Consider the following 144,179-nt stretch of genomic DNA (forward strand, 5'->3'; position numbering starts at 1 on the left):
TGTGGGAAGCCATGGAGTGGTGGCTCTCCAGGAGAAAGTAGATCTGCTGGTGGGTGACAAATGTGGATCCAGTAGTGGCTGTGGTCTCTTAGGGTCTGGTCTAGGATTGGCAATCAACAATTGATGTTCAGGAATAATTGATGGTCTATACCTGACATTAACTAGTTTTACAATGATAGGTGGAGAGCCAGTTAGTTCCCCGCCATCAATAGTAGACATGGTCCAGATGTTTTTTCCCATCATTTGCAGACCGCTGCCGCTGTACAGAGCTGCTAAATTGTCAGCCAGCAGCCCTACCTCTTACAAATAGTGTGCTGTACCAGCTGGGAATAAGATGCCCCATCCACCTCACTGAAGTGACAGGCTCAGCTGTTAGTCATGCAGCCCCACTGCATCCACTCTGTCCGTACTCCTACATACATGCCTTCCTGGGAGTGTGTCTCCTCGTCTCGTCATGGTTGTTAGTGAGAGTGTCTCTGGCACAGCTGTGTAATCATGTTTGTGTGTATGTATGTATGCTGAGTAGTGAGTACTGCCAGCAGCAAGCCTCACACCTCTGCTGCAGTAGAGCAGTGTGATGGGGTGGGGGGGGGGGGAAGGGGTTGCGACACCAATGAGTGAAGGAATGGAGTAACATAGTAACATAGTATCTGAGGTTGAAAAAAGACAATTGTCCATCGAGTTCAACCTATTTGTTGTCTCCTATGCATGATGATTTGACTAAAGTTTCTAATTGATGCTGCTGTCAGCCGTTGCATTTTATCCCTATTTATAGTAACTATATTGCATGACTATGCACCATACCCCTGGATATCCTTATCCATTAGGAATTTATCTAACCCATTCTTAAAGGTGTTGACAGATTCCGCCATTACAACTCCCTCAGGCAGGGAATTCCAAACACGTATTGTCCTTACCGTGAAAAAGCCTTTACGCCGTATTGTGCGGAATCTCCTCTCCTCTAACCTGAGCGAGTGTCCACGAGTCCTCTGTGTTGATCTAACCAAAAACAGGTCCTGCGCAAGCTCTGTGTATTGTCCTCTTATATATTTGTAGATGTTGATCATATCCCCTCTTAGTCTCCGCTTTTCCAATGTAAACATGCCTAGTCTTTCAAGCCTTCCTTGTATTCCATCGTCTCCATGCCCTTAATTAGTTTGGTCGCCCTCCTCTGTACCTTTTCTAGCTTCAGGATATCCTTTTCGTAGTACGGTGCCCAGAATTGTACACAGTATTCAAGGTGTGGCCTCAATAGTGATTTATATAACGTGAGTATAATACTCTCGTCCCTAGCATCAATACCCCGTTTTATGCATGCTAATATCTTATTAGCCTTCTTTGCTGCAGTACTACTTTGGGTACTTCTGCTTAGCTTGCTATCTATGAGGACACCTAAGTCCTTTTCCAGTTCAGAATCCCCTAATTTTACCCCATTTAGTAGGTAGGTGTAATTTTTGTTCTTGTTACCACAGTGCATTACCTTACACTTGTCTGTGTTGAAGTGCATTCTCCATTTGGCTGCCCATGCTTCTAATTTAACTAAGTCGTTCTGAAGAGATTCGGCATCCTCCTCTGTATTTATAGCCTTACACAATTTGGTATAATCTGCAAAAATTGACACCATGCTCTCTAAACCTTCTGTTAGGTCGTTAGTGAAAATATTGAACAATAGCGGTCCTAATACTGAGCCTTGCGGCACACCACTTAGCACTTCAGTCCAAGTTGAAAAAGATCCATTAACCACAACGCGCTGCTCCCTATTATCTAACCAGTTTTTGACCCAAGTGCATATTGTGCTTCCTAGCCCTGATTCTTGTAGCTTGTAGATAAGTCTCATGTGTGGTACAGTATCGAATGCTTTGGCAAAGTCTAAAAAGATTACATCCACGTCTTTACCCTGATCTAGGTTTGCGCTTACTGTTTCATAAAAGCCAAGTAAGTTGATTTGACAGGATCTGTCCTTCATAAACCCATGTTGATTCCTTTTAATGACCTTATTGACTTCAAGGAACTTCTGAATACTATCTCTTAGAATACCTTCCAATACTTTCCCCACTATAGATGTAAGACTAACTGGTCTATAATTACCTGGTTCAGCTTTACTTCCCTTTTTGAATATAGGCACTACTTCCGCTATACGCCAATCTTTGGGAACCATACCGGATATAACTGAATCCTTAAAGATCAAAAACAGTGGTTTTGCCAGTTCAGTGTGAAGCTCCATTAGAACCCTTGGGTGAATACCATCGGGTCCTGGTGATTTATTAATCTTTAAATGTTTTAATCGGTCACAGACTACTTCCTCGCTTAAATAAGGACCTATCAGGGCGATATTCTCATTATTGAGATTGTGTGTCAGTCCCTGAATTGGGTCCTCTCTAATGAATACTGTTGAAAAAAACTCATTTAGTGTGTCCGCTATGTCATTATCATTTTTGCTTAAGACTCCCAACTTGTCTTTTAAAGGGTCTATACTCTCCTTTTTTAATCTCTTGCTATTAATGTATTTAAAGAATTTTGGGGGATTTGCTTTGCTTTCCTTTGCTACAAGTTTTTCCGTTTCTACTTTAGCCGCTCTTATTTCCTTTTTGCAAATTTTGTTACGTTCCTTATAGTGCTGAAATGACTCTGCTTCCCCGTCAGATTTGTATTTTTTAAATGCTCGCCTTTTCTTGGCCATAAGTTCCTTAATCTTTTTGTTAAGCCACATCGGTTTATGATTTTTATTCCTTTTTTTGCTGCTCATAGGAATAAATTTGAGTGTATTTTTAGCTAGCAGGAATTTTAGCACCTCCCATTTCTCCATAGTATTTTTTCCTAAAAACAAACTTCCCATTCAATATCCCTGAAAAATACCCTCATCTTTTCAAAATTTGCTTTGCTAAAGTTTAGAGTAGTTGGATGGGACCCTGGACGCTGCAGCCAAAGTGAAGTAAAATGAAAATAAAGTCATTAAACACCACACCAGGTGGTGGGACCTAGAAGGGATTAGTGAGGGTAGGGACTCTCAAGGAAAATTGGAGTGGGATCCCACAGGTACCAAACTGGGTAAAGAGCAGCTTTTAGGAAGGAAATAGGTAAGCCAGACCCTGTGGTTGACCCTTCTTTGCCTCATGTGGGGTGGATTCTTGGACTCTCCAGTTCCTGGGGAGTCTGTGGATTCTTCTTGCCCACTACCTGGTGGTTCTGTGGTCATCTCAGGCCATGAATCTCTCAGATGCCAGGCCTCCAGATAAACATGAAATGGTCATGCAGGTGGTCCTGGGCTCTGTGAAGGAGGAGGTGGAACAAGCAAAGGAAAGTTGTGTCCCTTCTGAAGGGGCAATGGTGGACATGGTGAAGGGAAGGTTTTGTGGGCGAAGAGGGAGTTATGCCATATATCTCAGAAGTATGGGTCCTCAGACTATATGATGTGCCACCATTAATGTGGCTTCTGTCTTGTCCGACCAAGCTTGATTTATGGGCTTTGTCATTTATTTTAAGCAGGATTAAGGCTGATTTTTTTTATTTATTTCTGCAGTAGACTAGAATAAGCCCAGACAGTCCCACTTCCATTATACCACTGAAATGTGACAGTGACCACCGTGCCATCACTTACCTGTATGCTTACATGAAACAGAATGATTGAACACATACAAGGTTTCTTTACATCTTCTGGTGTCCACTTCGAGATTAAACATTATGGCGTAATTACTCAGACGGTAATATAAAACAGAATAAAAAAATAAGATTTTAAACCTACCGGTAAATCTTTTTCTTCTAGTCCGTAGAGGATGCTGGAGACTCCGTAAGGACCATGGGGTATAGACGGGCTCTGCAGCAGATATGGGCACTCTAAAGAACTTTTAGTATGGGTGTGCACTGGCTCCTTCCTCTATGCCACTCCTCCAGACCTCAGTTAGAGAAACTGTGCCCAGAGGAGATGGACAATACGAGAAAAGGATTTTGTAAATCTAAGGGCAAGATTCATACCAGCCCATACCAATCATACCATATAACTTAGAATATACGCAACCAGTTAACAGTATGAACGAAAAAAACAGTATGTCAAAGACCGATTCCAACTGTAACATAACTCTTATGTAAGCAACCACTATATACAAGTCTTGCAGATTCAGTCCGCACTGGGACGGGCGCCCAGCATCCTCTACGGACTAGGAGAAAAAGATTTACCGGTAGGTTTAAAATCTTATTTTCTCTTACGTCCTAGAGGATGCTGGGGTCTCCGTAAGGACCATGGGGTTTATACCAAAGCTCCAAACCGGGCAGTAGAGTGCGGACGACTCTGCAGCACCGATTGAGCAAACACTAGGTCCTCATCAGCCAGGGTATCAAACTTGTAGAATTTAGAAAAAGTGTTTGAACCCGACCAAGTAGCAGCTCGGCACAACTGCAATGCCGAGACGCCTTGGGCAGCCGCCCAAGAAGAGCCCACCTTCGTAGTAGAATGGGCCTTTACCAAATTAGTTACCGGCAATCCAGCCGTAGAATGAGCCTGCTGAATCGTGTTATAGCTCCAGCGAGCAATAGTCTGCTTAGAAGCAGTCGCGCCAATCTTGTTGGCTGCATACAGGACAAACAGAGCCTCTGTTTTCCTAACCCTAGCCATCCTGGCTATATAAATTTTCAAGGCCCTGACCACATCCAGGAACTTGGAATCCTCCAAGTCAGGCGTAGCCACAGGCACCACAATAGGTTGGTTCAAATGAAACGAAGACACCACCTTAGGCAGAAATTGAGGACGAGTCCTCAACTCTGCCCTATCCACATGAAAAATCAAGTAGGGGCTCTTGTGAGACAAGGCCGCCAACTCCGACACCCGCCTTGCAGATGCCAAGGCTAATAACATAACCACCTTCCAAGTGAGAAATTTTTATTCCACCGTTTGAAGAGGTTCAAACCAGTGCGACTTAAGGAACTGTAACACCACGTTAAGGTGCCATGGCGCCACTGGTGGCACAAAAGGAGGCTGGATGTGCAGCACTCCCTCCACAGACTTCTGGGAGAGAAGCCAATTCTTTTTGAAAAAATACAGATAGGGCCGAAATCTGCACCTTAATGGAGCCTAATTTTAAGCCCAAATCCACTCCCGTCTGTAGGAAGTGGAGAAAACGGCCCAGATGGAAATCTTCTGTAGGAGCATTCTTGGTTTAACATCAAGATACATACTTTCTCCAGATACGGTGATAATGGTTTGCCGTTACCTCCTTCCTAGCCTTTATCAGAGTAGGGATAACTTCCTCCGGAATACCTCTCTGCGCTAGGATTCGGTGTTCAACCGCCATGCCGTCAAACGCAACCGCGGTAAGTCTTGGAACATGCAAGGCCCCTGTTGTAACAGGTCTTCCCTGAGAGGAAGAGGCCACGGATCTTCCGTGAGCATATCCTGAAGATCCAAATACCAGGCCCTTCGAGGCCAATCTGGAACCACGAGTATTGCTTGCACTCTGATTCTCAACACTTTTGAGATAAGAGGAAGAGGAGAGAACACATAGACCGACTGAAACACGCATGGTGTCACTAGGGCTTCTACCGCTACTGCCTGAGGGTCCCTTGACCTGGTACAATACCTCCGAAGCTTTTTGTTGAGGCGTGACGCCATGATATCTGTTTGTGGAAGTCCCCAAAGACTTGCAATCTCTGCAAAGACCTCTTGATGAAGTCCCCACTCTCCCGGATGGAGATCGTGTCTGCTGAGGAAGTCTGCTTCCCAGTTGTCCACTCCCGGTATGAAGACTGCTGACAGAACACTTAGATGGTTTTCTGCCAAGTGCAGAATTCTTGTGGCTTCCTCCATTGCCGCTCTGCTCCTTGTCCCGCCTTGGCGGTTTACATGAGCCACTGCTGTGATGTTGTCTGATTGAATCAGAACCGGTAGGTCGCGAAGAAGACACTTTGCTTGTCGTAGGCCATTGTATATGGTCCTTTATTCTGTAGATGGGACCCCGACCATTTGTCGAGATGGTCCCACTGAAACGTCCTCGTATGGAACCTGCTGAAGGGAATGGCCTTGTAGGCTGCCACCATCTTTCCCAGAACTCGAGTGCATTGAGGCACCGACACTCTTTTTGGTCTTAGCAGGTCCCTGACCATGTTCTGGATGTACTGGGCTTTTTCTATTGGTAGAAAAACCCTTTTCTGTTCCGTGTCCAGAATCATGCCTAGGAAGGATAGTAGAGTTGTTGGAAGCAACTGTGACTTTGGCAGATTGAGAATCCAACCGTGTTGATGTAACACTCTCAGGGAGAGGGACACGTTTTTCAGCAATTGATCCCTTGATCTCACCTTTATCAGGAAATCGTCCAAGTACGGGATAACTGTGACACCCTGCTTGCGCAGGAGCACCATCATTTCTGCCATTACCTTGGTGAAAATCCTCGGGCCGTGGAAAGCCCAAACGGCAACGTCTGAAACTGGTAATGACAGTCCTGTACTACGAAACGTAGGTATTCTTGATGAAGAGGAAATATGGGCACATGAAGGTAGGCATCCTTCACGTCCAGCGACACCATAAAATCCCTTGCTTCCAGACTGGATATCACCGCCTGGAGTGATTCCATCTTGAATTTGAACTTTTTCAAGTATAGGTTTAGTGACTTTAGATTCAAAATTGGTCTCATCAAACCATCCGGCTTCGGGACCACAAACATTGTTGATGTGTAGACAAGCCTCCTGGCTTGACCATATCCCCTGAAAATGTCTTCCTTTTGTGACTGCTCCCCATCCTCGGAGGCTCGCGTCCGTGGTCACCAGAACCCAGTCTTGAACGCCAAACCTGCAACCCTCTAGAACAGGCATGTCCAAACTGCGGCCGAAAGGACTGCATCTGATATTGTGGGGTTTTCTTGTGCTGTGGGGGAACAAAAGGCAAAAATTTAGATTTACCCATGGTAGCTGTGGAAACCAGGTCCACTAGACCATCCCCAAACAAAACCTCACCCTTGCAAGGTAAAACCTCCATATGCTTTTTTGAGTCGGCATCACCTGACCATTGGCGGGTCCACAGAGCTCGCCGTGCCAAAATTGCCATGGCGTTGGCCCTGGAACCAAGCAGCACCACGTCTCTTTGAGCATCTCTCATATACAAGACTGCGTCCTTAATGTGGCCGAAAGTCAGGACAACAGTATCCTTGTCCAGGGTATCCATGTCAGCCAACAAGATATCTGTCCATGCTGCAACAGCGCTACAGACCCATGCCGATGCTATTGCCGGCCTGAGTAAAGCCCCTGTATGTGCATAAATAGATTTTAAGGTAGTCTCCTGTCTACGATCAGCAGGATCCTTAAGGGCCGCGGTGTCTGGAGACGGTAGCGCCACTTTCCTAGACTTACGCGTTAATGCCTTGTCCACCCTGGGCAAGGATTCCCAACGTACCCTGTCCTTTGCAGGGAAAGGATACGCCATAAGGATCCTTTTGTCTGGAGTTTCCCAAGCTTTTTCAAATAATTCGTTCAGTTCATGAGATGGAGGAAACGTTACCTCAGGTTTCTTCCCCTTAAACATGTGTACCCTTGTGTCAGGAACAGAGGGGTCATCTGTAATATGCAAAACATCTTTTATTGCCACAATCATATAATGAATACTCTTGGTCACCTTAGGGTGTAACCTTGCCTCATCATAGTCAACACTGGAATCAGAATCCATGTCGGTATCAGTGTCTACTATTTGTGATAAGGGACGCTTTTGAGACCCTGACGGGCCCTGTGACTCAGCCAAATCCGCGGATTGACTCCCTGCTGTTTCCTTGGACTCAGCTTTGTCCATTCTCTTATGTAATAAGGTCACATTAGCATTTAAAATATTCCACATATCATACCAATCATGTGTCGGCATTGCCGACGGAGACACCACAATCATCTGCTCCACCTCCTCCTTGGATGAGCCTTCCTCTTCAGACATGTCGACACACGTGTACCAACACTCACACACACACACACACACACACACACACACGGATCTATCTATAAGAGGACAGGTCCCCAACAAGGCCCTTTGGAGAGACAGAGAGAGAGTATGCCAGCACAGAACCAGCGCCAACTGACACTGGAAACAATTACCAGATATAGCACTTTTATATTATGTCAATCGTGTAATACACTCACTGCACCAAAATGTGCCCCCCCCCCCTTTTTCAGCCATGTATCACCGTTCTGCAGAAGAGTCTGGGGAGACAGGTTCTCTTCAGCACACTGTGGAGAAAATGGTGCTGGTTAGTGCTGTGCGACCAAGCTCCGCCCCCTCTAGTGGCAGGCTTCAGTCCCGCTCAAATTCACAATTAATGGCGGGGGATAAACATATTCACCGACTCCGCAGCCTATATGTGTATAATATGCCAAAAAAAGAAGTATATATTGCTGCCCATGGCACCCCATCAGTGCCGGCCGTGTGTGTAACATGTGGGAGCAATGGCACGCAGCGCTACCGCTGCACGCTTACCTCAGTGAAGATCAGAAGTCTTCTGCCGCCTGAGAAGTCTTCTTTTTTCTTATACTCACCCGGCTTCTATCTTCCGGCTCTGCGAGGAGGACGGCGGTGCGGCTCTGAGATGAACGGCAGGGGGAGACCTGCGTTCCGATCCCTCTGGAGCTAATGGTGTCCAGTAGCCTAAGAAACAGAGCCTATCATTTAAGTAGGTCTGTTTCTCTCCTCAGTCCTTCGATGCAGGGAGCCTGTTGCCAGCAGTGCTCCCTGAAAATAAAAAACCTTTTATCAGAGAAACTCAGTGGAGCTCCTGTAATGCACCAATTCTCCCTGGGCACAGAATCTAACTGAGGTCTGGAGGAGGGGCATAGAGGGAGGAGCTAGTGCACACACATACTAAAAGTTCTTTATAGTGCCCATATCTCCTGCGGAGCCCGTCTAAACCCCATGGTCCTTACGGAGTCCCCAGTATCCTCTAGGACGTAAGAGAAAATAAGAATTTACTTACCGATAATTCTATTTCTCGGAGTCCGTAGTGGATGCTGGGGTTCCTGAAAGGACCATGGGGAATAGCGGCTCCGCAGGAGACAGGGCACAAAAAGTAAAGCTTTCCGATCAGGTGGTGTGCACTGGCTCCTCCCCCCATGACCCTCCTCCAAGCCTCAGTTAGGTACTGTGCCCGGACGAGCGTACACAATAAGGGAGGAATTTTGAATCCCGGGTAAGACTCATACCAGCCACACCAATCACACCGTACAACTTGTGATCAAACCCAGTTAACAGTATGATAACAGAGGAGCCTCTGAAAGATGGCTTCCTAAACAATAACCCGAATTAGTTAACAATAACTATGTACAATTATTGCAGATAATCCGCACTTGGGATGGGCGCCCAGCATCCACTACGGACTCCGAGAAATAGAATTATCGGTAAGTAAATTCTTATTTTCTCTATCGTCCTAGTGGATGCTGGGGTTCCTGAAAGGACCATGGGGATTATACCAAAGCTCCCAAACGGGCGGGAGAGTGCGGATGACTCTGCAGCACCGAATGAGAGAACTCCAGGTCCTCCTTAGCCAGAGTATCAAATTTGTAAAATTTTACAAACGTGTTCTCCCCTGACCACGTAGCTGCTCGGCAAAGTTGTAATGCCGAGACCCCTCGGGCAGCCGCCCAAGATGAGCCCACCTTCCTTGTGGAGTGGGCCTTTACAGATTTAGGCTGTGGCAGGCCTGCCACAGAATGTGCAAGTTGGATTGTGCTACAGATCCAACGAGCAATCGTCTGCTTAGACGCAGGAGCACCCATCTTGTTGGGTGCATACAATATAAACAACGAGTCAGATTTTCTGACTCCAGCTGTCCTTGCAATATATATTTTTAATGCTCTGACAACGTCCAGTAACTTGGAGTCCTCCAAGTCACTTGTAGCCGCAGGCACTACAATAGGCTGGTTCAGATGAAATGCTGACACCACCTTAGGGAGAAAATGCGGACGAGTCCGCAGTTCTGCCCTGTCCGAATGGAAAATCAGATATGGGCTTTTGTAAGATAAAGCTGCCAGTTCTGACACTCTCCTGGCCGAAGCCAGGGCTAGTAACATGGTCACTTTCCATGTGAGATATTTTAAATCCACCTTTTTTAGTGGTTCAAACCAATGAGATTTTAGAAATTCCAAAACCACATTGAGATCCCACGGTGCCACTGGAGGCACCACAGGAGGCTGTATATGCAGCACTCCCTTAACAAAAGTCTGGACTTCAGGAACTGAAGCCAATTCTTTTTGAAAGAAAATCGACAGGGCCGAAATTTGAACCTTAATAGATCCCAATTTGAGACCCATAGACAATCCTGATTGCAGGAAATGTAGGAATCGACCCAGTTGAAATTCCTCCGTTGGAGCACTCCGATCCTCGCACCACGCAACATATCTTCGCCAAATGCGGTGATAGTGTTGCACGGTTACTTCCTTCCTTGCTTTAATCAAAGTAGGAATGACTTCTTCCGGCATGCCTTTTTCCTTTAGGATCCGGCGTTCAACCGCCATGCCGTCAAACGCAGCCGCGGTAAGTCTTGAAACAGACAGGGACCCTGCTGAAGCAAGTCCCTCCTTAGAGGTAGAGGCCACGGATCTTCCGTGATCATCTCTTGAAGTTCCGGGTACCAAGTCCTTCTTGGCCAATCCGGAACCACTAGTATCGTTCTTACGCCTCTTTGCCGTATAATTCTCAATACTTTTGGTATGAGAGGCAGAGGAGGAAACACATACACCGACTGGTACACCCAAGGCGTTACCAGCGCGTCCACAGCTATTGCCTGCGGATCTCTTGACCTGGCGCAATACCTGTCCAGTTTTTTGTTGAGGCGAGACGCCATCATGTCCACCATTGGTCTTTTCCAACGGGTTACCAGCATGTGGAAGACTTCCGGATGAAGTCCCCACTCTCCCGGGTGAAGGTCGTGTCTGCTGAGGAAGTCTGCTTCCCAGTTGTCCACTCCCGGGATGAACACTGCTGACAGTGCTATCACATGATTCTCTGCCCAGCGAAGAATCCTTGCAGCTTCTGCCATTGCACTCCTGCTTCTTGTGCCGCCCTGTCTGTTTACATGGGCGACTGCCGTGATGTTGTCCGACTGGATCAACACCGGTTTTCCTTGAAGCAGAGGTTCTGCCTGGCTTAGAGCATTGTAGATTGCTCTTAGTTCCAGAATGTTTATGTGAAGAGACGTTTCCAGGCTCGTCCACACTCCCTGGAAGTTTCTTCCTTGTGTGACTGCTCCCCAGCCTCTCAGGCTGGCGTCCGTGGTCACCAGGATCCAATCCTGTATGCCGAATCTGCGGCCCTCCAATAGATGAGCACTCTGCAACCACCACAGAAGAGATACCCTTGTCCTTGGAGACAGGGTTATCCGCTGGTGCATCTGAAGATGCGACCCTGACCATTTGTCCAACAGATCCCTCTGGAAAATTCGTGCATGGAATCTGCCGAATGGAATTGCTTCGTAAGAAGCCACCATTTTTCCCAGGACTCTTGTGCATTGATGTACAGACACCTTTCCTGGTTTTAGGAGGTTCCTGACAAGCTCGGATAACTCCTTGGCTTTTTCCTCCGGGAGAAAAACCTTTTTCTGAACCGTGTCCAGAATCATCCCTAGGAACAGCAGACGAGTTGTCGGCATTAACTGGGATTTTGGAATATTCAGAATCCAGCCGTGCTGTTTTAGCACTTCTTGAGACAGTGCTAATCCCCTCTCTAGCTGTTCTCTGGACCTTGCCCTTATTAGGAGATCGTCCAAGTATGGGATAATTAATACGCCTTTTCTTCGAAGAAGAATCATCATCTCGGCCATTACCTTTGTAAAGACCCGAGGTGCCGTGGACAATCCGAACGGCAGCGTCTGAAACTGATAGTGACAGTTTTGTACAACGAACCTGAGGTACCCCTGGTGTGAGGGGTAAATTGGAACGTGGAGGTACGCATCCTTGATGTCCAAGGACACCATAAAGTCCCCTTCTTCCAGGTTCGCTATCACTGCTCTGAGTGACTCCATTTTGAACTTGAACTTCTTTATGTACAGGTTCAAGGACTTCAGATTTAGAATAGGTCTTACCGAGCGGTCCGGCTTCGGTACCACAAATAGAGTGGAATAATACCCCTTTCCCTGTTGTAGAAGAGGTACCTTGACTATCACCTGCTGAGAGTACAGCTTGTGAATGGCTTCCAAAACCGTCTCCCTTTCGGAGGGGGACGTTGGTAAAGCAGACTTCAGGAAACGGCGAGGCGGATCTGTCTCTAGTTCCAACCTGTACCCCTGAGATATTATCTGCAGGATCCAGGGATCTACCTGCGAGTGAGCCCACTGCGCGCTGAAATTCTTGAGACGACCGCCCACCGCCCCCGAGTCCGCTTGAGAAGCCCCAGCGTCATGCTGAGGCTTTTGTAGAAGCAGGGGAGGGCTTCTGTTCCTGGGAAGGAGCTGCCTGTTGGTGTCTCTTCCCCCTTCCTCTGCCTCTTGGCAGATATGAATATCCCTTTGCTCTCTTGTTTTTAAAGGAACGAAAGGGCTGCGGTTGAAAAGTCGGTGTCTTTTTCTGTTGGGGAGTAGCTTGAGGTAAAAAGGTGGATTTCCCGGCTGTAGCCGTGGCCACCAAATCTGATAGACCGACTCCAAATAACTCCTCCCCTTTATACGGCAAAACTTCCATATGCCGTTTTGAGTCCGCATCGCCTGACCACTGTCGCGTCCATAAACTTCTTCTGGCCGAAATGGACATAGCACTTACCCGTGATGCCAGTGTGCAGATATCCCTCTGTGCATCACGCATATAAAGAAATGCATCCTTTATTTGCTCTAAAGACAGTAAAACATTGTCCCTATCCAGGGTATCAATATTTTCAATCAGGGACTCTGACCAAGCTACTCCAGCACTGCACATCCAGGCTGTCGCTATAGCTGGTCGTAGTATAACACCTGTATGTGTGTATATACTTTTTTGGATATTTTCCATCCTCCTATCTGCTGGATCTTTAAGTGCGGCCGTCTCAAGAGAGGGTAACGCCACTTGTTTAGATAAGCGTGTGAGCGCCTTGTCCACCCTAGGAGGTGTTTCCCAGCGCGCCCTAACCTCTGACGGGAAAGGGTATAAAGCTAATAACTTCTTTGAAATTAGCATCTTTTTATCGGGGGCAACCCACGCTTCATCACATACATCATTTAGTTCTTCTGATTCAGGAAAAACTATAGGTAGTTTTTTCACACCCCACATAATACCCTGTTTAGTGGTACCTGTAGTATCAGCTAAATGTAACGCCTCCTTCATTGCCAAAATCATATAACGTGTGGCCCTACTGGAAAATACGGTTGATTCGTCACCGTCGCCACTGGAATCAGTGCCTGTGTCTGTGTCGACCAACTGAGGCAAAGGGCGTTTTACAGCCCCTGACGGTGTTTGAGGCGCCTGGACAGGCACTAACTGATAGTCCGGCCGTCTCATGTCGTCAAACGACTGCTTTAGCGTGTTGACACTATCCCGTAATTCCATAAATAAAGGCATCCATTCTGGTGTCGACCCCCTAGGAGGTGACATCCCCATATTTGGCAATTGCTCCGCCACCACACCAATATCGTCCTCATACATGTCGACACACACATACCGACACACAGCAGACACACAGGGAATGCTCTTAACGAAGACAGGACCCCACTAGCCCTTTGGGGAGACAGAGGGAGAGTTTGCCAGCACACACCAAAAGCACTATATATGACAGGGATAGCCTTATAATAAGTGCTCCCTGTATAGCTGCTTTTATAATATAATTTTTGCCACTATTTTGACCCCCCTCTCTTGTTTTACCCTGTTTCTGTAGTGCAGTGCAGGGGAGAGACCTGGGAGCCGTCCTGACCAGCGGAGCTGTGTACGGAAAATGGCGCTGTGTGCTGAGGAGATATGCCCCGCCCCTTTTCCGGCGGGCTCGTCTCCCGCTCTTTAGTGTATTCTGGCAGGGGTTAAATATCTCCATATAGCCCCCGGAGGCTATATGTGAGGTATTTTTTAGCCAAATAGGTTTTCATTTGCCTCCCAGGGCGCTCCCCTCCCAGCGCCCTGCACCCTCAGTGACTGCCGTGTGAAGTGTGCTGAGAGGAAAATGGCGCACAGCTGCAGTGCTGTGCGCTACCTTTAGAAGACTGAGGAGTCTTCTGCCGCCGATTCTGGACCTCTTCATGTTTCAGCATCTGCAAGGGGGCCGGCGGCGAGGCTCCGGTGACCATCCAGGCTGTACCTGTGATCGTCCCTCTGGAGCTGATGTCCAGTAGCCAAGAAGCCAATCCATCCTGCACGCAGGTGAGTTCACTTCTTCTCCCCTAAGTCCCTCGTTGCAGTGATCCTGTTGCCAGCAGGACTCACTGTAAAATAAAAAAACCTAAGCTAAACTTTCTCTAAGCAGCTCTTTAGGAGAGCCACCTAGATTGCACCCTTCTCGGCCGGGCACAAAAATCTAACTGAGGCTTGGAGGAGGGTCATGGGGGGAGGAGCCAGTGCACACCACCTGATCGGAAAGCTTTACTTTTTGTGCCCTGTCTCCTGCGGAGCCGCTATTCCCCATGGTCCTTTCAGGAACCCCAGCATCCACTAGGACGATAGAGAAATAAAAGCTATACAGCAATAATTAGATGCAAACAAAAGCTTTTATTATGAAATCATACAGGGGAGTATCCGCACCATATAGATGTAACGTACAACAAACCACCGCAGATGTAACCCGGGTGACTCTAATGCACATGATAATGTACAGGGTATATTTGGATAGGATCTTGTATCAGAAAACACTCGACACTCCTTATCAAGATGAGTGTCAGCAACAAGTTAGGCAAACTAGAATTGAAAACACGTTCCAATGGGCGCCATATTGTTGTGCAGCAATACAGATTGTGCAAACTGGTATTAGACATTCACATTTACACAAAGCACAAGATACAAAATAAAACAGCAGAAAAAAGACCTAAGCATTTGGGATGTATTATTTAGGAAGTAAATAGAGGTACATTAATGAAAAGCGTGAATAAGTCATCAGCCTGTTTGTGAAAGTCTTTAGAGTGGAGGCCTCTTGGACTGTGCAAGGTAGTGAGTTCCATGGTCAGGCCTGCAAAGCTAAACGTTCAACCCTTAAATGAATGACAGAAGATTCTTGGTACTGCTGGTAACAGTCCTTCATATGTAGAAGCCAGCAGGGCAGTAAGGAGGCAGAAGCTGCTTCTAGTACCTTGGACCATGTAATGCTGGGCTGGCATCATTCACCCGTGGTGCTCAGCTAGACAACCATTTATTGGTATTAGGTTCTCAGTACATGGAGCAAAAAGCAGGTCATCTGCATAGCAGTGGCAGACCAGGCCATGATGTCTGATTATATCACCTAGTGGTAGCATGTATATTTTATAAAGCATAGGAGATAGGATTGACCCTTGAGGAGCATTGCACGACAGTGATAATTATACTCTAGAAGATTTAAATGGTCCCGTACTTCGGTAATGTCTAATATGTTCAACAAGAGCGGATTTATTTATCTCTCAGCATGAAAATGGCTTCTCACCTGTGAAATCGCTGATGTTTAACAAGAACTGATTTCCATGCAAAACATTTCAGAAGTACGGCTTCTCACCTGTGTGACTTCTCTGATGTGTAACAAGATCTGATTTCTGTGTAAAACATTTCCCACACTCAGAACAGGAATATGGCTTCTCACCTGTGTGACTTCTCTGATGTGTAACAAGATTTGATTTATATGCAAAACATTTCCCACACTCAGAACAGGAATATGGCTTCTCACCTGTGTGACTTTTCTGATGTGTAACAAGAATTGATTTCAATGCAAAACATTTTCCACACTCAGTACAGGAATACGGCTTCTCACCTGTGTGACTTCTCTGATGTGTAACAAGAACTGATTTCAATGCAAAACATTTCCCACACTCAGTACACGAATATGGCTTCTCACCTGTGTGACTTCTCTGATGTATAACAAGATATGATTTAAATGTAAAGCATTTCCCACACTCAGAACAGGAAAATGTCTTCTCACCTGTGTGACTCCTCTGATGTGTAACAAGATTTGATTTATATGCAAAACATTTCCCACACTCAAAACATGAATATGGCTTCTCGCCTGTGTGACTTTTCTGATGTGTAACAAGATATGATTTTGATGCAAAACATTTCCCACACTGAGAACAGGAATATGGCTTCTCACCTGTGTGACTCCTCTTATGCGTATCAAGATTTGATTTCCATGCAAAACATTTCCCACACTCAGAACAGACGTACGGCTTCTCACCTGTGTGACTTCTCTGATGTATAACAAGATCTGATTTCCGTGAAAAACATTTCCTACACTCAGCACAGGTATATGGCTTCTCACCTGTGTGACTTCTCTGATGTGTAACAAAAGCTGATGTCTGTGCAAAACATTTCCCACACTCAGAACAGGAATATGGCTTCTCACCTGTGTGACTTCTCTGATGTGTAACAAGTTCTGATTTCCGTGGAAAACATTTCCTACACTCAGAACAGGAATATGGCTTCTCACCTGTGTGACTTCTCTGATGTGTAACAAGTTCTGATTTCCGTGGAAAACATTTCCTACACTCAGAACAGGAATATGGCTTCTCACCTGTGTGACTTCTCTGATGTGTAACAAGATCTGATTTCTGTGTAAAACATTTCCCACACTCAGAACAGGAATATGGCTTCTCACCTGTGTGACTTCTCTGATGTATAACAAGATTTGATTTATATGCACAACATTTCCCACACTGAGAACAGGAATATGGCTTCTCACCTGTGTGACTTTTCTGATGTGTAACAAGTTCTAATTTCCGTGGAAAACATTTCCTACACTCAGAACAGGAAAATGGCTTTTCACCTGTGTGACTTCTCTGATGTATAACAAGAGCTGATTTGTGTGTAAAACATTTCCCACACTCAGAACATATCAGTGGCCTCTCACTTGCCTTAGCTGGATGATGGGTAATAAGCTTTGTGTTCTGTGTAAAACATTTGGCATCTATAGAACATGGAAACACTGTATCTACTCTCAGAGCTGTAACAGATGCACCAATATCAGAGTGATCAGGAGAACATTTCCCATGATCAGGGGGATCAGCTGATAGAGCTGGATGTATAATTGGGGTAATGGGGTTATCTCCTGGAGAATCAGGTCTACTGTCATTATCTTTTATGTCACAATCCGGGGATACCATTAGATGTCCTTCTGTGATATTCCTGCTTGTGTGTCCATCTGCTGGAAATAAAAATACATTAAAATATAAAATGAGTAGACAAGACCCAGGGTGTTTCAGGTTACAATATATAATTCTACAACTGACATTTTTTTACTTGTAATCATTAAAAAACAAAAAAGCTAGGATACTTAGGCTGGAGCTTGATCATTTGGGATTACTAGGAGGTGACACGGACGCTTGCGTTGGATTACTAGAAGTGACACGGACGCTTGTGTGGGATGACTAGAGGTGACATGGACGCTCATGTGGGATTACTAGAGGTGACATGGACGCTTGCGTTGGATTACTAGAAGTGACACGGACGCTTGTGTGGCATGACTAGAGGTGACATGGACGCTCATGTGGGATTACTAGAGGTGACATGGACGCTCATGTGGGATTACTAGAGGTAACATGGACGCTCATGTGGGATTACTAGAGGTGACATGGACGCTCATGTGGGATTACTAGAGGTGACATGGACGCTCATGTGGGATTACTAGAGGTGACATGGACTGTCATGTGGGATTACTAGAGGTGACATGGACAATCATGTGGGATTACTAGAGGTGACATGGACAGTTATGTGGGAATACTAGAGGTGACACGGACGCTCATGTGGGATTACTAGAGGTGACACGGACAATCATGTGGGATTACTAGAGGTGACATGGACAATCACGTGGGATTACTAGAGGTGACATGGACAATCATGTGGGATTACTAGAGGTGACATGGACAATCACGTGGGATTACTAGAGGTGACATGGACAATCATGTGGGATTACAAGAGGTGACAAGGACAATCATGCGGGATTACTAGAGGTGACATGGACGCTCATGTGGGATTACTAGAGGTGACATGGATGCTCATGTGCGATTACTAGAGGTGACATGGACGCTCATGTGGGATTACTAGAGGTGACATGGACGCTCATGTGGGATTACTAGAGGTGACATGGACGCTCATGTGGGATTACTAGAGGTGACATGGACGCTCATGTGGGATTACTAGAGGTGACATGGTTGCTCATGTGGGATTACTAGAGGTGACATGGACGTTCATGTGGGATTACTAGAGGTGACATGGGTTTTGCAATAATAAAACAGCAAAGAAGAGAAAGTGCTGTCCTGTTTGCGCACTAATAAATAATATATAACCTTTATTAAGTACAGTAAAGTATGTAAGATAAATCAGTGATATATAAAACACAAAGGTAAATGTATAAAAGTGAATAAAGTAATTAAAAAAACAAGTGTATTTGTAGTTAAACAGCGGCATGTATATTATATTGGGTGTTAATTGATTCAGTGCTGGTAATCCTGTTCAGTAAGAATATATTAATATATTACACCCATACAAGGATGGGCTAAATTACATTCAATTATATTGTGGCAGAGTTTCCTCCAGCGGTAATCTCAATGTAACATCATACTGTATGTATAAAAACTTTATGGGGGGGGATTCAGTTCATTGCAAAAAAATTCCCTATCCATTTAGCCGCAAATAGTGGTGAAAATCCTCCATGGGTTTTACTGCAAGTTTTTTTATTTTGCGCACAAATGTCTGCGCACTGAGCAGTTGTGCGGTGTTAGGAGGAACTCGTATAAAAAGGCTTTTTAAATGTTTCCTACTGTATTGTGTTTCTGACCTATAGTTTCTTACTATATTGTCGTATTGACCTAGTTTCCTAATGTATTATCTTACTGACCTATAGTTTCCTTCCATATTGTCTTACTTACCTAGAGTTTCCTTCTGTATTCTTTTACTGACTTAGTTTCCTACTGTATTTTCCTACTGACCTATAGTTTCCTACTGTATTCTTACTGACCTATACTTTCCTACTGTATTGTCTTACTGACCTTCAGTTTCCTACTGTATTGTCTTACTGACCATCAGTTTCCTACTGTATTGTCTTACTGACCTTCAGTTTCCTACTGTATTGTCTTACTTACCTAGTTTCCTTTTGTATTCTTTTACTGACCTAGTTTCCTACTGTATTGTCTTACTGGCATATAGTTTCCTACTGTATTGTCTTACTGACCTATACTTTCCTACTGTATTGTCTTACTGACCTTCAGTTTCCTACTGTATTGTCTTACTGACCTATAGTTTCCTACTGTATCGTCTTACTGACCTTCAGTTTCCTACTGTATTGTCTTACTGACCTATAGTTTCTTACTGTATTGTCTTACTTACCTAGTTTCCTTTTGTATTCTTTTACTGACCTAGTTTCCTACTGTATTGTCTTACTGACCTATAGTTTCCTACTGTATTGAATTACTGACCTATAGTTTCCTACTGTATTGTCTTACTGACCGATAGTTTCCTTCTGTATTGTCTTACTGACCTACAGTTTCTTACTGTATTGTCTTACTGACCTATAGTTTCCTTCTGTATTATCTTACTGACCTATAGTTTCCAGGAGAAAAAAGAAGAAAGAATTCGAAATGCCCTATGGTGGTGCACACAATCTTATATATATATATTTTTTTTAATCTTTTTTTATTGCGGCAACAAAGAAGTGATACAAACATACCACAATAGTTACAATTTTGATTTGATATGTCCAGTTGCAAAATGTGGACAGAGCAGATATCGTACATTGATGCAAATTCTCGTTATAGTGGAAACAGTCATACAAATAAGTAAATCTGAGTATAACACTAAGTGTTCAAGGTGTACATCTCTTGGTGTCGAGGAAAACTTATTGTATATCAGTATAAATCAGTAATCGTCAACAGCAATGTCCCAAAAATAATTTTTGAACATACAAACACAAATAATACTGTGAGTCCTGAACCTCAACAACGGCCAATATGCAAGAGTAGGTGTCCCCCTCCCCCTCCCTACGCCAAGGCTATCGGAGGATCATGGGTTATCAGCCTGGTAAGATACCATGTTGTGTCTTTAAGACTATAATGAATCTGATTTCTAGTGGTAAGTGGGAGCTTGTCTATGTACGACTCCCAGAGTGAAAAAAAACGCTCCACTTCCCTTTCCTTATGCAGGAGTGTCTCCATCCAGTCCATTCGAAACAGAAAGTATAGTTTATTAAAAAAACAATGGCAACTGAGGGGGTGAATTATCAAGCCCACTCTGCAATATAGTTTTTTTTACCCGCTGCGCTTATGGCCAGTAGTAATTTCTTACTACCCGGGGTTATTCGAAGCATAGGATTAACCATTCCAAAAATTGCCCACTCCGGGGTAAATGGGACATAATTTGTACATTTTAATTCAGCATATCTGCGTATTAAGTGCCAGAAATATTTTATGATAGGGCAAGCCCACAGGCAATGGTAGTTATCCGCCCCCTCCCGATGACACCTGGGACAGTTATGAGTCGCGCAGGTTCCTATATGAAATCGACGTAGCGGGGAAAGATATGCATTATGGAATATGTTTAAGAATAGCTCAGTATACATGCTAGAAGGGAGAGTTCTGCGAGAATACAGAAGGGCCTTTTCCAAATCTGGGATTGTTAGTTCAGGGAAGTGGGACAACCACCCCGACACTCCTCCCGACACTTTAGTATGATCCATAATATCTGAGAAAAGTATAATGGATCGAGATAGCTTTACGTTGAGGGACTGAATTTTTCAAGAGGACGTCTAGGGGGCTATCCCAATCTTTGTCAGAAAAATGCTGTAGGACGTGGCTTACATAAAAGCGTGTCTGCAGGAAGGCCAGAGGATATGGCCTAACCATGGCATATTTAGTAGACAGTTCTGTAAAGGTGAGAGGGCATTTCTCCCCCGACACTAGAGACCCAATATTCTCTATTCCCGCGAGTCTCCATAGGGTGAAGGGATGAGCAGCCATGCCGTCTAGGAATTGAGGATTTTTGACCAGGGGCAGATGTAAAGAATAGAAACCACTGAGTCCAGCCTTGTGACGCAGGATGTGCCACAGCCTCCGCGTTGTCCAAAGCAAAGGATTCAATTTGATATGTTCCTCCACTTCCTGATCATGTTGATGTAACAAGCTTATTAATGCAGTGTCCCTCAAAAATTCCTGTCCCAGAGAGACATCAGTATAAATCGATGTCCCCTGTAGCCAGTCTATTAAATGTCGCAAGAGAGCTGAGTGATTATACCCAGTGACATCAGGGAAGTTGATGCCGCCATTCGTTTTTGGTTGATATAACTTCCGTAAGGCTATGCGTGTGCGCCCTCCCTTCCATATAAATTTCCTAATCAAAGCGTTCAAGTGAACCGTATCTGCTTTAGTCAAAAGTACTGGAAGGTTTTGTAGTGGGTATAATATTCTAGGTATTGCTACCATTTTTAAGAGATCTGCTCGCCCCAGGAAAGAGAGTGGCAGGCGTTCCCAACGTCTCACATCTTCCATAACAGTATGTATTACCTTTTTAATATTAAATTGGTATAAATTGACCGGATTTCGGGGTAAAATTATTCCCAAGTAAGGGATAAATGTTCTGGTCCATTGCTGAGACAAATGGGAGGCCCAGCGAGGTTGAGTTAGTGTACCCCTAAGGAGCATTGCCACAAACTTGTCCATGTTAAGTTGCAGGCCGGATATGGAACCATATAAATGAATTGTGTGTAATATTTGATCTAGGGAGTGTTCCGGGTTGGATACATACAACAAAATATTGTCTGCGAATGCAGAGATCTTTATTTCTCTGCACCCAACTCTAATACCCTGAAAGGCGTGCCATTGCTGAAGAGTGCGTAGTAAGGGATCCAGTGCTATGTTGAAGAGGAGGGGTGATAATGGGCAACCTTGACGGGTGCCTCTTTCTAGTGTAAAGCTTGGGCTTAAAAGGCCGTTAACCAGTAGGGAAGTATTCGGATCGTGGTAGATATATTTTATAAAATTTACAAAACTATCATCAAAGCCTCTTTTTCTAACACAGTATAGAGGTGCGACCAGAGTATAGAGTCAAAGGCCCTATGGATGTCTAAGCTGACCAATATATTTTGAGTGGGTGCCAGGCGTTGAGCCGCCACAACAGCCGCTATAGCCGTACTAATGGCTCTAACTGCATGACGTCCCTGTACGAATCCCATTTGATGGTCCGAGAGGATTGATGGCAGTATAGCCTGGAGGCGAGTTGCCATGATTTTGGCCACCAATTTGTAATCGACATTTAACAGGCTTATAGACGTCAACAAACTCAGATCCTTGTCTGGCTTAGGGAGTAGGGTCATGAAAGCATCATTGAAAGAGGAGTAGGGAGCTCCCTTTTCGTGTATAGACCTAAATAATTCTAGCAAGGTCGGGGCAATGTGGGCTTGTAAAATTCAGTAATAGTCGCCCGACAGACCATCAGGTCCCGGAGACTTTCCATGAGGAAGGTTAGATATGGTTTTATTGATTTCATCCATAGTTATTGGGCCAGCAAGTGCTTCTCTCTGATCAGACGTCAATTTAGGAAGCACTGATTCCGAAAGGATAGTCATCTGGTCGGCCAAATTAATAGGGGTTGAGCGAAAATAAGATTTTACTTACCGGTAAATCTATTTCTCGTAGTCCGTAGTGGATGCTGGGGACTCCGTAAGGACCATGGGGAACAGACGGGCTCCGCAGGAGACATGGGCACCTCAAGAAATAATTTAGATTCTGGTGTGCTCTGGCTCCTCCCTCTACGTCCCTCCTCCAGACCTCAGTTAGAGAAACTGAGAAACTGTGCCCGGAAGAACTGATAGTACAAGGAAAGGATTTTGGGAATCCAGGGTAAGACTCATACCTGCCACACCAATCACACCGTATAACTTGTGATAACTTTACCCAGTTAACAGTATGAACAATCACAGAGCATCAGATAAACTCTGATGCAACTATAACATAACCCTTATTTAAGTAATAAATATATACAAGCATTGCAGAAGAAGTCCGCAATTGGGATGGGTGCCCAGGATCCACTACGGACTACGAGAAATAGATTTACCGGTAAGTAAAATCTTATTTTCTCTTACGTCCTGGTGGATGCTGGGGACTCCGTAAGGACCATGGGGATTATACTAAAGCTCCCAAACGGGCGGGAGAGTGCGGATGACTCTGCAGCACCGAATGAGCAAACACAGGGTCCTCCTCAGCCAGGGTATCAAACTTGTAGAATTTTGCAAAGGTGTTTGAATCTGACCAAGTAGCCACTCGGCAAAGCTGTAATGCCGGGACCCCTCGGGCAGCCGCCCAAGAAGAGCCCACCTTCCTTGTGGAATCGGCCTTAACTGATTTAGGCAGCGGCAACCCAGCTGCAGAATGAGCCTGCTGAATCGTGTTACAGATCCAGCGAGCAATAGTTTGCTTTGAAGCAGGCGCCCCAAGCTTGTTGGAAGCATACAGGATAAACAAAGATTCTGTTTTCCTGACCTTAGCTGTTCTGGCTACATAAACCTTTAAAGCCCCGACCACATCCAGTGACTCGGAATCCTCCAAGTCAGTAGTAACCACAGGCACCACAATAGGTTGGTTAATATGAAAGGATGAAACCACTTTCGGCAGGAAATTGTGGGCGGGTCCGCAATTCTGCTCTATCCGCATGGAAAACCAGATAAGGGCTTTTATGTGACAAAGCCGCCAATTCTGACACACTCCTAGCCGAAGCCAAGGCTAATAGCATGACCACCTTCCACGTGAGATATTTTACTTCTACCGTTTTGAGTGGTTCAAGCCAGTGTGATTTCAGGAAACTCAACACCACGTTAAGATCCCAAGGTGCCACTGGAGGCACAAAAGGGGGCTGAATATGCAGCACTCCCTTTACAAACGTCTGAACTTCAGGCAGAGAAGCCAGTTCTTTTTGAAAGAAAATGGATAAGGCCGTAATCTGAACCTTAATGGAACCCAATTTAAGGCCCAAAGTCACTCCCGACTGTAGGAAGTGAAGGAAACGGCCCAGCTGGAATTCCTCCGTAGGGGCATTCCTGGCCTCACACCAAGCCACATATTTTCGCCATATACGGTGATAATGTTGAGCAGTCACATCCTTCCTAGCCTCTATCAGCGTAGGAATGACCTCATCCGGAATGCCTTTTTCTGCTAGGATCCGGCGTTCAACCGCCATGCCGTCAAACGCAGCCGTGGTAAGTCTTGGAACAGACAGGGCCCTTGTTGCACAAGTCCTGTCTTAGAGGCAGGGGCCACGGGTCCTCTGTGAGCATTTCTTGCAGATCTGGATACCAAGTACTTCTTGGCCAATCCAGAACAATGAGTATTGTTCTCACTCCTCTTTTTCTTATGATTCTCAGCACCTTGGGTATGAGAGGAAGAGGAGGAAATACACAGACCGACTGGAACACCCACTGTGTCACCAGTGCGTCCACAGCTACCGCCTGAGGGACTCTTGACCTGGCGCAATATCTCTGCAGCTTTTTGTTGAGGCGGGATGCCATCATGTCCACCTGTGGCAGTTCCCACCGACTTGCAATCTGCGTGAATACTTCTTGATGAAGTCCCCACTCTCCCGGGTGGTGGTCGTGCCTGCTGCAGTTGTCCACTCCCGGAATGAACACTGCTGACAGTGCGCTTACGTGATTCTCCGCCCAGCGAAGAATTCTGGTGGCTTCTACCATCGCCACTCTGCTCCTTGTGCCGCCTTGGCGGTTTACATGAGCCACTGCGGTGATGTTGTCTGACTGAATCAGAACCGGTTGGTCGTAAAGGGACTCCGCTTGATGTAGGGCATTGTATATGGCCCTTAGTTTCAGGATGTTGATGCGAAGGCAAGTCTCCTGACTTGACCACAGCCCTTGGAAATGTCATCCCTGTGTTGCACAAGTCCTGTCTTAGAGGCAGAGGCCACGGGTCCTCTGTGAGCATTTCTTGCAGATCTGGATACCAAGTCCTTTTTGGCCAATCCGGAACAATGAGTATTGTTCTCACCCCCCACCCTCGGAGGCTTGCATCCGTGGTCACCAGGACCCAGTCCTGAATGCAGAATCTGCGACCTTCGAGAAGGTGAGCACTCTGCAGCCACCACAGGAGAGACACCCTGGCCCTGGGGGATAGGGTGATTAAAAAAATGTATCTGAAGATGTGATCCGGACCACTTGTCCAGTAAGTCCCATTGGAAGGTCCTCGCATGGAACCTGCCGAAGGGAATGGCCACGTATGATGCCACCATCCTTCCCAGGACTCGAGTGCAGTGATGCACTAACACCTGTTTTGGTTTTAATAGATTCCTGACCAGTGTCATGAGCTCCTGAGCTCTCTCTATCGGGAGATAAACCCTTTTCTGGTCTGTGTCTAGGATCATGCCTAGGAGAGGCAGATGAGCTGTAGGAACCAACTGCGATTTTGGAATATATATAATCCAGCCGTGTTGTCGTTACACTTCCAGAGAAAGTGATACGCTGTTCAGCAACTGCTCTCTTGATCTCGCTTTTATGAGGAGATCGTCCAAGTACGTGATAATAGTGACACCTTGCTTCCGCAGGAGCACCATAATTTCCGCCATTACCTTGGTGAATATTCTCGGGGACGTGGAGAGACCAAACGGCAACGTCTGAAATTGGTAATGACAATTCCGTACCGCAATTCTGAGGTACGCCTGATGAGGTGGATAAATGGGGACATGAAGGTATGCATCCTTTATGTCCAGAGTCACCATAAACTCTCCCCCTTTCAGGCTTGCAACGGACGCTCTTAGCGATTCCATCTTGAACTTGAACCTTTTCAGGTATATGTTCAGGGATTTTAAATTCAATATGGGTCTGACCGAACCGTCTGGTTTCGGGACTACAACATGGTCGAATAATAACCCCCTCCTTGTTGAAGGAGGGGAACCTTGACCACCACCTGTTGAAGATACAATTTGTGAATTGCAGTTAACACGGTTTCCCTCTCGTGGGGGGAAGCCGGCATCTCCTCAAAGTCCAGCTTGTATCCCTGAGACACAATATCTATTGCCCAGGGATCTAACAGGGAGTGAACCCACTTGTGGCTGAACTTACGAAGGCGTGCCCCCACCGGGCCTAGCTCCACCTGTGGAGCCCCAGCGACATGCGGTGGATTTTGTAGAGGCCAGGGAGGACTTCTGTTCCTGGGAACTACCTGTGTTGCGCAGCTTCTTTCCACTGCCCCCGCCTCTGGCAAGAATGGACGCACCTTGGATTTTCTTGTTTCTTTGTTCGAAAGGCTGCATTTGATAATGTCGTGCTTTCCTAGGCTGTGCAGGAATATAAGGAAAAAGATCAGAATTACCAGCTATAGCTGTGGAGACCAGGACCGAGATCCCTTCTCCACACAATCCTCAGCCTTCCATATGCCTCTTAAGTCGGCATCATCTGTCCATTGCATATTCTACAGGACACGTCAAGCAGAAATCGACATAGCTTTGACTCTACGACCCAGTAGATTCATATTATATATATATATATCCAAGAGAAAACAGGAGCACTCACCAGTCTTCAAAGCAGCAAAGGGTTATTTATTCAGATCATCAGTGCAAGGATAAGATCAACGTTTCGGTCTATATATAGACCTTTGTCTATATGTTGACAAAGGTCTACATATAGGCCAAAACGTTGATCTTATCCTTGCACTGATGATCTGAATAAATAACCCTTTGCTGCTTTGAAGACTGGTGAGTGCTCCTGTTTTCTCTTGGATTTGTGTTAGAATGGGATTCTCTTCTCATCTATCTGGATGCTACCCCAGCAAATTGATATGTAATATGTGAGTGTGGACACTACCTCTGTGTGTATATATATATATATACATATATATATATATATATATACACACATACACACACATATACATACTAGGGTCTCAATCTCTGCTGATAAGGTACCTGTCCACGCTGCCACAGCGCTATAAACCCATGCCGACACAATCGCCGGTCTGCGTAGTGTACCAGAATGTGCACGCTATCTGCAGGATCCCTGAGAACAGCTGTTACGTCAGGGTTACCTTTTGGGCAAACGTGACACCCTAGGGCAAGATTCCCATCATATCCTGGCCCTAGTGGGTAAAGGATACTGCCTGAGAATTCTTTGTGGGAAGCTGCAGTCTCTTGTCTGGAGATTCCCGCTCCTTTTCCTCATGAGAGGAGGGAAATTTACCTCAGCTTTCTTCCCCTTACACCTGTCTACCCGTGTCAGGGACAGATGAGTCATCAGTGATATGCAAATCATCTTTTATTACAATAAACATATATTGAATACTTTTCTGTCATTTTGGCTGTAACTTTGCATTATTATAGTCGACACTGGAGGCAGACTCCGTGTCGATATCAGTGTCTATTATTTTGGATAGTGAGCATTGAGAGACACTGAAGGTCTCTGCGACATAGGGACAGACCTGGGTAGATTTCCTGTCTGTTCTCTAATCTTTTGTACAATAAATTCACCTTAGCACTTAATTACACATATCCAAACAGGTGTCGGCGTTGTCGACGGAGACACCCTCTCACACACACATATTTGCTCCATCTCCTCCTTATGGGAGCCTCTTACCTCAGACATGTCGACACACACGTACCGACACACCACACACTCAGGGAATGCTCATCTGAAGACAATTCCCCCATAAGGCCCCTTGGAGAGACAGAGAGAGAGTATGCCAGCACACACCCCAGCGCTATTAACCCAGGAATAACACAGTAACTTAGTGTTAACCCAGTAGCTGCTGTTTTTATTGATTTTTGCGCCTAATTATGTGCCCCCCTCTCTGTTTACCCTCTTCTACCGTGTATCTGCAGAGGAGAGGCTGGGGAGCTTCCTCTCAGCGGTGCTGTGGAGAAAAAACATGGCGCTGGTGAGTGCTAAGGAAATAGCCCCGCCCCCTCGATGGCGGGCTTCTGTCCCGCTTTCATGTACAATTTTTGGCGGGGGCTCATACATATATATATATATATATATATAGTGCCCAATTGTATATATGCAAACTTTGCCAAAGAGGTCTCTAATTGCTGCCCAGGGCACCCCCCCTGCACCCTTACAGTGACCGGAGTATGTGGGTGTAGTGTGGGAGCAATGGCGCACAGCTGCAGTGCTGTGCGCTACCTCAGTGAAGACTGGAGTCTTCTGCTGCCGATTTCTAAGTCTTCTTGCTTCTTTCACCCGGCTTCTGTCTTCCGGCTCTGCGAGGGGGACTGCGGCGCGGCTCCGGGATCGGACAACGAGGGTGAGATCCTGTGTACGATCCCTCTGGAGCTAATGGTGTCCAGTAGCCTAAGAAGCAAGACCTATCTGCAGAGAGTAGGGCTGCTTCTCTCCCCTTAGTCCCACGAGAGCTGTGACAATTAGTGATAATAAGTGGTCAGAAATCTTTTAACAGGATATTGCTGTACATCATATTCATTCCCTTAAGATCCTTATACAGGTTGAGTATCCCATATCCATATATTCCGAAATACGGAATATTCCGAAATACGGACTTTTTGGAGTGAAAGTGAGATAGTGAAACCTTTGTTTTTTGATGGCTCAATGTACAGAAACTTTGTTTAATACACAAAGTTATTAAAAATATTGTATTAAATGACCTTCAGGCTGTGTGTATAAGGTGTATATGTAACAAATGCATTCTGTGCTTAGATTTAGGGCCCATCACCATGATATCTCATTATGGTATGCAATTATTCCAAAATACGGAAAAATCCCATATCCAAAGTACCTCTGGTCCCAAGCATTTTGGATAAGGGATACTCAACCTGTACTCAGATATATGTTAATGATCTATTTAAGATCATAAGAGTAGTTTATTCCTCTATGTTATAATAGAAATGTTGAGGGCTCAGCATATTCTTATATGAATTTAGGCTCAAAATATTAATTTAAACATATTGACTTAGTTTCCTACTGTATTGTCTTACTGACCTACAGTTTCCTACTGTATTGTCTTACTGACCTATAGTTTCCTACTGTATTGTCTTACTGACCTACAGTTTCCTACTGTATTGTCTTACTGACCTACAGTTTCCTACTGTATTGTCTTACTGACCTATAGTTGCATACTGTATTGTCTTACTGACCTATAGTTGCTTACTGTATTTTCTTACTGACCTATAGTTTCCTTCTGTATTGTCTTACTGACCTAGTTTCCTTCTGTATTGTCTTACTGACCTATAGTTTCTTAATGTATTATCTTACTGACCTATAGTTTCTTACTGTATTGTCTTACTGACCTATAGATTCCTACTGTATTGTCTTACAGACTTTGTTTCTTCTGTATTGTCTTACTGACCTGTAGTTTTTTACTGCATTGTCTTTCTGACCTATAGTTTCCTAATGTATTGTCTTACTGACCTATAGTTTCCTACTGTATTGTCTTACTGACCTATAGTTTCCTTCTGTATTGCCTTACTGACATATAGTTCCTTAATGTATAGTCTTACTGACCTATAGTACCTTACTGTATTGTCTTACTGACCTATAGTTTCCTAATGTATTGTCTTACTGACCTATAGTTTCCTAATATATTGTCTTACTGACCTATAGTTTCCTAATGTATTGTCTTACTGACCTATAGTATCCTTCTGTATTGTCTTACTGACCTCATTTTCTACTGTATTGTCTTACTGACCTATAGTTTCCTAATGTATTGTCTTACTGACCTATAGTATCCTTCTGTATTGTCTTACTGACTTATAGTTTCTTCTGTATTGTTTTACTGACCTACAGTTTTACTGTATTGTCTTACTGACCTATAGTTTCCTAATGTATTGTCTTACTGACCTATAGTTTCCTTTTGTATTGTTTTACTGACCTATAGTTTCCTTCCATATTGTCTTACTGACCTATAGTTTCCTTCCATATTGTCTTACTGACCTATAGTTTCTTACTGTATTGTCTTTCTGACCTATAGTTTCATACTGTATTGTCTTACTGACCTATAGTTTCTTACTGACCTATAGTTTCTTAATGTATTGTCTTACTGACCTATAGTTTCTTACTGTATTGTCTTACTGTAGGGGACAGACCCACAGTAAAGCCTGTCAGAGAAACACAGGGAGTTTGCCAGCTCACAACCCAGCGCCTAGCCCGGTTCTGAACACCATTTTATAAAGCCCCAGACCTGGTAGCGCTTTTATATTATATTAAATAGCACCAAAATAACTGTGCCCCCCCCCCCCTGTTTTGCACCGTTACTTGTACAGCAGTGAAGAGGAAGGCCAGCATCTCTGCAGCTCTGTGGAGAGAAAATGGCGCTGGTGAGAGCTGGGATGTCTAAGCCACGCCCCCTCTATGGCGCGCTTCAGCCCCGCTATCTTTTTACATTTTTATACTGGCGTGGGACCGGATACAGTGCCTAGGCACCTGAAAACCACTTTTGCCAGTCATATTGAGGGTTTACATGCTGCCCAGGGTGCCCCCCCCCCCCCCCCTGCGCCCTGCAGTGCCGCTGTGTGTGGGAGCATGGTGCGCAGCGCGGTACCTCAAAGTCATCACTGAAGTCTTCTGATCTTCTTCTACTCACCTGTCTTCTGGCTCTGCAAGGGGGGTGATGGCGGGCTCAGGAGCTAATGATGTCCTGTAGCCTAAGAAGCAGAGCCTTTAAACTCACAGAAGTAGGTCTGCTTCTCTCCCCTAGGTCCCACGATGCAGGGAGACTGTTGCCAGCAGTTCTCCCTGAAAATAATAAACCTAACATACGTCTTTTTCTGAGAAACTCTGGAGAGCTCCTCAGTGTGCATCCAGTCTCACTGGGCACAGATTCTAAACTGGAGTCTGGAGGAGGGGCATAGAGGGAGGAGCCAGTTCACACCCCTTTTAATGTCTTAAAGTGCCCATGTCTCCTGCGGATCCCGTCTATACCCTATGGTTCTTGAAGCATCCCCAGCATCCTCTAGGACGTATGAGAATATATATATATATATATATATATATATATATATACATACATACATATACACACATATACACATACACACACACACACATATACACACACTTCAACGACACGGGACGTGCACATGCAGATCATTGTGAATGTCTGAGGTATTGATACAATGCAAATTTGTTGAGACATTGTTTCTTTTTCAGACAGAACCATGGGTTGTGCACGTGATGCGACTGGCAAAAGGGAGCCATTGGTTGTGGCAGAGACCGACATTTGTTTGTTGGTGATCCCTTGTAGACAGTGAGTAGTATCCATCTACAGTGGAAGTAGCATGGACACCAAGAATCTCAGCGGCGGAACAGTGGGTGAAAGTAGATCATGACAAATTGGGACCACAGGCATTTAGGGCGCCTAGCAACCACCAATCGTTCCAAACGTATCAGGAACTGCACCAACAGTACAATGCCGGACCCAGCCAAACAGTCCCAGATCTGGTGAATTGGAGAGCCACGTGAGATGTGGTGGCACGTCAGACTGGTGCTCTGAAAACCAATCCAAGCCTTTCGGCCACTGTTCCACCGCTGAGAGCATACCTAAAGTTTAATACAAAGGTGATAGCTGTTTTTATGGTAATTATTTTGGGCAATAGAGTAGGACCTGCAGAATAGTGGGGTCCCTTGTTGGGGGCTGCAGGCTTAAATGCACTGAGCAATACATGAACTAAAACTCCACTGTTTATTATTGTTAGTTAATATAGTAATGCAAGACACATTTATGTATGTAGTAAGGCTACTGAGAGACCTTAGATTGAGCAATATTGGATCTGGCCATTACATTCCCTATAGTAATAACCTCAGAACTGCACAGAGCAGGAACTATTATTCACAAGTAATTAGGAATGTGTTCATCATGAACAAGTCCACAATTACCGTCTGAAGGTAACACAATTATTTCAAGTCTACACAATTGATATTTGAGGATAAAGCCTTTAAACAGAAAACACCCCTGAAGAAGTCACTATTGACAAAACGCGTTGGTTGAAACGCAATTTGGATTTAGAGTGAATTGGAGTGGATAAGAACAAAACGCTTGTCTTATGATTATACAGATATGTACTTGTGATAAGATTTTACTCTGTTTTACTTTAAGTTCTAGATTCAAATTTCATTTTATTTCTGAATCTTATACGAATTGTATTTGGTGAGCTCAGGTCTACTGTATAGCAGGAAATGTTTCATACCTGCATCATCTAACAAAATGCATATAAATTAGGCACTCCACAAAAAAACAATACTAATTATATTATAAACATACATATAACGAGTTTTATGGTAAGAACTTACCTTTGTTAAAACTCTTTCTGCGAGGTACACTGGGCTCCACAAGGATTGGACAATGGGGTGTAGAATAGGATCTTGATCCGAGGCACCAACAGGCTCAAAGCTTTGACTGTTCCCAGAATGCACAGCGCCGCCTCCTATATCACCCTGCCTCCCAGCACAGGAGCTCAGGTTTTAGTTAACCAGTCCAATTCAGTGGCAGGAAAAGAGAACAGTTAGTAGCCACATACACCACACTCTCATGACAAGAGAAGTGTCAGCGACTAATGCCATACCAACCCAAAGAAGCTAAGTGCGTCAGGGTGGGCGCTTTGTGGAGCCCAGTGTACCTCGCAGAGAGATTTAACAAAGGCAAGTTCTTACCATAAAACTCATTTTCTGCTGTGAGGTACACTGGGCTCCACTAGGATTGGACAATGGGGATGTCCTAAAGCAGTTCCTTATGGGAGGGGACGCACTGTAGCGGGCACAAGAGCCCGGCGTCCAAAGGAAGCATCCTGGGAAGCGGCAGTATCAAAGGCATAGAACCTTATGAACGTGTTCCATGAGGACCACGTAGCCGCCTTGCACAATTGGTCAAGGGTCGCACCACGTTGGGCCGCCCAAGAAGGTCCAACAGACCGAGTACAATGGGCTGTAATGTGAGCAGGAGCTGACAGACCAGCCCTCACATAAGCATGTGCAATCACCATTCTAATCCATATGGCCAAAGTGTGCTTGTGAGCAGGTCAGCCACGTTTGTGAAATCCAAACAAAACAAAGAGAGAATCAGATTTTTGAATAGAAGCAGTTCTCTTCACATAGATACGGAGAGCCCGTACCACATCCAAAGACCGCTCTTTGGGAGACAAATCAGGAGAGACAAAGGCCAGAACCACAATCTCCTGATTAAGGTGGAACGAAGAAACCACCTTAGGTAAATATCCGGGATGAGTCCCAAGAACCCCCTGGTCACGGTGAAAAATCAGATATGGGGAACTACAAGACAAGGCACCCAGATCCGATCACTATTCTAGCAGAAGCAATAGCCAGCAAGACCACCTTAAGGGAAAGCCACTTAAGGTCAGCTGAACCAAGAGGTTCAAATGGAGGCTCCTGCAACGCCTCCAAAACCACCGGCAAGTCCCAAGGAGCCACAGGCGGGACATAGGGAGGTTGGATACGCAACACACCCTGAGTGAAAGTATGAACATCAGGTAAAGTCGCAATATTTCTCTGAAACCACAAAGACAAGGCAGAAATATGAACATTGATGGAGGCCAGACGCAGGCCTAAATCTAGGCCCTGCTGCAGAAAAGCCAAAAGTTTGGCTGTACTAAACTTGGAAGCGTCATAATTGTTAGATGCGCACCAAAGTAGGAATGCCAGACTCTATGATAAATCCGAGCAGAAGCCAGTTTCCGGGCCCGCAACAGTATTAAATGACCCCTTCAGAAAACCCCTTAGCACTCAAGACGGAAGCCTTAAGAGCCACGCCGTCAAAGATAGCCGGGCTAGGTCCTGGTAGACACAAGGGCCCTGAACGAGGAGGTCTGGGCGTTGTGGAAGTAGAATTGGACGCTCTGACGATAGGCCCTGCAGGTCTGAGAACCAGTGCTGTCTGGGCCACGCTGGAGCTATTAGAAGATTTCCTTTTTCTTGCTTGAACTTCCGAATTACCCTGGGCAGGAGTGACACCGGAGGGAACATATACGGCAGCTCAAACCTCCACGGCACCGCCAGCGCATCCACGAATGCTGCTCGAGGATCCCTTGTCCTTGCTCCGTAGACCGGAACCTTGCGATTGTGTCAAGACGCCATCAGATCCACGTCTGGAAGGACCCACTTTTCCACGAGGAGTTGAAACACTTCAGGATGGAGGCCCCACTCACCGGCATGCACGTCCTAACGACTGAGAAAGTCCGCTTCCCAATTCAGGACTCCCGGAATGAATATTGCAGATATAGCCGGTAGATGGCGTTCCGCCCAACGTAGAATCCGTGAGACTTCCTTCATTGCCAAACGGCTTAGAGTGCCGCCTTGATAATTTACGTAAGCCACTGTGTGTCACGATCCGAGTACTGAGACACTATCTCCCTTCTGGTTGTACGCCCTCCGCGGCCTCCGCCACCATTACTACTATGTTTCCACATTGTGTTCCAAACCAGGTTTTCCATCTTACTTCCAGTATGGGCGCAGCCATGTTGGATGCAATCACATGTTCCAGTTCCTCCAATCTACTGGCTCTGAAATCTGCATAATTGCCCAGCCAATGCCTGCATAGCTGCAGGTATAAGTATCCTGTGTCTGGGCCAGATAGATGTCAGTGCTTCCATTGTCATCAGTGATTCCAGCCTGCAAGCTTCACTACAGACTTTCTCCTGCAAATCCATTCTGCAGTTCAGCCTGACTCCCCTGGTGATTACACTCTGCAGTGTAACCCGACACTCCAGTGTTAACCCTCTACAGTCTCCTTTGATTCCTGTGTTTGAACTTTGACTTTTCGGCAACCATCCTTCATTCCCCAGTTACCAGCGCACTCCAGCTTCATTTACCATCTTCCAGCGAACCCCAGCTTCATTTATTGTTTACAGGACTTTTCTCCATATTCCAGGTTACTGGTCTCCACCAATTGTGCACCCAAGTGTGACTTTCTAATATTCTTTTGCACGTTATTTGACTTTTTATTTAATAAAAGCACTTAAGGCATTTCCAGTTGTCGTGGTCACGCCCTCGGGTATTCATTGCTACTGTCATTACGCATGTCCAGGAGTCACATAGCTCCTCCTAAGTTCAAATACCCGTCAGCCCCTACAACTGAGGCTCCCAGTCACGGTCTCCAGGCCTCAGTTGTGACAGTAAGCACTGACCAAATGGATCCAGCCGGAGACCAGGATCAAGCGGCCACGCCGATGCAAGAACTGGCAGCCAGACTCAAACATCAGGAGGTTGCACAAGGCCACATCATCCGCTGTCTCCAGGACATCTCCTCCCGGCTGGATGAAATTCAAGCGGTCCTCCGTGGATTAGGGGCGTCCAGTGTGCCGACTCCAGCGCTTTCGGTGGTGTCCCCACCCACCATATCCGTTCCTGCTCCTTACCTTCACTTGCCGACTCCTGCTAAATATGATGGATCCCCTAAAGCCTGCAGGGGTTTCCTAAACCAGTGCGAGATCCAATTTGAATTGCAACCCAGCAGTTTCCCTACTGACCGCATTAAGGTGGCATACCTAATTTATCTACTCAGTGGTGCCGCTCTAGACTGGGCCTCACCTATATGGGAAAGGTCTGATACCCTGTTGTCATCCTATGCTAACTTCGTGGCAACGTTCAGATGAATTTTCGATGAGCCAGGTCGAGTGACATCAGCTTCTTCAGAGATCCTTCGACTGCATCAGGGGACGCGAACTGTCAGTCAGTATTTGGTGCAATTCCAGACCTTGGCATCTGAAGTCTCCTGGAATGATGACGCTCTTTATGCAGCCTTCTGGGGAGGGCTATCAGAGCGTATCAAAGATGAGCTCGCTGCTAGAGACTTGCCTTTAACATTAAACAAGCTAATTTCCCTCTGCACTAAGGTCGATTTAAGATTCCGTGAAAGGGCTGTTGAACGAGGAAGATCCACATTTCCCAGGATTCCTACTGTTTCCATTCCTCGTCAGCCATCTCCGTCTAGGGAGGAACCTATGCAGATAGGTCGCTCTCGTTTATCTCAGGCAGAGCATAGTAGACGTCTTGCTGAGCGTCTCCGTTTGTATTGTGCTGAATCTTCTCATGTTATCAAGTCCTGTCCCAAGCGTCCGGGACAACCTCAAGTCCTAGACCAGCTAGGAGTGACAAATTTCTCTCCATTTCCAAGTAACTGCAATCTCTCCGTTTCTCTGCAGGTGGCTCAGCGTACTAAGAATCTCACTGCCATATTGGATTCTGGAGCAGCCGGAAACTTTATTACAGAGAGGTTCGTTAAGCAGTGGTCTCTACCCACTGAAAGACTGTCATCACCGATATCTCTAACTGCCGTGGACGGCAGTAGGATTCCTGATGCGGTGATTACCTCCAAGACTCTACCTATCCGTCTGAAGCATACAGAATTGATTTCTTTCCAGGTTATCCCCAGGGCCACCCATCCTGTGGTCCTAGGCCTTCCATGGCTACGCCTGCATAATCCTCAAGTGGATTGGAAGTCGACCCGTATCCTGGCATGGGGTCCTTCCTGCTCATAGACCTGTCTCCTAAAAGAGGTTCCAGTTCGCATATCCTCCTACAAGTCTTCTGATGTCCCGTCTCCTTCGTGCCAAGTTTCCAAACTACAGTTTTGTCCAGGGTCACCGAATCACAAGGCTGATGCCATTTCCCGCTTCCGGGAGCAAGAAAATGAGTCTGAGTCTACTGTCAAGCATTGTATTGTTGATCCAGTGGCGTTCTCCGCAGTGAGGATGGACTCTATGGCCCCACCAGGGAAAAATTTAGTGAAGCCGGCTTTCAGGAGGAAGCTCTTGCATCGTGCACATTCCTCTCGCTTTGCCGGACACGCGGGCATACGCAAGACCTTAAAATTCGTTTCCAGGTCAAATTGGTGGCCGACCCTAAAAAAGGACATTGCTGAACTTGGGGCCTCCTGCCCAAAATCTGCCCAGCACAAAGTATCCCGCCAGTCACCCACTAGGCAACTGGTTTCCTGGTCTGTTCCTCATCGTCCGTGGGTTCATTCCTCAATGGATTCTGTCATGGATTCCCCACTTCCAAGTTGGCACAAGTCTTCATCCAGAAGTTCCATTCCAGATGGCCAGGTAAATTTAAGAAGTGTCCTGGGGCCACTCCTAAAAGGGGGGGTACTGTCACGATCCGAGTACTGAGACACTATCTTCCTTCTGCTTGTACGCCCTCCGCCGCCATTACTACTATGTTTCCACATTGTGTTCCAAACCAGGTTTTCCATCTTACTTCCAGCATGGCCGCAGCCATGTTGAATGCAATCACATGTTCCAGTTCCTCCAATCTACTGGCTCTGCAATCTGCATAATTGCCCAGCCAATGCCTGCATAGCTGCAGGTATAAGTATCCTGTGTCTGGACCAGATAGATGTCAGTGCTTCCATTGTCATCAGTGATTCCAGCCTGCAAGCTTCACTACAGACTTTCTCCTGCAAATCCATTCTGCAGTTCAGCCTGACTCCCCTGGTGATTACACTCTGCAGTGTAACCCGACACTCCAGTGTTAACCCTCTACAGTCTCCTTTGATTCCTGTGTTTGAACTTTGGCTTTTCGGCAACCATCCTTCATTCCCCAGTTACCAGCGCACTCCAGCTTCATTTACCATCTTCCAGCGAACCCCAGCTTCATTTATTGTTTACAGGACTTTTCTCTATATTCCAGGTTACTGGTCTCCACCAATTGTGCACCTAAGTATCTTTCTAATATTCTTTTGCACATTATTTGACTTTTTATTTAATAAAAGCACTTAAGGAATTCCCAGTTGTCGTGGTCACGCCCTCGGGCATTCTTTGCTACTGTCAATACGCATGTCCAGGAGTCACATAGCTCCTCCTAAATTTAAGTTCCCGTCAGCCCCTACAACTGAGGCTCCCAGTCACGGTCTCCAGGCCTCAGTTGTGACACTGTGGTGGCGTTTTTCGACTGTACTTGAACAGGGCGGTTCTGAATTAAATGCTGGGCCAGGTTCAACGCATTGAAGACCGCCCACAATTCCAGAATGTTGATCGAGAGGAGAGATTCCTCCTTGGTCCACCGACCTTGAAGGGAGTGTTGCTCCAGCACCGCGCCCCAACCTCTTAGACTGGCATCTGTCGTCAACAAGACCCAGTTGGATATCCAGAAGGGACGACCCCTGCACAATTGTTGGTCCCGGAGCCACCAGTGTAGCGACAGACGGACCTCCGGAGTCAAGAGGATCATTTGAGATCTGATCCGGTGAGCCAGGCCGTCCCACTTGGCCAGAATCAGCCTCTGGAGGGGGCGAGAATGGAATGGAGCATACTCCACCATGTCGAATGCTGATACCATTAGGCACAGCACCTGCATTGCCGACGAGAAAGGAAGCAACGAATCCCGTCCTGAATCTTCAGGACTTTCTCTTGAGACAACAACCACCTCTGGTTGTGAGTGTCCAACAACGCTACCAGGTGCACCATGCTCTGAGCAGGGACTAGGGAGGATTTCTTCCAGTTAATGAGCCACCCGTGGGCTTGTAGAAACCGGACCGTCATATCCATGACGCTGGAGAAAATCTGGGGAATTTACCAGGATTAACAAGTCGTTCAGATACGGCAGTATCCTAACCCCTTGACGGCGGAGTACCACCGTCATCACCGCCATAACTTTGGTGAAGACTCGCGGAGCAGTTGTTAAACCAAAGGGTAACGCCCAAAACTGGTAATGTAGGCAGCCAATAGCGAACCTCAGGTATTGTTGATGTGACACTGCTATAGGAATATGCAGGTAAGCATCCTATTTGTCCAGGGAGACCATGTAGTCCCCAGGTTCCAAGGCCAGAACTATAGAGCGAAGGGTGTCCATACAAAACTTGGAGACCTTCACAAACCTGTTTAATGCCTTGAGGTTGAGAATGGGCCGGGAGGACCCATTCGGTTTCAGGACTAGAAACAGCGGAGAATACTACCCCCGGCCCCTCTGAGCAAGAGGCACCTGTACTACGACTCTTGTATCCAGGAGGGTCTGTACCACTGAGTGTAGAGTTTTTGCCTTTGTCTGGTCCAAAGGGATGTGTCTGGCAAAATCGATGAGGGGTTCGGTATTTGAAGGCTATGGCGTAACCTCGAGTGACGACTTCCCGTACCCAGGCATCTGAAGTGGTCTTCAACCATTCCTGGGTATACCCTAGAAGCTGGCCCCCCGCCCTGGGATCCCCCAGGGGGAGGCCTGCCCCGTCATGCGGCAGGCTCATCGGTCTTGGCAGCTGGCTGACGGGTAGCCCAGGCTCTTTTGGGCTTCGGCTTACCAGGTTTGGAAGTGCGGGCCTGCTTATTGCTACGCCTGACCTTTTGCTTTACCTGAAGGACGAAAGGGGTGAAAGGACGTACCTTTAACCTACGACACAGAAGGAGCAGTGTTAGGCAGACAGGCAGTTTTGGCAGTAGCCAAGTCAGCTACTATCTTATTTAAGTCCTCCCCAAACAGAATATCTCCCTTGAAAGGGAGTACCTCCAGGGTTTTTCTAGAGTCCAGATCCAGAGCCAGTACTGACGTAGTAGAGGCCTTGGCTGCTAGGATACCGGCATCAGAAGCCGCCTCTTTAATATATCGAGAAGCTGTAACAATGTATGACAAGCATTGTCTAGCATGGTCAGAGGAGATTTCAGCATCTAACTCCAAGGCCCATGCTTCAATAGCCTCTGCAGCCCATGTTGCTGCAATAGTGGGCCTTTGTGCAGCACCCGTCAGGGTGTAAATCGCTTTCAGACAACCCTCCACACGTTTATCCGTAGGCTCTTTTAGAGACGTGACGGTAGTGACAGGTAGAGCTGAGGAAACCACCATCCTAGCCACATGTGAGTCTACTGGAGGAGGCGTTTCCCAATTTTTAGACAGCTCTGGCGCGAGGGGATAGCGAGCCAGTATCTTCTTTTGAGGCACAAACTTCGTACCCGGGTTTTCCCAGGGTTCCTGACGTATATCCACTAGGTGGTCAGAGTGAGGTAAAACTTGTTTAATCACCTTCTGATGCTTGAACCTATCTGGTTTCTTAAGAGGGACGGATGGCTCGGGATCATCCGTAATCTGCAGAACTAACTTAATAGCCTCCAAAAAATCAGGAACATCCACATGTGAACTACTCTTCCCATCAGCCGTATCTGAGTCAGAACCTGTGGGGTCAGTATATGTGCCGTCTTCATCAGACGAGGTGTCAGTGACAGCAGTGGATTGTGAGGAGACAAGGGCTCGCTTAGAGGACCTCTTGGACTTAGGCAAGCGTTGGTCAGACTTTTTAGTAGTCAAGGACTGGTTCAACTTCTTTAATTGAGCAGATAAATCGTCCGCCCACGGCGGGTTAGCTGCAGGGACCACATACGGTTGTACCGGCATTGGGGGTACCATAGGGGCAGTTAGTTTATGAACTAGCGTATGCAGAAGCGTGGAAAAAGCGGCCCACGGTGGGTCAGTATGTGCCTCCGTTGCCACAGTCCCACTGGGGGGCAAGGAGCCCCCAGAACCAGAGCCCACAGCTGCTATATTCTCCTCATATGGCCCTGTGGCTTCAGCAACACCGGCAGTGTGTTCAGCCCCAGAACCGTTACCCTCAGAAGCAGACATGATAGAACTTGCAGTATGAGGTAACACAGTACAATTATCAGCAGCACAATACCTCTGAACCCAAACCCCTGCGCAGTGTAGTCAGCACCAGCAGAGATATAGGAGAGATATGGTGACTAAATCACAGAGAAAATACGTAATACAGTATATCTTTGTGAAAATCCGATATTAGATAACACCTGACGCACCAAGCCCCCTCAGGTTATAGAATATAGGGATAGCAGGTTGAGTGAAAGACACAAGATGGACACCACTCAGCTATCAAATGCACACACAAATAGTCACAGTCTGTACAATACAGAGGTTATTACTAACAATAATACTGCACTGGACTAGCTTACACAGCTATATAACAATAGATATAACAGTACACAGTAAGAACTGAATGTATATCACAGGGTAATTGTACTATAAACCCTGACTAAATGCACTCTTTCTTACTAACACTGACTAAAAAAAGACATGTAGAATACTTAAGTGTCATGTAAAGGCACAGCACTGACAACCAGGCGGCTTTACATAGGAGGATTTGCCCAAGCAGTCCCAGGAACAGTGAAGCTGAGAGATAATGGCGCCGCAGAAACACTGACAGGGAGTGAGGAAAAGACAGATATGCAGCTCAAGGGTGGGAACATTTGCGGGAAATGGCGCACTGGGGCTGGGGGAGGGGCTTCAGGTCTAAGCCTTATCCCCTCTGCTGGCAAAACCACCGGGTACTGTGGGCGATATAAGAAGTGGTTTAGAGAGATAACCTGACCTGCGCCCATGCCCTGGTGATCTAGTGGGATCGCCTGTATCCACAGTGTCCACCGCCAGCGTGCGCGGCCCGCCTCCCACTGACCACGCCGTATCGTGATAAAGACCGGGTCCCGCAAGCGGGACCCACTTACCACCTTCCGAAGCACGGCCACGTGATCCTGGAGAGCCCCAGCCGTGTGTGTCTAACGTGAAGAAAACCGGAGCCTCCGCTGTAGGTACCCGGCAACCAGGGCTCGGGAGTGTATAGCGCCGCTGGGGAGAGCTGGAGCTGCAGCAGTGAATGTTACAAGACATTTACCACCGCTGCTGCCCTTGAAGTCTTCACTTTTTACTTTAAAAAAAAGCTCTTCTTAGGGCTGTCTGGAGCAGCCCCTCTGTTATGTGCCTGCTTACTGCAGCACCAACTACAAAACTGAGCTCCTGTGCTGGGAGGCGGGGTGATATAGGAGGCGGCGCTGTGCATTCTGGGAACAGTCAAAGCTTTGAGCCTGTTGGTGCCTCGGATGAAGATCCTACTCTATACCCCATTGTCCATCCTTGTGGAGCCCAGTGTACCCCACAGCGGGAAGGGAGGGAGGGAGGGTATTATATTATAATATATATATATATATATATATATATATATATATATATATATACATACATACATACATACACACACACACACATATATATATATATATATACATATATATACACACACACACACACACACACACACACACACACACATACATATATAATCACTAATAAACTTCTGCTTGTTACTTTTAATAACATTATAGTGTTGTATGTAATAATAGGATTTTAATAACTACCGGTAAATCCTTTTCTCTTAGTCCGTAGAGGATGCTGGGGATGCTTCAAGAACCATGGGGTATAGACGGGATCCGCAGGAGGAGACATGGCCACTTTAAGACTTTAAAAGGGGTGTGCACTGGCTCCTCCCTCTATGCCCCTAATCCAGACTCCAGTTATAGGAACTGTGCCCAGGGAGACGGACATTTTGAGGAAAAGGATTTATTTAATTTTATAAACTAAGGTGAGATACACACCAGCTCACACCTCAAACACGCCGTACAACATGTCATTTAACAACAATGCATGCAACGGCATGACCAACAACAGTCACAGACTGACTGAACTTAACTCAACATGAGTGTAACCGAAACCAAACTGCAGATACAGCCCGCACTGAGACGGGCGCCCAGCATCCTCTACGGACTAAGAGAAAAGGATTTACCGGTTGGTATTAAAAATAAGATTTTACTCACCGGTAAATCTATTTCTCGTAGTCCGTAGTGGATACTGGGAACTCCTAAGGACCATGGGGAATAGCGGATCCGCAGGTGACTGGGCACAACTAAAGAAAGCTTTAGGTCTATCTGGTGTGCACTGGCTCCTCCCACTATGACCCTCCTCCAGACCTCAGTTAGGATACTGTGTCCGGAAAAGCTGACACAATAAGGAAAGGATTTGGAATCCCGGGTAAGACTCATACCAGCCACACCAATCACACCGTATAACTCGTGACACTATACCCAGTTAACAGTATGAAATATAACGGAGCCTCTCAACAGATGGCTCAACAATAACCCGTTAGTTAAGCAATAACTATATACAAGTATTGCAGACAATCCGCACTTGGGATGGGCGCCCAGCATCCACTACGGACTACGAGAAATAGATTTACCGTTGAAAAAAATCTTATTTTCTCTAACGTCCTAGTGGATGCTGGGAACTCCGTAAGGACCATGGGGATTATACCAAAGCTCCCAAACGGGCGGGAGAGTGCGGGTGACTCTGCAGCACCGAATGAGCGAACTCTAGGTCCTCCTCAGCCAGGGTGTCAAACTTGTAAAATCTTGCAAATGTGTTTGACCCCTACCAACTAACTGCTCGGCAAAGTTGCAAAGCCGAGACCCCTCGGGCAGCCGCCCAAGAAGAGCCCACCTTCCTCGTGGAATGGGCTTTTACTGATCTAGGATGCGGCAGTCCAGCCGCAGAATGTGCAAGCTGAATCGAGCTAATGATCCAGCGAGCCATAGTCTGCTTAGAAGCAGGAGCACCCAGCTTTTTGGGTGCATACAGGATAAATAGCGAGTCAGTTTTCCTGACTCTAGCCGTCCTGGAAACATTATTTTTTCAGGGCCCTGACTACGTCCAGCAACTTTGAATCCTCCAAGTCCCTAGTAGCCGCAGGCACCACAATAGGTTGGTTCAAATGAAAAGCTGATACCACGTTAGGCAGGAATTGGGAACTAGTCCTCAATTCCGCCCGATCCATATGGAAAATCAGATAAGGGCTTTTACATGACAAAGCCGCCAACTCTGACACACGCCTGGCCGAGACCAAGGCCAACAGCATGACCACCTTCCACGTAAGATATTTTAGCTCCACGGTTTTAAGTGGCTCAAACCAATGCGATCCGGACCACTTGTCCAACAGATCCCACTGGAAGATCCTTGCACGGAATCTGTCGAAGGGAATTGCTTCGTAAGAAGCTACCATCTTTCCCAGGACTCGCGTGCAGTGATGCACCGACCCTTGCTTTGGCTTCAGGAAGTCCCTGACCAGAGATGATAATTTCTGGGCCTTCTCCTCCGGGAGAATATCTTCTTCTGTTCTGCGTCAAGAATCATGCCCAAGAACAGCAGACGCGTCGCAGGAATCAGCTGCGACCTTGGGATATTCAGAATCCAGCCCTGCTGATGCTGTACTTCCTGAGATAGTGCTACGCTGACTAGCAACTGCTCTTTGGACCTCGCCTTTATAAGGAGATCGTCCAAGTACAGAATAATCATGACTCCCTTCTTTCCGAGAAGCATTATATTTTGGCCATTACTTTGGTAAATACCCGCGGTGTCGTGGACATACCAAACGACGTCGTCTGGAATGGGTAATGACATTCCTGTACCACAACTTTGAGGTACTCCTGGTGGGGTGGATAAATGGAGACATGCAGGTAGGCATCCTTGATGTCCCATGACATCATAAAATCCCCCTCTTCCAGGCTTGTAATAACCGCTCTGAGCGATTCCATCTTGAACTTGAACTGTATGTATATATATATATATATATATATATATATATATATATATATATATATATATATATATATATATATATGTTCAAGGACTTTTAATTTTAGAATGGGTCTCACCGAACCCTCTGGTTTCGGTACCACAAACATTATGACAAAGTAACCCCGTCCCTGTTGAAAGAGGGGTACCTTGATTATCACCTGCTGAAGATACAGCTTGTGAATTGCCGCCAGTACTACCTCCCTTTTTCCGAGGGCAGCAGGCAAGGCTGATTTGAGGTAACGGCGAGGGGGCGTCGCCTCGGACTCCAGCTTGTATCCCTGTGATACTACTTGCAGAACCCAGGGATCCACCTGTGAGCGAACCCACTGGTCGCTGAAGTTCCAGAGACGTGCCCCCACCGCACCAAGCTCCGCCTGTGGGGCCCCCGCATCATGCGGTGGACTTAGAAAAAGCGGGGGAAGATTTTTGATCCTGGGAACTGGCTGTCTGGTGCAGCTTTTTCCCTCTTCCCTTGTCTCTGTGCAGAAAGGAAGCGCCTTTGACCCGCTTGTTTTTCTGAAGCCGAAAGGACTTTACCTGATAATACGGTGCTTTCTTAGGGTGTGAGGGAACCTGAGGTAAAAGGATTTTTAACTTCCCAGCTGTTGCTGTGGATACGAGGTCCAAAAGACCATCCCCAAACAATTCCTCACCCTTATAAGGCAGAATCTCCATGTGCCTTTTAAAATCAGCATCACCTGTCCACTGCTGGGTCCCTAATACCCTCATGGCAGAAATGGACATAGCATTAATTCTGGATGCCAGCCGGCAAATATCCCTCTGTGCATCCTTCATATATAAGACAACGTCTGTAATATGCTCTATAGTTAGCAAAATAGTATCCCTGCCGAGGGTCAATATTATCTGACAGGGTATCAGACCACGCTGCAGCAGCACTACACCTCCATGCTGAGGCAATTGCAGGTCTCAGTATAGTACCTGAGTGTGTATATATACAGACTTCAGGATAGCTTCCTGCTTTCTATCAGCAGGCTCCTTTAAGGCGGCCGTATCCTGAGACGGCAGTGCCACCTTTTTTGACAAACGTGTGAGCGCCTTGTCCACCCTAGGGAATATCTCCCAACGTGACCTATCCTCTGGCGGGAAAGGGTACGCCATCAGTAACTTTTTAGAAATTACCAGTTTCTTATCGGAGGAAACCCACGCTTTTTCACACACTTCATTCACTCATCCGATGGGGGAACAAAACACTGCCTGCTTTTTCTCCCCAAACATAATACCGCTTTTTTAGTGGTACTCTGGTTAATGTCAGAAATGTGGAACACATTTTTTATTGCCGAAATCATGCAACGGATGCCCCTAGTGGATTGTGTATATGTCTCAACCTTGTCGACACTGGAGTCAGACTCCGTGTCGACATCTGTGTCTGCCATCTGAGGTAGCGGGCGTTTTTGAGCCCCTGATGGCCTTTGAGACGCCCGGGCAGGCACGGGCTGAGAAGTCGGCTGTCCCACGGCTGTTACGTCATCCAGCCTTTTATGTAAGGAGTTGACACTGTCGGTTAATACCGTCCACATATCCATCCACTCTGGTGTCAGCCCCGCAGGGGGTGACATCACATTTATCGGCACCCGCTCCGCCTCCACGTAACCTTCCCCATCAAGCATGTCGACACAGCCGTACCGACACACCGCACACACACAGGGGATGCTCTGACTGAGGACAGGACCCCACAAAGTCCTTTGGGGAGACAGAGAGAGAGTATGCCAGCACACACCAGAGCGCTATATAACACAGGGATTACACTATAACTGAGTGATTTTTTCCCCTATAGCTGCTTATATATATATATATGTAATTTGCGCCTAAATTTAGTGCCCCCCCCCTCTCTTTTTAACCCTATGTAGTCTGGAAAAATGCAGGGGAGAGCCTGGGGAGCGTCCTTCCAGCGGAGCTGTGAGGGAAAATGGCGACGGTGTGCTGAGGGAGATAGCCCCGCCCCTTTTTCGGTAGACTTTTTAAATGTATACGGCAGGGGTATTTTACACATATATAGCCTCTGGGACTATATATTGTGTATTTTTTGCCATCAAGGTACTTATATTGCAGCCCAGGGCGCCCCCCCCTCCTCCCCCAGCGCCCTGCACCCATCACTGACCGGAGTGTGAGGTGTGCATGGGAAGCAATGGCGCACAGCTGCAGTGCTGTGCGCTACCTTGTTGAAGACCGAAGTCTTCTGCCGCCGATTTTCCGGACCGTCTTCTTGCTTCTGGCTCTGTAAGGGGGCCGGCGGCGCGGCTCCGGGACCGGACGACCGAGGCTGGGCCTGTGTTCGGTCCCTCTGGAGCTAATGGTGTCCAGTAGCCTAAGAAGCCCAATCCGGCTGCACGCAGGTGAGTTCGCTTCTTCTCCCCTTAGTCCCTCGATGCAGTGAGTCTGTTGCCAGCAGGTCTCACTGAACATAAAAAACCTAAAACTAACTTTCTTTCTAGAAGCTCAGGAGAGCCCCTAGTGTGCATCCAGCTCAGCCGGGCACAAGATTCTAACTGAGGTCTGGAGGAGGGTCATAGTTGGAGGAGCCAGTGCACACCAGGAAGTCCTAAAGCTTTCTTTAGTTGTGCCCAGTCTCCAGCGGAGCCGCTATTCCCCATGGTCCTTACGGAGTTCCCAGCATTAACTAGGACGTTAAAGAAATCCTATTTTCTCATACGTCCTAGAGGATGCTGGGGATGCTTCAAGAACCATGGGGTTTATACCAAAGCTCTAGAACGGGCGGGAGAGTGCGGATGACTCTGCAGCACCGATTGACCAAACAAGAGGTCCTCCTCGGCCAGGGTATCAAACTTGTAGAACTTCACAAAGGTGTTTGAACCCGACCAAGTAGCAGCTCGGCAAAGCTGTAATGCCGAGACCCCTCGGGCAGCTGCCCAGGAAAAGCCCACCTTTCTGGTAGAATGGGCTTTCACCGATTTCGGTAACGGCAACCCTGCCGTAGAATGAGCCTGCTGAATCGTATTACAGATCCAGCGTGCAATAGTCTGCTTGGAAGCAGGAGCCCCAATCTTGTTGGGAGCCACCAGGACAAACAGAGCCCCTGTTTTCCTAATCTGCGCTTTTCTGGCGACATAGATTTTCAAAGCTCTGACCACATTGAGACTTCGATTCCGCCAAGGCATCAGTAGCCACTGGCACCACAATAGGCTGGTTTACGTGAAATGAGGAAACCACTTTTGGTAGAAATTGCTGACGAGTTCTCAACTCCGCTCTATCAGCATGGAAAATCAAATAGGGGCTTTTGTGAGACAAAGCCACTAACTCAGACACTCGCCTTGCAGATGCCAAGGCCAACAACATGACCACTTTCCAAGTAAGGAATTTTAACTCAACCTTACGTAAAGGTTCAAACCAATGTGATTGCAAGAATTGAAACACCACATTAAGATCCCATGGTGCCACTGGGGGCCCAAATGGAGGTTGGATGTGCAGCACGCCTCTTACGAAAGTCTGAACCTCTGGAAGGGAGGGCAATTCTTTCTGAAAGAAAATTGATAAGGCCGAAATTTGTTCCGCCCTGGCGGTTTATGTACGCCACTGCTGTTATGTTATCTGATTGAATCAAATGGGCAGACCGCGAAGATGTTCCGCTTGCAGAATGCCGTTGTAAATGGCCCTTAATTCCAGAATGTTTATGTGCAGACAAGCTTCCTGGCTTGACCATTTTCCCTGAAAGTTTCACCCCTGTGTGACTGCTCCCCTGCCTCCGAGACTTGCATCTGTGGTCACCAGGATCCAATCCTGAATCCCGAACCTGCGTCCCTCCAGAAGGTGAGAACTGTGCAGCCACCACAGAAAGGAGATCCTGGTCCTGGAAGATAGGAGTATTTTCTGGTGCATGTCCAGGTGAGACCCGGACCACTTGTCCAGCAGGTCCCACTGAAGCACCCCTGGCATGGAACCTGCCATACGGAATGGCCTCGTATGCCGCCACCATCTTCCCCAGCAATCGAGTGCATTGAAGAACTGACACTTTTGCCGGTTTCAGAATCTGTTTTACCATGTTCTGTATTTCCAGAGCCTTTTCCACCGGAAGAAAAACTCTCCGTAATTCTGTATACAGAATCATACCCAGGAACGACAGGCGTGTCGTCGAATCCAACTGCCGTCTTCTGCCATCACTGAAGTCTTCTGATCTTTCTTTACTCACCCGGCTTCTGTCTTCTGGCTCTGTGAGGGGGGTGACGGCGCGGCTCCGGGAACAAGCAGCTAGGTGCACCAAGTGATCTGAACCTCTGGAGCTAATGGTGTCCAGTAGCCTAAGAAGTAGAGCCTTTGAACTCACAGAAGTAGGTCCTGCTTCTCCCCCCTCACTCCCACGATGCAGAGAGCCTGTAGCCAGCAGGTCTCTCTGAAAATAATAAACCTAAATAAAGTCCTTCTCTGAGAAACTCTGCAGAGCTCCTAAGTGTGCATCCAGTCTCACTGGGCACAGAATCTAACTGGAGTCTGGAGGAGGGGCATAGAGGGAGGAGCCAGTTCACACCCCTTTTAAAGTCTTAAAGTGCCCATGTCTCCTGCGGATCCCGTCTATACCCCATGGTTCTCGAAGCGTCCCCAGCATCCTCTAGGACATATGAGAAAACTCTCTACATGTGATATTTGTCATGGATAGCCTTGTGTTAGAAACACCCAACTGAGAACTACAGAACACTACAGAACAGGAGGATATGGGGACATCTACCAACTATAGGAACAGAAAATGGAACAGGAAAATTCAATCTCCAAAAAGGACTGCACTTCTCTTGGGAGATTCCATTATTAGAGGAATACATCTGGGAAATGCAAATGAAGTAGAGAAACAAGTAAGGTGCTTAAATGGAGCCACAGCTCCAAGGGATAAAGAGCGCATGCTAAGAATTGTGAAGGCAGCAAGAAAAGATGGGGAGGTGGATGTCATTGTCCACCTAGGGACAAATGACCTGGCAAATGCTGAACTCATGGCTGTAAAAGATGAATTTAGGAAGTTAGGGACTGCTCTGAAGCAGGTGGCAACCACTGTATCTTTTTCAGAAGTATTGCCAGTACACAGAGGGGAAGACAGAACTCATTGCATCAGAAACTTCAATGTTTGGCTAAGGACATGGTGCAATGAGGAGAGATTTGGATTTATAGGCCATAGTCACACCATCTGGCAAGATAGGAGCTTATACAAAAGTGACGGCCTGCACCCATCTTCAAGGGGAACGAGAATACTAACTGAACAGTTCGGATGCTTCATCAAGAACTATTTAAACTAACAAAGGGGGGCAGTGAACCAAATAGGAATAAAGAATTCTGCTCCCCCAACACAGAGGTATTGTTTCTGCAGGCAAAGGGAATAGGAAGCATATCCACAGCAACAGAAGATAATTCAGATCAAAACCAAATAAAAATAGGCAGAGTGAAGAACATAGCTAGGAACAGAAAAAGCACAAACAAAACTCTAAAAGCTATGTGTGCAAATGCTAGGAGCTTAGGAAATAAAATCCCAGAACTAACTGCAATAATGACAAGGGATGATCTAGACATTGTGGCAATTACAGAGTCTTGGTACAATGAAAATCATGACTGGGACATAGCTATACCGGGATATACTTTATTTAGGAAGGACAGAATTGGAAAAATCGGAGGAGGGGTAGCAATGTATGTAAAAAATGCCATAAATACTACATTAATACAAAGTATTGAAGAAAAAACTGAGGCCCTTTGGGTGACCATAGAAACAGGGGAAAAGTTGATTATTCGTATTGGTGTAATATACAGGCCACCAGGTCAGGAAGAGGAACTTGACAAGAACCTATTGCAGGCCATAACTAAAATGGCATTAAAAGGAGAGGTAATAATCATGGGAGACTTTAATCTTCCTTATGTAAACTGGGAGGTGTCTGTTGCTAGTTCCACTAGAAGTAGGAACATTTTAAATTCCCTTCAGGGAGCATCCCTCCACCAATTGGTGAGGGAGCCCACTCGGAAAGACGCAATATTAGACTTAATACTTACAAATGGAGACAGATTATCGGACGTAAAAGTGGATGAAAACCTGGGATCCAGTGATCATCAAGCAGTATGGTTCAGCATTAAGACAGAGACTGACTCTTCCCATACAAAAACAATGGTGTTGGATTTTAGGAAGGCTGATTTTGTAGGGATGGGAAAATGTGTAAGCGATTCTTTGGCAAAGTGGAGGAACTTGGAAACAGTGCAGGAGAGGTGGGAAACATTCAAATGTGCAATATTGAAGGCAACAGACCTTTGTATCAAAACTGTTAGGAAAAACACAAGGAAAAGGAAGCCAGTGTGGTTTGCAAAAGAAGTAGAAAATATTGTGAGAGCAAAAAAGATGGCTTTTAGGAAATATAAGCAGACACAAAATAATGAAGACAAAAAGATATATCTTGTTAGACAGAAGGAGACTAAGAAGGTAATCAGATGTGCAAAGGCACAAGCTGAGGAGAAAATGGCCCTGTCAGTGGGTAAAGGAGGCAAAACTTTTTTTAGGTATATAAGCGAAAAGAGAAAAACAAAAGGCGGAATTATAAAACTAAAGACGGACACTGGGAGTCTTGTTGAAGGAGACAATTTAATAGCAGATCATCTTAATGATTATTTTTGCTCAGTATTTACTACTGAAAGAGAGGGGAAGGGGCCACAGTTAAGTTGCAGGGATATTCAGGAAAATGAAACAAGTACATTTACAGAGGAGAAGGTCCTAACAGAACTCTCAAAGCTGAAAGTGGACAAATCTATGGGGCCAGATGGGATACATCCAAGGATACTAAAAGAACTTAAAGAGGTGCTGGTAGCACCATTGACAGAATTATTCAACCAGTCATTAGCTACAGGAGAAATTCCAGGGGACTGGAAAAGAGCAAACGTAGTCCCACTGCACAAAAGTGGAAGCAAGGAAGAGGCAAACCACTACAGACCAGTGAGTCTTACATCAGTAGTAGGGAAATTGATGGAAACACTCTTAAAAGAAAGAGTTGTAGATTATCTCAAATCCGGCAATTTACTGGATCCCAAACAGCATGGATTCACTGGGGGGAGATCATGTCAAACAAATCTTATTGACTTTTTTGATTGTGTGACTAAAGTGATTGATAAAGGTGGAGCCATGGATATAGCTTATCTAGACTTTAGTAAGGCTTTTGACACAGTTCCACATCGCAGACTGCTAAATAAACTTGAAAGTTTGGGATTGGATATTAGGATTATTGAATGGATAAGATCTTGGTTGAAGGATAGAAAACAGAGAGTTGTGGTAAATGGAGTGCATTCACAGGAGGGAAATGTTACCAGTGGAGTACCCCAGGGATCTGTACTTGGACCAGTGCTTTTTAATATCTTTATTGGTGACATTGCAAATGGCATTAAAGGGAAAGTATGCATTTTTGCAGATTACACAAAGGTATGCAACAGGGTAGACACACCAGGTGGGGTAAAGCAAATGATTGAGGATCTAGGTAGACTAGAGGCATGGTCAAGAGTCTGGCAATTACAGTTTAATGCCAAAAAATGCGAAATCATGCACTTGGGTCTCAAAAATCCTAAAGCTAAATACAGTATTAATGGCACTATACTGGAAACTACTGAGGAGGAAAGGGATCTAGGAGTCACTATTTCAGATGACTTAAAAGCAGGTAAGCAATGTAACAAGGCAATGAGGAAGGCTAGTCAGATGCTTGGCTGCATTGGGAGAGGAATCAGCAGCAGAAAGAAAGAAGTAATAATGCCACTGTATAGGTCATTGGTACGGCCTCATCTAGAATACTGTATTCAGTTCTGGAGGCCATATCTTCAAAAGGATATTAATACATTAGAAACTGTACAAAGGAGGGCAACTAAAATGGTGCATGGCCTACATCACAAAACATACCCAGAAAGACTAAGAAATCTCAATATGTATAGTTTGGAGCAGAGAAGGGAAAGGGGGGACATGATAGAAACTTTCAAATATATGAAGGGTTTTAACAAAGTCCAGGAGGGAAACATTCTCCAAATGAAGAGAAGCAATAGGACACGAGGACATGCACTGAGACTGGAAGGGGGGAGGTTCAGGGGAAATTTGCGGAAAAACTATTTCACAGAAAGGGTAGTGGACAAGTGGAATAGCCTCCCATCAGAGGTGGTAGAGGCTAAGACAGTAGAGCAATTTAAACATGCATGGGATAGACATAAGGATATCCTTACAAAGAAATAAGGATCAAATAAGGTTAGTGATAAAAAAATAAGAATTTACTTACCGATAATTCTATTTCTCGTAGTCCGTAGTGGATGCTGGGACTCCGTCAGGACCATGGGGAATAGCGGCTCTGCAGGAGACTGGGCACAAAAGTAAAAGCTTTCGGACTACCTGGTGTGCACTGGCTCCTCCCCCTATGACCCTCCTCCAAGCCTCCGTTAAGATACTGTGCCCGGACGAGCGTACACAATAAGGAAGGATTTTTGAATCCCGGGTAAGACTCATACCAGCCACACCAATCACACCATATAACTTGTGATCTAAACCCAGTTAACAGCATGATAACATGAGGAGCCTCCAGAAAAGATGGCTCACTACAACAAAACCCGAATTTTTTGGCAACAATAACTATGTACAAGTATTGCAGACAATCCGCACTTGGGATGGGCGCCCAGCATCCACTACGGACTACGAGAAATAGAATTATCGGTAAGTAAATTCTTATTTTCTCTGACGTCCTTGTGGATGCTGGGACTCCGTCAGGACCATGGGGATTATACCAAAGCTCCCAAACGGGCGGGAGAGTGCGGATGACTCTGCAGCACCGAATGAGAGAACTCCAGGTCCTCCTTAGCCAGGGTATCAAATTTGTAGAATTTTACAAACGTGTTTTCCCCTGACCACGTAGCTGCTCTGCAAAGTTGTAAAGCCGAGACCCCTCGGGCAGCCGCCCAAGATGAGCCCACCTTTCTGGTGGAATGGGCATTTACAGATTTTGGCTGTGGCAGGCCACTGGAGGCACAAAGGGAGGCTGTATATGCAGTACCCCCTTGACAAAAGTCTGGACTTCAGGAACTGAAGCCAATTCTTTCTGGAAGAAAATCGACCCTAATTTTAGGCCCATGGACAGTCCTGTTTGCAGGAAATGCAGGAAACGACCTAGTTGAAATTCCTCTGTCGGGGCCTTCCTGGCCTCGCACCACGCAACATATTTTCGCCAAATACGGTGATAATGTTGTGCGGTTACATCCTTCCTGGCTTTGATCAGGGTAGGGATGACTTCATCTGGAATGCCTTTTTCCTTCAGGATCCGGCGTTCAACCGCCATGCCGTCAAACGCAGCCGCGGTAAGTCTTGGAACAGACAGGGTCCTTGCTGAAGCAGGTCCCTTCTTAGAGGTAGAGGCCACGGATCCTCCGTGAGCATCTCTTGAAGTTCCGGGTACCAAGTCCTTCTTGGCCAATCCGGAGCCACGAGTATAGTTCTTACTCCTCTCCGTCTTATAATCCTCAGTACCTTGGGTATGAGAGGCAGAGGAGGGAACACATACACTGACTGGTACACCCACGGTGTTACCAGAGCGTCCACCGCTATTGCCTGAGGGTCCCTTGACCTGGCGCAATACCTGTCTAGTTTTTTGTTGAGGCGGGACGCCATCATGTCCACCTTTGGTTTTTCCCAATGGTTTACAATCAATTGGAAGACTTCTGGATGAAGTCCCCACTCTCCCGGGTGGAGATCGTGTCTGCTGAGAAAGTCTGCTTCCCAGTTGTCCACTCCGGGAATGAACACTGCTGACAGTGCTATCACATGATTTTCCGCCCAGTGAAGAATCCTTGCAGCTTCTGCCATCGCTCTCCTGCTTCTTGTGCCGCCCTGTCTGTTTACGTGGGCGACTGCCGTGATGTTGTCCGACTGGATCAACAGCGGCTGACCCTGAAGCAGAGGCCTTGCTTGACTTAGGGCATTGTAAATGGCCCTTAGTTCCAGGATATTTATGTGAAATGACGTTTCCATGCTTGACCACAAGCCCTGGAAATTTCTTCCCTGTGTGACTGCTCCCCAGCCTCTCAGGCTGGCATCCGTGGTCACCAGGACCCAGTCCTGAATGCCGAATCTGCAGCCCTCTAGAAGATGAGCACTCTGCAACCACCACAGGAGAGACACCCTTGTCCTCGGAGACAGGGTTATGCGCTGATGCATCTGAAGATGCGATCCGGACCATTTGTCCAGCAGATCCCACTGAAAAGTTCTTGCGTGGAATCTGCCGAATGGAATCGCTTCGTAAGAAGCCACCATTTTCCCCAGGACCCTTGTGCATTGATGCACTGACACTTGGCCTGGTTTTAGGAGGTTCCTGACTAGCTCGGATAACTCCCTGGCTTTCTCCTCCGGGAGAAACACCTTTTTCTGGACTGTGTCCAGAATCATCCCTAGGAACAGCAGACGTGTCGTCGGAATCAGCTGCGATTTTGGGATATTTAGAATCCACCCGTGCTGTCTTAACACTACTTGACATAGTGCTACTCCGACCACTAACTGTTCCCTGGACCTTGCCCTTATCAGGAGATCGTCCAAGTAAGGGATAATTAAGACGCCTTTTCTTCGAAGAAGAATCATCATTTCGGCCATTACCTTAGCGTCTGAAACTGATAATGACAGTTCTGTACCACAAACCTGAGGTACCCTTGGTGAGAAGGGCAAATTGGGACATGGAGGTAAGCATCCTTGATGTCCAGAGACACCATATAGTCCCCTTCTTCCAGGTTCGCTATCACTGCTCTGAGTGACTCCATCATGAATTTGAACCTTTGTATGTAAGTGTTCAAGGATTTCAGATTTAAAATAGGTCTCACCGAGCCGTCCGGCTTCGGTACCACAAACAGCGTGGAATAATACCCCTTTCCCTGTTGCAGGAGGGGTACCTTGATTATCACCTGCTGGGAATACAGCTTGTGAATGGCTTCCAATACCGCCTCCCTGTCGGAGGGAGACGTTGGTAAAGCAGACTTCAGGAACCGGCGGGGGGGATACGTCTCAAACTCCAATTTGTACCCCTGAGATACTACCTGAAGGATCCAGGGGTCCACTTGCGAGTGAGCCCACTGCGCGCTGAAATTCTTGAGACGGCCCCCCACCGTGCCTGAGTCCGCTTGTAAGGCCCCAGCGTCATGCTGAGGACTTGGCAGAAGCGGGGGAGGGCTTCTGTTCCTGGGAAGAGGCTGCCTGATGCAGTCTTTTTCCCCTTCCTCTGCCCCTGGGCAGAAATGAGGAGCCTTTTGCCTCTAAACTTAAACTTTTCACTAAGCAGCTCAGGAGAGCCACCTAGTGTGCACCCTTCTCGTTCGGGCACAAAAATCTAACTGAGGCTTGGAGGAGGGTCATAGGGGGAGGAGCCAGTGCACACCAGGTAGTCCTAAAGCTTTTACTTTTGTGCCCAGTCTCCTGCGGAGCCGCTATTCCCCATGGTCCTGACGGAGTCCCAGCATCCACAAGGACGTCAGAGAAATAATATATAAAAAAAAAAATAAGGGGCAGACTAGATGGGCCAAGTGGTTCTTATCTGCCGACAAATTCTATGTTTCTATGAGAACAGGGCTGATGACGGAGGAGGGTGTAGGATAAGAGATTGCTGCAGTGACTGAGCAATGAGAATATGTGACTTCTGTAATAAGTGTTTATTACTCACCTGTGCTGATATCTGTAGGGATCTCCTCCTCCTTACACTGCTGATCACCCCTCACATACGTCTCTTCTTCTACCTCTGTATCTTCTGCCTTTATATCAGTCACATACGTCTCTTCTTCTCCCTCTGTATCTTCTGCCTTTATATCAGTCACATACGTCTCTTCTTCTCCCTCTATATCTTCTGTCTTTATAGCAGTCACATACGTCTCTTCTTCTACCTCTGTACCTTCTGCCTTTATATCAGTCACATACGTCTCTTCTTCTCCCTCTGTATCTTCTGCCTTTATATCAGTCACATACGTCTCTTCTTCTGCCTTTATATCAGTCACATACGTTTCTTCTTCTCCCTCTATATCTTCTGCCTTTATATCAGTCACATACATCTCTTCTTCTCCCTCTGTATCTTCTGCCTTCATATCAGTCACATACGTATCTTCTTCTCCCTCTATATCTTCTGCGTTTATATCAGTCACAAACGTCTCTTCTTCTCCCTCTATATCTTCTGCGTTTATATCAGTCACATACGGCTCTTCTTCTCCCTCTATATCTTCTGCCTTTATATCAGACAGACGTTCTTCCTAAATAACCCAAAAAATAATACAATGCATTTGCATAGTGTTAGATTTAACTGAGGTGAAACAGTATAATATCAGTGTATAAAACACACAGCTCTACAGATCATTTAGTGACAGTCATTTTGGTATATTGGTGAGACACTAAATCCCACCTACCTGATCCTCCTGTGAGATCCTGTGATTCTCTTCTGTACAATCCTGGGAATACAAAGGACGGGGACATCTCTCTGGGGTATCTCTGTTACTGGGCCCATCTGTAGGAGACACACAGTGACTGAGTACAGTGTATATATGTGATTATCAGATGATGTGTATATATACCGAACCCCATACCTTCTCTCCCTTGTACAATACATGACAGTCTCCTCTTACCCAGTGATGTGAGGGGCCGGTGAGTGTCCATAATCACGTCCTTGTACAGACCCCTGTGTTCCTCTATATACTCCCCCTCCTGCATGGAGACATAGACAGTGACATCCTGACACCTTATAGGAACCTGACACACACAGTGATACAGTCATCACCCAGACACGTCCCCTGGTGTGCCTGTATAATGCCCCATTCCCAGCAGTCACCTCTCCGGTTATCACCTGGTGTTACTGTATAATGCCCCATTCCCAGCAGTAACCTCTCCAGTCATCACCCAGACACATACCCCGGTGTTACTGTATAATGTCCCATTCCCAGCAGTCACCTCTCCAGTCATCACCCAGACACGTCCCCTGGTGTTACTGTATAATTCCCCATTCCCAGCAGTCACCTCTCCAGTCATCACCCAGACACATCGCCTGGTGTTACTGTATAATGCCCCATTCCTAGCAGTCACCTCTTCAGTCATCACCCAGACACATCACCCGGTGTTACTGTATAATGCCCCATTCCCAGCAGTCACCTCTCCAGTCATCACCCAGACACACCCCCTGGTGTTACTGTATAATGTCCCATTCCCAGAAGTCACCTCTCCAGTCATCACCCAGACACGTCCCCCGGTGTTACTGTATAATGTCTCAAACCCAGCAGTCACCTCTCCAGTCATCACCCAGAGACGTCTCCTGGTGTTACTGTATAATGTCCCAAACCCAGCAGTCACCTCTCCAGTCATCACCCAGACACGTCCCCTGGTGTTACTGTATAATGCCCCATTCCCAGCAGTCACCTCTCCAGTTATCACCTGGTGTAACTGTATAATGCCCCATTCCCAGCAGTCACCTCTCCAGTCATCACCCAGACACATCACCCGGTGTTACTGTATAATGCCCCATTCCCAGCAGTCACCTCTCCAGTCATCACCCAGACACGTCCCCCTGGTGTTACTGTATAATGTCCAATTCCCAGCAGTCACCTCTCCAGTCATCACCCAGACACGTCCCCTGGTGTTACTGTATAATGTCCCATTCCCAGCAGTCACCTCTCCAGTCATCACCCAGACACGTCCCCTGGTGTTACTGTATAATGTCCCATTCCCAGCAGTCACCTCTCCAGTCATCACCCAGACATGTCCCCTGGTGTTACTGTATAATGTCCCATTCCCAGCAGTCACCTCTCCAGTCATCACCTAGACACGTCCCCCGGTGTTAATGTATAATGTCTCAAACCCAGCAGTCACTTCTCCAGTCATCACCCAGACACGTCCCCCGGTGTTAATGTATAATGTCTCAAACCCAGCAGTCACCTCTCCAGTCATCACCCAGACACGTCCCCTGGTGTTACTGTATAATGTCCCAAACCCAGCAGTCACCTCTCCAGTCATCACCGAGACACGTCCCCTGGTGTTACTGTATAATGCCCCATTCCCAGCAGTCACCTCTCCAGTCATCACCCAGACACGTCCCCTGGTGTTACTGTATAATGTCCCATTTCCAGCAGTCAACTCTCCCGTCATCACCCAGACACTTCCCCTGGTGTTACTGTATAATGTCCCATTCCCAGCAGTCACCTCTCCAGTCATCACCCAGACATGTCCCCTGGTGTTACTGTATAATGTCCCATTCCCAGCGTTGCATTGCACATATACACTGTACCCCCAGGTAAAAGAGGGGTTACATTACTAAAGATATGTGATGTCACTGTGACACTCCCAGTTCCCCTCACCTCCCCAGTCATGTCCCTGTATTATTACTATAGATATAAGTGATGTCACTGTGACACTCCCAGATCCCATCACCTCCGCAGTCATGTCCCTGTATTATTACTATAGATATAAGTGATGTCACAGTGACACTCCCAGATCCCCTCACCTCCCCAGTCATGTGCCTGTATTATTACTATAGATATAAGTGATGTCACAGTGACACTCCCAGGTGTGTGATATACATTTGCTTCATACTGAGCAATATTTTCAATCTCTACAATTACATATAATAAAATTAATAATAACAATAATAACAACGACACTAAAGGCTGCACCCCAGTATAAAAATAATAACAAATGTCTTTAAAAGCAGGACACCTCAGGCCATTCCTCCAGTATTGTAGGACATCACCACCACTCCCAATGTATAATAATAATAATACCAGGACACCACAAGCTGCTGTTCCAGGATAATAATAAATGTACACAAAAACCTGCTCCCCCTGTAGAACACTAATAGACACAGGACACCACAGGCCGCTCCCTCTGTATAATAATAATAACAACAACAATAACAACAGGACACCACAGGCCGCTCCCCCTGTAGTATAATAATAACAGGACACCACAGGCCGCTCCCCCTGTATTATAATAATAATAACAGAACACCACAGGCCGCTCCCCCTGTATAATAATGATAACAAAATGACACCACAGGCTACTCCCTCTGTATAATAATAATAATAACAGGACACCTCAGGCTGCTCCCCCTGTATAATAATAACAGGACAACACAGGCTGCTCCCCCTGCATAATAATAACAGGACACCTCAGGCTGCTCCCCCTGTATAATAACAGGACACCACAGGCTGCTCCCCCTGTATTGTAATAACAACAGGACACCACAGGCTGCTCCCCCTGTGTAATAATAATAATAATAACAGGACACCACAGGCTGCTCCCCCAGTATAGTAATAATAACAGGACACCACAGGCTGCTCCCCCTGTGTAATAATAATAATAATAACAGGACACCACAGGCTGCTCCCCCAGTATAGTAAGACGCCATTACCTGATCTCCACGGACAATGGGAGGCTGCAGTATTCGATGAAAACTCATTTCCTGTATGTGGAACGCACAGTCCGGAAGTACGTTATGATTGACACAGGCTGCTTACTGTTTACTGTCCCCTCCCCTCCTTCACCCCCGCCACAACCCCGCCCTCTGTTATGTCTGTTACATGTCCTCAGTGCAGGAGGCCGGCGGCCATTTTCTTGTAGACCAGTCCGGCTGCAGCTGCAGCAGCAATAGGTTCCCTGGCCGTGTAGTGACGTCAGGAGCGGCGGCCATTTTCCCCTGGTCTGAGCTCCGCCTTCCTTCTATCGTTCCCACAAGGCAGCAGGAGCAGAGAGCAGCCATTGCTGTGTCTGGCAGCAGGTAATGATATTATTATTATTATTCTATAGGCTGAGCAGCTCTGGTGTCAGGTTCTGTACTACAGGGGGAGCAGCCTCTGGTGCCTTGTTATAGTGCAGCTGGAGCAGCCTCTGGTGCTGCATTATGCCTGTACAGGTGGCTGACACTCTAGTGTCCTATTACTGTAACACAGTAGGCGCAGACCCCGCCGTTACCGTAATACAGGAGGCGCAGACCCCGCCGTTACCGTAATACAGGTGGTGCAGACCCCGCCATTACCGTAATACAGGTGGCGCAGACCCCGCCGTTACCGTAATACAGGTGGCGCAGACCCCGCCGTTACCGTAATACAAGGTGCGCAGACCCCGCCGTTACCGTAATACAGGTGGCGCAGACCCCGCCATTACCGTAATACAGGTGGCGCAGACCCCGCCGTTACCGTAATACAGGTGGCGTAGACCTCACGTTACCGTAATACAGGTGGCGCAGACCCCGCCGTTACCGTAATACAGGTGGCGCAGACCAGGCCATTACCGTAATACAGGTGACGCAGACCCCGCCGTTACGTAATACAGGTGACGCAGATCCCGCATTTACCGTACTACAGGTGGCGCAGACCCCGCCGTTACCGTAATACAGGTGGCGCAGACCCTGCCGTTACGTAATACAGGTGGCGCAGACTCCGCCGTTACGTAATACAGGTGGCGCAGATCCCGCATTTACCGTACTACAGGTGGCGCAGACCCCGCCGTTACCGTAATACAGGTGGCGCAGACCCTGCCGTTACGTAATACAGGTGGCGCAGACCCCACATTTACCGTAATACAGGTGGCGCAGACCCCGCAGTTACCATAATACAGGTGGCGTAGACCTCACGTTACCGTAATACAGGTGACGCAGACCCCGCCGTTACCATACTACAAGTGGCGCAGACCCCGCATTTACCGTACTACAGGTAGCGCAGACCCCGCCGTTACCGTAATACAGGTGGCGTAGACCCCACCGTTACCGTAATACAGGTGTAGCAGACCCCGCCGTTACCGTAATACAGGTGTAGCAGACCCCGCCGTTACTGTAATACAGGTGGTGCAGACCCCGCTGTTGCCGTTATTCTATACATATAATGGAATTGTACTATTCAGGGGAGCAGCATGTGTTGTCCTACTCTACAGGGGAGAGACCTGTGTTGCCCTTTTATACAGGGGGAGGTGCCTGTGGAGTCTTGTTACTATTATTTTATAGGTTGAGCAGCATTTATTATCTTTCTATACAGAAGGAGTGGCCTGTGTTGTCATAAAATACAGGGGGTAGCATCCTGTGCTGTTATAGTATACAGGGGGAGCTGCCTGTGTTGTCATAGTATACAGGGGGAGCAGCCTATGTTGTCATAATATACAGGAGGAGCGGCCTGTGTTGTCATAATATACAGGGGGGAGCGGCCTGTGTTGTCATAATATACAGGGGGAGTGGACTGTGTTGTCATAATATACAGGGAGGAGCGGCCTGTGTTGTCATAATATACAGGGGGGAGCGGCCTGTGTTGTCATAATATACAGGGGGAGTGGACTGTGTAGTCATAATATACAGGAGGAGCGGCCTGTGTTGTCATAATATACAGGGGGGAGCGGCCTGTGTATAATATACAGGGGTAGCATCCTGTGCTGTTATAGTATACAGGAGGAGTGGACTGTGTTGTCATAATATACAGGGGTAGCATCAGTGGTCGAAGTGGAAATTTTAAAGTGAGGGTAAGCAAAAGTCAAGGACTCAATCATGCGCGAGCTCCAGAAAAGGGGGCGTGGCCACTTAAAAGGGGCGTGTCTAGTGTAGTAGAACCCCTTATACTATCTAGTAGTGGTGCCCCTTTCACATTGTAGCACACTGAATGAGCCGACATTCACATTGTAGCACACTGAATGAGCCGACATTCACATTGTAGCACACTGAATGAGCCGACATTCACATTATAGCACACTGAATGAGCCGACATTCACATTGTAGCACACTGAATGAGCAGAAATTCACATTGTAGCACACTGAATGAGCCGACATTCACATTGTACCACACCGAATGAGCCGACAGTCACATTGTACCACACTGAATGAGCCGACATTCACATTGTAGCACACTGAATGAGCAGAAATTCACATTGTAGCACACTGAATGAGCCGACATTCACATTGTACCACACCGAATGAGCCGACAGTCACATTGTAGCACACTGAATGAGCCGACATTCACATTGTAGCACACTGAATGAGCCGAAATTCACATTATAGCACACTGAATAAGCCGAAATTCACATTATAGCACACTGAATGAGCCGACATTCACATTGTACCACACTGAATGAGCCGACAGTCACATTGTACAACACTGAATGAGCCGACATTCACATTATAGCACACTGAATGAGCCGACATTCACATTATAGCACACTGAATGAGCCGAAATTGTGACAGCAGGGACAGCCAGAGTGACGACAGGGAGAGAGAGTGACGACGGAGAGAGAGTGACGACAGGGAGAGAAAGTGACGACAGGGAGAGAAAGTGACGACAGTGACAGCAGGGAGAGAGAGAGTGACAGAGAGAGAGAGTGACGACAGTGACAGCAGGGAGAGAGAGAGTGACAGAGAGGGAGAGTGACGACAGTGACAGCAGGGAGAGAGAGAGTGACAGCAGGGAGAGAGAGAGTGACAGCAGGGAGAGAGAGAGTGACAGTAGGGACAGTAACGACAGGGAGAGAAGGTGACAGCAGGGGAACATAACCTGACTCATTTGTCGCGGCTGGTGGCTGGCGGCGGTGAGCTAGCACAGCGCTCTATACGGCCGCCGAGCAGGGACAGGATCAACATGTGCAGCAGGATGGCCACTTCCCTCGCCTCCTACTGCACTTTCATTTCCTCATTTCCTGGTCAGTGGAAGAAGTGGCGGTATACCATACCACTGTATACCGCCCCACTTCCACCACTGGGTAACATCCTGTGTTGTCATAGTATACAAGGGGTGCAGCCTGTGTTGTCATAATATACAGGGGTAGCATCCTGTGCTGTCATAATATACAGGGGTAGCATCCTGTGTTGTCATAGTATACAAGGGGAGCAGTCTGTGTTGTCATAATATACAGGAGGAGCGGCCTGTGTTGTCATAATATACAGGAGGAGCGGCCTGTGTTGTCATAATATACAGGGTGAGCGGCCTGTGTTGTCATAATATACAGGGGTAGCATCCTGTGCTGTCATAATATACAGGGGGAGCATCCTGTGTTGTCATAATATACAGGGGGGGTATCCTGTGCTGTCATAATATACAGGAGGAGCGGCCTGTGTTATCATAATATACAGGGGGAGCATCCTGTGCTGTCATAATACACAGGGGGAGTGGGCTGTGTTGTCATAATATACTGGGGTAGCATCCTGTGTTGTCATAATATACAGGGGGAGCATCCTGTGTTGTCATAATATACATGGGGAGCGGCCTGTGTTGTCATAATATACAGGGGGAGCATCCTGTGCTGTCATAATACACAGGGGGAGCGGTCTGTGCTGTCATAATATACAGGGGGAGCATCCTGTGTTGTCATAATATACAGGGGGGGTATCCTGTGCTGTCATAATATACAGGAGGAGCGGCCTGTGTTGTCATAATATACAGGGGGAGCATCCTGTGCTGTCATAATACACAGGGGGAGTGGGCTGTGCTGTCATAATATACAGGGGGAGCATCCTGTGTTGTCATAATATACAGGGGGAGCGGCCTGTGTTATCATAATATACAGGAGGAGCGGCCTGTGTTGTCATAATATACAGGGGTAGCATCCTGTGCTGTCATAATACACAGGGGGAGCGGCCTGTGTTGTCATAATATACAGGGGTAGCATCCTGTGCTGTCATAATATACAGGGGGAGCATCCTGTGTTGTCATAATATACAGGGGGGGTATCCTGTGCTGTCATAATATACAGGAGGAGCGGCCTGTGTTGTCATAATATACAGGGGGAGCATCCTATGTTGTCATAGTATACAGAGGGAGCGGCCTGTGTTGTCATAATAGACAGGAGGAGCGGCCTGTGCTGTCATAGTATACAGGGGGAGTGGACTGCCTGTGCTGTCATAGTATACAGGGGGAGCGGCCTGTGTTGTCATAATATACAGGGGTAGCATCCTGTGTTGTCATAATAGAGAAGAGGAGAGGCCTGTGTTGTCATAATAGACAGGGGGAGCGACCTGTGTTGTCATAATATACAGGGGGAGCGACCTGTGTTGTCATAGTATACAGGGGAGCGGCCATTGGCATCCTACTCTACAGGGGGAGCGGCCTGGGTTATAATATTTACTTCCTTTCTTTCCTCACACTCACTGCTTGACCCATTCCAGTCTGGCTTCCGTCCTCCCCACTCCAGTGAACTGCCCTTACAAAAGTCTGCAATGACCTCCATGCTGCTAAATCCTACTCTCTACTTATTCTTCTTGACCTCTCTGCTGCTTTTGACACTGTGGAGCACCCTCTCCTACTGCAAATCCTTCACTCCATTGGTCTGCGTGATACTGCTCTCTCTTCCTATCTGTCTGGCCGTTACTTCTCTGTCTCCTCTCATGACTCCACCTCCCCCCACTTTCACTAACTGTAGGTGTCCCCCAAGGTTCTGTCCTTGGTCCTCTTCTTTTCTCTCTCTATACGTCCTCACTAGGTAAGCTCATTAGTTCTAGCACACTGAATGAGCCGAAATTCACATTATAGCATACTGAATGAGCCGAAATTCACATTATAGCACACTGAATAAGCCGAAATTCACATTATAGCACACTGAATGAGCCGACATTCACATTGTAGCACACTGAATGAGCCGACATTCACATTATAGCACACTGAATGAGCCGACATTCACATTATAGCACACTGAATGAGCCGAAATTCACATTATAGCACACTGAATGAGCCGACATTCACATTGTAGCACACTGAATGAGCCGACATTCACATTGTAGCACACTGAATGAGCCGACATTCACATTATAGCACACTGAATGAGCCGACAGTCACATTATAGCACACTGAATGAGCCGAAATTGTGACAGCAGGGACAGCCAGAGTGACGACAGGGAGAGAGAGTGACGACAGGGAGAGAGAGTGACGACAGGGAGAGAGAGTGATGACAGGGAGAGAAAGTGACGACAGGGAGAGAAAGTGACGACAGTGACAGCAGGGAGAGAGAGAGTGACAGAGAGAGAGAGTGACGACAGTGACAGCAGGGAGAGAGAGAGTGACAGAGAGGGAGAGTGACGAGAGTGACAGCAGGGAGAGAGAGAGTGACAGTAGGGACAGTAACGACAGGGAGAGAAGGTGACAGCAGGGGAACATAACCTGACTCATTTGTCGCGGCTGGTGGCTGGCGGCGGTGAGCTAGCACAGCGCTCTATACGGCCGCCGAGCAGGGACAGGATCAACATGTGCAGCAGGATGGCCACTTCCCTCGCCTCCTACTGCACTTTCATTTCCTCATTTCCTGGTCAGTGGAAGAAGTGGCGGTATACCATACCGCTGTATACCGCCCCACTTCCACCACTGGGTAGCATCCTGTGTTGTCATAGTATACAGGGGGAGCAGCCTGTGTTGTCATAATATACAGGGGTAGCATCCTGTGCTGTCATAATATACAGGGGTAGCATCCTGTGTTGTCATAGTATACAAGGGGAGCAGTCTGTGTTGTCATAATATACAGGAGGAGCGGCCTGTGTTGTCATAATATACAGGAGGAGCGGCCTGTGTTGTCATAATATACAGGAGGAGCGGCCTGTGTTGTCATAATATACAGGGTGAGCGGCCTGTGTTGTCATAATATGCAGGGGTAGCATCCTGTGCTGTCATAATATACAGGGGGAGCGGCCTGTGTTGTCATAGTATACAGGGGGAGCATCCTGTGCTGTCATAATACACAGGAGGAGCGGCCTGTGTTATCATAATATACAGGGGGAGCATCCTGTGCTGTCATAATATACAGGGGGGGTATCCTATGCTGTCATAATATACAGGAGGAGCGGCCTGTGTTATCATAATATACAGGGGGAGCATCCTGTGCTGTCATAATACACAGGGGGAGTGGGCTGTGTTGTCATAATATACTGGGGTAGCATCCTGTGTTGTCATAATATACAGGGGGAGCATCCTGTGCTTTCATAGTATACAGGGGGAGCGGCCTGTGTTGTCATAATATACAGGGGGAGCATCCTGTGTTGTCATAATATACAGGGGGAGCGGCCTGTGTTATCATAATATACATGGGGAGCGGCCTGTGTTGTCATAATATACAGGGGGAGCATCCTGTGCTGTCATAATACACAGGGGGAGCGGCCTGTGTTGTCATAATATACAGGGGTAGCATCCTGTGCTGTCATAATATACAGGGGGAGCATCCTGTGTTGTCATAATATACAGGGGGGGTATCCTGTGCTGTCATAATATACAGGAGGAGCGGCCTGTGTTGTCATAATATACAGGGGGAGCATCCTGTGCTGTCATAATATACAGGAGGAGCGGCCTGTGTTGTCATAATATACAGGGGGAGCATCCTATGTTGTCATAGTATACAGAGGGAGCGGCCTGTGTTGTCATAATAGACAGGAGGAGCGGCCTGTGCTGTCATAGTATACAGGGAGAGTGGACTGTGTTGTCATAAAAGATGGGAAGAGCAGCCTGTGGCATCCTACTCTACAGGGGCAGCGGCCTGTGTTATAATATTTACTTCCTTTCTTTCCTCACACTCACTGCTTGACCCATTGCAGTCTGGCTTCCGTCCTCCCCACTCCAGTGAACTGCCCTTACAAAAGTCTGCAATGACCTCCATGCTGCTAAATCCTACTCTCTACTTATTCTTCTTGACCTCTCTGCTGCTTTTGACACTGTGGACAACCCTCTCCTACTGCAAATCCTTCACTCCATTGGTCTGCGTGATACTGCCCTCTCCTGGCTGTCTTCCTGTCTCTCAGACCATTCTTTCTCTGTCTCCTCTCATGACTCCACCTCCCCCCACTTCCACTAACTGTAGATGTCCCCCAAGGTTCTGTCCTTGGTCCTCTTCTTTTCTCTCTCTATACGTCCTCACTAGGTAAGCTCATTAGTTCTTTTGATTTCCAATATCATCTCTATGCTGATGACACTCAAATCTATCTTTCCTGTCTCCGGACCTCTCTCTTGCTCTCCTCACTCGAATCCTCAACTGTCTCACTGCTGTCTCTGTTTGGATGTCCCAGCGCTTTATTACACCTAACATGTCTAAGACCGAGCTGATCATCTTCCCTCCCTCCCGCATAACCTCACCTCCCACAATGTCATTATCTACTGATGGCACTACTATCTTCTCTAGCCCCCAAGTACGCTGTCTTGGTGTATTCCTTCCCTCCTCCCTCTCCTGTACTCTCCTCCTGACTGGCAGCCCTAACACATACATATCTCCACTCCAATCTACCCTCAATGCTGCTGCCTGGCTCATCTTACTCACCAAATGTACTACGTCCACCTCCCCTCTCCTACAAGCCCTTCACTGGCTCCTGTTAAAGCTGATTAACTTACAGGACGAAAAAGCAACTCCTTATTTCAATAAAGTTCAAGCCGCTGGCTCCGCGGGAGACTGGGCACATCTAAGAAAGATTTAGGACTACCTGGTGTGCACTGGCTCCTCCCACTATGACCCTCCTCCAAGCCTCAGTTAGAATCCTGTGCCCGGCCGAGCTGGATGCACACTAGGGGCTCTCCTGAGCTCCTAGAAAGAAAGTATATTTTAGGTTTTTTATTCTACAGTGAGACCTGCTGGCAACAGGCTCACTGCACCGAGGGACTAAGGGGAGAAGAAGCGAACCTACCTAACTGCCATTGATGTTCGGTCCCGGAGCCGCGCCGCCGGCCCCCTTACAGAGCCAGAAGCAAGAATAGTCCGGAAAATCGGCGGCTGAAGACATCAGTCTTCTCCAAGGTAGCGCACAGCACTGCAGCTGTGCGCCATTGCTCCTCATACACACTTCACACTCCGGTCACTGAGGGTGCAGGGCGCTGGGGGGGGCGCCCTGAGAAGCAATAAAAACACCTTGGCTGGCAAATATATCACAATATATAGCCCCAGAGGCTATATATGTGATAAATACCCCTGCCAGAATCCATTAAAAAGCGGGAGAAAAGTCAGTGAAAAAGGGGCGGAGCTATCTCCCTCAGCACACTGGCGCCATTTTCTCTTCACAGTGCAGCTGGAAGAAAGCTCCCCAGGCTCTCCCCTGTAGTTTTCAGGCTCAAAGGGTTAAAAAGAGAGGGGGGGGCACTAAATTTAGGCGCAATATTATATATACAAGCAGCTATTGGGGAAAATTCACTCAGTTATAGTGTTAATCTCCACATTATATAGCGCTCTGGTGTGTGCTGGCATACTCTCTCTCTGTCTCCCCAAAGGACTTTGTGGAGTCCTGTCCTCAGTCAGAGCATTCCCTGTGTGTGTGCGGTGTGTCGGTACGGCTGTGTCGACATGTGTGATGAGGAGGCTTATGTGGTGACGGAGCAGATGCCGATAAATGTGATGTCGCCCCCTGTGGGGCCGACACCAGAGTAGATGGATAGGTGGAAGGTATTAACCGACAGTGTCAACTCCTTACATAAAAGGCTGGGTGACGTAACAGCTGTGGGACAGCCGGCTTCTCAGCCCGCGCCTGCCCAGGCATCTCAAAGGCCATCAGGGGCTCAAAAACGCCCGCTCCCTCAGATGGCAGACACAGATGTCGACACGGAGTCTGACTCCAGTGTCAACAAGGTTGAGACATATACACAATCCACTAGGAACATCCGTGACTTGATCTCGGCAATAAAAAATGTGTTACACATTTCTGACATTAACCCAAGTACTTTTAAAAAAGGGTTTTATGTTTGGGGAGCAAAAGCAGGCAGTGTTTTGTTCCCCCATCAGATGAGTGAATGAAGTGTGTGAAAATGAAACTGGTAATTTCTAAAAAGTTACTGATGGCGTACCCTTTCCCGCCAGAGGATAGGTCACGTTGGGAGATATCCCCTAGGGTGGAAAAGGCGCTCACACGTTTGTCAAATAAGGTGGCACTGCCGTCTTAGGATACGGCCACTTTGAAGATGCCTGCTGATAAAAAGCAGGAGGCTATCCTGAAGTCTGTATATACACACTCAGGTACTATACTGAGACCTGCAATTGCCTCAGCATGGATAGTGCTGCTGCGGCGTGGTCTGATACCCTGTCTGATAATATAATACCCTAGACAGGGATAATATTTTGCTAACATAGAGCATATTAAAAGACGTCGTCTTATATATGAGGGATGCACAGAGGGATATTTGCCGGCTGGCATCCAGAATTAATGCAATGTCCATTCTGCCAGGAGGGTATTAGGGACCCGGCAGTGGACAGGTGATGCTGATTTTAAAGGCACATAGAGATTCTGCCTAATAAGCGTGAGGAATTGTTTGGGGATGGTCTTTTGGACCTCATATCCACAGCAACAGCTGGGAAAGAAAAAAAAATGTTTTACCTCAGGTTTCCTCACAGCCTAAGAAAACTGTATTATCAAGTACAGTCCTTTCGGCTTCAGAAAAGAAGCGGGTCAAAGGCGCTTCCTTTCTGCCCAGAGACAAGGGAAGAGGGAAACAAAAATCTTCCCCCGCTTCCTCTGAGTCCACCGCATGTCACTAAGACTCCACAGGTGGAGCCAGGTGCGGTGGGGGCGCGTCTCGGGAACTTCAGCGACCTCTGGGCTCGCTCACAGGTAGATCCCTGGGTTCTGCAAGTTGTATCACAGGGATACAAGCTAGAGTTCGAGATGACTCCCCCTCGCCGTTACCTCAAATCAGCCTTGCCTGCTGCCCTCGGAGAGGTAGTACTGGCGGAAATTCACAAGCTGTACTTCCAGCAGGTGATAATCAAGGTACCCCTCCTTTAACAAGGCCGGGGTTACTATTCCACAATGTTTGTGGTACCGAAACCTGAGGGTTCGATGAGACCCATTTTAAAATTGGAATCCTTGAACACATATATAAAAAAATTCAAGTTCAAGATGGAATCGCTCAGGGCGATTATTGCAAGCCTGGACGAGGGAGATTACATGGTATATCGGGACAACAAGGATGCTTGCCTGCATGTCCCATTTACCATCCTCACCAGGAGTACCTCAGATTTGTGGTACAGGATTGGCATTACCAATTCCAGACGTTGCCGTTGGGCCTGTCCACGGCACCGAGGGTATTTACCAAGGTAATGGCCGAAATGATGATACCCCTTCGAAAAAAGGAAGTTTTAAATTATCCCATACTTGGACGATCTCCTGATAAAGGCGAGGTCCAGGGAGCAGTTGTTGGTAGGGGTAGCACTATCTCTGAAGTGCTACAACAGCACGGTTGAATTCTAAATATTTCAAAGTCACAGCTGGTCCCTATGACACATCTACTGTTCCTGGGAATGGTTCTGGACACAGACCAGAAATAAGGGTTTCTCCTGGAGGAGAAGGCCAAGGAGCTGTCATCTCTAGTCAGAGGCCTCCTGAAACCAAAACAGGTGTCGGTGCATCACTGCACGCGAGTCCTGGGAAAAATGGTAGCTTTCTACGAAGCAATTCCATTCGATGGGTTCCATGCAACTTTTCAGTGGAACCGGTTGGACAAGTGGTCCAGGTCGTATATCAGATGCATCAACTGATAACCCTGTCTCCATGGACTAGGGTGTATCTGCGGTGGTGGCTGCAGAGTGCTCATCTTCAAGAGAGCCGCAGAGTCGGCATACAGGACTGGGTCCTGGTGACCACGAATGCCAGCCTTCAAGGCTGGGGGGCAGTCACACAGGGAAGTATCTTCCAGGGACTATGGTCAAACCAGGAGATTTCCCTACACAAAAATATTCTGGAACTGAGGGACATTTACAATGCCCTAAGTCAAGCAAAACCCCTGCTTCAAAACCAGCCGGTACTGATTCAGTCAGACAACATCACGATGGGCGGAGAGTCATGTGTTAGCACTGTCAGCAGTGTTCATTCCCTGAGTGGACAACTGGGAAGCAGATCTTCTCAGCAGACACGACCTCCACCCGGGAGAGTGGGGACTTCATCCAGAAGTCTTCCAAAGGATTGTACACCATTGGGAAAGGCCACAGGTGGACATGATGGCGTTCCGCCTCAACAAAAAGCTATAAAAGATATTGCGCCAGGTCAAGGGACCCTCAGGCGATAGCTGTGGACGCTCTGGTAACACCGTGGGTGTACCAGTCGGTGTATGTGTTCCCTCCTCTGCCTCTCATACCCAAGGTACTGAGAATAATAAGAAGGAAAGGAGTAAGAACTATACTCGTGGTTCTGGATTGGCCAAGAAGACCTTGGTACCCAGAACTTTAAGAAATTATCTCAGAGGACCCATGGCCTCTGCCGCTCAGACAGGATCTGCTGCAGCAGGAGCCCTGTCTGTTCCAAGACTTACCGCGGCTGCGTTTGACGGCATGGCGGTTGAACACCGGATCCAAAAGGGAAAAGGCATTCCGGAGGAAGTCATTCCTACGCTGATTACGGCTAGGAAAGATGTGACCGCAAAACATTATCACCGCATATGGCGAAAATATGTTGCTTGGTATGAGGCCAGGAAGGCCCCAACAGAGGAATTTCAACTGGGTCGAATTCTGCACTTCCTACAGTCAGGAGTGACTATGGGACTAAAATTGGCTTCCATTAAGGTCCAGATTTCGGCTCTGTCGATTTTCTTCCAGAGAGAACTGGCTTCACTGCCTGAAGTTCAGACATTTGTAAAGGGAGTGCTGCATATTCAGCCCCAACTTGTGCCTCCAGTGGCACCTTGGGATCTCAACGTGGTGTTGAGATTCCTAAAATCATGGAGCTACTTAAAACTGTGGATCTGAAATATCTCACGTGGAAAGTGGTCATGTTGTTGGCCTTGGCTTCGGCCAGGCGTGTATCAGAAATGGCGGCTTTGTCAGGTATAAGCCCTTATCTGATTTTCCATATGAATAGGGCAGAATTGAGGAGTCGTCCCCAGTTTCTCACTAAGGTGGTATCGGCTTTTCAATCGAACCAACCTATTGTAGTGCCTGCGGCTACAAGGGACTTGGAGGATTCCAAGTTACTGGACGTAGTCAGGGCCTTGAAAATTTATGTTTCCAGGACGGCTAGAGTCAGAAAAACTGACTCGCTATTTATCCTGTATGCACCCAACAAACTGGGTGCTCCTGCTTCTAAGCAGACTATTGCTCGCTGGATTTGTAGTACAATTCCGCTGGCGCATTCTGTGGCTGGACTGCCGCATCCTAAATCAGTAAAAGCCCATTCCACAAGGAAGGTGGGCTCATCTTGGGCGGCTGCCCGAGGGGTCTCGGCTTTACAACTTTGCCGAGCTGCTACTTGGTCAGGGGCAAACATGTTTGCTAAATTCTACAAATTTGATAACCTGGCTGAGGAGGACCTGGAGTTCTCTCATTCGGTGCTGCAGAGTCATCTGCACTCTCCCGCCCGTTTGGGAGCTTTGGTATAATCCCCATGGTCCTTACGGAGTTCCCAGCATCCACTAGGACGTCAGAGAAAACAAGATTTTACTCACCGGTAAATCTATTTCTCGTAGTCCGTAGTGGATGCTGGGCGCCCATCCCAAGTGCGGATTGTCGGCAATACTTGTATATAGTTATTGCCTAACTAAAAGGGTTATTGTTGAGCCATCTGTTGAGAGGCTCTATTATGTTCATACTGTTAACTGGGTATAATATCACGAGTTATACGGTGTGATTGGTGTGGCTGGAATGAGTCTTACCCGGGATTCAAAATCCTTCCCTATTGTGTCAGCTCTTCCGGGCACAGTATCCTAGCTGAGGTCTGGAGGAGGGTCATAGTAGGAGGAGCCAGTGCACACCAGGTAGTCCTAAATCTTTCTTAGATGTGCCCAGTCTCCTGCGGAGCCGCTATTCCCCATGGTCCTGACGGAGTTCCCAGCATCCACTACGGACTACGAGAAATAGATTTACCGGTGAGTAAAATCTTATTTACGTACACAAGCTAGTACCGTGTATGCACTGTGCGTACTCATGCCGAACGGGCGTAATGAGTACACACTTTGCGTAGAGAGGCCTACACGCTGTGAGCACAATGCAGCAGCCTGAGTGGCTGAGATACACTTTAAACCTTTAGCAGGAAAGGGACACGACACCAATTGTATTTAATATATGTTGGGGTCCGACCCACCAACAGTTATTTACTAGCAGGGGGTTACAACAATAATACAAACACAATAAGAGAGGCTACAATCAATGGTACATACGTTTGTTCGCCAGCGGCACCCGGTCCCGGTTCTTCAGTCAATCAAGATAGATGACCTTCAGAGAATGTGTGTGGCCGGCCAGGCAGCTGGATTTTTATACAATTGTCCAAAACATGATACAATGGAAACTGTTATCTCTTCACCTATAGGTCACTGGGATGGTCATTTACAGTACAGGAGGGGTCATAGGTCAGTTTGAATAGGTGGGCGATGCCTGGTCTGGGTGCAGTTGCAGATGTTCTCCAGTGGGTTCCCGCTGAATATCATGAGTACAGTAAATACCGTAAGATATTACTATTCTGTTCCTGCGCATAATTATGCGCAGGAGCGTGCTACCTACTGCAAACTGCTACCGGAATATTGCTCTTAAAATACCTTACAGCTGGATACCAAACACCACCTCCTAAACTAATTCTGTCCCCTCATATCCTGTAAAGCCGAATCCCCCTGTTGTTCTAACTTTTAAATAAATGAAACTCGCTGGTGTGGTGCATGTGGGCTATGTGTAAATTCTGTGCTATGTGACTTAAATATAGAATATGTCTTTGAGGCTTTTCCATGCGAATGCATATGCTATCATAAATACTCATACCACGCGCTAACACACACGATCGCGGGAGCGATCTGTCAAAGTAAAAAAATATTGCAGTACACACATCACGTACAAACCACACACACATGCCCGCTGCGTGTGCACTTGTTCCGCCATGCGTGCACATATCCGCAAATTGCGTATGGTCGCACCCGCGGTCTGGCGCATTAGAGCGGTCCGAGTAATTACAGTGGAATTTGTACTCTCATGGAAAAGCCACAAAGATATAGCATAGATCTAATATATATTGTAAAAATCCCACACTGTCTGATCTTTCTTCTAAATAGCATGAAGGTCAGTCACACATAAATTAAAACTCCCAGAGACTAAAATACAATGGCCTTATTTACACTAAACTTTGAAATTCTATGAAGAAGGCAAACACCTTTGTTTACTAGGAGAGCCGAGTTTCTATTTTAAACAATGAGTACTGGATTGTCATTGTCTCACCTGAAGGCAAAAACAAACGAAGAGACAATACCCAGGAACCGAAGCTGTTTAAGAAAATCAATTAACAATAGCTAACCAAAACACAAGACCAGACAGTTAGAAATCTAAGATATTAACATTCATAGTCTAAAACTCATGGAGATGTGGGTGTGTTTTTATATATATATCTATATATATCTATATATATCTATATATATATATATATATATATATAATTCCTAACAAATTGTAATAGCAGGAGTATGTGTGTGTGTGTGTGTGTGTGTGTGTGTGTGTGTGTGTGTATGTATGTATGTATGTGTATATATATATATATATATATATATATATATGAGTATATGGATATATGTGGATATATGTATATCTTGAGGATTGAAATAGATAATCATATCATGTGTGGGATCATATTGTTCAGAGTCACGTAAACATTAATCTGGTGCGAATAAGAACATTATTATTATTATTATTATTATTATCCTTTATTTATATGGCGCCACAAGGGTTCCGCAGCGCCCGATTACAGAGTACAAATGCACATAAAGAATAGGAAAACAGTGACTTACAGTTGAATACAATATAGGACAAGTACAGGGCAGCTAAGCATAACTACACCAGTAAACATAGAGATAAGTTCCAGGTGGTCAAAAAACTGTGGGATCTGGGCGGTTGAGGATTATTAAAGTAAGAAAAGTATAAGCACATGAGGGAAGAGGGCCCTACTCGTGAGAGCTTACATTCTAAGGGGAGGGATTATTATATATTACCTCATTAAGTTATTAATAATACCAGATTTATGTATGATTAATGTGATGGGTTTAACTGGTCATGGGGCGGGAACTCAGATGTAAACAACAGAAACCACATCTCAAGTCCTAGCCATCACCCACTTCTTGAACTGACCAATGGTCCCCGGTGCACAGGACATGTCCCACCCCTGAACCAATGGAAGAAGAGCACACAGTGTCTATTGTATTATGTTTTGATCTACTGAATAAAGAGCGAGCTGCAGGCCAGGTCACTATCACAGACTCTGAACCCTATCTACCTGATGAGCGGAGGACTGGTCCAGGTTGCGCAAGTGAATATTCTCACGTATGTACATTGACTGTAGCCATTATTCTGTAGTAGATTTATCTTGTTAGCCTTGTAGTGTATAATTTGTATTGTTATCCCCTTTCAAATAATCCACTGTGGCGTTAGAACCCAGCGGTTAACTACAAATCGGTGTTGTGCCCTCATTTCCCTGCTAAGGTTTAAAGCGTATTACATTACCTAACTGTATAAGGTTTAAAAGTGTATTGATAAGGTGTGTACGCGCTGCGGGTACTTTGTACCGTCAGCGCTGCATAAGGTTTAAGGTGTAACATCATTGCAGTGCTTTGCTGCATAAGGTTTAAAGTGTAATCATATCATTGCATTGTATTACGAATAAGGTTTAAAGTATATCAAGAGTGTGTGCGCGCTGTGTGTACTTTATACCCCCAGCGCAGCGTTTGTATGCAAAGTACGTACACGGTGCGGGACTCTGTACGCAAATAGCGTACGAAGTACGTAGCGTGAGTATTAAGTCTAGCGGCCGCAGTGGCTCCATGGTAAAGGTGTGATTTAAGGTATAGCTTTGTGTTTTAAGGTAATATTGACATTATCATATCATACGCAGCTTGTGAGTATGCGCACGGAGGCTATCTGTGTGAAGTTTGTACGTGATGTGTATGGCTGTAATATTTTCGACTTTGACACTCTCCTTCCCCTTCAGAATCCAATTCAAACTTCTCACACTCACTTACAAAGCCCTCACCCACTCCTCTCCCTCTTACATCTCTGACCTTATCTCCCTTTACACCACCACCCATCCTCTTCGCTCTGCTAATGCACGCCGCCTCTCCTGCCAACTGATTACCTCCTCCCACTCCTACCTACAAGATTTCTCACGTGCTGCTCCCTTTCTCTGGAATTCTCTACCTCTCCCCATCACACTCACTACAAAACTTCAATTGAGCTCTCAAGACCCACTTCTTCACCAACCCCAGCCAACTATCCTCCTAACCCTCTTGTCCACGCTCGCAGTCTACCCCTTCTATGTCACCATGGTCTGTTAGCCCTTCACCTTTTAGATTGTAAGCTCACAAGAGCAGGGCCTTCTCCATCATGTGCCTTGCCTTCTCTTACTTAGTGTTCAGGCTAGGCTGTTTTAGCAGGGCGCCGCGCCCTGCCCGATTTTTTTTTTAAGGGCAAAATCCGCCCTGCCATTTCTGCGGCGCCCTGCTAGAACAGCCGCCCGCTTCCTGCCCTCCCAGTTTGTAAAGATGCCATGTGCATGCGCGCGGCATCCATTCACGCTGTGAGAGAGCTTGGGGGAAGCCCAGCACCTCCATAGGTGCTGGGCATGCCCCAAACAGTGACGCCGCCAGCCGCTTACGCCCCGTTTTAACGTCTGTTGGCTGAACCGCCCACTTTTATTACGTGAAATGACCACGCCCTTTATTTTTCATGGTCACACCCCTTTTTCAGCGCAGACGCTTGTGCCCCTCACAGTCCGGCGCCCTGCCCAAATCCTGGAGTGAACACTATTACTTACATTATCTTATACTCCATACTCCCTTTGATGGCACCTAACCCCTGGTTTTCTGCATATACCTTGTATTTGTCCCATATTGTCTGACACTGTGTTTTCTGCTCATTTGTTTATGTACTGTGTAATGGGCACTGCAGATACCTTATGGCACCATATAAATAAAGGATAATACTAAATTGTTTTCTTTAACTGATAAAATTCACCATTATTGTTTCTTCTAAATACTTTGTATCCATTTATTGTTGAAACATTAGCATGGAAAAAAGAGAGAGCGATACATCTGCACACTTGATGATCTAAATTGAAGATTTTATTTATGAATGGATCAATGAAACCCCAATATGCGTGTGTCTGAATTAGACTTTGAGCCTCTCTGGGGGTGCGACCCTATTACAACCAAGATATAACAACATGTAAAAAGAACTGGAAAAGCGGTTGTTGAGTTGGGTGCACAATATCTATTTGTTGAATTGATTATCAAAATAAAACGTAGCTTTTATTGCTTATATTAATATTAAGAGGGTCCTTGTCGTAGGACACATACAGCAAAATATAGAGGTTAAAAACATGACATTTACAAACATATACGTGATATAGAGAGAAAAGTTGTGTAAGACAGATTCTTAAAAAGTGGGGTCACCACAATAACTCCTGCAACTAGTATAATTGTTTATTTCTGTGTGAAACAGGAACCACTCAAGACACAAACTGGATAGGGTTTACATGTCCCTGAATATACTTAATGTCGTGTGGGGAAATTAAATATAGCCACCATTAAATAGATATTATATTGGGACTGTAAAACTGCCTACAAGGTATGCACATATCTCTGAGTATCTGTCATCTTGAGCCAACTTTAATGTTGGTACTGCCTCACATAGATGCGATGAGATATGTGGAATACCACGATTGGGACCTCTTTCCCACCTAGGAACAATGCAGGTGAGTTACTCTTGAATAGATGACATTGACTACATTAGCACTGGTGGTAAGACATGAAGGGAAATGTGCCACTGGAGCCCTATATTGCAATAAGCTGTGTGTCTCCTTACGTGCTGATTCTAAATGAATTAGAACCACTAAGAATGTAAGTGCTTATCAGGAGCTGGCAATAACAGGATGCTCACACATTATGGGCCCTCACACAGGTACTAAGGGCTGGGGTATCTTGAGAATAAGGTATATAAATTAATTGATTACTGTCTGTGTGGATGTTGAACATCCCCTCTTATGATGAGTCCAAGGTAATCATAATTATACCCCATGTATTGATGGAGTCAATAGAGAAATGTGATTAAATACTACATTTATAGCTATTTATAAATATGGGCACAGAATGTATCCACTTCAGTCCACACTGCTGAGAGGCACTGGCGTGCGCAGCACATTTTATTAGGGGGTGCACCGTCGGAGGGGTGTGTCTAGCACCGCCTTTTGGGCGTGTCTAGCATCATCTATTGATAGTCAACGCATATAAAATATCCACATTTGTACCAAGCCTAACGAGTGACGTGTCAATGCTGCTGCCGACCGCCTGCCAGTATTGAATTTGTCTTCCTAAGAGGAACGCTGGCTGCATGCTGATCCTCATCAGTGGCTGGCGTTGGCATAACATAGGAGAGAGGTGTGTATGTGGCGGGTGTAATGGGTGGGCATGCGAGCAGCCTGACTTAATCACATCACGCTGTTTTTGTACATGGAGGTGGAGCCGGGAATTTGAAAGCCGGTGGCAGTGGCACCCTTCATTAAACCAGGCGTCCGGTCAGTAATGCAGTCCTGACAGGGTGCAGCGCAGAGGGGACAGTAATCAGCCTGCTCGGCGATCGCTGCATCAGGCATGTGAGATTGGGGTGCCGGCCATTAGGGGGTGCCTGTGTGCACCAGGCACCCCCTCTGCGCACATCTATGTTGAGAGGTGAGGAAAGGGATGTTGCAAAATGTCCTTAGACTGGCGTTACGTGAGAGCAACAATTGTTGCAATACAGATTCATGAGACAGAATGAAGATTTGTAATGTGATACTTCACTGATGTATCAGGTATTAGAGTCGTTCTCAGTGACTAATCTCTTGCTGTATAAATATATAACACACCATTTTCTCTGACGTCCTAGTGGATGCTGGGGACTCCGTCAGGACCATGGGGATAGCGGGCTCCGCAGGAGACAGGGCACATCTAAAAAGCTTTTTAGGTCACATGGTGTGTACTGGCTCCTCCCCCCATGACCCTCCTCCAAGCCTCAGTTAGGTTTTTGTGCCCGTCCGAGAAGGGTGCAAACTGAATGGCTCTCTTAAGGAGCTGTTTAGTAAAGTTTTTTTTTAGGTTTCTATTCAGTGATTCCTGCTGGCGACAGGATCACTGCAACGAGGGACTTAGGGGAGAGACTTGCAACTCACCTGCGTGCAGGAGGATTGAAGTTTTAGGCTACTGGACACTGAGCTCCAGAGGGAGTCGGAACACAGGTCAGCCTGGGGTTCGTCCCGGAGCCGCGCCGCCGATCCCCCTTACAGACGCTGAAGAAAGACGGCGGAACGGAGGTCCGGAAACAGGCGGCAGAAGACTTCACAGTCTTCAGAGAGGTAGCGCACAGCACTGCAGCTGTGCGCCATTGTTGCTACACGGCTCACTGACACGGTCACGGAGGGTGCAGGGCGCTGCTGGGGGCGCCCTGGGCAGCAATATAAATACCTATTTGGCAAATAAATACATCACATATAGCCATTAAGGCTATATGTATGTATTTAACCCAGGCCAGTTTTCCTAATAACCGGGAGAAAAGCCCGCCGTGAAAGGGGCGGAGCTTATTCTCCTCAGCACTCAGCGCCATTTTCCTGACCAGCTCCGCTGGTGAGGAAGGCTCCCACTCTCCCCTGCACTACAGAAACAGGGTTAAAGAGAAGGGGGGCATAAATTGGCGATATAATTATATATTAAGAGCCCATATATAGAAACAACACCTTCTAGGGTTGTTATATACATTATGGCGCTTTTGGTGTGTGCTGGCAAACTCTCCCTCTGTCTCCCCAAAGGGCTAGTGGGTCCTGTCCTCTATCAGAGCATTCCCTGTATGTGTGTGCTGTAGGTCGATACGTGTGTGTCGACATGTATGAGGAAAATGTTGGTGAGGAGACGGAGAAAATTGCCTGTAATGGTGATGTCACTCTCTAGGGAGTCGACACCAGAATGGATGGCTTACTTATGGAATTACGTGATAATGTCAACACGCTGCAAGCCGGTTGACGACATGAGACAGCCGGCGGACAAATTAGTATCGGTCCAGGCGTCTCAGACACCGTCAGGGGCTTGTAAAAACGCCCATTTACCTCAGTCGGTCGACAGACACTGACACGGACACTGACCCCAGTGTCGACGGTGAAGAAACAAACGTATTTTTCCTTTAGGGCCACAAGTTACATGTTAAGGGCAATGAAGGAGGTGTTACGTATTTCTGATACCACAAGTACCACAAATAAGGGTATTTTGTAGGGTGGGAAAAAACTACTTGTAGTTTTGCCTAAATCAGATAAATTAAATGAAGTGTGTGATGATACGTGGGGTTCCTCCGACAGAAAGTTATGGGCGGTATACCCTTTTTCCCGCCAGTAGTAAGGGCGAGTTGGAAAACACACCTTAGGGTGGACAAGGCGCTCACACGCTTATAAAAAACATGGCGTTACCGTTTCCAGATACGGCCGCCCTCAAGGAGCCAGCTGATAGGAAGCTGGAAAATATCATAACAGTATATACACACATACTGGTGTTATACTACGACCAGCAATCGCCTCAGCCTGGATGTGCAGCGCTGAGGGGGCTTGGTCGGATTTCCTGACTGAAAATTTTGATACCCTTGACAGGGACAGGATTTTATTGTCTATAGAGCATTTTAAGGATGCATTTCTATATATGTGTGATGCGCAGAGGCATATTTGCATTCTGGCATCAAGAGTAAATGTGATGTACATATCTGCCAGACGAAGACACGACAGTGGTCAGGTGAGGCAGATTCCAGACGGCATATGGAAGTATTGCCGTATAAAGGGGCGGTCCATTGGACCTGGTGGCCATGGCAACAGCTGAAAAATCCACCTTTTGTTACCCCGAGTCACATATTGGCAGAAAAGGACACAGTCTTTTCAGTCTCAGTCCTTTCGTCCCCATACGGGCAGGCGGGCGAAGGCCAGTCATATCTGCCCAGGGGGAGAGGAAAGGGAAGAAGACTGCAGCAAGCAGCTCATTCCCAGGAACAGAAGCTCCTCACGGCTTCTGCCAAGTCCGCAGCATAACGCTGGGGCCGTACAAGCGGACTCAGGTGCGGTAGGGGGTCATCTCAAGAGTTTCAGCAACACTCGCAAGGGAACTCCGGGATCCTACATGTAATATCCCAGGTGTACATTGGAAATTCGAGACGTCTCCCCCTCACACAATTCACAGGCTGTATTCCCAGCAGGTGATAATCAAAGTACCCTTCTTACAACAAGGAAGGGGGTAGTATTCCACACTATATTGTGGTACTGAAGCCAACCGGCTCGGTGAGATCTGAAATATTTGAACACTTACATACAAGCGTTCAAATCAAGATGGAGTCACTCGGAGCAGTGATAGCGAACCAGGAAGAAGGGGACGATATGATGTCACTGGATATCAGGGACGTTTACCTACAGGTCCAAATTTGCCCTTCTCACCAAGGGTACTTCAGGTTCCTGGTACAGAACTGTCACTATCAGTTCAGACGCTGCCGTTTGGATTGTCCACGGCGCCCCGGGTCTTTACCAAGGTAATGGCCGGAATGAGGATTTTTCTTAAAAGAAACATGGACGCTTTCCTGATAAGGGCAAGGTCCAGAGAACAGTTGGAGGTCGGAGTAGCACTATCTTAAGTAGTTCTACGACAGCACGAGTGGATTCTAAATATTCCAAAATCGCAGTTTTTTCCGACGACACGTCTACTGTTCCTAGGGAAGATTCTGGACACAGTCCAGAAAAACGTGTTTCTCCCAGTGGAGAAAACCAGGGAGTTATCCGAGCTAATCGGGATCCTCCTAAAACCAGGAAAAGTGTCAGTGCATCATTGCACAAGAGTCCTGGTAAAAATGGTGGCTTATTACGAAGCAATTCCATTCGGCAGATTTCCCGCAAGAACTCTTCAGTGGGATCTGCTGGACAAATGGTCCGGATCGCATCCTCAGATGCATCAGCGGATAACCCTATATCCAAGGAAAAGGGTGTCTCTCCTGTGGTGATTACAGAGTGCTCATCTTCTAGAGGGCCGCAGATTCGGCATTCAGGATTGGATGCCGGTGACCACGGAGGCCAGCCTGAGAGGCTGGGGAACAGTCACACAGGGAAAAAATTTCCAGGGAAGTGTGATTAAGTCTGGAGAATTCTCTCCGCATAAATAAGCTTAGAGCAAATTTATAATGCTCTAAACTTAGCTAGACCTCTGCTTCAAGGTCAGCCGGTATTGATCCAGTGGGATAACATCACGGCAGTCGCCCACGTAAACAGAAGGGCGGCACAAGAAGCAGGAGGGCAGTGAAAACTGCAAGGATTTTTCGCTAGGCGGAAAATCATGTGATAGCACTGTCAGCAGTGTTCTTTCCGGGAGTGGACGACTGGGAAGCAGACTTCCTCAGCAGGCATGACCTCCACCCGGGAGAGTGGAAACTTCATAGGGAAGTTTTTCAACATGATTGTGGACCGTTGGCAAAGACCAAAGGTGGACATGATGGCGTCCCGCCCGAACAAAAAACGGGACAGGTATTCCGCCAGGTCATGAGACCTTCAGGCGATAGCTGTGGATGTTCTGGTAACACCGTGGGTGTACCAGTCTGTGTATGTGTTCCCTCCTCTGTTTCTCATAACCAGGGTATTGAGAATTATAAGACATAGAGGAGTATGAACTATACTAGTGGCTCCGGATTGGCCAAGAGGGACTTGGTACCCGGAACTTCAAGAAATGCTCACAGAGGACTAAGGGCCTGGGGAGCTAAGAAGGGACTTGATTCAGCAAGTACCATGTCTATTCCAAGACTTACCGCGGCTGCGTTTGACGGCATGGCGGTTGAATGCCGGATCCTGAGGGGAAAAGGCATTCCATAAGAGGTCATACCTACCTTGGTCACAGCCAGGAAGGAGGTGACCGCACAACGTCATCACCACATGTGGTGAAAATATGTTGCGTGGGTGAGGCCAGGAAGGCTCCACGACGGAAATTCAACTAGGTCGATTTCTACACTTCCTGAAAACAGGAGTGTTTTGGACCTCAAATTGGGGTTCATTAACATTTAAATTTCGGCCCTGTAGATTTTCTTACAGAAAGAATTGACTTCAGTTCCTGAAGTCCAGATTGTAAAGGATGTATTACATATACAGTTTTTTTGTGCCCCTAGGGGCACCGTGAGATCTCAACATAGTGTTGGGATTTCTTAAAATCATATTGGTTTGAACCGCTCAAATCTGTGGATTTGAAATATCTCACATGGAAAGTGACCATGCTGTTGACAAATATCTCACATGGGAAGTGACCATGTTGTTAGCCCTGGCCTCGGCCAGGCGATTGTCAGAATGGGCGGCTTTGTTTTACAAAAGCCCATATTAAAATTTTCCATTTGAACAGGACAGAACTGGGACTCGTCTCCAGTTTCTTCATAAAGGGGTGTCAGCGTTTTCACCTGAAACAACCTCTTGTGGTGCCTGCGGCTACTAGGGACTAGGAGGACTCCAAGTTACTAGACGTGGTCAGGGCCCTAAAAATATATATATATATATAGTTAGGATGGCTGGAGTCAGAAAGTCTGACTTGCTGTTTATACTGTATACACCCAACAAGCTGGGTGCTCATGCTTCTAAGCAGTCTATTGCACGCTGGATTTGTAGTACAATTCAGCTTGCACATTCTGTGGCAGGCCTGCCACAGACGAAATATGTAGATGCCCATTCCACAAGGAAGGTGGGCTCATCCTGGGCGGCTGCCCGAGGAGTCTCGGCATTACAACTTTGCCGAGCAGCTACGTGGTCAGGGGAGAACACGTTTGTAAAAATTTACAAATTTTGATACTCTGGCTAAGGAGGACCTGGAGTTCTCTCATTCGGTGCTGCAGAGTCATCCGCACTCTCCCGCCCGTTTGGGAGCTTTGGTATAATCCCCATGGTCCTGACGGAGTCCCCAGCATCCACTAGGACGTTAGAGAAAATAAGAATTTACTTACCGATAATTCTATTTCTCGTAGTCCGTAGTGGATGCTGGGCGCCCATCCCAAGTGCGGATTGTCTGCAATGCTTGTACATAGTTATTGTTACAAAAATCGGGTTATTACTATTGTTGTGAGCCATCTTTTCGGAGGCTACTTCGTTTTGTTATCATACTGTTAACTGGGTTCAGATCACAAGTTGTACGGTGTGATTGGTGTGGCTGGTATGAGTCTTACCCGGGATTCAAGATCCTTCCTTATTGTGTACGCTCGTCCGGGCACAGTACCTAACTGAGGCTTGGAGGAGGGTCATGGGGGGAGGAGCCAGTACACACCATGTGACCTAAAAAGCTTTTTAGATGTGCCCTGTCTCCTGCGGAGCCCGCTATCCCCATGGTCCTGACGGAGTCCCCAGCATCCACTACGGACTACGAGAAATAGAATTATCGGTAAGTAAATTCTTATTATCTTTGTGGATCATACACATATGTCTCTATTGAAAAGCTAATCGCTTACATTATATGTATCTAACACACCATTATCTTTGTGGATCATACACATATGTCTCTATTGAAAAGCTAATCGCTTACATTATATGTATATAACACACCATTATCTTTGTGGATCATACACATATGTCTCTACTGAAAAGCTAATCGCTTACATTATATGTATATAACACACTATTATCTTTGCGGATCATACACGTGTGTACCTCTAATCGCTTGTATTATGGAGGTATATAGTGTGTGCACTGTGTGGCAATGTCCACTAAAGGGATCGTGAATGCTGGTACATAGCGGTATTAAAGCAATATTCCTATCAACCTTAGAGGTCAGTTGTCCCCATTGTAAGTAATAGGTCCTCTCTATAAGGATTGTAATGATGGTTGATTCCGCTGCTGCTGACTGTGATGACCCGTGGGATATAGTGTAGCTTTAATCCAATAACTGCTGTGTGATTCCTGATCCCTGCACTTTTATTCTGGATAGTGCGGATTAAATGTATCTGCATAAAGTGCTTTATTGTGCTAAATTGCCATTGTCAGTGCTATCATGCTTCAGCATCTGATTAGGTAATCGAGTTATCCACAGAAAGTGTGCTATTCAGTCAGGTGATTGATTCCTCTAATACAGGGGCGGCCAACTAGTCAGTGACAAAGAGCCAAAAAACCTTGTTAGGTACGTCAAAGAGCCGACATCGAGCCGAAGGCACGCATGCAAAAATGGAATGTGGACTTGTGCCTGCTAGACCACGCCCCTGGTATAAAATACATTGAAAAGGCCAGAACGACATAAAATAAAAATTTTTAAAGTGAGATCCATTGAAAAAGACACTTTCACATAAAATTATTAAAAAAGCCAGATTGACATAATAAACATAAGTTCCCCCATGTGTCATTTCAGCCAGCTCCCCATGTGACACTCCTGCTAGCACCCTCCTATGTCACTCCTGCCAGCACCACCCATGTTACTCCAGCCAGCTCTCCCATGTGTCACTCCTGCTACCACCCTCCTATGTCACTCCAGCCAGCTACCCCATGTGTCACTCCAGCTACCACCCTGGCAGGAGTGACGTACTGGCTGGAGTGCTACCACCCTCCTATGTCACTCCTGCCAGCACCACCCATGTTACTCCAGCCAGCTCTCCCATGTGTCACTCCTGCTACCACCCTCCTATGTCCCTCCAGCCAGCTCCCCATGTGTCACCCCTGCTCCCACCCTGGCAGGAGTAACGTACTGGCTGGAGTGCTACCACCCTCCTATGTCACTCCAGCCAGCTTTCCCATGTGTCACTCCTGCTCCCACCCTGGCAGGAGTAACGTACTGGCTGGAGTGCTACCACCCTCCTATGTCACTCCAGCCAGCTTTCCCATGTGTCACTCCTGCTACCACCCTGGCAGGAGTGACGTACTGGCTGGAGTGCTACCACCCTCCTATGTCACTCCAGCCAGCTTTCCCACGTGTCTCTCCTGCTACCACCCTGGCAGGAGTGACATACCTATGTCACTCCTACCAGCACCCCCCATGTCACTCCAGCTAGCTCTCCCATGTGTCACTCCTACCACCTTCCTATGTCACTTCAGCCAGCTTTCCCATGTGTCACTCCTGCTACCACCCTGGCAGGAGTGACGTACTGGCTGGAGTGCTACCACCCTCCTATGTCACTCCAGCCAGCTTTCCCACGTGTCTCTCCTGCTACCACCCTGGCAGGAGTGACATACCTATGTCACTCCTACCAGCACCCCCCATGTCACTCCAGCTAGCTCTCCCATGTGTCACTCCTACCACCTTCCTATGTCACTCCAGCCAGCTTTCCCATGTGTCACTCCTGCTACCACCCTGGCAGGAGTGACGTACTGGCTGGAGTGCTACCACCCTCCTATGTCACTCCAGCCAGCTTTCCCACGTGTCTCTCCTGCTACCACCCTGGCAGGAGTGACATACCTATGTCACTCCTACCAGCACCCCCCATGTCACTCCAGCTAGCTCTCCCATGTGTCACTCCTACCACCTTCCTATGTCACTCCAGCCAGCTTTCCCATGTGTCACTCCTGCTACCACCCTGGCAGGAGTTACGTACTGGCTGGAGTGCTACCACCCTCCTATGTCACTCCAGCCAGCTTTCCCATGTGTCACTCCTGCTACCACCCTGGCAGGAACTGGTAGCATCACAGTGACATCACTTATATCTATAGTAATAATACAGGATCATGACTGGGGAGGTGAAGTGATCTGGGAGCGTCACAGTGACATCACATATATCTAAAGTAATAATATAGAGACATGATTGGGGAGGTGAGGGGATCTGGGAGCGTCACAGTGACGTCACTTTTATCTAAGGTAATAATACAGGGACATGACTGGGAAGGTGATCTGGGAGTACTTACAATGATATTGATGTTTCCCTCATTTTGCAGGATTACACAGTAGTGAAGAAGACATCCAGCAGCCGTCCCTGTGTGTCTGGTTGACTGAGGAGGACCAAGAGCCCCATCACGGTGCCTCCACCTCACTCACTGATACATGAGAGACACAATGACCAAAAGAGCTTGGAACTCACCAACAAGATCATTCAGCTGCTGACTGGAGAGGTGACTGCTGGGAATGGGGCATTATACAGTAACACCAGGGGATGTGCCTGGGTCATGACTGGAGAGGTGACTGCTGGGAATGGGGCATAATACAGTAACACTAGGGGATGTGTCCGGGTGATGACTGGAGAGGTGACTGCTGGGAATGGGGCATTATACAGTAGCACCAGGGGATGTGTCTGGGTGATGACTGGAGAGGTGACTGCTGGGAATGGGACATTATACAGTAACACCAGGGGATGTGTCTGGGTGATGACTGCAGAGGTGACTGCTGGGAATGGGACATTATACAGTAACACCAGGGGACGTGTCTGGGTGATGACTGGAGAGGTAACTGCTAGGAATGGGGCATTATACAGTAACACCAGGGGATGTGTCTGGGTGATGACTGGAGAGGTGACTGCTGGGAATGGGGCATTATACAGTAACACCAGGGGACGTGTCTGGGTGATGACTGGAGAGGTGACTGCTGGGAATGGGACATTATACAGTAACACCGGGAGATGTGTCTGGGTGATGACTGGAGAGGTGACTGCTGGGAATGGGGCATTATACAGTAACACCAGGGGATGTGTCTGGGTGATGACTGGGGAGGTGACTGCTGGGAATGGGGCATTATACAGTAACACCAGGGGACGTGTCTGGGTGATGACTGGAGAGCTGACTGCTGGGAATAGGACATTATACAGTAACACCAGGGGACGTGTCTGGGTGATGACTGGAGAGGTAACTGCTGGGAATGGGGCATTATACAGTAACACCAGAGGACGTGTCTGGGTGATGACTGGAGAGGTGACTCCTGGGAATGGGGCATTATACAGTAACACCAGGGGATGTGTCTGGGTGATGACTGTATCATTGTGTGTGTCAGGTGTCTATAAGGTGTCAGGATGTCACTGTCTATGTCTCCACGCAGGAGGTGGAGTGTATAGAGAAACACAGGGGTCTGTACAAGGACGTGATGATGGAGAATCACCAGCCCCTCACATCACTGGGTAAGAGGAGACTGTCATGTACTGTACAGGGGAGAGCAGGTATGAGGGCTCCTATATACACACATCACCTGATAATCACATATATACACTGTACTCAGTCACTGTGTGTCTCCTACAGATGGTCCCAGTAACAGAGATACCCCAGAGAGATGTCCCCGTCCTCTGTATTACCAGGATTGTACAGAGGAGAATCACAGGATACCACAGGAGGATCAGGTAGGTGGGATTTAGGGTCTCCCCAATATACCAAAGTGACTGTCACTATATGATCTGTAGAGGAGCTGTGTGTATTATACACTGATATTATACTGTTTCACCTCAGTTTAATGTGACTGTAAGCAAATGTCATTATAGTGGGTTTCTCTGACGTCCTAGTGGATGCTGGGAACTTCATAAGGACCATGGGGAATAGACGGGCTCCGCAGGAGACTGGGCACTCTCAAGATATATTTAGTACTATCTGGTGTGCACTGGCTCCTCCCCCTATGACCCTCCTCCAAGCCTCAGTTAGATCTCTGTGCCCGGCCGAGCTGGATGCACACTAGGGGCTCTCCTGAGTTTCTAGGAAGAAAGTATATGTTAGGTTTTTTATTTTCAGTGAGACCTGCTGGCAACAGGCTCACTGCATCGAGGGACTAAGGGGAGAAGAAGCGAACCTACCTAAGTGGTGGTAGCTTGAGCTTCTTAGGCTACTGGACACCATTAGCTCCAGAGGGTTCGAACACAGGCACCGATCTCGTCGTCCGTTCCCGGAGCCGCGCCGCCGTCCCCCTTACAGAGCCAAAAGCAAGAAGAGGTCCAGAAAATCGGCGGCTGAAGACTTCTGTCTTCTCCAAGGTAGTGCACAGCACTGCAGCTGTGCGCCATTGCTCCTCATGCACACCACACACTTTGGTCACTGATGGGTGCAGGGCGCTGGGGGGGCGCCCTGAGCAGCAATACTGACACCTTGGCTGGCAAACTGGCACCATATATAGCCCCATAGGCTATATAGGTGCTTTTTAACCCCTGCCAGAATCCATAAAAATGCGGGAGAAAAGTCAGCAAAAAAGGGGCGGAGCTATCTCCCTCAGCACACTGGCGCCATTTTCCCTCACAGCTCCGCTGGAGGGAAGCTCCCTGGCTCTCCCCTGCAGTCAATACACTACAGCAAGGGTTAAAAAAAGAGAGGGGGGGCACAATTTAGGTGCAGTATAAAATATATTTATATAGGCAGCTATAAAGGAAAACACTCTTTATAGGTGATATCCCAGTGATATATAGCGCCCTGGTGTGTGCTGGCATACTCTCCCTCTGTCTCCCCAAAGGACTTTGTGGGGTCCTGTCCTCAGTCAGAGCATTCCCTGTGTGTGTGCTGTGTGTCGGTACGGCTGTGTCGACATGTATGAGGAGGATAATGATGTGGAGGCGGAGCGAATGCCTGTAAATGTGATGTCACCCCCTGCGGGGTCGACACCGGAGTGGTTGGACTTATGGAAGGATTACGTGAAAGTGTCAACTCCTTACACAAAAGGTCAACGACACAGAACAGCCGGCTACTCAGCTTGTGCCTGTTCCAGCGTCTCAAATGTCATGGGGGGCTCTAAAAACGCCCGCTACCTCAGATGGCAGACACAGATGTCGACATGGATACCGTCTCCAGTGTCGACGACGATGAGACTAGTGTACCCTCCAAATAGGTCCACTCGTTACATGATTGAGGCAATGAAAAATGTTTTACACATTTCTGATAATACCCCAGGTACCACATAAAAGGGTATTGTGTTTGGTGAGAGAAAACTATTAGTAGTTTTTCCTGCATCTGAGGAATTAAATGAGGTGTGTGAGGAAGCGTGGTCTTCCCCCGGTAAGAAATTGATAATTTCTAAACGGTTATTGGCAGAGGATAGGTCACGTTGGGAAACACCCCATAGGGTAGATACAGCGCTTACACGCTTATCAGAAAAGGTGGCACTACCGTCTCCGGGTACGGCCACCCTGAAGGAACCTGCTGATAGAAAGCAGGTGGTTACCCTAAAAGATATAGTCACACACTCGGGCATTATATTGCAACCAGCCATTGCTTCGGCATGGATGTGCAGTGCTCCCGCTGTGTGGTCAGATTCCCTGTCAGAAAATAACTGGATAGGGACAATATTTTGCTGAAAATAGAGCAGATAAAAGACGTGGTCTTATATATGCGTGACGCACGGAGGGATATTTGCCGGCTGGCATCAAAAATAAGCGCTAGGTCCATTGCCGCCAGACGGGGGTTATGGACTTGGCAATGGTCAGGCGATGCCGACTCGAATCGGCACATGGAAGTTTGCCCTATAAGGGGGTAAAATTGTTTGGGGATGGTCTTTCAGACCTCGTTTCCACAGCTACTGCTGGGAAATCGACTTTTTTGCCACAGGCTACCCCACAACAAAAGAAAGCACCGTATCATCAAGTACAGTCCTTTCAGCACCAGAAAAGCAAGAGGGCTAGAGGCTCATCTTTTCTGCCGAGAGGCAAAGGTAGCGGAAAAAGCTGCAGCACACAGCTAGTTCCCAAGAGCAGAAGTCCTCCCTGCGTCCGGTAGGTCCACAGCATGGCGCTGGGGCTGCTCAGGCGGACCCGGGTACGGTGGGGGCCCGTCTCAGAAATTTCGGCGCCCAGGGGGCTATCTCACATGGATCCCTGGGTCCTTCAAGTAGTATCTCAGGGGTACAGGCTGGAGTTCGAGACGTTCTTCCCCCCGCCGTTTCCTAAAATCTGCCTTACCGGCACCTCCCTCTGCCAGGGAAGCGGTGTTGGTGGCTATACAACACTATAATCACAACAAGTGATTGTCAAGGTGCCCCTCCTTCAGCAAGGAAGGGGTTACTATTCCACAATGGTTGTGGTACCGAAACAGAACGGTTCGGTGAGACCCATCTTAAAATTAAAATACTTGAATTTTTTATATCAGAAGATTCAAGTTCAAGATGGAATCGCTCAGGGCGGTTATTACGAGCCTGGACGAGGGGGATTACAGGGTCTCCCTGGACATCAAGGATGCGTACCTGCATGTCCCCATTTACCCTCCTCACCAGGAGTACCTCAGATATGTGGTACAGGACTGTCACTATCAGTTCCAGACGCTGCCGTTGGAGTTGTCCACGGCACTGAAGGTCTTTACCAAGGTAATGGCTGAAATGATGATACTCCTTCGCAAGAAGGGAGTTTTAATTATCCCGTACTTGGACGATCTCGTGATAAAGGCGAGGTCCAAAGAACAGTTGGTAGTGGGGGTAGCACTTTCTCAGGAAGTGCTACAATAGCACGACTGGATTCTCAATATTCCAAGGTCACAGCTGGTCCCGACGACACGTCTTCTGTTCCTGGGAATGATTCTGGACACAGACCAGAAAAGAGTGTTTCTTCCAGTGGAAAAAGCCGAGGAGTTGTCATCTCTAGTCAGAGACATCCTAAAACCAGGACAGGTGTCGGTACATCAATGCACACGAGTCCTGGGAAAAATGGTAGCTTCGTACGAAGCATAATTCCATTCGGAAGGTTTCACGCAAGGACGTTCCAGTGGGACCTGTGGGACAAATGGTCGGGGTCCCATCTACAGATGCAACGGCGGATAACCCTATCGTCCAGAACCAGGGTGTCGCTGCTGTGGTGGCTGCAGAGGGCTCATCTATTAGAGGGCCGCAGATTCGGAATACATGACTGGGTCCTGGTGACCACGGATGCCAGCCTTCGAGGCTGGGGGGCAGTCACAGAAATTTCCAAGGACTGTGGTCAAATCAGGAGATTTCTCTTCACATAAATATCCTGGAGCTAAGGGCCATTTACAATGCCCTAAGCCAGGCAAGACCCCTGCTTCAAAACCAGCCGGTACTGATCCAGTCAGACAACATCACGGCGGTCGCCCATGTAAACAGACAGGGCGGCACGAGAAGCAGGATGGCGATGGCAGAAGCCACAAGGATTCTCAGATGGGCAGAGAATCATGTGTTAGCACTGACAGCAGTGTTCATTCCAGAAGAGTGGACAACTGGGAAGCAGACTTCCTCAGCAGGCACGACCTCCACCCGGGAGAATGGGGACTTCATCCAGAAGTCTTCCAAATGCTGGTCAACCGGTGGGAAAAACCACAGGTAGACATGATGGCGTCCTGCCTCAACAAGAAGTTGAAAAGATATTGCGCCCAGTCAAGAGACCTTCAGGCGATAGCGGTGGACGCTCTAGTGACACCATGGGTGTACCAGTTGGTTTATGTGTTTCCTCCTCTACCTCTCATACCCAAGGTACTGAGAATAATAAGAAGGCGAGGAGTGAAAACCATACTCGTGGTTCCGGATTGGCCAAGAAGAGTTTGGTACCCGGCACTTCAAGAGATGCTTGCAGAGGACCCTTGGCTTCTGCTGCTCAGACAAGACCTGCTGCAGCAGGGACCCTGTCTGTTCCAAGACTTACCGCGGCTGCGTTTGACGGCATGGCGGTTGAACACCGGATCCTGAAGGAAAAGGGTATTCTGGAGGAAGTCATCCCTACCCTGATCAAAGCCAGGAAGGATGTCACCGCAAGACATTATCACCGCATTTGGCGGAAATATGTTGCTTGGTGTGAGGCCATGAAGGCCCCGACGGAGGTATTTCAACTGGGTCGATTCCTGCACTTCCTGCAAGCAGGGGTGATGTTGGGCCTCAAATTGGGGTCCATAAAGGTCCAGATTTCGGCTCTGTCGATTTTCTTCCAGAAAGAACTGGCTTCACTGCCTGAAGTTCAGACTTTTGCCAAAGGAGTACTGCATATTCAGCCTCCTTTTGTGCCCCCAGTGGCACCTTGGGATCTCAATGTGGTTTTGGCATTCCTGAAATCACATTGGTTCGAACCACTTAAGACTGTGGATTTAAAATATCTCACGTGGAAAGTGGTCATGCTGTTGGGCCTGGCGTTAGCCAGGCCGGTTTCAGAATTGGCGGCTTTGTCTTGTAAAAGCCCTTATCTGATTTTCCATATGGATAGGGCAGAATTAACGACTCGTCCTCAGTTTCTCCCAAAGGTGGTCTCAGCTTTTCACTTGAACCAACCTATTGTGGTGCCTGCGGCTACTAGGGACTTGGAGGATTCCAAGTTGCTGGACGTAGTCAGGGTCCTGAAAATGTATGTTTCCAGGACGGCTGGAGTCAGAAAAACTGACTCGCTGTTTATCCTGTATGCACCCAACAAGCTGGGTGCTCCTGCTTCTAAGCAGTCTATTGCGCGCTGGATTTGTAGCACTATTCAGCTGGCGAATTCTGCGGTAGGCTTACCGCAGCCTAAATCTGTAAAAGCCCATTCCACATGGAAAGTGGGCTCGTCTTGGGCGGCTGCCCGAGGGGTCTCGGCTTTACAACTTTGTCGATCAGCTACTTGGTCAGGGGCAAACACGTTTGCAAAATTCTACAAATTTGATACCCTGGCTGAGGAGGACCTGGAGTTCTCTCATTCGGTGCTGCAGAGTCATCCGCACTCTCCCGCCCGTTTGGGAGCTTTGGTATAATCCCCATGGTCCTTACGGAGTTCCCAGCATCCACTAGGACGTCAGAGAAAATAAGATTTTACTCACCGGTAAATCTATTTCTCGTAGTCCGTAGTGGATGCTGGGCGCCCATCCCATGTGCGGATTGTCTGCAATACTTGTACATAGTTATTGTTACAAAAATCGGGTTTTGTTGTGAGCCATCTTTTCAGAGGCTCCATTTGTTATCATACTGTTAACCGGGGTTCCTATCACGTGTTATATGGTGTGATTGGTGTGGCTGGTATGAGTCTTACCCGGGATTCAAAAATCCTTCCTTATTGTGTACGCTAGTCCAGGCACAGTGTCCTAACTGGGGCTTGGAGGAGGGTCATAGGGGGAGGAGCCAGTGCACACCAGATAGTCCTAAATCTTTTTTTAGAGAGCCCAGTCTCCTGCGGAGCCCGTCTATTCCCCATGGTCCTTACGGAGTTCCCAGCATCCACTACGGACTACGAGAAATAGATTTACCGGTGAGTAAAATCTTATTTTTTTTTCTTTTTAGGTAGAACTTCTGTCTGATATTAAAACAGAACATACAGAGGGTGAAGAGACGTATGTGACTGATATAAAGGCAGAAGATACAGAGGGAGAAGAAGAGACGTATGTGACTGATATAAAGGCAGAAGATATAGAGGGAGAAGAAGAGACGTATGTGACTGATATAAAGGCAGAAGATATAGAGGGAGAAGAAGAGACATATGTGACTGATATAAAGGCAGAAGATATAGAGGGAGAAGAAGAGACGTATGTGACTGATATAAAGGCAGAAGATATAGAGGAAGAAGAAGAGACGTATGTGACTGATATAAAGGCAGAAGATATAGAGGGAGAAGAAGAGACGTATGTGACTGATATGAAGGCAGAAGATATAGAGGGAGAAGAAGAGACGTATGTGACTGATATAAAGGCAGAAGATACAGAGGGAGAAGAAGAGACGCATGTGACTGATATAAAGGCAGAAGATATAGAGGGAGAAGAAGAGACGTATGTGACTGATATAAAGGCAGATGATATAGAGGGAGAAGAAGAGACGTATGTGACTGATATAAAGGCAGAAGATATAGAGGGAGAAGAAAAGACGTATGTGACTGATATAAAGGCAGAAGATACAGAAGGAGAAGAAGAGACGTATGTGACTGATATGAAGGCAGAAGATATAGAGGGAGAAGAAGAGACGTATGTGAATGATATAAAGGCAGAAGATATAGAGGGAGAAGAAGAGACGTATGTGACTGATATAAAGGCAGAAGATATAGAGGGAGAAGAAGAGACGTATGTGACTGATATAAAGGCAGAAGATATAGAAGGAGAAGAAGAGACGTATGTGACTGATATGAAGGTAGAAGATATAGAGGGAGAAGAAGAGACGTATGTGAATGATATAAAGGCAGAAGATATAGAGGGAGAAGAAGAGACGTATGTGACTGATATAAATGCAGAAGATATAGAGGGAGAAGAAGAGACGTATGTGACTGATATAAAGGCAGAAGATATAGAGGGAGAAGAAGAGACGTATGTGACTGATATAAAGGCAGAAGATATAGAGGGAGAAGAAGAGACGTATGTGAGGGGTGATCAGCAGTGTAAGGAGGAGGAGATCCCTACAGATATCAGCACAGGTGAGTAATAAACACTTATTACAGAAGTCACATATTCTCCTTGCTCAGTCACTACAGCTATCTCTTATACTACACCCTCCTCCGCCATCAGCCCTGTTCTCAGTTGGGTGTTTATAACAGAAGGTTATCCATGCCAAAAATCACATGGAGAGTTATTACGCACTTTACTATAATGTTATTCAAAATAACAAGCAGAAGTTTATTATTATTATTAAGGATTATATATATTTAGTAGTGATATATAGTAGTGGATGCAGAGGTGCACAGGTAACGGTGTAACACACGTGTAGAGAAAGGCCGCGCGTCCCATGGTCACGGAATGGGTTTAGGTCACACGGGACCTGGCCAATTAGAGGATTCACGCTTACAATCGCCTGTTACTGACTCAACCCACTGGACGGTGGGCGGGTACAATGCCGCCACCACCAGACTCCTTGTTCCCGTGGCTCGGTTCTGCTCCGTATGCGTCGACGCGCTATCTTACCGCACCTGTGTGGTGATGACTGATCCCCACTGGTCACCTGACCAGGGCTCTTCATGGTAGTTGGCTGAAGGCGGAGCTTGGAGATGCCAGGGTTACCCTGGACAGTAGAACGGGACTACGTTTGGCATACCCCTGCTGGTCACAAGATGAAGCGGTCGTCTTGAGGAAAAAGATGTTTATTCGCTCAAATCAAGTCCTGAAAAGGCCCCTCCCTTCTCCCAGGGGATATCATACAGCCAGATGTTTACACAGAAAGAAGATGGTATAATACCTACACAGGGCTCACAGCACTCTTTATACAGTAATAATACTATCTCCGGGGGTAAGCCCTCCATGTCTTTTCCATCCAATCAGGATAATAAATAAATTACACTGTAAAAGGAGATAACTGCATGAATCAGTTTCCTCCTTCCTGTCACAGGGTGGTAGGCCAACTTCTTTAGATTGTGCACGCCTGGTGCCTAACTACAACAGACGCCTGAGTGCAAGAAGTGGTCTCTCACGGGTACGCTGGCTCCTTCAAGAGACAACCCTCTCAACAGTTCTTTTGTACAGGCCTTCCTTCAGACCCCTACAAAAGGTTATTCAATCCCTCCTGCAATCAGGAGTGAAAATACCAGTCCTTTGCTCTCAATATGGGACCAGGTTCTATTCAACACTATTCCTGATGCAGAAACCCAATGGATCTCATCGACCTATGGTAAACCTCAGATTTCTCAAGTATGTTAGAGTACCCAAGATCCTTATGGAAACACTACGCTCCATTGTTCTAGCAATGGAGCGGGGGGATTTCATGGTGACTAGACATTTAGGATGTTTACTTGCATGTTCCTATAGAACCTTCCCATCAAAAATTCCTACGGTTTGCTATTATTCACCAAAATTACCAATTTCAGGCATTTCCTTTATTGACTCTCCACTGCGCCCAGGGTCTTCACGAAAATTATGGCGGTTATGGCAGCACATATACGTTGTCAGGGAGTCAGAATTCTTCCTTATCTGGATGACCTGGAGGTACTAAACAACTGTCTCCAGCTGACTCTTTCCTTCCTACAACAAATATGGCTCATCAACTGGAAGAAGTCATCCCTCACGCCTTCACAGCGTATGATACATCTGGGAGCACTTCTGTAATCTCGAGGCCAGAGGCTCTTCCTGGCCCCGGAAAAAGTTACAGCAGTGGATACACCACTTGCTCAGCAGTCATCATGTGTCTTTACATTCGGCCATGCAAGCATTTGGATCCATGGTCTCCAGCTTCCACATGGTGAAGTACGCCCAGTTCCACTCCAGGCCTCTACAACACCTGATCCTGACCTGGATGAATGGACAACCACATCAGTTCAGGTCCCAGACGATAATCCTCTCTCAGAAGGTCAGACTGTCTCTAGTCTGATGGCTCCAGACGGCACATCTGAACAAGGAGCGACCCTTATGGATCCTGGATTGGGTACTGCTTACCACGGATGCCAGTCTCCAGATGGGGCACAGTAACTAGACATATTACCTTTCATGCCCTTTGGACTCCGGCAGAAATCTGCTTACCGATAAACGACCTTGTTATGAGTTGTCTACAGAGCACTCATTCTGGCGCTGGAAGTTCTTAAGGGCAAACCTTTTCAGATCCAGTCCAACAATGCCACAGCAGTAGTCAACCTAAACAATCATGGAGGCACCTTCAGTCGGTGGACAATGAAGGAAGTAGTTTGCATTCTGCAGTGGGCCGAACGCCACCTCCTAGCCATCTCTACGGTCTTCGGCCCAGGAGTTTTAAACTAGTAACTGGACTTCATCAGCCGTCACGATGTACACAACGGAGAGTGGTTCCTACACCCAGTGGTTTTCCAGCTCCTGCTACACAAGTGGGGCCAGCCGGATGTGAACCTCATGGCCCCCAGACACAACAACAAGGTTCCAGTATATGAATCCATGACAAGAGTTCCTGAGGCAGCCTTCATGGATGCCCTGGCCATGCAGTGGACCTTCCATCTGCCATATGTTTTCCCTCTGGTTTCACTTTCTCCGAAGTTCAAACAAGAAGGAGGTACCATCAAAGTGGTAGTCCCGATATGGCCTATATGTCATTGGTTCTCCAATCTACAGAACCTATCCATAGACGCTCCCTTCCCACTTCCCCAGCTACCAGACTTGTCTGAGGGTCCCTGTCTACATCCAGATCTAGCTCATCTAAATTTGTTGGTGTGGCTCTTGAGTTATCCATCCTAAGAGCAAAAGGATTCTCAGTCGGTTGTCCAGACCATGCGTAAAGTGAGGAAGCTGGAATCTACCCGTATCTATTATCGGGTGTGGCATACATACCTTCAGAGGTGCACTGCAATGTGCTATAACCAACAGTTTTTTAGAGTATCTAGGATTCTCACCTTCCTCCAAGCTGGACTTCGCAACGTTGAAAATGCACATCTTGGTGCTTTCCATCTGGTTCCAATAATAAATTACTCCACTACCAGATGTTCGTACCTTTCTCCAAGGTGTTCTCCATGTTCAACCTCCATATGTAACTCTGGTAGTGCCATGGGATTTATCAGTGGTCCTCAAAGCTTTTCAGAAGCCTCCGTTTGAACCTCTGGAATCGGTGGATCTACAGTGATTAACGAAAACAAAAGCCATATTCCTGCTAGCTATTGCTTCCACAGGGTATCAGATTTGGGAGTGCTGTCCTCTTGCTCCCCCTTTCTTATTTTTCATAGGGACAGGGTTGTTCTACGTACTAGGCCCAATTACCTTCCTAAGGTAATGTCCCAGTCACATATTAATGAGGTAATTGTGGTAGTAGCCTTCCTCTCTCCAAACTTTCGACTGGGCAGCCCTCCCTTGATGTGGTCATTGCTCTAAAGAGTTATGTGGATCGTTCCAGTTCCCTTTTGGAAATCAGACTCACTCTTTGTCCTTTGTGGCTTCAAAAAGAGGGGGTGACCAGCAGACAAACTGACTCTGGCCAGATGGTTTGTATGACTATATCAGAAGTGTACACTCAGGCTGACCTTCCTGTACCGACTACAGTTTGAGCTCATTCTATTCTCTGTGTGGGTCCTTTGTGGGCCGCACACCGTGGCGTGTCTGCAGGACAACTGTGCAAGGTGGGTACATGGTCTTCTATCCTTTCTTAGGTTGTATGCCTTTGATAGATTCACTTCCCAAGATGCTTCATTTTGATGCCGGATTCTTTTATCCACTCAGGAGCATCCCTTCCCTGAAATAACTGCTTTGGGATATCCCCATGGTAATCCCTGTGGAGCCCTATGAAACCCAAAGAAGAAAATGAGAGTTATGGTCAAACAAAGGTGTCACAGGACCTGGCCACATAGGGGATTCCCTCTTACCGTCAGTAACTGCCTGTTACTTAATCCACCCACTGCCCAGTGGGCGGATACTACACTTCCACCACCAGACTCCTCGTAGCCATGGTGTCTGGAACCACGGTTCTGCTCTGTATGCGTCAACACACTCTTACCACACCTGTGTGGTAATGACGAATCCCCACTAGTTGCTTGACTAGGCCTCTACCCGGTAGCTGGCTGGAGGCAGAGCTTGAAGACACTGGGTGCTCCCAGGACAGCCACAAAAGGGAGCTAGGTTTGGCCTAGCTCTCCAGGTCACAAGATGAAGCGGTTGTCTTGAGGCAGATGTTTATTTGTTCAAATAGCCTTCAAAAAGACTCTTCCCTATTGCTAGAGGCAACAGCATACAGCAAGATGTTACAGCAGAAAGTAGTTGGTATAATACAACTCTGAAGCTCACAAGCCTCCTCTTTTTATACAGTAAAACCACACTGCATCTCAGCGGGTAGTTCCCCCTTCCCTGAGTTTTTTCCATCCAATCAGTATATCTTACAAAAATATAAATAAGTTACATTTAAAAGGATATAAGTACTTGAAGCAATTTCCCCCTTCCTGTCACACACAAAGTTTGGTGTCCTTTAAAGTCCATTCCTTACTACCAGGGAGTTTACAATTTGCCTATAATACATTTATCATATAGCTTCAAAATACGGTTTGTATTTGATTTCCCAAACAAATGTTCCTCATTCTTCCTGCATATACCATTCAGGATTCGTATATCAAACCCATACCAATCCATACCACTTGCTAATATAGAGACCTCATAGATAGAGATTTGCTTCACAATTCATGAGGAAACCAATGATTATGGGCATTTTGTACGGATGTCCTGGAGAAGGTATCCAGACCATCCCTGTGTACAGAGTGGGGATCGTGTAAAGAGGGAGAGAATTCCTGTTGGTGGTTTCTTTGAACACCTTGTATTTTCAGGTCTACAGCATCAGCTAGAGTAGCTACTGGAAGGACCTGGCTATAGGCCCCTTGGCTAGGGGAGGGGCCTGGCTATATAGGCTCATGGCTAGGGGAAGGGCCTGGATATAGGCACCTGGGCAGCAGATGCTTGGTCAAATAAAATACCTAGCTAATATCCCATTTATAGGGGCCCTGTCTTCTGGAGACAAATTAGGTGATACTAAACGTCTCTGGCAAAAGTGACGGTATAATTATTCTCATTCTCCATCACGTCAGCATTTTAGACTTAAGAAACTATAGGTCAGTAAGACAATACAGTAAGAAACAATAGGGGTCAGTAAAACAATACAGTAAGAAACTATAGGTCAGTAAGACAATACAGAAGGAAACTATAGGCCAGTAAAACAATACAGTAAGAAACTATAGGTCAGTAAGACAATACAGAAGGAAACTATAGGCCAGTAAGACAATACAGTAAGAAAATATAGGTCAGTAAGACAATACAGTAAGAAACTATAGGTCAGTAAGACAATACAGTAAGAAACTATAGGTCAGTAAGACAATACAGAAGGAAACTATAGGCCAGTAAGACAATACAGTAAGAAATTATAGGTCAGTAAGACGATACAGTAGAAAACTATAGGTCAGTAAGACAATACAGTAAGAAACTATAGGTCAGTAAGACAATGCAGTAAGAAACTATAGGTCAGTAAGACGATGCAGTAAGAAACTATAGGTCAGTAAGACGATGCAGTCGGAAACTATAGGTCAGTAAGACAATACAGTAAGAAACTATAGGTCAGTAAGACAATGCAGTAGGAAAGTATAGGTCAGTAAGACGATGCAGTAGGAAACTATAGGTCAGTAAGATGATGCAGTAGGAAACTATAGGTCAGTAAGACAATACAGTAGGAAACTATAGGTCAGTAAGACAATACAGTAGGAAACAATCTAATAAGCCCTTTTACATGAGCTCCTAACACCGCACAACTGCACAGTACGGCGACATTTGCACGAGAAAATTAAACATTTGCAGTAAAACCTTTGGAGAATTATCACCAATAACTTATTGCGGATAATTGGATAGGGAGTTTTTGTGATCAACTGAATCCCCCCCATAAAGTGTTTATACATATGATGTTACATTGCGATTACCGCTGGAGGAAACTCTGCCACAATAGAATTTAACGTGTAATATAGCCCGTCCTGGTATGAATAAGATTTATTGGGTGTAATTTATTACTGAACTGGATTATCAGCACTGAATCAATTACCCCCCAATATAATATACATGCTGATTATTAACAACAAACACACTTGTTTCTTATTACTTTATTTACCGTTTTATGCATTTACCTTTCTGTTTAATATATCACTGATTTATCTTACATACTTTACTGTACTAAATAAAGGTTATATATTATTTCTAAGTGCGCAAACAGGACAGCACTTTCTCTTTGGTGTTTTATTATAGCAATGTCCATGTCTCCTCTAGTAATCCCACATGAGCGTCCGTGTCACCTCTAGTAATCCCACATGAGCGTCCATGTCACCTCTAGTAATCCCACATGAGCATCCGTGTCACCTCTAGTAATCCCACATGAGCGTCTGTGTCACCTCTAGTAATCCCACATGAGCGTCTGTGTCACCTCTAGTAATCCCACATGAGCGTCTGTGTCACCTCTAGTAATCCCACATGAGCGTCTGTGTCACCTCTAGTAATCCCAAATGAGCGTCTGTGTCACCTCTAGTAATCCCAAATGAGCGTCCGTGTCACCTCTAGTAATCCCACATGAGCGTCCATGTCACCTCTACTAATCCCACATGAGCGTCCATGTCACCTCTACTAATCCCACATGAGCGTCCATGTCACCTACTAATCCCATCCCACATGAGCGTCCATGTCACCTCTAGTAATCCCACATGAGCGTCCATGTCACCTCTACTAATCCCACATGAGCGTCCATGTCACCTCTACTAATCCCACATGAGCGTCCATGTCACCTACTAATCCCATCCCACATGAGCGTCCATGTCACCTCTAGTAATCCCACATGAGCGTCCATGTCACCTCTACTAATCCCACATGAGCGTCCATGTCACCTCTAGTAATCCCACATGAGCGTCCATGTCACCTCTACTAATCCCACATGAGCGTCTATGTCACCTCTACTAATCCCACATGAGCGTCCGTGTCACCTCTAGTAATCCCACATGAGCGTCCGTGTCACCTCTAGTAATCCCACATGAGCGTCCGTGTCACCTCTAGTAATCCCACATGAGCGTCCGTGTCACCTCTAGTAATCCCACATGAGCGTCCGTGTCACCTCTAGTAATCCCACATGAGCGTCCGTGTCACCTCTAGTAATCCCACATGAGCGCCCATGTCACCTCTAGTAATCCCACATGCACTTTCAGCGTTGATCAAGCTCCAGTCCAAGCATTTTAGTCTGTTTTTTTTTTAAACATAAAAGCAAAGCCAGCACTATAGTACGAGTTACAGTATTATAAATTGTACCCTATGACATCCTGGGTCTTGTCTACTCATTTTATAATTATTTGCCAATTTTTATTTCCATAATGTATTTTATTTCCAGCAGATGGACACACAAGCAGGAATATCTCAGAAGGACATCTAATGTTATCCCCGGATTGTGACATAAAAGATAATGATAGTAGACAGGATTCTCCAGGAGATAACCCCATTACCCCACATCCAGCTCTATCAGCTGATCCCTCTGATCCTGGGAAATGTTCTCCTGATCACTCTGATATTGGTGCATTTGTTACAGCTCTGACAGTAGATATAGAGTTTCCCTGTTCTATAGATGCCAAATGTTTTACACAGCACACAAACCTTATTACTCATCAGCCTGCTAAGACAGGTGAGAAGCCATTTCCATGTTCTGAGTGTGGGAAATGTTTTACACTGAAATCAAATCTTGTTACGCATCAGAGAACTCACACAGGTGAGAAGCCATTTTCCTGTTCTGAATGTGGTAAATGTTTTACACAGAGCTCAAATATGATTAAACATCAGAGAACTCATACAGGCGAGAAGCCATTTTCCTGTTCTGAGTGTGGGAAATGTTTTTTAAGTAAATTGAATCTTATTACACATCAGGGTACTCACACAGGAGAGAATCCATTTCCATGTTCTGAGTGTGGGAAATGTTTTTTAAGTAAAGCACATCTAGTTTCACATCAGAGAACTCACACAGGTGAGAAGCCATTTTCCTGTTCTGAGTGTGGGAAATGTTTTTTAAGAAAAACAAATCTTATTACACATCTGAGAAGTCACACAGGTGAGAAGCCATTTTCCTGTTCTGAGTGTGGAAAATGTTTTTTAAGAAAATCGAATCTTATTACACATCAGAGAAGTCACACAGGTGAGAAGCCATTTTCCTGTTCTGAATGTGGGAAATGTTTTTTAAGTAAATCAAATCTTATTGCACATCAGAGAAGTCACACAGGTGAGAATCCATTTCCATGTTCTGAGTGTGGGAAATCTTTTTTATGTAAAGCACATCTAGTTTCACATCAGAGAAGTCACACAGGTGAGAAGCCATTTTCCTGTTCTGAGTGTGGGAAATGTTTTATAAGTAAATCAAATCTTATTACACATCAGAGAAGTCACACAGGTGAGAAGCCATTTCCATGTTCTGAGTGTGGGAAATGTTTTTTAAGAAAAGCACATCTAGTTTCACATCAGAGAACACACACAGGTGAGAAGCCATTTTCCTGTTCTGAGTGTGGGAAATGTTTTATAAGTAAATCAAATCTTATTACACATCAGAGAAGTCACACAGGTGAGAAACCATTTCCATGTTCTGAGTGTGGGAAAGGTTTTTTAATTAAAGCACATCTTGTTAGACATCAGAGAACTCACACAGTTGGGAAGCTGTCCCATTCCCTGAGTGTGGGAAATAAAACAGCTCTTGTTGAACACAGACATTATCCAAGTGAGGAACCATTTTAATCTTCTGGAGTATAATCATCATTGCCATGCATTGTTCCTCAAGGTTCTGTCCTATCTCCGATACTTGCAATCTACCACTGGGTGAAATAATCAGACGTCATGACCTGGCCTACCACTGCTATGCAGATGACTTATCTTCTGCTCCATGAAATGAGAACCCAACACCAATCCTAAATGGGATGGTGATGATATCCCGGTGGACAGAATGCTGGCTGTCAATATACCACCAGCGGCATCCCGGCCACCAGAATACCGGCAGTGGGGTGAGTGCATAGAGTTCCCTTGCGGGCTCCCTGCGCTCGCTATGCTGCAGGTGCGGTGGTTCGTTGCGCTGACCACAGGTATTATTCCCACTCCATGGGTGTCATAGACGCCCACAAGTGAGAATAGCTGTGGCGAGTGCTGTCGGCATTCCCGGCTGTCGGGATTTCAGCGTCGGGATCCTGAACGCCGGGATATTAACTACATCCCATCCTAAATGGTTGTCTAGCAGAGCTCCAGGGGTGGATGATGCCAGTTGGCTGTGACTCAGTCTTAGTGATACGTAATAGAAGCTTACCAACAAAGGACAAGACTACAGCTTTACCAACCATCATGACTTATGCTTTGGGGTTCAGAGTTACAAAATGCTGACTGCGGAATCTTTGTGTTGTCCCGGATTGTGGCCGACACAGACATCAGGTATCCGCCACATTCAAATCCTTGTTCTTCCATCTGTGGACCATAGCCAGACTCCAGCACTTGATTCCCTCAGAAGATCTGCCTACAGTCATACATGTATTTGTATACTCTCACATAGACTACTGCAATGCCCTCTACCTGGGTCTCCCAGCAAAAGAATTGCACCACTTGCAGATGGTACAGAATGCAGCAGCCAGTCTGTTACCTAACCAGCCCCTTCCTGCCACATAACACCCATTCTCTACTCCCTCCACCGTCTGCCTGTAAGATGGGAAATCTATTTCATAATCGGCTTACTGACCTTCCCAGCCCAACATTACATGGTCCAAGGTATCAGAAGCAGCTTCTGCCTCCTTACTGCCTCACTTGTTTATTTCTGCAGGTAAAAGGATTGTTACCAGTAGTACCAGGAAACTCCCATAATGCATTTGGGGGTCAAACTTTTAGCTTTGTAGCCCTGGCCATGGAACTTGCTGCCTCGCACAGTCCAAGAGGCCTCCATTCTAGAGCCCCTCACAAGCAGGCTGATGACTGACCTGTTACTCATTTCATTAATGCTCCTCTAGTTCTTACATATATCCCACATGCTTAGTTCTTTGTTCTGTTGTTTATTTTGTATCTTGTGCTTTGTGTAAATGTTTAATTCCAGTTTGCAGTATCTATATTGCTGCACGACAATATGGCGGCCATAGGAACGTGTTTCCACTTCTAGTTTCCCATTCTTATGTCATCTGATCATCTTAATCAGGAGTGTTGTGGGATACAAGATCCTATATATATATATATATATGTATATATATATATATATACATTACCATGTGCATTAGAGTCACCCGGGTTCCATCTGCGGTGGTTTGTTGTATGTTACATCTATATGGTGCGGATACTCTGTATGATCTCATAATAAAAGCTTTTGTTTGCAGCTAATTATTGCATTATAGCTTTTTTTCTGTTTTATATTCCCGTCGGAATAATTCCGCCCTTATATGTCTAATCCCGGAGTGGACCCTAGAAGATTATAAGTGACCTATATGAGTTTCCATCATTCTGTTTCGTATAAGCATACGTGTAAGAGCTTGTATGGCGGTCACTGTCCGTCACATTGAGGTGGTAGAATGGAAGTGGGACTATCTGGACTGTGAGAGGGACGTGGACACTATCCTGCTGTTACTGTTTGGACACGTGTAGTGTGAATCCTCCCTACAATATTACACTATTGTGTTCTTTATCTGTGTATGAAATACAAATTGCTCCCACGTCTGCATCTTGCAGGCTATTATATAAGCCCCTATAGCTGTTATAGATACATATAATTATGTGTAAGACTGAATACTGTATCTGCACTGTGTGTGACGCCCAAGCTATACGCCATATGTAATTATGGAAAGATAATAAGCATTAGAGGCTATTACAGATGTGTCCTCATACAGCCAGTCTCAATATGTCACACAGTGGGAGAAGCCTGGCGTGAGTGAGATGACAGGTCTCATACAACTCTGCTGGTATCAGGTGACTTATGCAGAGTAGAGACGCACCAGGAGACTCTGCTGAGTAATGTGACACTTGTATATGTGTGCGACTGAGTCTCAAGTCAGCACAGTCCCCTGTGGGGTCCTGCCCACGTCACATTCGTGTTGGTGCAGCAATCGGATATAAGAGGTGCGCAATCCTCTCCCAGGTGTAAAGAACACAGAAACCGGCTTCACTCTCACTTCCAAATAAAGCTACAAAGTCTAAATCCCCAAATCCCAGTATATAGAAAGGACAGTTCTATAATCTAGTATGTGTATCAGGCACAGTCACTATAATATGGTCGGTACACGGGGGATTATTGGGATAATCGTGTCACCCACTTACATGTCACATGACCTACTGCTTACATGTCACATGACCTACTGCTTACATGGCTGTTGCTGATGTGTACTAGAGATGGAGTCTCCATAATCTTGGCTCTTTGTGTGACTAGGCGCACCTAGTCACTGTGAGCGTCTCCGTCTGGATGGGCACATGCGCCCAGACGAAGATGTACCCCATTCACTTGAATGGAGACGGTCTCCATCCGTGCTCCTGGACAGAGTCAGTCTGAATGGGGGCGTCTCTGTGCACTCCTGGCATGATTAGGTGGATGGATCGCCTAGTCACGCCTGGGCCAGTTAATATAATGCTGGCTCCATCTGTATGTTACTATTCTAACCCAGGATATCTAGTTCCTAATTTGGCTTTAGATTTGTTCTCCCCAGGAGGGGAGATTCAAAAATATTGCAATATTTAAATATTACAACTTCTTTACACTCCAAGCCTAAATAACTACTTCTACCTCAAACAAACCATGTAACACAAATTGATTTTATTCATTGCACTCCATAGTTGTTTCACTAAAACAATAACATCCTTCATTCTCCCTGCAGCTCAGCCCAATGTACACATTGCCACCTCAATTATCCGCTACCCTCATATTAACACTCATGTGATTTTAACTTATCTTTCTACTTTGACAATAGCATCCACAACCGGTGACATTTTACCAAATCTGGGACCCAACCTGTTGTACCACTCTCATTCACCTGATTCACAGCAATATAGAAATTCATCCAGCCTCATAAACACGTCTCCCAGTATCCTCCAAATCACTACAATGTGCCTTATGGAATGCCTGCTCTGTAAGTAACATTAATATCCATACATGACCATTTCATAATTATCAAATTCTACCTGATGGCTATAACAGAAACATGGCTCACAATCAGACATGGCCTCCCCTGCAACACATGGTGGTCTCTATTTTACACACCTCCAGGCCTGGTAACTGTAAAGGAGGTGGGGCTGGATTATTACTTTCCCAATCTTTCACATACACGGTTCTACCACTCACATTCAAATCATTTGAAGTGCATTCCTTCAGGATTTACACTCCTTTTTCTCTGCATGATGCAGATATCTATCATCCACCGGGGCAACCCAAACAATTTCTGGAAGATTTTTCTGCCTGGCCCCCTCACTTCCTATCCTCTGACATCTCCACCATCATCATGGGTGATTTAAATATTGGTATTGATAATTTGAAATCTGCCTCTCATGCCTCCAAAACTACTCTATCTAACCTCTTCTCTCTGCCTCTCCCAATGGACTGACTCCATTGCTCATCAGAAGGGCCAGTGCCTTGATCTAGTATTCACCAGACTGCTCAGATTCTGAATTCACCAACACTCCTTTCCCTCTCTAAGATTACAACCCTGGGCCTCATTCAGATTCTGATCTTCAGAATGCAGTTTAATACCTGGAGGGGGTTGAGAATAGGGCATCGACGCCCCGTTTAAGGGGGTGCAATCCAGATAGCGGAGGTGTGTCTGGACCGTTGCTGGGGCAGGTCACGGAGGCAGTGTGACATCACGCAGCAGCTGTGACTCTTAACATGGCATGTAGCCATCTGCTTTGCAGCTAGGCTGCATAGGCAGAGGGCTACTTGAAACATGCAAAAACATTGCCACCATGCGATGCTGTCGCGTGTCTGCCGGGGGGGCTGGATCTGGCATGCGCTACGGACTTTCCCTGTGCTGAGCATCCCCCCACATGTCAAAGAAATTGATCATAGATGTGCGTTATTTTGAACATCTACGATCAGGTCTGAATTACCCCCTTTATCACCTGCATGCTCTCCACCATTAATTCATTGAAGTCCTCCCACCCTCCTCAAACCTGCAGAAATATTAACACAATTAATTTTCATGAACTGTCCACCTCTCTGCAACAACTGCTCTCACCTTTTTCTGTATTTACTTCTCCTGAGACTGCTGTATCACACCTGAACCAGACTCTAGAAATAGCCCTTGGCCAAGTGGCTCCAGCAACCCATCACACTGCACATAGGCCTAGATGTCAATCGTGGCACTCTAAATTAACAAGACACCTAGAAAAACTCTTACGGAAAGCTGAACGTCAGTGGCGTAAATATCGTATTCCTAGCGACTTTCTCACATAGAAGACTGTCTACCACTCTTATCGTAACTGCCCTGGACTCTGCCAAACAAACATATTTCCAAACTTTCATCTCTGCTCAATCCTCTAACCCCAAATTACTTTTAAAAACATTTAAATCACTTCTGAAACCTCCCTCACCCAACCCACCAGCCACTGTCAAGGTGCAAGATCTTGCTTCCTACTTCAAGGACTAGATTGATAAAATCCAAGATTAAATGGTATGCTCTTCCTAAGCCAGTGCCCTGCTCAATTCTCTATCTGGACCGTTAGGCACTCTCATTTGATCCCACAAATGAAGATGAAGTGTTAACACTGTTCTCATCCTGCTACTCTAGTACCTCTCCTCTTCAGCCTGTACCCTCACAAGTAAGTAAATCTCGGTCTCCTGTGTCATCCCAACCTTAACTAACATCTGTAATCTCTCTCTCTCTCTCTCTCTCTCTCTACTGGTATCTTTCATTCACTGTTCAAGCATGCACTGATTACTCCCATTCTGAAAAAACTAAATTCTGACCCTAACTCTCTCAAACTACTGTCCCATCTCTCAGCTCCCATGCCTCTCTAAGCTACTTGAGAGACTTGCCTACACTCGCCTCACACACTTTCTTAAATCACACAATTTATTTGACCCACTTCAGTCAGGCTTTCATTCCCAACACTCCACAGAGACAGCACTGAGTAAAGTAGTGACTGATCTGATCACTGCAAAGTCCAAAGGCCATTACTCACTTCTTATTCTTCTAGATCTCTCTGCTGCTTTTGACACTGTTGAGCATTTTCTTCTCATAAAATCACTACAATCCCTCGGTCTTCAGGACACGGTCCTCTCTTGGTTCCTATACTACCTATCTTAATCGCTACTTCAGTGTTCACATCTCTGAATCCACCTCCTCTTCATTACCTCTTTCAGTTGGAGTACCAACTGAATCTCAATCTATACCTCATCTCTTGGGAAACTAATCAGCTCTTTTGGATTTCAGTATCATCTGTATGTAGATGATACTCAAATCTACCTATCCTCCCCAGATTTGTCACCATCTGTATTGGTCAGGGCCACTGAATGCCTTTCTGCTGTTTCATCTTGGGTGTCATCTCGCCACCTCAAACTTACTATTTCCAAAACAGTTACTTATATTTCCTCCGGACAATAGTATTTACCAACCTGATATCTTTATCACTGTTGAGAACTCAACAATCAATCCTACCCCACAAGCTTGCTGCCCAGGTGTCATACTTGACTCAGAACTGTCCTTTGCTCCCCACATTCAATCTGTCTCAAAATCATGTTACATACATCTAAAAAACATATCCAAAATACAACCATACCTTACACAAGACACTGCTAAAACTATAATCCATGCTCTCATTATCTCCCGTAGTGATTATTGTAATAGTCTTCTTACTGCTCTTATCAAAAAGAGACTCTCACCACTACAATCCATTCTGAATGCAGCGTCGAGGCTAATCTTCCTTTTCTAGATGTTCATCGTCTGCAGATCCGCTCTGTCAGTCCCTCCATTGGTTACCTGTATTCTACCATATTCAATCTAAAATACTTTTACTCACACATAAGGCCATTAACCAAACTACACCAACATACATCTCTTCGCTTATCTCAAAATATCTTCCAACCCGACCTCTTTGCTCATCACAAGACCTGTGTCTCTCATCCACACTCATTACTCGCTCCCATGCACGATTGCAGGACTTTCTTCAGGCTGCATCCACTCTGTGGAATGCTCTCTCATAAGACTCCTCTAGTCTCCAAACCTTCCCTGAAAACTCACCTCTTCAGGCCACTTATCACATTCCAGAACCGCTCACTCAACCTTCATAAGCTTTCCTGTCTGATTATATCCCCACTGTACAGTCCGCACATACCCTCCACATATTTTCTCTTTCTTCACTTTCCCTTCTTTCTGACCATGGTTCATCATTGGTGAGATGTGTTATCATGGAACCCACCTAGAACTTTTGCAATCCGGTGGACAAATATGCAATAGATAGTACCTTTCCTTGTGTATCAATGCATATTTCCCAATAGAGTGTAAGCTTGTGAGCAGGGCCTTCCTACCTCTGACTGTTTATTACCCGGTTTTGTTTTATCATTGTGTCCTATTGTACAGCGAAACGGAATTTGTTTCGCTATAAAATAAACTGTAAATAATAATAATAAGGACATAATCGTCTAATAGCCGACATACCAGCAAGGACCTGCTATAAGGGGATGCAGCTACCATGCCGGCATTCAGGATACCGACGCCGAAATCCCACCAGCCGACAATGCTGCCAACCGGAATCCCAGTGCACCAGGGTTTTTCCCACTCGTGATTGTCCACGACACCCATAGAGTGGGAATAGATCCTGTGGCGAGCGCCCTTAGCCACTGAGCCTGCAGCATGGTGAGCGCAGCGAGTCCGCAAGGGGACTCTTAGTTGCTAGCCCCTGTACTGGGATAATGACAGCGGACATCCAGGATAGCGTATGTAGGGCGTAATTCAGACCTGATCACTGTTGTGCACAGTGGCCGATTTTAACCGGTCAAAAAAAAACCTCACTCTTTATTTTAATGACTATTTTCTGATTCTCTATATCAAAAAATAACCAAAACTTTTGTTCATTTTTTAAAAACTTTGCTTTTGTCCCTTTTACAATGATCAATAAATAAGTGGATTTTGGTACTTACCGATAAATCCATTTCTCTGAATCCACTCGGGGACACTGGAACAGCTTAGACAGTTGGGATGTGAAGTTAGCAACCGGAGATGTGGCACAATCTAAAATTAAAAATGTAATGCACATCCGGGTACTCCCCCTTTATGCCCCCCATCCCTCAGTTTGGAAAATATGACGGAGAGAAGAGGACAAGAAACTACAAAACTATGGTGAGGAGCCTACCGTAACATCAAATCACACAGCAACCAAGAACTTTCATAAAAGAATCTAACACTGTTTGCATGAACTGTTTTATTAACAAGAACACAGCAGGTTGACAGCACCGAGGCGGGCGTCCAGTGTCCCCGAGTAGATTCACAGAAATGGATTTATTGGTAAGTACCAAAATCCTTTTTTCTCTTTCATCCACTAGGGGACACTGGAACAGCTTAGATAGTTAGGGACGTGCCAAAGTTACTCCCAAGGGTGGGAGTGCTGTCCGTGGCCTGTAAAACTAATCGTCCAAACCTTGAATCTCTGGATACAAATGTTTCAAACTTGTAGAATCTCGTAATCATGTGTGCTAATGACCACGTTGCCACTCTCCAAAGCTGAGTAGTAGAGGCACCTCTGGCTGCCGCCCATGAGGCACCCACCGATCTGGTAGTATGGGCACCTATCTGAAACGGAACCCATTTACCACAGGATATATAAGCTTGTCTAATGGTAAGCCGAATCCATCTTGCCAGAGTCTGTTTAGATCCTGGCCAACCCTTCTTTGGACCATCATAAAGGACAAACAAATGGTCTGACCTTCTGATGGATGATGTAACTTGTACGTAAATCAATAGAGCTCTTACAACGTCCAAGGACACATTCACTTCTGCAAATCCTTGAAAGGATGGGACCACAATGGGCTGATTTACGTGAAACCCCGAAACTAACTTAGGGAGGTACTCCACCCTCGTACGGAGTTCTCCCCTATCTTCATGGAAAATTAGTAAAGGACTCTTACACGATACGGCTCCCAACTCAGAGACCCTTCTTGATGAAGCTAAGGCTAGTAAAAGAGTGACCTTCCAGGAGATATACTTCAATTCTGCTTTTTCCAAAGGTTGAAAAATTGCTGATTTCAAATATTCTAGTACTAAGTTCAAGTCCCACGGTGTTGTAGGAGGACAGAAAGGAAGTTGTATCCTCAGAACCCCCTGCAAGAATGTCTGAACTTCCTGTAGGGATAACAGAAGTTGCTGAACTTTCAAAGAACCTAGTCTTAGGCCTCCTTCCAAGCCGGCTTGTAGGAAACTTAGAAGTCTATACAGGCAGAATTCTTTTGCATTCCACCCCCTTTCCTGACACCACTCCATGTATCTTTTCCATATTCTGTTGTAGTGCATTGCTGTGTCTGGTTTCCGAGCGGCTAGCATCGTAGGGATGGCCGCTTTCGGTATTCCTTTGTCTCTCAAGATCTGGGTCTCAATAGCCATGCTGTAAAACACAACCGGTTCAGGTCTGGATGTAGGAATGGCCCCTATGACAGTAAGTCTTCTCTCTGAGGTAACCTCCAGGGCTCTTCCGCTAGTAGTCCCCTCAAGTCCGAGTACCAACTCCTGCGAGGCCAGTCTGGTGCAATTAGAATTGCCCACACTCTTTCCCGTTTTGCCTTCTTCAGTACTCAGGGTATGATAGGGAATGGTAGAAAAATGTACACTCATCTGTAAGACAATGGAAGTGTCAACGCGTCCACTACTTCTGCTGCTGGGTCTCTCGTTCTGGTCACATACCTGGATAACTGATGATTGTTTTGAGATGCCATTAGGTCTACCTGAGTTAAGCCCCATCTCCTCACTACGATCTCGAAGACTTGCGGGTGTAGATACCACACTTCTGGATGCATGTCTTGGTGACTGAGATAGTCTGCCTCCCAACTTTCCACTCCTGGAATGAACACCGCTGAGAGGATGATGTTGCATCTTTCTGTCCATAACAGAATCTTTGTGATCTCTTTTAAGACCATCTTGCTTCTTGTTCCTCCCTGATGATTTATGTAGGCCGTTGCTGTGACATTTTCCGACTGTATTCTTATGTGTTGACTCTTCACAAGATCCTCGGCTAGGAGAAGCGCAATGTAAATTGCTCCCAGTTCTAGAATATTTATGGGTAGAGTGCTCTCTAGTGGCATCTATCTGCCCTGAAAGTGATGGTCCTCCAGAATGGCACCCCTATCTCTGAGACTGGCATACGTTGTTAGGATCCTCCAATTCCAAATTCTGAATCTCTTGCCTATTGTGAGATCACCAAATGAACCTTGTTCTGACCTGTGTTGACAGCCGGATCCTTCGATGTAGAAGCCAATGTGAGCCTGCTCCCTGAGCAAACAGGTTCATCTGGAAAGGTCTGGGGTGAAGTCTGCCGTACTGTATAGCTTCGAAAGATGCCATTATCTTCCCAAGAAGCTGTACACATAGGTGTAAGGAAACTGGTTCTTCAATACCAGATCCATTAGCTTCCTTATGTTCACTGGCAGAAACACCCTCAATTGTATTGTGTCCAATATTAGACCTAGGAATTGAATCATCTGCGTTGGTATCAGGATGGATTTCTTGAAGTCCATAATCCAGCCGTGTTGAATGAGAAATTGATGAGTCGTCTGAGCATCCCTGATCAGCTGTTCCTGAGAATGGGCCTTGATCAGTAGATCATCCAGGTAAGGTATGATCATGACTCCTAACGCTCTCAATTTCGTGACCATTATCGCTATGATCTATGTAAAAATGCTTGGGACTGATGATAGGCCAAATGGCAAGGCTCTGAACTGGTAGTGATTCTTCACCGATGCAAATCGTAAGTAACTTGGTGAGGAGTCCAAATTGGTACATGAAGGTATGCATCCTTTATGTCCATGGACACCATGAACTCTTCTTGTTCCAATCCTGCAATAACTGACTGGATTGACTCCATCTTGAATCTGAAAACCATTAGAAATTGGTTTAAAACTTTTAAATTGAGTATCTGACCGACCCGTCCGGTTTTGGCACTACAAAAAGATTTGAATAAAATCCCGTTACTCTCTGAGAATCCGGGACTGGAAGAATTACCCTTGTCTGCAGTAGTTTTTGAATTGCCGTTTGTAGTGCTCTTTCTTTCAGAGGACACCGAGGTAATCCTTTTGTAAAGAACTGACTGTGAGGGCGCTGTTGAAAATCTATCTGGTAACCCTGGGATATAATCTTGTTGACCCAGACCTCCGGTGAGGTTTAGGCATCCAAAAACCCTTCCAACCATACGCTCACAAAGGGAGACCCCAGGTGAGCTGGGAGGCCGTCATGCCATGGTCTTGTCAGCAGGCATGTCCTGCTTTCTGGTTGTTGTCTGGGAATTACCTCTACCTCTGTCTCCACAAGTTTGTGCTCCAAAACCTCTTCCTCTGGCTGGAAAGGACTGCGATCTAAATGAATTAAAAGCTGGGCCTGAGTAACCTCTTTTAACCTGTGGATTGGGTCTCGCATAAGAATTAGGTACAAAGGTAGATTTCCCTGCAGTTGCCTGCGAAATGCATTTGTCCAACTCAGAACCAAATAACATCTGACCCCCAAAGGGAATAGCCTCTACTGCTTTCTTGGAGTCAGAATCCACTTGCCATTCTCTGAGCCATAAAATCCTTCTAGCCGATATGGCAGAAGCCGAGATGCGTAACGCTATTTTACTAGTGTCCTTAGACGCCTGACACATATAAGTAGCTGAGTCTCGAATATGTTCCGTTAATCAAGAAATTTCACCTAGACTATTTTCCTCTTCAGTAGCCTGTACAATATGCCCAGCCCATGCAGCAGTGGCCTTGTTTACCCAAGCACTGATAATTGTAGGCCTGTGTGACGCTGCTGCAAAGATTGATTTCAATGCTGTGTCTACCTTGCCATCTGACAAATCCTTTAAAGTGGTTACGTTGGGTATTGGTAGAATTGTCTTTTTAGACAACCTAGCTAAAGAGGCATCCACAATAGGCGGCACCTCCCATTTAGCCATGACACTTTTTGTTAATGGGTAATTTGCCTCAAACCTCTTTGGAACTTGAAAGCGTTTATCAGGCTTCTTCCATGCTTCCGCCATCTGAGTCTGGAGAGTTTGAGGAATTGGGAACACTGCAGACAGCAGTTTCTGGATTCTAATAAATCTAAACTCTCTGGCTCCTTATCTTCCTTTGATGTTTAGGATCTCCTTTATCGCATCTATAAGGGAATCTAAACCCCTAACCTCTGTGTCCTCCTCCTGAGTACCGACATCCAAGGCAGTTTCCATTAACTCACCTTCCTCTCATCCATGACAAGACCCTCCTCCAACTCTTGTAGGATGGGGAGGGGTCTCTTAACCGCCTTGTGCACACACTGTTATCTGCATGCGCAGGTGGTGTTAATTTAACCACAAATTCCTCCATGGTCTTTGGAAATCCTGCAGCCCATTCTGAATGCTGCTTGCGGGGTTCCACCGTCTCCTTAGAAATATCTGCCAGGGCCTGTTCCCCTGACCCAGATGGAGCACTGCTCCCGGGTTGTGCGTCCCTTCCCACACATGAATTGCACACCCCGGAGCTGCCTACCCTGGTGCTCTTCTTATTACATTTCCTGCAAACATAATACGTCTTAGTGTTCTTGGTTGGTGCTCTTGACATGTGGAACCGCATCATCCCCGCAGAGCATCCGTAGTACTGTCCCCCTATACTACAGGAAGAGAAAGACCGTAACGGATGATGGAAGAAAAGGTGAACTGGAGTCGCCTGGCTGGATCTCTCTATATAACAAACAAAAATTCCACCAGCCATGTTGTGGCCCTCGCACACCCAACTGTGATTCAGCTTTGATGTCGGGGGGTTGAGATCCAGTCACTTCCCTTTATTTTCTCAGGGTCCTTTTAGTAGAAGTCCCTTGAAAATATAAAGCATAAGATGCAGATAATAAAATACAAGAAAATCCATTTGCAGCAGAGACCACTATTCATATTTTACCAGTAGAGGGAGCAGCTCATCTCTTTTTACTAGAGATCCCTCCCTCTGATTTACCAGGCCAGCTATCTGTCTCCCCACTGAGATGGGCGTACACCTTTCCTACCTCAGTATTGTCGCCTCTTATCCATATTAAAGTGTGCCGCAAATGTCATAAGCATCATGTTACTGTCCCCCCCCCCCCCCCCCCCCCGGCCTTCTCACAGTCCCAGCGCTCCGCTGCCTGTCTGTATTGTGCTGCTCCATGTCTGTACCGCTGGAGCACCTGCGTGGCCGCTATATTACTGCGCAGCGCATCCTACCTACACCGCTGCCGGTCCCAGCGCTCCGCTGCCTGTCTGTATTGTGCTGCTCCATGTCTGTACCGCTGGAGCACCTGTGTGGCCGCTATATTACTGCGCAGCGCATCCTACCTACACCGCTGCCGGTCCCAGCGCTCCGCTGCCTGTCTGTATTGTGCTGCTCCACGTCTGTACCGCTGGAGCATCTGTGTGGCCGCTCTATTACCACGCAGCGCATCCTACCTACACCGCTGCCGGTCCCAGCGCTCCGCGTCCATCCCTCTCCACATCTAGGCTCTTTCTCTTCAGTAACCTCCCCCGGCCTTTGCCGCCAGTGGTCCCGCTGAGCACGGCATTCTCTGGTCGCGTGTGCCAGCGGAGGGAGCGGGGCGAGCAGGGGATGGCTGCACTTGCATAAAGAGCCACTGGGAGCCGGGAGGAATAAAGTGGTGTGGCTGCTGGTTCATGTACGGTCATGTAGTCTACTCCTATATATCCCTTCTCCCTAACACTAGGGCTCTGGATACAACCAGTAATCACTCAGGGCTGGCTGCTGCATTAATCTCTCTGTGCTCCTGGATCTCCTGTAGAGAGATGCAGATCCCTTCAGATAGGATCGTTGTCTCTCTAATCTTAAGGCTTTTGTCCCCCTTTGTAATTAGGGTGACGCAGCCTCACTACTTTTGTAATGGAGCAGGAGCTGCTTCTCAGTGCTGTGCCTCCAGCACAATCTTTCAAACTGAGGGATAAGGGGGTGTGAAGGGGGAGGAGCCAGCTGTGCATAACATTTATAATTGATTGTGTCACACCTCTGGTTGCTAACTTCACACCCTACTGTATTAGCTGTTCCAGTGCCCCCTAGTGGATGAAAGAGAAATTAAAGTTTTTGAACAACCATATAAGGAGAAGCGTGTTTTAGTAAGTAACAGAGGGGACGAGCGGGGGGAGAGCAAGTGGTATTCTGACCCTCATTACACGTAAGCAGCGTGTAACTACTCAGATAGCTAAACCATGTCCATCTCTCAATGCACAGAGGATGAGATTTCTGGAAGTGTAAACCTTTTATTAATACTGACTGGAATGACTGTCCATATAATATAGCTGTAGTTCTGCAGAATAGGTCACTGTACATGTAACAGATGAGAGAATAAACAGTGCACGGAAATAAGATGTAAGACTCTGGGGCAGAGGAGACGTAACGCAGCCGGTCAGCAACTCATGCGCAGATAATGGAGTAGTAACAAACATGGAGGATGAGGGGGGATTATATCTGGGGGCTAATACGAGAAAGTCCATCCAATCACAGGAGAAATACGACAAATATTCATTTCTAAACCTTTTTTATATTTTCTGTTACAGTCATTTTTTTTTTTTGTAAATAAAAGTAATTCAAATTCAAAACAAAAGTTTGTTTTATTTTTCTATGCAATAAAGTTATGAAAATAGGGAAATTTTCTTACAAGCCGTAATTTCATTCCGGTAGCTACAAAAGGAAACTTTTTCTGGTAAAACTATTTTTTCTTTAATTATTAATGTGGAAGAAATAAAAATGAGATATGCAGAACCCGGACTCACAATTTGTGCTGACCGGTGTTATGAAACGACTGCGCATGTGTACGGAGCGTAATGTGCAGGTGCAACGCCAAATTCCCCAAATATCCTGTGCCCAAGCGTTTTCAGGGCGGGTGTGTGGCGTCCGCTCCGGCCCCGATCACCCTGATTCTATCACACTGTAGGAGTAAGTCCTGGCCAGAGGCGGATTTAGAGCTCATGGGGCCCTAGGTAAGACACTGGTGTGGGGCCCCCTCCCTCACACAATCTGTAGCACTATATTTTCCTTCCTGATTCACGCCAATTGCATTATCCGTCACGCAGTTTAGCTGGTGCCATTTTTCTCTATGTAGTTGATCGCGGCTGAAGACAGAAACACGCCAAAAAAAGTCAGTGACACGCCTGCGTTATTGCTCGCCACTCCCTGTTATCTCCCCCAAATGGTCTCTTCCTGTCAATCATTCTACATTGGAATTCTCTTTAAGAGCAGGACAGCAAAGTACCTTGTGCATGAGCAGTCTACAGATAATCACTCAGTTGTGTGAACATCAAAATTGCATACAAATCTGAATCAGGATCTAGGTCTTTTGGAAGTAGACTTAAAGCCTGTCCCATTTAAAGTAAACGGACCTTGGATGAAACCATTTTTTATTTTTGACCAATAATTTTTATTGCAATATTGAAAATGGTTCATATAACGTAATGCACAATATCTGTGATATACACAACCACAATGTAACAGTGAAAAAAAACAAACACTGTATTGTGTGCAATAGCAGCTCGCCCCCTGCTAGTACACCCCTGTACCAGTTTCCAGTGTCTCCCGGATCTCTGAAGGAGCTGTGTGTCCTTGAAGCTGCTGCTTATGCAGAGGAAGGCACCAAAATGTCGCTGGTACCGCTCTGAACAAGCTCCACCCCCTATAATGGTGCCGGAGCCGCTGACAATGTTTATCCCGGCCAAGTCTCCCACAGTGTGCAAACCTCACAGATTAGCTAGATTGTACAATCGCTGCAAGTTCTGTACAGGGGGGCTGAAGTGGGTATCCCCGTGGAGGGTCCAGTCCGCCGCCGTGTTGGACCACACCAAGAACCAGGGGCACTGTTTTTTTACTCACCACTTTTCTCACCTTCAGGCAGCATTAGGGGTGTGCGGCGCGATGCAATTGTGAACGCCAAGACGCAGTGCCCCACAGAACAACAACCTCTCAGGGCAGTGGCTGTGCTGAGGGGAAGTGACTCTGACACCTTACAGAGGCATGTAACCGCCCCCCCCCCCCCCCGAACTTCCACGGTGCAGGTATACTGTTGCCCAGACAGTATACCTAAAATAACAAAGTTTAAAACAAAACTGAAGAAAATTTCTCCATAGAAAAGTAAAAAACATAGAGAACATGTACTGAGCACAAAAAATAACCACAGGTGTAAAAAGATGGAAAAAGGGGGTGTTGGGCGTTCCGGACTACCCACTCACCAACCACCTAGCCCAGTACGTGTCCTCTATGTTTTTTAACTTTTCTATGGATGTTTTTTTTACTTTGTGCTGATTTTTAATAAACTGTAACCCCCTTTTCTATGGACTTGGAAACTGGTATTTGGTTCTTTATCCTGTCTCCGGTATAAAGAAACCTTGATGTGAGTGTAACAGCTTAAATCATTGTGAGTGGGGTACGCACATCCTTATTGAAAAACCATCACTAGCTGATTTCAGTTGAAAGATACCTTTATGTGTTTTCATCTACACTGATAGTGTGAGTTTGGGTACGCACATGTTTATACCCACAACTACATCATATGGGATTTTTCACTTCTAAACTAGGATATATCCATTCAAGAGTGGGTTCCACATAAATATACCATTATATGTTTATTTACCATTTCCACGGAGTGAGTATGGTACGCCATCTAGAACCTCCTGATTCACTTAATTCAACACATTTTTTGGAGTCACATCAATCTCCATTGTGGACATATTACAGCATGATGTGTTTTTGTTCTGTTTTGTTTCCTTTGAGCATTGATGATCTTACCCAAGATTGAAATCTAGCACAAAGGAACATCTTCATCTCACCTACATTGCTTCCGTCTTACAAAAGGGAAGTATTCTTCATTCAGAGCGCTTGTGACTTATCTGTATCCACTACTTTTGTGTATTTCGCTGTGGTATTATGACCTCATGAAAATCACTTTGGAGCAAGAGCCAAGGATAAGGTCACGGTGTAATCTGGATCCGGATTGTCCCACTCTAGTGGAAGAGGAAGCATCGGAGAGTCTGGATCTGGTAAGTACACACACATTTGTATTGTACCCACACATTTTTACATGGACATTTTTGTTTTATATTGCAGGACATTACACTGGAGCTGGAAGTGAAGCCTTCCATGAGCGAGGCAACTGAAGTGGATGACACAACCCCACAGCCACAACCCCTGAAACAGCAGAGGTCATCCAGAAACCCACTTCTGCCCCGCCCAGCTCACAAGTTTTTTACTCACACTGAGGAGGTTCTTAATAGGCCCCCAGACTTGGAGCAAACATTTGGCAATAACATCGCAGCGGAGATGCGACTGATGAATGAGGATCAAAAGATCTTCAAGCGTCTGGTTCTTGATGCTACCTCACACGTAAATAAATAATCTCTTGATGAGGCGTCAGATAACACCTGCCAGGTGCTGTCTCCTTATGTGGTGGGAAGCCCTTAAGAGAGGAGCTGTTTTCCGCAGGACCCATACAGCCCACCCCTTCCTCCCATTCCAGCGCGTCATCCAGTGGTATGTACTTAGACATGCTGAGTGCACAGTCCTCTGTACTGGACGATCCTCATTTTTTAAATTTATAATTCATTTTTTTTCAAACTGTTTTTTTTAGTTGTTTGAAAAATTGTTGTTGCCCTTACCCTAGTCTCTCGCTCCAAGTGACCTGTATTGAGGTCATTAGTACCACAGCGTTGGTTTCTTGACCTCATTGTCCTAGACTTCTGATCATTGTGATCTATGCACTTCTTGTGTTCCTTCTAAAAGCACTGTTCAGAAATCTGCACTTTATCTTCTCTCCCAAATGTATGGTGGCAGCACTGATATTCTGTGGGATACGCCTGATTCCTCTACTGGTTACTGTTGGCATTCTCCTGATAGTCAAAGAATGAAGACCAGAATTGGTGGTTTTCTTCTATTATTTATATATAAAGTTTTGGGTATTTTAAAATTGCGTTGTTTTTCTTGTTCAATTAATGGCTGTTAATGCAAATGTCATTTTGTGTAACATATTTTTGTAAAAATCAGAGGGTCAGCGAGGCGTTATGGAGCCAATGTATCATTTACTATTTGCTGCTAATTCCCCCAAAACAACCGGACCTCCCAAATGTAAGTAGAAGGGACTGCAGCAGGTATCTCCCATACCTTCATACATGGACATTTCAAGGCAAGGGTCAGGTAAGATGTTTTGTTTTTTTAAATACAACAACCCTAATTCACCTACAAGTAAAAAAAAAACGAACTTTTGAATAGACATAAATTTATTTGATTACAACAAATGATAAAACTATTTAAATAGGCAGAGAGACCCCCCCGTAACATAGCCAAAATTGCACCAGAAATCTTTTGCTTTTAAACGACTTTATTTCATATATTTAATACACATATTTTATCGATACTTTTAACTTAAAAAATACTTTACTCTGCACAACAGCCTATGGGGGTCATTCAGACCCAGCCGCAATAGTGGCCTGCAGCAGTTTACCCGGTGGTGGCAAAATGCACACGCGCAGTGGTCACGCAGACACACACATTGCGGTCACATCCCTGAGGGCTGAACATGGGCAGGCCGGGACAATTTTCCAGGGGGATGTGGGGCTGCGTGATGTCACATCTGCGTTCATCTTTGATTGACCCCCTATATGCTTTCAAAGTGCACCTCATATCTGTTATGATCCCTGGCGCTCAGAACACGGAAGATGTTATGAAGTGAGTTCAGAGCACGAGGACGTAATGCTGGATTTGGTGATATAGAATGGGAATAGCCCCTGGCACCCTACCTCCATTGTTTTACCCGTGTTGTCAATTCAATCTTGTAGGACTATGGTTTCTTGGGCCCATGGCAGCCGCGTTTGAAGGGCGGATTAGGTCTGCCCAACTCCGATGCCCCCTCAGGTCTTAAAGAGAGACAAAGCGTGAACTGAGACAGGGTAATAACAAGGGGACCTCTAACTGAAACAACCAAAGCCAGGGGCTACTGACTAGCCTAAAACTAAATGTATGCGCGGCTTGCCGCCAAAGGAAAAGAACAACCAAAAAGATACCACTGTCCACTCCCCTGCACGGCACCACCAAGTTCCGGGGAGGACAGTGGAAGCGGAAACCTCCGCAAATGCTCCAGTACAAAATAATGCAATACTAAAGCGGGCAAGGCCGCAACACACGGCAAAGCCGCTACTCATGAAACCGGGTGAGAACCCCAAACGATAGCCACAGGTTCACGAGGACCAAAAGGATTCCCGGGACCGGCTAAAGAACTCCTGGATACAAGGACACAGGGAGCAGGACGGACCGGATACAGCAGACCAGGAACAGACGTTCACCAGACATAAACAGCATAAAGGAAGCTATCACCGACGTTAGTGTGAGGCACTGAGGAGGCATATAACAGGGAACCCTCCAATAGGAATACAGAGCCTAATTAACCAATGTCGTGCAGCTGCCTTGCTGCACGAGCAGGAGAAAACAGGTGTGAATGCTTCATTAATGCAACGGGGAACGCAGTCCGCTTGTGGCGTCCCCGTTGCTATGGACCCGGCGGCCCTGAACGCACAGCGACCTAGCATTGCCAGGGAGCCGGCGGCTATCGCGCGCCCAGCGTTGCTAGGCGCCGTGCGGAGAGATAGGGAGAGAAGCGCGGTGGCTGTGACCGCTGCTCTGTCAGAGAGCGGGCGAGCACCGCCGCGCCTAACAATATCTAATCTTTTCCAAGTTAATTCAAATGATATGACATCGGTAGCACCAGGATTATTACACAGAACACACATAAAGGCTGACTCAGCAAATAACAATAACACATACAAGGGAATAATTAGAAATAAGGAAGCAGAATCATCAGTAAGTCTAATTATCAACTGATTCTGTGTGGAACACATACACCTCTTTACTGCCTCCAGCAGCCCCTGGTACTGTACTGCGGTCATCCACCCTGTCTCCTCCCACTACTGCCATCCGCCCTGTCTCCCTTTACTACTGCCTCCCCACCCACTACTGCCACTGTCCTGTCTCCCCCCACTACTGCCACCTGCCCTATCTCCCCACTGACACCTCAGCGCTGCTTGGGGACAATATTACACACTTAGACACTGCCTCCAGCAGCCCCCGCTACTGCACTACTGCCACCCACCCTGTCTCCCCTGACATCTAAGCACTGCTTGGGAATTTATGGTACTGCTAACAGTCCTTCATCAAGGGAGAAGCTGCTTCTGGTACCATGGTCATGCAAGGCTGGGAGAGTCAGTAAGATTTAATAGAGGGTCAAATTCAGTAAGGATTGTAGATGCTGCTAATTAGAATTTGCAATCCTTTTCCTAGCGTGCTAGGGGCCGCCCATCACAGTGCAAGGCCACCCAGCATGCTGACCGCCGCCTCCCCCCCTTGATGAAACAGAAATTGCGATTGCCTCACCATTTCCGCTTCATCGTAGAAATTAGTGAAGCCTCCTGCTGCCGCAGCTTAGCTGCTACCGCAGGAGGCCCGCCGCATTCTTCTCAATCACGGCGGCTGCATGTGATGTCACAAAGCCACCGTGATGATGCCCGCTTGTCCGCCTCTGCCCTCCATTCGCGCAACACCGCCTCCTCCCTGGAAATGGAGCATTGCCCGCTCACCCCACGTGACTGCCTCTGCCTGACAGGCAATCGCATATTCTGCAGAATATGCGGCCGCATGCGCAGGATTGGCACTGCGCATGCATCCGCAACTTTTTCTGAATAATTCCATTTGGATCACACTGCAGTCCAACCTGAATTAGGCCCAGAGTCACCATCTTACAGGCAGCCGGTGAAGGGAGCAGAGAATGGGTGTTATGTGGCAGGAACGGGCTAGTTAGGTAACAGCCTGGCTGCTGCATTCTGTACAAGCTACAAGTGGTGCAATTCTATTGCTGGGAGACCCAGGTAGAGGACATTGCAGTAGTCTATATGGGAGGATACAAGTGCATGTATGACATCAGGTAGATCTTCTGAGGGAAATAAGTGCTGGAGTCTGGCTATGTTCCTCAGATGAGGATCCGATTGTGGCAGATACCTGATGTCTAAGTTACATTCCACCATCCAGGATACCTAGATTCCGCACAGGATCAGCATTTTGTAACTCTGAACCCCCAAACATAAGTCTGGTTGGTTTGCAAAGCTGAGCTGTAGCCCTGCCCTTTGTTGGTGAACTTCTATCATCATGACATGTTTCACCAGGACTGAGTCACAGCCAACTGTCATCACCCACACCTGGAGCTCAGCTAGACAACCATTTAGGATTGGTACTGGGTTCTCGGTACACGGAGTAAAAGACAGGTCATCTGTATAGCAGTGGCAGATGAGGGCATGACATCTGATTATTTCACCCTGCGGTAGCATGTATATTGCAAAAAGCATAGGAGATAGGATAAGAACCTTGAAGAACAACGCCTGGCAATGATAAGTATACTCCAGAAGATTAAAATGGCTTCTCATCTGTGTGACTTCTCTGATGTGTAACAAGTTGTGATTTCTGTGTAAAACATTTCTTACACTCAGTGCATGGAAATGGATTCTCACATGTGTGACTTTGCTGATGTCTAACAAGATGTGATTTCTGTGTAAAACATTTCCCACACTCGGTGCAAGAAAATAGCTTCTCACCTGTGTGACTTCTGTGATGTCTAACAAGAGATGATTTGAGTGCAAAACATTTCCCACACTCAGAACATAGAAATGGCTTCTCACCTGTGTGACTTCTCTGATGTATAACAAGGCGGCATTTCCGTGTAAAACATTTCCCACACTCAGAGCAAGAAATTGGATTCTCCACTGTGTGACTTCTGTTATGACTAACAAGATCTGATTTGTGTGCAAAACATTTCCCACATTCAGAACATGGAAATGGCTTCTCACCTGTGTGACTTCTCTGATGTCTAACAAGATTTGATTTCTGTGCAAACCCTTTCCCACACTCAGGACACTGAAATGGCCTCTCACCTGTGTGACTTCGCTGATGTGTAACAAGTTGTGATTTCCGTGTAAAACATTTCCCACACTCAGAGCAAGAAATTGGATTCTCCACTGTGTGACTTCTGTTATGACTAACAAGATCTGATTTGTGTGCAAACCATTTCCCACACTCAGAACATGGAAATGGCTTCTCACCTGTGTGACTTCTCTGATGTATAACAAGTTGTGCTTTCCGAGTATAACATTTTGCGCACTCAGAGCAAGAAAATGGCTTCTCACCTGTGTGACTTCTCTGATGTTTAACAAGATCTGATTTACGTACAAACCATTTCCCACACTCAGAACATGGAAATAGCCTCTCACCTGTGTGACTTATCTGATGTTTAACAACATCTGATTTCTGTGCAAACCATTTCCAACACTCAGGACATGGAAATGGCCTCTCACTTGTGTGACTTCTCTGATGTCTAGCACGTTGTGATTTCTGTGCAAAATATTTCCCACACTCAGAACATGGAAATGGTGATGTACTTGTGTGACTTCTCTTATGTGCATCAAGAGTCGTTTTGTATGTAAAACATTTCCCACACTTAGAACATGGAAATGGCTTCTCACCTGTGTGCCTTCTCTGATGTGTAACAAGAGCTGATTTGTATGTAAAACATTTCCCACACTCAGAACATAGAAATGGCCTCTCACCTGCCTTTCCTGTCTGTGGGTTAATAGGCTTTGTGTTCTTTGTAAAACATTTGGCATCTATAGAACAGGGAAACTCTGTATCTACTCTCAGAGCTGTAACAGATGCACCAATATCAGAGTGATCAGGAGAACATTTCCCAGGATCAGAGGGATCAGCTGATAGAGCTGGATGTATAATTGGGGTAATGGGGTTATCTCCTGGAGAATCCTGTATACTGTCATTATCTTTTATGTCACAATCCGGGGATAACATTAGATGTCCTTCTGAGATATTCCTGCTTGTGTGTCCATCTGCTGGAAATAAAATACATTATGGAAATGTGACATTTTCTGTAACAATATTAATCTTGTAAACAATAGGAGAAGACGACTCTCTGGGACACTTAATTGTAAATGTGTGTGTATAATAAAACATAACTTCTAATGAAGGCTTTATAATATTGTGTCTCAGACTATCATTTTGTCCACCCTCCTGAGAACACTCACAATAACAAATGTAATATTATAATAAGACTTAGATATCTTTCTCTTGTACTGGTAACTAACCATGAAGTATAAATGGAGATGGAGTCACTCGCCAAGTCCTATGTCAGCACCAATGTAAAACAATGGATGGGGAACATATCGTATGAATTGGAGATTCTAGATGAACAATAACATCAGTCATATGAGCTGATAGATCAGAGAAATGTCTCCTAACGTTACTCCTGGAAGCATTGGTAAGGTAGCATTCCTTTATGTGTGTGCTCATACGCTGGTAAGCCTGTACATGTGTTACTCACCCTTATATAAGCTATATTGCTACAGCATAGTAGGTGTGGAACAAGGTATTTTACATGCAATACACCATATAATACACTGCAATCATCATCATCTGCTAGGTTATAATCCACTGTTAAACCCCCATCATCAGTGTCTTACCTCTATATTCTCAATAGTAATAAGAATGATGTGTGTACAGTAAGTATGATACAGAGAATTACATATCAGAATCTATACAGCTGCTGCCATACATCTGCTTCTCATACGTGTGCTACTGGCAGCAGTGAACATCTGAGTGAGAGTGCAGGGAAGACAGCAGAGTCTGATGAGAAAGAGATTGGATCTGCCTTTGCAGGGCTGTACCACACCTGTCACCGCTGTTAGTATATAAAATAATAAATAAGAGCGGCGTGGCCTGAGTTCACCCAGAGGTGCTTTCTGGAGCTTTCATTACTACGTGGCTTCTTATCTACCCTACCTGATAGCTCTCAGCCACCACTGGGACCAAGACCCAATCTATTAAATACCCCACTTCTCCTGCCTTAAAGCCGCTCACTCTGCTCAGTCCGGGCACCGTTCACTGCTGCACCCTAGTGACGCAGCTGAAGCCAGGGGCTGTATTCTGGAGATAAGTGTGCCCAGTCTATCCTGCACGCTCCGGATACCTGACTTGGAGGCGCTTTTTCCTAAGATGGAAGTACTTGCTCTTCCGCTACTGCTGGGGACAGAACGCACAGTCACCGGAGCCTGGCAGTGATATTGGAAAGTGAGGTGATGATCAAGCACTCTTGCTCCGTTGCTCTTTCTCCAAATTCCACTAGCCGATCTGCTAAGGTATCTGTTTCGCCCCACCTGGGACGTTGGACGTCTGGCCCTGCTAGGTATGAAACCTGGCTGCCGCTAGTAGAGAGGGTGGCGCTTGTGGGTCTCACCGGTTCTGTACGAACGTCCACTGGTAGGCCGCCCTCTTCAACGCCAACGCCCTTAGCACTCTACCTTCACCCGGCAGGACTCCTCCAAGCTCACGAGTGCTGCCCTCATGACGCTTCTGGACACATTGAAAGGGATATCCACACCCTTTCTCCTGATACACAATCTCCAGATCGTCCTTGGACATTCCGCTGAAGTCCACCATCTTGTGCATTCTCCTGCACTGCAGTTACTCCTTTCCTGAGTAACCCGGCTTCTCTAATCAGGTGACCAAAACGCCACCTAGGATTAACCCACCGCTATGCCAGCAATTTCTGTGACCAGACAGTTCTGTACAAATGCACTCGCCCTGCCTCGTGTCCCGCCCCAGTCACAGAATGGATGTTTAGGTCACATGAGATCTGGCCAATTAGGGGATTCCCACTTACTGTCAGTGACCGCCTACTACTGACTCCACCCACTGTGCAGTGGGCGGGTACTGCACTGGCACCTCCAGACTCCTTATTGCCATGGAGTCTGGAACCATGGTACTGCTCTGTCTGCGTCGACACGCTGTCTAACCATTAGTCGCTGGACTAGGCCTCTGCACGGTAGCTGGCGGGAGGTGGAGCTTGGAGACGCTGAGTGCACCCTGGACAGCTGGAAAACGGAACTATGTTTGGCATAGCTCTGCAGGTCACAATATGAAGCGGTCATCTTGAGGCAGATGTTTATTCGGGATCGGTATGATATCCCGCCAATCATAATACCGACGGACTATATACCGACACCCATTGACCGATGGTCGATATCCCGACAAGGTCTAAATACCGACACGGACTAAATACCGACATGTGAAATACCGACAAGGTCTAAATACCGACATGTAAAATGCCGACAGGTCGAAATACCGACACAAGTTTTTCATGATTTTTTTATGTTTTTTTGTGTGTATGTCGACATAAATCAACATGGACACCATATAAAGTGTACCGCGTCCCCTCGCATGGCTCGCTGCGCTCGCCATGCTTCGGGCACGGTGCCTCGCTGCGCTCGGCACACTATTATATTCCCCCTCCAGGTCCACTGGGACGGTAAAGTATGAACAAGTCGGTTTTAATGAAAAAAATCATGAAAAACTTGTGTCGGTATGTAGACCTGTCGGAATTTTACATGTCGGTATTTAGACCTTGTCGGTATTTCACATGTCGGTATTTAGTCCGTGTCGGTATTTAGACCTTGTCGGGATATCGACCATCGGTCAATGGGTGTCGGTATATAGTCCGTCGGTATTATGATTGGAGGTAAAGTGACTGCATCCCGTTTATTCACCCAAACAGTCTTAAAAAAAAAAAAGACTCTTGCGTATTGCTTGGGGCAACATCAATACAGCACGGTGTTTACAGCAGAGTGAAAATGGTATATTACCTCTGAAGGCTCACAGGCCTCCTCTTTTTATCTTACTCCAATACACATATCACAGGGGGTACCCACCGTGCTGTTCTCAACCAATCATTGCTTACCCATGTGATGTGCATGCCTTGGCCTCTACGGACGGTGGGGAGTAGTCACTCTCCTTTGACCGTCCCATCCTGGAGGGTTGGTATCTGCCCTGGTGACGCTCAGTCTAGGCTGGGGGAAGTTTTCCCATCTAAACTACTTCCAGGAATTTGCCCGGGTACCCAGCTCATCATCTCCAGCCTAAACTTGGGCTCCAGAGATGGGCAGCCTAGATCCCCGATCAGGGTTTCCTGCCCACCGAAGATGATCCTATGGAGCTCCAGAAAACCACTCGTTTTGTTTTAAAGCGGAGCTGTTCCTCTCTCTCCCCATGATACTTCCACGTGGGAGGCTAGAGAGGAAGGCATTCCATTTTGGGGGAAAAGTACTGGGGGAATCGAGCCTGCACAGTAATGGATTCCCCCCTCCTGGGACACACAACCAAGTAAGTGCATTTCACTTTAAACACAATTCAAATACACATTGTTGCTTAAATATAACCTCACCATACTATATCCATCTATACATACATACACACACACACATATACACACATACACACACACAACACACACACACACACACTCACACAGTGTTCGCAAATACGCACTATAGCGCGTATTTTACCCAGATCAGAGGACGGGGACTCACTTTTCAAAAACGTGTGGGTCCCTGAGGACGCGCTCCGCTGCAGCCAATTCCTGGCTCTCAATTGACTGCGCTTCCTGCCTGTAAAGAGGAGGTGGAGCCTTACCACTACCAGTCCCCTGACAGTGCCTCCACCTACTGATGACATGCAGCCGCAGCTTCACACGGGGGCCGGGCAGAGAGTGAAGATGGCTCTGTGGCTGCTTTACGCTGTGCTGCAGGTGTGAGGTGAGTGCCGGTAACAGCGTAAGTAGCCTAGGAGCGGGTGGCTGAACTTGGGTGGTTGCTTTCCTTGCATGCCTTGTGTGTCTTCTGGGAGTGTCATGGGCTTGTAGACTGACCTCAGTGGTTGTTTCAGGCATCCACTACAGTAAGTTTCCCTGATATTCCCAGCGCCATTCTCAACTAGACCAAGCTAAGGATCTACAAGAATATAGCATGAATCTATTGTGCAGGCACTGCTGCTACCTGTGGTACACCCGCTACTTCTGGGATCATCCTGTCAAGCTGCCACAATGGAATGATAGCCTTCCTTATTCAAAATCCCTTTTACCTTGTACAAATCTCCCACTTTACCAGCACCAAAGCAGCTCCAGACCATCACATTACCTCCACCATGCTTGACAGATGGCATCAGGCACTCTTCCAGCATCTTTTCACTTGTTCTGCGTCTCACAAATGTTCTTCTGTATGATCCAAACACCTCAAACTTCGATTCATCTGTCCATAACACTTTTCTCCAATCATCCTCTGTCCAATGTCTGTGTTATTTGGCCCATATGAATCTTTCCCTTTTATTGGCCAGTCCTTTTAATGCCCATATTAATCTTTTCCTTTTATTGGCGTTTTCTTTGCCACTCTGCCTAGAAGGCTAGCATTCCGGAGTCACCTCTTCACTGTAAACATTGACACTAGTGTTTTGCGGGTACCATATAATGAAGCTGCCAGTTGTGGACCTGTGAGGCGTCTATTTATCAAACTAGAGACTCTAATGTACTTGTCTTCTTGCTCAGTTGTGCACCAGGGCCTCCCACTTCTCTTTCTACTCTGGTTAGAGCCTGTTTGTGCTGTTCTCTGAAGGGAGTAGTACACACCGTTGTAGGAAATGTTCAGTTTCTCAGCAAGTTTTCGCATGGAATAGCCTTCATTTCTAAGAACAAGAATAGACTGTCGAGTTTCACATGAAAGTTCTCTTTTTTTTGCCACTTTGAGAGTATAATCGAACCACAAATGTGATGCTCCAGACACTCAACTAACTCAAAGATAGCCCAGTTATAGCTTCTCTAACGAGCAAACCCATTTTCAGCTGTGCTAACATAACTGCACAAGGGTTTTCTAATCATCCATTAGTCTTCTACCGTGATTAGCAAACACAATGTACCATTAGAACACTGAAGTGATGGTTCCTGGAAATGGGCCTCTATACACCTATGTAGATATTCCATTAAAAACCAGACGTTTGCAGCTAGTACAGTCATTTACCACATCAACAATGTATAGAGTGTATTTCTGATTAATTTAATGTTATCTTCATTGAAAAAAGCAGTGCTTTTCCTTAAAAATAAATAAATGTCTAAGTGACCCCAAACTTTTGAACGGTAGTGTATGATCTGGTGCATCTGAAGATGGGAACTGGACCACTAGCTCAGGAGATCCAATTGAAATGTTCTGGCATGGAACCTTCAGTACTGGATCGCCTCGTATGAGGCTAACATCTTTCCCAACAATCTTATGCGAAGATGGATGGAGATCCGATTCGGTCGTAGAACCGCTCGGACCACATTCTGGAGCGTCCTTGCCTTGTCCTCTAGGAGGAACACTTTCTGAGCCACTGTATCCAGAAATATTCCCAGGAACAGGAGCCACTGAGTAGGCTCCTGTTCCTGGGAATGTTCCTCAGAAGTAGGGACTTCTGTAAATTGAGGATCCACCTATGATGTGACAGAAGCTGAATATTGCAGCCTATATTGAGCAATAGGATCTCTCTGGATCTCGCCTATATCAAGAGCTCGTCTAGGTAAGGGACAATATTGATCCCCTGGACTCGGACCTGGAACATCATCTCCGCCATCACCTTTGTGAAGACCCTTGGAGCTGTGGCCAGGCTGAAGGGTAGCACCTGGAACTAGTAGTGATCATTCAAGCAGGGCAAACCGTAGGTAAGCCTGGTGAGGCAGCCAAATCGACATATGGAAATAAGCATCCTTTATATCAAACAAAACCCATGAACTCCTGTTCTTCCAGACCCGCAATCATTGCTCACAAGGATTCCATTGTGCACTTGAAAACCTTTAGTCAAGGATTTTAGATTGAAAATGGGTTTTACTGAACCGTCCGGTTTTGGTACCACAAACAGGATGGAGTAGTAACCCTTTCCCTGTTGTTGTAGTGGCACTGGAACAATGACTTTGGACTGGGCCTACATTAGTTGCGGCGGTGGGGAGCTGCTTTCAGTGGGTCCTTAAGCGCGTGTGCGGCTTCCGGAGGTTGGGGGGCCGGGTGTTGTGGCGGGTAGTTGCTGCAGCAGAGCCCTCTGGCGGTGACTCTGTCTCAGGAAGTCGAGGCCGAAGCTGGGTTAGCTAAAGTGCTGCAGCTGAGAATGTCCCCAGTGCTGGGGGTGGCCATGTTGGAGACCTGAGATCTGCCAATGAAATCCACACTCTGTATCCAGCCAATCCAGTGTAGTCTTCCCTTATAAAGGGGAACTGGCTCAGGTAGAGAGTGCCAGTGTTTCAAGTTACTTCCCTGTGAAAGGTGCTCCAGCTCCGTGCTCCCAGGCTGCTCCTGGTTCCCCGCTTCCGGTTGCTATCATCTGTCCATGACCTATCACTGCTGCAGTCCTGTTGCTTAACCCGTCGCCACTCATGGAGGCGCTCACAGGGCTACCGGTCGTTAAGGGGCTTCGGGTGCTAAACAGTGGTTCCTGTGAGCGTCTCGCAAGCTCAAGCCACAGTCTTCACTTCTTCCAGATCGGAGTTCTTCAGCCTCACTTTCCAAGCCCAAGCCACAGTCTTCAGTTACTTTAAAGTCAGAGTTTATCAGCCTTGTCTACCAGTCACAAGCCAGTCTTTCAGTTCATCAAAAACCCAGTCTCCTTCAGCCTTGTCTACCAACCACAAACCACAGTCTTTCAGTTCCGCAATACCGGTGATCTTCAGCGCCATTCCTCACCTCGTTTAATCACAGACTTCAGTTCGTTATTCCATGTCTTTCAATTCCTCAAGTATCGGTGTACAGTTGTTTCTTAATTAAAAACACAGTTATCCTTCTACAGAGTTCTCATTCTTTTTATGCCCTCCAGCCAACTCTAACACCCACTAGGCCTCCACCTCATGAGGAAGAACTGCATTCAACCTCCTCGTCTACTTCCTACACAGTCAGCTGTCCTCCCAGCCCAAGCTCGATTGTCGGAACCCCAATCTCCGCCGAGCATGACAATGCAGTTGAGATCCCCTATGGGTTGGGGGGGCACCATCATGCTGTGGCCCTAGTGGAAGCTGAACTGGTGCTTTGTTACCGAGAACCTGTGGCGGCTGGTCTTGTCTCTGGTGCCTCTCGCCACGTTTGAGGTGCCTCCGGCTCTTGATCTGAACCTGGCAGTCCATAAGGACTGGGTAGACCTCCCTGGGTAAGAACGCCTAGACAGCGGGGCCCCAGAGGGGAGAAAAGTGGATTTACCCGCAGTAACCTTTGAAATCCATGTATCCAACTCATCCCCAAATAGCCACTCCCCTGAGAAAATAGGATTTTAATACCTACCGGTAAATCCTTTTCTCTTAGTCCATAGAGGATGCTGGGAACACTTCAAGAACCATGGGGTATAAACGGGATCCGCAGGAGACATGGGCACTTTAAGACTTTAAAAGGGGTGTGAACTGGCTCCTCCCACTATTCCCCTCCTCCAGACTCCAGTTATAGGAACTGTGCTCAGGGAGACGGACATTTTGTGGAAAAGGGATTTATTTTGATTTAAACTAAGGTGAGATACATACCAGCTCACACCTCAAGCATGCCGTACAACATGCCATATAACCCAACGCATGCAACGGCATGAACATCATCAGCAACAGGCTGACTATAAACGCAACACAACACGTGTGTAACCATAACCAATAGCTGCAGATACAGTACGCACTGGGACGGGCGCCCAGCATCCTCTACGGACTAAGAGAAAAGGATTTACCGTTAGGTATTAAAATCCTATTTTCTCCTACGTACTAGAGGATGCTGGGGACACTTCAAGAACCGTGGGGTTTATACCAAAGCTCAAGAACGGGCGGGAGAGTGCGGATGACTCTGCTGCACCGATTGACCAAACTAGAGGTCCTCCTTAGCCAGGGTATCAAACTTGTAGAACTTTGCAAAAGTGTTTGAACCTGACCAAGTAGCTGCTCGGCAAAGCTGTAATGCCGAGACCCCCCTGGCAGCCGCCCAGGATGAGCCCACCTTTCTGGTAGAAATGGCCTTCACCGATTTCGGTAACGGCAATCCAGCCGTAGAATGAGCTTGCTGAATCGTATTACAGATCCAGCGTGCAATAGTCTGCTTGGAAGCAGGAGCCCCAATCTTGTTGGGATCATACAGGACAAACAGAGCCTCCGTTTTCCTAATCTGAGCCGTTCTGGCTACATATATTTTCAAAGCTTTGACCACATCCAGAGACTTCGAATCCGCTAAGGCGTCAGTAGCCACTGGCACCACAATAGGTTGGTTCATGTGAAACGAGGACACCACTTTCGGCAGAAATTGCTGACGAGTTCTCAACTCCGTTCTATCTTCATGGAAGATCAAATAGGGGCTCTTGTGAGACAAAGCCGCTAATTCAGACACCCGCCTTGCAGAGGCCAAGGCCAACGGCATGATCACTTTCCAAGTGACGATCCCATGGTGCCACCGGGGGCACAAAGGGAGGTTGGATGTGCAGCACGCCTTTTACGAAAGTGTGAACTTCCGGAAGGGAGGCCAATTCTTTTGAAAGAAAATTGACAAGGCCGAAATTTGTACTTGTAATTGAGCCTGATTTTAAGCCCGCATCCACACCTGCTTGCAGAAAATTGAGAAAATGGCCCAGCTGAAATTCTTCAGTAGGAGCCTTCTTGGATTCACACCAAGACACATATTTTCTCCAAATACGATGATAATGTTTCGCCGTTACTTCATTTCTAGCCTGAAGAAGTGTGGGAATGACTCCACTGGGAATACCCTTTCGAGCTAGGATCTGGCATTCAACCTCCAAGCCATCAAACAAAGCCGCGGTAGGTTTTGGTACACGCACGGCCCCTGCTGTAACAGATCCTCTAGTAGAGGAAGAGGCCAGGGATCTCCTACGAGCAATTCCTGAAGATCTGGATACCAGGCCCTCCTTGGCCAGTCTGGAACAATAAGGATTGCATGAACCCTTGTTATTCTTATGATCTTTATCACTTTTGGAATGAGTGGAATCGAAGGGAACACATATACCGACTGAAATACCCACGGTGTCACTAGGGCGTCCACCGCTATTGCTTGAGGGTCCCTCGACCTGGAACAATATCTCGGAAGTTTCTTGTTGAGGTGAGACGCCATCATGTCTATTTGAGGAATTCCCCAAAGACTTGTCACTTCTGCAAAGACCTCTTGATGAAGACCCCACTCTCCTGGATGGAGATCGTGTCTGCTGAGGAAGTCTGCTTCCCAGTTGTCAACACCTGGAATGAAGACTGCCGATAGAGCGCTTACATGCCTTTCCGCCCAGCGGAAAACTTTTGTGGCCTCTGCCATTGCTGCTCTGCTCTTCGTTCCGCCCTGTCGGTTTATGTATGCCACTGCTGTTATGTTGTCCGACTGAATCAGGACGGGCAGATCGCGAAGAAGATGTTCCGCTTGTAGAAGGCCGTTGTAAATGGCCCTTAATTCCAGAATGTTTATGTGTAGACAAGTTTCCTAGCTTGACCATTTTCCCTGGAAATTTTCCCCCTGTGTGACTGCCCCCAGCCTTGGAGACTCGCATCCGTGGTCACCAGGATCCAGTCCTGGATCCCGAACCTGCGTCCCTCTAGGAGGTGAGAGTTGTGCAGCCACCACAGGAGTGAGATTCTGGTCTTGGAAGACAGGATTATCTGTCGGTGCATGTGCAGATGGGACCCGGACCACTTGTCCAACAGGACCCACTGAAACACTCTGGCATGGAATCTGCTAAACTGAATGGCCTCATAGGCCGCCACCATCTTCCCCAGCAACCGAGTGCATTGGTGAATCGACACTCTTGCTGGTTTCATAATCTGTTTGACCAGGTTCTGAATTTCTAGAGCCTTTGTCACTGGAAGAAAAACTCTCTGTAATTCCGTGTCCAGAATCATACCTATGAACAACAGACGTGTCGTCGGAACCAAATGCGATTTTGGCAAGTTTAGGAGCCAACCATGTCATTGGAGACCGTAATGTTCTGCAGTAATTGTTCTTGGACCTGTACGGTACCTCAAAGCCGTCACTGAAGTCTTCTGATCTTCTACTCACCCGTCTTCTGACTTGTGGCTCTGCAAGGGGGGTGACGGCGGGCTCTGGGAACGAGCATCTAGGCGTACCTAGCGATCAGACCCTCAGGAGCTAATGGTGTCCTGTAGCCAAGAAGCAGAGCCTTGAAACTCACAGAAGTAGGTCTGCTTCTCTCCACAAACAGGTTGGAGTAGTAACCCTTTCCCTGTTGTTGTAGTGGCACTGGAACAATAACTTGAGACTGGACCAACTTTAGGATGGCCTGTTGCAGCGTAACTCGTGTATCCTCCAAAACTGATAAGCTTGATTTGAAAAATCGTTGGGGAGGAGCGCTGCTGAACTCCAGCTTGTAGCCCTGAGAAATGAGGTAATTTACCCAGGTATCCTGGCAGGAGCTTTCCCAGATGCGGCTGAAGTGACGCAATCGAGCTCCCACCTTGAGATCCCACCAGGGTGTGGGGGCACCATCATGCTGAGGCCCTAGTGGAAGCTGAACTAGTGCTTTGTTACCGAGAACCTGCGGCGGCTGGTTTTCTTGTCTTGCCTCTAGTGCCTCTCGCCGCGTTTGAGGCGCCTCTGGCTCTTGATCTGTATCTGGCAGTCCGAAAGGACGGGGTAGATGGCCCTAGGTAGGAACGCCTAGCCGGCAGGGCCACAGAGGGGAGAAATGTGGATTTACCCGCAGTAACCTTTGAAATCCACGTATCCAACTCAACCCCGAATGGCCACTCCCCTGAGAAAGGAAGACTCCACACTGCGCGTAGAATCTGCGTCCGTTATCGACTGACACAGCCACAAAGCTCTGCGTCCCGACACTGCCATAGCAGTACTCCTAACATTAATAGAGAGTCACACAGAATGCCTGCCTGTAAAATAATAAACTTAAAATATAAAAAACCCAGAAAAACTCCCAGGAGCTCCCCTAGCTGTGACCGGCTCCTCCGGGCACATTTTCTAAACTGAGTCTGGTAGGAGGGGCATAGAGGGAGGAGCCAGCTCACACTATTAACCCTTGGCTCCTAGTGGAACCGTCTACACCTCATGGTACTAAATGGAACCCCAGTATCCTCTAGGACGTAAGAGAAATAGACTTTAGTGTAGTCTCTATTTTCCTATAATGCAGAGGAGCCAGGGACTGGTAATAGCACTTTCTTTGATAGGCGAGAGACGGATACGTCTACTGCCGGGGGCTCTTCCCAGTGTTTCCTGCCTTCTGGATTAAATGGGAAAGTGTGCAGAAACCGATTTGTCACCTGGTATTTTTTATCAGGATTTTTCCAGGTTAACTTAAACATGTCATCTAGTTTCTTAGAATCAGGGAAAGTGACACTAATTTCTTTTTCTGTGCAAAGAAAAATGACTGCTGTACGGCAGCGTCTTCCAAAGGGACTTTTATCACATCCCTGATAGCAAGTATAAGGGGCTCAATACCCTGTGCAGAAGGTGAGTCCTCTGTAATAGGATCCCATTCCTCCCCATCCTCCTGTACCTCGTCCTCAGATTCTGAGAGTAAATCAGGCAGCCCACGCTTATGTGGCCCTGAACTAGGGAGGGGGGGCTGTTTATCATCTGCCCTTCCAGCTAGGTCTGCTACAGCCTGCTGCAGTTGTTGTGTCTTTTGATTATTAGCAGTGAGCTGGGATGACATGTCCGCCATCATGGTTTTTATGGCATTGAGCCAGGATGGCTCCTGACCCTCCCCCCAGTCTCCTCACTAACTTGGGAGGACTGGCTGCATTGTTCACATGAGAGGGAACCAGCCGCAGAGGGAGAGAATCTGGTGTGACATACAATGCATAATTAGTGTTTTACCATGTTTACAGTAGACAAACACTCACACACAGATAAGTATATTGAATAGCGAGCCTGCCCAGACTGTATGTGAGAAGGAGACACAGAGAGGAACAGCACACCCAGGCCAAGCAGACTCAGTGAGACTGCAGGATGTCTGTATCACGGTACAACATCGGAGTCTTGTCCTTTTCAGGACACTATAGTGTGTATAATAGCGTCTCTCCCCCTTATTTACACCCTTGTACCAGTTTCCTGTGTATCCTGAGTGTCTGCAGGAGCTGTGTGTCCTTGCTGCTGCAGCTGTAAGCAGAGGAAAGAGCCAAAACGCCACTGGTCCCGCTCTGAGGAAGCTCCGCCCCCTGTAATGGCGCCGGAGCTATACATTTATTTATACTGGCAATGTCTCCAAACAGGTGTAAAACGTAACATGAATGCCTGTTTCCACCACCGCTGGCCAGTGTACACAGGGGGCTATAGCGGATCCCTCCGTAGAGCGTCTGTATGCCGCCCCTGTAATCGCACCGCACCAAGAGCCGGGGGACCCCCTTGCGGGTCCCCCGGTTTGTGCTCACCACTCTTCTCACCTCCCGGCATTGTTAGGGGTGTGCGGCGTGCTGCGATTTCATTTGCTAATGCGCAATGCCCTGCGGTACCAACAACCTCTCAGGACGGTGGTCCTGCAGCGCGGGAAGCGGCTCTGACGCCTGAAGAGACCGGTGACTGCCCCCCCCCAACTCCCTCAGTGCAGGTATACTGTTATACTGTCGCCCAAACAGCATACCGACAACAACAACGTTTAAAATAAACTGAAGAAAAATCTTCTGGAGCTCCAGAGTGGCATCCTCTCCTGAGGGCACATTTTACTAAACTGGATGTAGGAGGGGGGCATAGAGGGGAGGAGCCAGCACACCCAGTGGAAGAACTTTAAAGTGCACCGGCTCCTTTGGACCCCATCTATACCCCACCGTACAAAGTCCCCAGTATCCCTTATGGATGTTAGAGAAAAAGGAGTGGTTTATATATAGACCGGCATGTGCTAATAGAGACACTCTCATTGAATACCTGGCATGTTATACTATAGACAGATGTACTGCTAGCACACAGTATGGCTGCTGGTGACACACAGTGACATGATGTGAGGGGAGAGCAGGAGTATAATAGGGGCTGATGGCTGCTGATGTATGAGATACCCCAGAGAGAGTGGGGAGGAGACTGGTCAGATCTCTGGGCTGGTAACACACAGTGACATGATGTGAGGGGGAGAGCAGGTATAACAGGGGCTGATGTCTCCTGATGTATGAGATACACCAGAGAGAGTGGGGAGGAGACTGCTCATATCTCTGGGCTGGTAACACACAGTGACATGATGTGAGGGGGAGAGCAGGAGTATAATAAGGGCTGATGGCTCCTAATGTACGAGATACACCAGAGAGTGTGGGGAGGAGACTGTTCAGATATCTGGGCTGGTAGCACACAGTGACATGATGTGAGGGGAAACACGAGTATAATAGGGGCTGATGGCTCCTGATGTATGAGATACACCAGAGAGTGTGGGGAGGAGACTGGTCAGATCTCTGGGCTGGTAACACACAGTGACATGATGTGAGGGGGAGAGCAGGAGTATAATAGGGGCTGATGGCTCCTGATGTACGAGATACACCAGAGAGTGTGGGGAGGAAACTGGTCAGATCTCTGAGCTGGTAGCACACAGTGACATGATGTGAGGGGAAACACGGGTATAATATGGGCTGATGGCTCCTGATGTATGAGATACACCAGAGAGTGTGGGGAGGAGACTGGTCAGATCTCTGGGCTGGTAACACATAGTGACATGATGTGAGGGGAGAGCAGGAGTATAATAGGGGCTGATGGCTCCTGATGTATGAGATACACCAGAGAGTGTGGGGTGGAGACTGGTCAGATCTCGGGGCTGGTAACACAGTGACATGATGTGAGGGGGAGAGCAGGAGTATAATAGGGGCTGATGTCTCCTGATGTATGAGATACACCAGAGAGAGTGGGGAGGAGACTGCTCATATCTCTGGGCTGGTAACACACAGTGACATGATGTGAGGGTGAGAGCAGGAGTATAATAAGGGCTGATGGCTCCTAATGTACGAGATACACCAGAGAGTGTGAGGAGGAGACTGGTCAGATATCTGGGCTGGTAGCACACAGTGACATGATGTGAGGGGAAACACGAGTATAATAGGGGCTGATGGCTCCTGATGTATGAGATACACCAGAGAGTATGGGGAGGAGACTGGTCAGATCTCTGGGCTGGTAACACACAGTGACATGATGTGTGGGGGAGAGCAGGAGTATACATAGGGGCTGATGGCTCCTGATGTATGAGATATACCAGAGAGTGTGGGGAGGAGACTGGTCTCTGGGCTGGTAACACACAGTGACATGATGTGAGGGGGAGAGCAGGAGTATAATAGGGGCTGATGGCTCCTGATGTATGAGATACACAAGAGAGTGTGGGGAGGAGACTGGTCAGATCTCTGGGCTGGTGACACACAGTGACATGATGTGAGGGGGAGAGCAGGAGTATAATAGGGGCTGATGGCTCCTGATGTATGAGATACACCAGAGAGTGAAGGGAGGACTCTGGTCAGATCTCTGGGCTGGTAACACACAGTGACATGATGTGAGGGGACGAGCAGGAGTATAATAGAGGCTGATGATTCCTGATGTATGAGATACACTAAAGAATGTGGGGAGGAGACTGGTCAGATCTCTGGGCTGGTAGCACAGAGTGACATGATGTGAGGGTGAGAGCAGGAGTATAATAGGGGCTGATGGCTCCTGATGTATGAGATACACCAGAGAGTGTGGGGAGGAGACTGCTCATATCTCTGGGCTGTTAACACACAGTGACATGATGTGAGGGGGAGAGCATGAGTATAAATAAGAATTTACTCACCAGTAATTCTATTTCTCGTAGTCTGTAGTGGATGCTGGGGACTCCGTAAGGACCATGGGGAATAGACGGGCTCCACAGGAGACTGGGCACTCTTAAAGAAAGATTAGGTACTATATCTGGTATGCACTGGCTCCTCCCTCTATGCCCCTCCTCCAGACCTCAGTTAAGGAAACTGTGCCCGGAAGAGCTGACATTACAAGGAAAGGATTTGGAACCCAGGGTAAGACTCATACCAGCCACACCAATCACACCGTACAACCTGTGATAAACTTACCCAGTTAACAGTATGAACATAAACTGAGCCTCACTCAACGGATGGCCCATAACAAAAAAAACCTTTATTAACAAAAAAACCTTTATTACGCAATAACTATATACACGTATTGCAGAAAGTCCGCACTTGGGACGGGCGCCCAGCATCCACTACGGACTACGAGAAATAGAATTACCGGTGAGTAAATTCTTATTTTCTCTAACGTCCTAGTGGATGCTGGGGACTCCGTAAGGACCATGGGGATTATACCAAAGCTCCCAAACGGGCGGGAGAGTGCGGATGACTCTGAAGCACCGAATGAGCAAACTCAAGGTCCTCCTTAGCCAGGGTATCAAACTTGTAGAACTTAGCAAAAGTGTTTGAACCCGACCAAGTAGCTGCTCGGCAAAGTTGTAACGCCGAGACCCCTCGGGCAGCCGCCCAAGAAGAGCCCACCTTCCTTGTGGAATGGGCTTTTACTGATCTTGGATGCGGCAATCCTGCCACAGAATGAGCCTACTGAATCGTGTTACAGATCCAGCGAGCAATAGTTTGTTTTGAAGCAGGTGCACCCAGCTTGTTGGGTGCATACAGTATAAACAGCGAGTCAGTCTTTCTGACTCCAGCCGTTCTAGAAACATAAATCTTCAAAGGCCGGACTACGTCCAGTAACTTGGAGTCCTCCAAGTCCCGAGTAGCTGCAGGCACCACAATAGGTTGGTTCAGATTAAAAGATGACACCACCTTTGGCAGAAATTGCGGACGGGTCCGCAGTTCTGCCCTGTCTACATGGAAAATCAGATAGGGGCTTTTACATGATAAAGCCGCCAATTCTGACACACGCCTAGCCGAAGCCAAGGCCAACAACATGACCACTTTCCAAGTGAGATATTTGAGCTCCACTGTCTTCAGTTGCTCAAACCAGTGGGATTTCTGAAAATCCAACACAACGTTAAGATCCCAAGGTGCCACTGGTGGCACAAAAGGGGGCTGAATATGTAGCACTCCTTTAACAAATGTCTGAACCTCAGGCAGTGAAGCCAGTTCCTTTTGAAAGAAAATGGATAGGGCCAAAATCTGGACCTTTATGGGCCCTAATTTTAGGCCCATAGTCACACCTGACTGCAGGAAGTGTAGGAATCGCCCAAGCTGGAATTCCTCTGTAGGGGCCTTCGTGGCGTCACACCAAGCAACATATTTTCGCCATATCCGGTGATAATGCTTTACTGTCACGTCATTCCTAGCCTTTATTAGCGTAGGAATAACTTCTTCCAGAATGCCCTTTTCTGCTGGGATCCGGCGTTCAACCGCCATGCCGTCAAACGCAGCCGCGGTAAGTCTTGGAACAGACAGGGCCCCTGTTGCAACAGGTCCTGTCTGAGAGGTAGAGGCCATGGGTCCTCTGTGAGCATCTCTTGCAGTTCCGGGTACCAAGTTCTTCTTGGCCAATCCGGAACAATGAGTATTGTTCTCACTTCTCTTTTTCTTACGATTCTCAACACCTTGGGTATGAGAAGCAGAGGAGGAAACACATAGACCGACTGGAACACCCACGGCGTTACCAGAGCGTCCACAGCTATTGCCTGAGGGTCCCTTGACCTGGCGCAATACCTTTTTAGCTTTTTGTTGAGACCGGACGCCATCATGTCCACCTGTGGCAGTTCCCATCGATTTACAATCTGCGAGAAGACTTCTTGATGAAGACCCCACTCTCCCGGGTGTAGGTCGTGTTTGCTGAGGAAGTCTGCTTCCCAGTTGTCCACTCCCGGAATGAACACTGCTGACAGTGCTTGTACATGATTCTCCGCCCAACGAAGAATCCTGGTGGCTTCCGCCATTGCCACCCTGCTTCTTGTGCCGCCCTGGCGGTTTACATGGGCGACCGCAGTGATGTTGTCTGACTGGATCAGTACTGGTTGGTCTCGGAGCAAAGGCTCCGCTTGACTCAGGGCGTTGTATATTGCCCTTAGTTCCAGGATATTGATGTGCAGACAAGTCTCCTGACTTGACCACAGTCCTTGGAAGTTTCTTCCCTGAGTGACTGCCCCCCACCCTCGGAGGCTTGCTTCTGTGGTCACTAGGACCCAGTACTGTATGCCAAACCTTCGGCCCTCTAGGAGGTGAGCACTCTGCAGCCACCACAGAAGAGACACCCTGGCCCTGGGGGACAGGGTGATCAGCCGATGCATCTGAAGATGCGATCCGGACCACTTGTCCAGCAGATCCCACTGAAAAACTCTCGCATGGAACCTGCCGAAGGGAATGGCTTCGTATGACGCCACCATTTTTCCCAGTACTCGCGTGCAGTGATGCACGATACCTGTTTTAGTTTTAGGAGTCCTCTGACCAGAATCATGAGCTCCTGAGCCTTCTCCTCCGGGAGAAACACCTTTTTCTGGTCTGTGTCCAGAATCATGCCCAGGAAGGGCAGACGCGTCGTAGGATTCTGCTGCGACTTTGGGATATTCAGAATCCAGCAGTGCTGACGCAACACTTCTTGAGAGTGTGCTACGTTGAGCAGTAACTGCTCCTTGGACCTCGCCTTTATCAGTAGATCGTCCAAGTACGGGAGAACTGTAACTCCATGCTTCCGAAGGAGCACCATCATCTCCGCCATTACCTTGGTAAATATTCTCGGTGCCGTAGATAGGCCAAACGGTAGCGTCTGGAACTGGTAATGATAGTCCTGTACCACAA

The 144,179-nt window shown here is 46.8% G+C and overlaps 4 protein-coding genes across 5 annotated transcripts; 2 read left to right on the plus strand and 2 right to left on the minus strand.

The window, feature by feature from the left end:
• Nucleotides 1-14,590: 14,590 nt before the first annotated feature.
• Nucleotides 14,591-59,888, minus strand: LOC134983857 (zinc finger protein ZFP2-like). Of its 2 annotated transcripts, none has more exons than XM_063949476.1 (5): nt 59,776-59,888; nt 57,005-57,083; nt 56,789-56,886; nt 56,059-56,635; nt 14,591-17,215 (listed from the first exon to the last, which is right to left on the minus strand). In XM_063949476.1, exons 1-5 carry the CDS (start codon nt 59,821-59,823, stop codon nt 15,561-15,563), a joined length of 2,457 nt encoding a protein of 818 aa, XP_063805546.1. In that variant the 5' UTR covers nt 59,824-59,888; the 3' UTR covers nt 14,591-15,560. The 2 variants fall into 2 exon arrangements, with proteins under 2 accessions (XP_063805546.1, XP_063805545.1); XM_063949475.1 differs by having other exon boundaries at nt 14,591-17,218.
• A 199-nt stretch (nt 59,889-60,087) lies between these two features.
• Nucleotides 60,088-97,434, plus strand: LOC134983866 (retinitis pigmentosa 1-like 1 protein). Its single transcript, XM_063949484.1, has 6 exons — nt 60,088-60,141; nt 87,148-87,321; nt 88,238-88,316; nt 88,435-88,532; nt 94,340-95,450; nt 97,082-97,434. The coding sequence occupies exons 3-6, from the start codon at nt 88,283-88,285 to the stop codon at nt 97,432-97,434; spliced, it is 1,596 nt and encodes a 531-aa protein (XP_063805554.1). The 5' UTR covers nt 60,088-60,141; nt 87,148-87,321; nt 88,238-88,282.
• A 5,377-nt stretch (nt 97,435-102,811) lies between these two features.
• Nucleotides 102,812-105,775, plus strand: LOC134983861 (oocyte zinc finger protein XlCOF6.1-like). The gene has a single exon (XM_063949481.1). The coding sequence runs from the start codon at nt 102,850-102,852 to the stop codon at nt 104,188-104,190; it is 1,341 nt and encodes a 446-aa protein (XP_063805551.1). The 5' UTR covers nt 102,812-102,849; the 3' UTR covers nt 104,191-105,775.
• Nucleotides 105,776-125,035: 19,260 nt separating this feature from the next.
• Nucleotides 125,036-133,196, minus strand: LOC134983867 (gastrula zinc finger protein XlCGF26.1-like; the record flags this gene model as incomplete). The annotated part of the gene is made up of 2 exons (XM_063949485.1): nt 133,085-133,196; nt 125,036-126,504 (listed from the first exon to the last, which is right to left on the minus strand). Coding segments are annotated over exons 1-2 (1,581 nt in total), but the record flags the coding sequence as incomplete, so codon positions are not given.
• Nucleotides 133,197-144,179: the final 10,983 nt, after the last annotated feature.

Source organism: Pseudophryne corroboree (assembly GCF_028390025.1).
Source record: "Pseudophryne corroboree isolate aPseCor3 chromosome 3 unlocalized genomic scaffold, aPseCor3.hap2 SUPER_3_unloc_27, whole genome shotgun sequence".
NCBI lineage: Eukaryota > Metazoa > Chordata > Amphibia > Anura > Myobatrachidae > Pseudophryne > Pseudophryne corroboree.

Coding starts and splice junctions, on each gene's coding strand:
- LOC134983861 (XM_063949481.1), top strand. CDS start 102,850: ATGTTATCCCCGGATTGTGACATAAAAGATAATGATAGTAGACAGGAT.
- LOC134983857 (XM_063949475.1), bottom strand. CDS start 59,823: ATGAGTTTTCATCGAATACTGCAGCCTCCCATTGTCCGTGGAGATCAG. Junction 57,084..59,775: donor CCATTGTCCGTGGAGATCAG/GTAATGGCGTCT, acceptor GTCTCCATGCAG/GAGGGGGAGTATATAGAGGA. Junction 17,219..56,058: donor CCCTACAGATATCAGCACAG/GTGAGTAATAAA, acceptor TTTTATTTCCAG/CAGATGGACACACAAGCAGG.
- LOC134983866 (XM_063949484.1), top strand. CDS start 88,283: ATGATGGAGAATCACCAGCCCCTCACATCACTGG. Junction 88,317..88,434: donor CCAGCCCCTCACATCACTGG/GTAAGAGGAGAC, acceptor TGTCTCCTACAG/ATGGTCCCAGTAACAGAGAT. Junction 88,533..94,339: donor GGATACCACAGGAGGATCAG/GTAGGTGGGATT, acceptor TTTTCTTTTTAG/GTAGAACTTCTGTCTGATAT.